The sequence below is a fragment of the Capra hircus genome, chromosome 11, assembly GCF_001704415.2.
Source record: "Capra hircus breed San Clemente chromosome 11, ASM170441v1, whole genome shotgun sequence".
NCBI lineage: Eukaryota > Metazoa > Chordata > Mammalia > Artiodactyla > Bovidae > Capra > Capra hircus.
In genome coordinates this window covers 78,960,735-79,104,913 of record NC_030818.1, presented here as the reverse complement: position 1 = coordinate 79,104,913, position 144,179 = coordinate 78,960,735, and positions in this window count along the sequence as shown.

The window sequence follows — 144,179 nt, the reverse complement described above, 5'->3', positions numbered from 1 at the left end:
TTCATTCTGTAATTGACGTACCACAGCAATTTCTTCCCGTACATCATGCATGTGTGCTGTCATTTCATTCATGTCCGACTCTTCGCAACCCTCTGGACTATAGCCCACCAGGCTCCTCTGTCCATGGGAGTCTCCAGGCAAAAATAGTGGAGTGGATTGCCATGCTCTCCTCCAGGGAATCTTCCCAACCCAGGGATCAAACCCACGTCTCTTACATCTCCCGCATTGGCAGGTGGGTTCTTTACCACTAGTGCCACCTGGGAAGCCCTTCCCAGGTGCATCCTGCCAAAGAATGTTAATTTTCTAGGAATGAAGTTTTCTTGAGAAAATATTCTGATTGATAGTAATTAGTCACTTCTTGTAAGTTAAATGCACATTTTCACCAATGTGTGTGTGTGTTTTGTTTTGTGTTTTTAGCCATATATAAACACTGAGGAAGATGGAGATGCAAAGACCAAAAAAAAAAAACAAATGAGTGTGCCTCAGCCAGATATTTTCAGGGAATTACAACCATAGAAAGGAAAGACTAGAATCCACTGAAAGATTAAGACACAAATTTCCAAGCATCTATATGGTTTTGTTTGGTGCAGCTAAGAGTCTGACATTTAAAAAATAAATACAAAAGTGAAATAACACATTTTCTGGTGTTTGCCATTATGGTGAGCGCTACTTAAAGAGGAGAGGAAAGCAAGGCCATCATCAACATCTACAGTAAGCCTGCCGGAGAAAATACAGGACATCAGTTAATTGGGAATTCAGGTGTGGCTGGAAAGGTGACTGCCTCCTCCCCCCATGATGCTGCATGCTTATGGGGAAACTTGTACTAAAATACTTGTAGACAACCTGCTTCTGGGTCAGGGTGTTGTACCAAGCAGAGCAGTTCCCTTGCCGTGCTCTACTGAAAGTCAGCCCTGGACTCAAGAATTTGAGATAGACAAAAGATATTTAAAGAAAAACATCATATTAAAAAGGGAATTTCAGATAAACAAGTCATGTTCTTAGTGTATTCTAAATATTATATAGGACATGCTAAAAGTTATTTTTTGTTTATCTGAAATTCAAATCTAACTAGGCATCTTAAATGTTTGATTTTTATTGAGTAGTAATACATATGCCATGAAATGCACCCAATTACACTATACAATTTAAAGGCTGTTTAGAATAGTCACAGGGTTGTACAGTCATCCCCATAACCCCTGTTAAGACCATGGTCATCCCTCCAAAAGGAAATGAGAACCTATTAGCATCCACTTGACGTCAGCATGCCTAGCCTAAGGCAAACACAAATCTACATTTTGCAACATTGTTCTATGCTTTGTCTCTGTACACTCACCAAGCTGGACATTTCATATAATTGAACCGTATAATCCATGATGTATCCTGTATGTTTATTTTCTACATCTGACAGCCCTGGCCCAAAGCCAATAGTCTAGAGCAAGGAAAAGTTATTTTAACCAAAGAGAATACAAGTGAAGTGAAGTGAAGTCGCTCAGTCGTGTCTGATTCTTTGCGACCCCGTGGACTATAGCCTACCAGGCTCCTCCATCCATGGGATTTTCCAAGGAGGAATACTGGAGTGGGTTGCCATTTCCTTCTCCAGGGGATCTTCCTGATCCAGGGATCGAACCCAGGTCTCTAGCATTCCAGGCAGATGCTTTAACCTCTGAGCCACCAGGGAAGCCCAAGAGAATACAAAGGGAAAGCAAATTCACTACAGCAAACAGAGAAACATTCACAGCACAGGGAAAACCTGGAGGTGCTTCTCCTCACTACGTGTGGTCCCTTATCACAAGCCCCAAAGCCAAGAGCAGCCAGTGACTCTGGTTCAGGAGAAACATTCTTTCCTAAAGAAAAGCCACAGCAACTCTGGGAGAGCCAGAGAATCAAACTGGCTGCTACTATTGTAGCCTAGAACAACATCCAAGCACATCACAGAATATCTTGCAATGGGAATCTCATCATCTCTGTGTCCAGGTGCCAGGGGGACTCCCACAGACCCTTCACCAGGCATGCTGTTGCTAGGACCTCTGCCATCACTGCATCTGAAAGCCTTGTCTCTCCACTGTGCTCCTTTAGCCTCCTGGCCCAGGAAGAGATGTCACACAGAACTTCCTCTTCTCCAGCATGCAAAAGATGGGGCAAAAGCACAGATTTTTTAAAGAGGTCCAACTCTAATTCTTGCAGCCTGGATGGTGAGTACAGTTGACAGCACCTGGGGTCACATTTCTGTGCCCTGGCTACATAAAGATGAGAAAAATTAGTTTTCAGCTCCTAACTTGGGGAGGCAGGATCCATAATGTAGGGGGAAAAGCCAAACTACAAGAGAGGATTTCAAAAGATTCATGGCCATTGTAAATATAATATGGATCCACCGCCACAACCTCTTTTACCATCTCTTTGCTCTGTTTTGCTTGGGAAGATGTTGAAATGGTTGCTGGCATCAGAAAGGTGAAGTTGGGTAAGAGAATGATGCCAGGCAACTCTGTAAAGCAGAGGATCCAGGACTTTGGAACTGAGAAAACATCCATGGTCCATGAATGCTGGGGATGTGTGTGACGTCTGTAGTTCCTGGCCAGTCTTATTTTTGGATCTCCACTTCAGTATAACAAATGTATTAAAATTCATCTGCATTTCCCCATTAAATATAAACAATGCCCATACCTTTTTTTTTTGGAAATTCCTTTATAATTTTGCTTTTAAAACTATTTTTGTTTCCAGTAGTTTATTACATTTTAAAATTATAATCATTAATTCACATGTATCATACAAGCTCAGGAATTCTTACAAAATAAGAAAATTAAACATATGATTTCTTTCAAGTATAATGGACTATTTTTACTAATATCAAATTTAACAGTGAAAATGTGGCATCATGTGACATTTAGAGGCATCCGTTAACAAATCATCACTTTTCTGTTTTCTGTTTGTCCTTTGGATTCAAATGATAATTTCATGCTTCAGCTTTTTACAAGGAGCACTGAAAAGCTGAATGGCTAAAACAACACTGGGAGAATATTCTTATATAAAATTATCTATGAGATTTGGGGCATAGTTTAACAAAACACAAGTTGGGAGAGAAGAATCAACCACAAACCAAGGCTACAGATATTACTGACTGAGGCTTTTCTCAAATGCCTGACTCTTCTTTTCCCTCCTGTGGTCTTTAGGATACAGAAAACCCCATCTGAACTGTAGCATCAAGGGCAAAGACAGCTCTCAGCCAAGATGGGAAGGGACTTGAAGGGAGTCTACTCACATTACAATAACACAAAGGGACAAAAGGGCCAGAAAGAGATTCCCACTTTAAGCACGAAAAACGTTGGAAAAGTTTGCAAATACACTGTAGAAATAGATGATGATAAGTTGATGATAACAAATGAGAGACGAAAGGGATACCACATGCAAAAAGAAGACAACAGATCCAGTCAAAATGACTTCAGAGATAAGAGGTTCAAACAACAGAGTAAGATGAGAAGAGAATTTTTAGAGTTAAAACAAACCAAGGACCAAAACATTGCTTAACATTAATTGATTATATTTTCTATATCACAGAAAATATAATTAATCAGAAAAAGATTGCGACAGAGTTGACTACTTAAGACTGAATTACGGGCACATAGGAAAGATTTAAAATAATCTTAATGAATATCGAGAGGGACAAGATTAAGATACTGAAGCAATTAGTAACGGGGTGGTACAGTCTAACCTAAAGATAATATGACTGGAGTCTCTGAAATGAAGAATCCTATAAATAAAACAATAGGTATTGAGGTCCTAATACAGAAAAAATTCAAGGGATTAAGGAAATACTGAGTTTATTGATTGAAAGTCACATTATCTGCAAAGAAAAACAGATACAGAACAATTGAATCTATGCCAAAGCCAACTGAGGTAATAGATTTCAAGGAAACTTTATAAACTAAAAACATGGGCTAAAAGAATTAAACAAATATATATGTGTATTTATAGTATAATCATACATGTAAATAAAATATTAATCTTTTAAAGTTTTATAGGTTGAGTCACAGAAACTCAATCCAAACATATATTGCATACAAGAGAAGCCTCCAAAACAGATTACAGAAATATTAAAAGTAAAAAAAACGCAGTATGGAAACACTATACCAAAGTTGTAGAGTTATTCTCCCATGTTTTGCCTATATTTGTTTAGTTGTAGTTTTTTACATTTAGGTTTATGGTTCACTTGGAAATACTCATGTGTATGGTGAAAATGAATCTAGTGTTATGTTTTTATTTCCCAACAACATGATATAAAAAGTTCATCTTTGCCCTGGTGGTCCCAGGAACCGCCATTCTAATATTCTAGATTAGATTATAATTTGTAGCATATGTAGTTCCATATATTTATGAACTTTCTGTTCTTGTCATTGATTTTTATGCATACCAGTATCATACTGTTTTAATTATCAAGGTTTTGTAATATATTTAGATATCTTCCTTGTCACTGCTTCCTAGTTATTTTGCATGTGTATTTTTCCAAAACAAATTCTGATATCAGTTTGTCTAGTTCAACTGGGATTAAACTGATTTTATTTTAGAGGATTAACATCTTGATGGTGTCAAAACATTCCAAGCAAAAACAAGCAACATCTTTGCACTTACTCAAGTCTACCTTTGTACCTTTCAGTTTTTTAAATACACAATTTGAACACTTCTTTCTAAATCTATTTCTAAATATTTTTGCTGCTATTATAAATAGGTTTTCACCTTCATTATATCCTGTAGCTGGTTATTATTTGTACATGTGAAATTTACCGAATTCCTTAGATGACAGCGCAGGGTGCTGAGATCTATCCTACAGCACTCCCATGATACAATGGGCTGGTAATTATCACCATTGAGTATATGTGGGGAAAGAGCTGATTGAGTTGGAATTCCAGGTGAGGGCCCAGGACAGACATTTACTGACTCTGCTGCTGCCACTGCTGCTAAGTCACTTCAGTCGTGTCCGACTATATGCGACCACATAGATGGCAGCCCACCAGGCTCCTCTGTCCCTGGGATTCTCCAGGCAAGAACACTGGAGTGGGTTGCCATTTCCTTCTCCAATGCATGAAAGTGAAATTGACGTCATGCCTGACTCTTAGCGACCCCACGGACTGCAGCCTACCAGGTTCCTCCGTCCATGGAATTTTCCAGGCAAGAGTACTGGGGTGGGGTGCCATTGCCTTCTTTGTTTACTGGCTCAGTAGCCACTTATTTGTTCTGGTCACATCAATTTCTGGGCTTTCCTGGTGGCTCAGATGGTAAAGAATCTGCCTGCAATGTGGGAGACCTGGGTTCAATCCCTGGGTTGGGAAGATCCCCTGGAGGAGAGCATGGCACCACACTCAAGTATTCTTGCCTGGAGAATCCCCATGGACAGAGGAGCCTGGTGGGCTATATAGTCCATGGGGTCACAAAGAGTCAGACACGACTGAGCAACTAAGCACACATCAATCTCTATATCCCAGAAGAAGGCAGAGGTGGCGAAGGTTAAGTCATGGTCTTTGATTATACACTATACGACCTGCTTCTCAAAGTATATGAAGCCCAAGAGTATTCTTCTCAGTGCATCAGTATTAAAATGCCGTTAGCATAAACTTAGCCTGGACTGTTTTTCTATGGAATTCCTTGACCTTCTAATATCAGTTAAGTTTCCTGTATTGCCTTCCTATTGCTGGCATAACTAGCACAAATTTAGAGGCTTAGAGCCACAGACATTCATTCTTGTGTTCTATATACAGATTAGAAAGTTAAACATGGGTCTCATTGGGCTAACCTTCTAATCAAGACTATTTAGTTGTACCTGCAAAGTCCATTTACCATGTAAGGAAATATACTCGCAGGTGTGCTGGGAATTAGAACATGGACAGCTTTGGAGGCCATTATTCTATCATATTTTTCATTTGAATTTTTCCTGTAAATTCAGGTTGTTGGAATATCTAGGTGGAGTGTTTAGATGCCTACTGGGAGGCACAGAAGTGCAAGAAAGAACACAAACTTGAGTCTGATAGATCTAGATTTCAGCCCTGATTTGGAGCTTCCCTTAGAGCTCAGTTAGTAAAGAATCTGCCTGCAATGCAGAAGACCTGGGTTCAGTTCCTGGGTTGGGAAGATCCCCTGGAGAAGGAAATGGCAAGCCACTCTAGCATTCTTGCCTGGAGAATCCCCACGGACAGAGGATCCTAGCAGGCTATATTCCATGGGGTCTCAAGAGTCAGACACAACTTAGTGACTAAACCACCACCACCACTGCCTGACTAGCCTGTGGAAGTAACCAATTTTTTAAGCCTCATTTTCATCATCTACAAAATTAAGTGCATGATAATAGTGTCTACTTCTAAAGGTTGCTGAAAGAACTAAAAGAATTGAAGATGTAAAATATTTAACTCAATGCCTAGCACATAGTAAGCACTCAAAGTCAGCTAGCTGTGGTCTACAGACACTCCAAGAAAGAAAATGACTTAGTTTTTCTTTTAAAAAAAATTTTTATTGGGGTATAATTGCTTTATAATGTTGTTTTCATTTTTGCTATACAACAAAACGAATCAGCTACATGTGTACCTATATCCCCTCCTTCTTGGACCTCCCTCCTACCACCAACCCCATCCCAAACATCTAGGTCATCCCAGAGCACTGAGCTGAGATCCCTGTGCTATGTAGCAGGTTCCCACTAGTTATCTATTAGAAAATGACTTTTAATAGGACTGCATTGAGAGCCTATTTAAGTTATTTGGATATTTTTGGATTTCAAATAAATAAACCAACTTTTCAATAACCCAAATAGATCTCTGGCTTGACCAGTCAAAAAAGAGCATCCCATCCAAGATCCATTTATCAACACAGGCACACATGTATCCTCCTACCTCTCTGCCCACAAGAGTGTCATAAATTTTTCCAGCAGGTTGGTAAGCTCTGCTGACTTAAGGCTGCACATGAATAACCAAGCTGCAAGGCACTGATGTACTGACTCTGCTGTGCTCAGCATTCCGAGTGTTTGTTATGCACGCCTTTAACTATAGAAAGAGTCATCTAATCATTATATCTAACCATATGCTGATCTGTTCTAGCCCTTGTCCACCTCCCAATAACTATTCTCTGGGGGCAGCATGCTATCGAATAGTGAGACTTGAGACTTTTCATGGTGTGGTTCCAGCTTTTGTTACTCTGTTTTGCAAGCTGAGCTTAGCAAGCCTGTCTGCCAATGTACTGGCTCCTACATCTGCAATTATAATTGAATCCACACAGTTACATTTAATCACACAACCTCACATAATACATTGGTTGTCATAGATTTCTGTTACTTTAAGCATATTTAGTTTACAAGCTACTGTATTTCTAGCGACTATTTTTGGCAGAGGATTTTATTGGTATCTACTACAATGTATTCCTTCCAATTTGATTTGGTTGATGTGTGTGCACATTTGCAAACCCAAGCAAAAGAGACAAGTTAGAATGGTTTTAACTTCATAACATTAGACTCTTCCTGGTTTATTCAATAAGAGATGTTGAAGGTATTAGCAATAGCCTAATCCTTTCCTGACTTGAGGTGAAACAGACTTGTCCATTATCCAACTCTTAAAGATTTTAAGAATTACAGGTCTTTGAACTCTATTAATATATATAATATACTAGATAGAAGACCTATGTTATTCTGTGTGCCATCATAATTATTTTAAGTTGTTTTTAGATGCACATTTTTGTCCTGATCAACATTTGCCCAGGAGATTTTATTTCATCAGAACTTAGTAATGGAGTAAAAATTAAGCAAAATGTTATTGAAGGTCACTGTGATCCTCTAGTGTGCCTAAGTTCAGTTCAGTTCAGTTCAGTCACTCAGTCAGTCACGTCCAACTCTTTGTGACCCCATGGACTGCAGCACGCCAGGCCTATCTGTCCATGACCAACTCCTGGAGTTTATTCAAACTCATGTCCATCGAGTCGGTGATGCCATCCAACCGTCTCATCCTCTGTTGTCCCCTTCTTCTCCCTCTTTCAATCTTTCCCAGCATCAGGATCTTTTCAAATGAGTCAGTTCTGCACATCAGGTGGCCAAAGTATTGGAGTTTCAGCTTCAGCATCAGTCCTTCCAATGATTATTCAGGACTGATCTCCTTTAGGATGGACTTGTTGGATCTCCTTGCAGTCCAAGGGACTCTCAAGAGTCTTCTCCAACACCATAGCTTGCCTAAGGCTTCCCAATAAACCGTTCTGATGCTGTTTCTCATTGAGTTGAGTTGGCATATAGTAAAGATGCTGGCTTGGTACAATGAACTCACTTGGTCAGAAGACAAAGACATAGCAGCAGAGCTAACTCCTAGTCTCACTCATCATCCTGAGCCATTCCCTTCAGAGTATATTTCATCTCCCTTTTCATCTCCCATAAGCCATTCAGTTTAGTGGCTTGAACCTGCTTCCTGGATGAGCCTTCATTTCTGCATCCCGCTCTCACTTGAGTCTGATGTCTGCTCTGCCCAGTAAGGGCTTTTCTCACCTGGAATGGGAATTCCCAGCTCAGAGATGATACTATTTGCCCCTTCTCCCTCATGGGATTGTTTTACATGCATCCAGTCAGCAAATTCGATACAGTGACATTTATCTCGATGACCAAAAAAAGCCCAGTGAAACTCAGATAATATCTTGTGGAGGCTGCAAACCTGGCTTTATCTCCAGTGAGGATACATGAACTCTGGAGGGAGCCTTATGGGCAGTAGGGGACCAAAAGTGGCCACAGAGCATCCCAAAGCTCAGTACAAACTGTGAATATATCCTTTCATTTTTCTCTTGTTTTGTTCTACATCCTGTATCTTGACTTGGAGGCAGCCAAGATACTACATATCCCCTTAATAGGACTTCAAAACTGATTTAACCTTTCCATATGACTCAGTAGAGGAAATATTTAAAGCATTCGTGGTAAAGTCTTAATGCTAAAGATGTTAGAAAAATCAAAAATAACGGAAGGTTATATTCATATCTGATTTCTATTGAAATCTAAAGTGTAAAAGTTACTATGGATACTATTTAGATAAAAAGAAAAATATAATAATCATGCCATATTCAAATACAGAATAGAGAAAGATGAAAATTGTCATTTAAATGCAATAGCAAATATAATTGAGATAAGACTTCTGTAAGAAAAAGGAAGTTGCTGATTGTATTTAAAACTCACAAGCAACCATCTACTGCTTATGTGAGATATGACTAAAGACCTGGGACCTATAAGGGGTCCAAGCGAATGTATGGTCAGAAATCAGCTGTAACTATGTGCTTGTAGATGATGGTCATCTAGTAGATGTGGAAGCGGACACAGTACATATAGAGATCCAGCTATTGACACAGTCAGAGAAGCTGATGGTTTTCTCTAGGAATGAATAAACTCCATTGCAAAATACTTACAGAGAGACAGGCACGGTAAGAACATGTTTACTAGGTATCTGCCCTCTTATTGCCTCAAGACAAGGAAACTGGGGAGGACTCTGAGGAGGAAGCCTTCTTGAAGCTTGCTGTCAGGCCAGAGTGATGCCTGTTCACCAGCAACTACCAACCAAATCTATGCACTTTGGGTTAACATAGGTAACAAGAAGCAGAGGCCTGCTGGTAACCAGTGGTTCAGAGTCCCAGACTTTTCTGTGATGGAAAGAGTTGTTTGGTGATCTGAGGTGTATTTATCAAACAAAGATACACAAGCAGCCTCTGACAGCATGATATACCCACCAGAATTTCCGTAAATCGTTACTAAACAACTCTTTAGAGATTTCACAGAAAACATCGTAAACCGTATTACTAACTTCTTTAACACTGACCTGGTTGTCAGAAATACAGAATTGTTTTTCCACCAAGTAATAAATCACACAAAAAGTTATAAAACCTCACTGTTTAAAAAATTCATTTTGGCTTGACAAAACAATTAGCATTCTTTCTGAAGCTGAGATCAACATGTGAAAATATTGTCTGATTCTGTAAACCACGATGACAGATTGAATACACTGTGCATACCTTACAAAATCCTAAAAGGGAGAGGCGACCCATCACGTGGAGTTGCTCAGAGATTGTTTAGAATGGCCTGCCAGCTTCTATTGTAGTCATAGGTGGGGATTCCTTTTCAAAGGAATTAAAGGATGGTTTGCTGACATGACTATCTTCTCCGATATTTTAATTGGAGACACTTTCTTATAGGTCTAGACATGTAACTGTGTCTTCATTGTCTACTAAACCCAGTTTTGCTTTAGTGCAGTTATGATATTGAAGAGGTGTCATTGAATCAATAAAAGTGTCTAAAAATGAGAATAAGGAAAATGAAACCATTTGTACCAGTTAACAAAAACACTTTATCCAACTGCCAACCTCTCACTTAGCATTAAGCACTTGGACCACAAAGATTTTTGCCCATTATTTCTTTTTCCGGCTTTCTTCCCCAGGATTTGCACAGGTTCTGTGACTTTTCAGCTGCATGCCTCCACAGGCCCTGGGTGAGCCATCATGAGGAATCTAGGGTGTGGATACAAAGTGGACTGATTCTGACTGTCCATCAGCTGAGCTAGACCCAATGTGATGGTTTGTCGTTTTCACATGTGTTGAACTTACACAGAATTTCTGGCAGCGGAAGAAACCTCGGTACCTGTGCAACTGTAATATCCTAGCAATTTCATAATGAAATTCACATGGAATCTCCCAACCCAGCCAGATTTGTGTCAGCTTTCTTAACATGTTCCAGTTGCATGAAATACTAATTAAAGGTACTCATTGCTAACTAATATAAATAGTCCCCACTTAGCCCATTATAGGTATGGGCTGTAAAACAAACAATTACGTGACAGATGATACATGTGAACATACAGAAATTCTGTAATGACATTTCTGTAGCACTGTAACCTCTTCAACCAGCAGATGGTCCACATTAGGGGCTAAAAGGGGTGCTGATTGCGAAGGTGACGCACCCTCCAGCTTGTGACTTTTCTTCTAAGAATAGAAAGCACCTCTAAAGGATTTACATTACAGATGGAGTTGAGGCAATGAAATCATCTATGGGAGTTGGTTTTTAACTGTTCCATGTGTTTGGGATTCTGTATCCTGATGCCAAGCAATAGTATCAGGCTACTTACAAAACTGATCTGAGGAGGAAGCGATCATGGGAAGAAATGGTGTATAATCAAGCAAGTTTCTCTTCAGAAGTAGATAATCTGTCCCTGTGCACCCAGGTTTAAAAGAGGTTTGGACACGTGGGAAATTAAGTTTGAAATATACTCTTTTTCTCCAAGAGATAAATCAACTATTTGTCAAAATAATCAATTAATAAAATCAGTGATGAATGGTCATGAATATAGTACTCCTAGCAATCAAACACACAAATCAATTAAATTATTCCATGGCAAATCACTTCCTACTCTCTTGTCTCTATCTTATTTTCCTAACACAAATTACAGGGACTTCTGAAATTCTGACCAAAGAAAGATTGTGTGACAGCTGAGTCTATCAAATGAGAAACTCTGAAATACATGTTTTAGTGGAACAGCAACCTTGAGGAAAGGATTGTAAACATTTTATTAAATTGCAAATTCAGGTACAGAGGGAACTTTACAAAGGGAAATAATATCTACATATTCACCCTCATTCATTATCATAAATTTCTATTCCTCATCTCTTTAGATTTGCCAGGTATTGTGTGTATTAAAAGTTTTATAGGATTTATCTTAGTTGCTGTTTAAAAGCCTGTAAAGTAAATATTGTTATTATTATTATTATTCACATGTTAATGACATTATTATAATTATGCTCAATGAAATTTTTAAAAAGTTGCTTTCCGTGAATAAAAATTTCAGCAGAGAAATAAGAAATCAAAGAACGAGAAAGGAAATTCTAGGGCTTCCCTGGTGGCTCAGTGGTGAAGGATCCACCTGCTAATGCAGAAGACATGGGTTCAATCCCTGATACGTAAGATCCCAAAAGCCATGGAGCAAATAAGCCCATGCACCACAACTATTGAGCCTGTGTTCCAGAGCCCAGAAGACACGACTGAAGCCAGAGTGCCCTAGAGTCTGTGCTCCACAAGAGAAACCACTGCCAAGAGAAGCTTGTGCACCACAGCTAGAGAGTAGCCCCTGCTCACCACAACTAGAGAAAGGTCTGTGTGGCATCGAAGACCCAGCACAACCAAAAATAAATAAATAATTTTTTTTTTTTAAAGAAGGAAATTCTAGGCCTAAAAGTAAAATTTCAGAATTTTTTTAAAAAAAATCACTAGATGGATTTAACAGCTGAAAGGGCAAAGTGAAGAACAGAGTAGGGAAAAAAATTTAAAGAATAGGGCCCTGGGGATCTCCTAGATAATGTCAATGTGACATACAAACTTGATGAAAGACAGAAATTTACAAAAACAAGATGCAAAATGAAACCAAGAATCATAAACCCAAGAATGCCCATGTTGAGGTACATCAGTGTTGAACCATCTGAATTGCTCAAAACTGCTGATTTTCATATACCTCTTTCAGACCCAGACAAATCAACTGGATACAAAATTAGTGAGAACACAAGAAATGTAAACAATAAAATGAAAGACTTTATCTCATGGATACATATAGAATCCTGCACATCAACAAATAAAGAATAGATGTTGCTTTTAGATAAACTCAAAATATTTATGCAGATATGCAGATGACACCACGCTTGTGGCAGAAAGTGAAGAAGAAGGTAAGCCTCTTGATGAAAGTGAAAGAGAAGAGTGAAAAAGTTGGCTTAAAGCTCAACATTCAGAAAACTAACATCATGGCATCCAATCCTATCACTTCATGGGAAATACATGGGGAAACAGTGGAAACTGGCTGACTATTTTGGGGGGCTCTAAAATCACTGCAGATGGTGACTTTGGCCATGAAATTAAAAGACGCTTACTTCTTGGAAGGAAAGTTATGACCAACAGAGACAGCATATTCAAAAGCAGAGACATTGCTTTGCCAACAAAGGTCCATCTAGACAAGGCTATGGTTTTTCCAGTAGTCATGTATGGATGTGAGAGTTAGACTGTAAAGAAAGCTGAGCACTGAAGAACTGATGCTTTTGAACTGTGGTGTTAGAGAAGACTCTTGAGAGTCCCTTGGACTGCAAGGAGATCCAACCAGTCCATCCTAAAGGAGATCAGTCCTGGGTGTTCATTGGAAGGACTAATGTTGAAGCTGAAGCTCCAGTACTTTGGCCACCTGATGCAAAGAGCTGACTCATTTGCAAAGACTCTGATGCTGGGAAAGATTGAGGGCAGGAGGAGATGGTTGGATGGCATCACCGACTCAATAGACATGAGTCTGAGTAAACTCCAGGAGTTGATGATGGACACGGAGGCCTGGCATGCTGTGGTTCATGGGGTCACAAAGAGCTGGACACAACTGGGCGACTGAAATGAACTGAAAATATTTATAAAGATTGACCACAGATTATGCCAAAAGGACTCAAAATACATCAAAACATGAGATCATAAAGAATAGCATTCTCTATTTATCATTCTGTTGAATTTGAAACTGATATTTAAAAGTTAATCTTAAAACTTATATGCATTAAACTTAAAAAACACACTATTAAATAATTCATGGGTATAAGGGGAAAATGATGGTATAAATAATGAAATATTTAACCCTAACCCTAAATAACTAAAATCACACTATATCAAAACTTGTGGGTTGCAGTAAAGTTTTACTTAGATGGAAGTTTATACATTCAAATAAGTTATTAAATTAAGAAAATAAAAATTATAGGTACTCAGAAAATAAAAAAGAACAGAAAACTCAAAGGAACTAGAAATAAAGAACTGTTAATAGAGAATTTAACAAATAGAAAGAAAATTCAATATAATAAAAATAACTTGAAAAATAAAAAATGCTTTCACCTTTAAAAGACAAAGATGGCATGTGCCTAATAAAATGGAATGTCAAAAAAAGAAGGGGAGGGGAAATAAATAAATGTTCTTAAAATAAATATTAAGAACAAAAACCAAAACATTTCTACAAAATCAGGGGAGAGGTAAGTAATCTTAGAAAATCTGTAGGAATAACTTCATAACATTAATTTGAAAATTTAAATGAAACTTGCCTGGAGAATCCCAGGGACGGGGAAGCCTGGTGGGCTGCTGTCTATGGGGTCACACAGAGTCGGACACGACTGCAGCGACTTATTAGCAGCAGCAGCAGCAGCTTTCTGGGAAAAGATGAATGAAAGTAATTTACTAAAGACACAACAAACATTTTAATACACTAATAACTATTAAAGAAATTGAAAATGAACCAACAGTCAGAAATTTCTCTTCCAGAGAAATATCAAGGTGAAGCTATTTTGTGAAACTGTTAAATATTCAAGAAAAGGATAATTATGATATTATACAAATAGTTTCAGAAAATAGAAAAGGAATATAGAAAAAGAAAAGATAGTTCCCCAAGACCTGTTTTGAGCCTAGCATAACCAGACATAAAAATCTGATAAGAACAGTATCAGAAAATGAAATTATAGACCAGTTTAGTTTATGAATCTGAGTGCAATGGTCCTGAATTAAATGTTAACAAGTGAAATGCAGAAATATGAAAAAAATAATACGTTATACATAGAGTTTTTCCCAGAAATGCAAGATGCTTCAGCATTAGAAAATCCACTGGCATAAATGATCCCATTAAGGTATTGAAGAAAAAAATTACATAACCATCTCAATAAATATAGACAAACCATTTGATAAAACTTTTCATTCATGTTAAGTAGAGAAAATGTTGGTCTGCCAGAATGTGAAATCAGGTTTTCATCTTATCTCTGGATTAGGGCTGAGGTTTAAAAGTCATAGAAAAAAGTTATATTTTAAGTATCTTTACATCCTAAAGAAAGTTGCTCAATCAACCATTCATGAAGGATTTAGAAAGGGGACAGTCAAACTCCTAGTCTGTCAGCATTACCATCATCCATCCCAAGGTGATTTAAAGGAACATGAGCCTTTGGTCAAGAAGATCCCCTGCAGAAGGGAATGGCTACCCAATCCAGTATTCCTGTCTGGGAAATCCCATGGACAGAGGTGTCTGTGGGCTACAGTCTATGTTTGTTGACAACTTTTTAGATTAATTACAGTGCTACTGCCTATTCTGGTTTTCTACTTCATCTGGAGTTAGTTTTGATAATTTAAACATATTTTCAAGATTTTTTTGCAAGGAGTTATATATATATGTATATGTGTGTATATATATATAAACATGGAGTCGTAGATCAGATTCAGGTAGAGGAGAGACAGCTGACTCTTAAGTCAGAAGCACAGACCTCAGGCTCTGAGTTTGGGAGCAGAGAGCAAGGGTACAGTAGAAAATCTCTCTTTAACTTTCATCCGAATTTTTTTCTCCTGAAGTGAATTGAGACTGTCATATGCTGAAGTCTAAGCACATTTTCTCTGTCTAGCCTAGGAAGATACAGGGAAACAGCAGCTCGAACCCCTTCTCTAAAAGGGCTCCCCTTCTGGTTCAATTTTCTTGTATAATGAGGAACAATGCACAAGAGTATCCCACAACTGAGAGTGTGTACTGTGGGTACAGAGAGTCAACGTCCCCACCAGGATGGATTCGTCACCGTCTCTCTCCACTAATGCAGCATATCAGCCATGTCAGACCACTCAGTCCTCTGGCTAATTCTGGTACCCTCAACTCGGTTTCAGGGAGCTTTAATGAATTTCCATCTCCACATACCTGCCACAGCAACCTCTGCCACCCCATGCCATCTCCAACCTACCATCAACGTCAGAAATGTGTTTCAAATTCTTAGCTCTAGATCCGCAAAGAGAATTCTGTCTCTGCTCATGAAGAAGAGCTTGGTAGCTGCTGCCAGGTTTAAATGATGGTAAAGTCCTGTGTTTGGGTGCATTCTTGGGTCACTGTCACTATTAGGACAGTCAATCAAACAGCTAAGAACCTGGGCTTCTTGGGAGACTGATATCTTGGGATCAAGATCTAAATGCAATGCTCTTTTTTAAAAAATCAATTCTGCTTCCTCTTTGCATTCCTTCTTTGAAGAATTTCACATGCCTGAACACAGTTGACCCTTGAGTGAAAGAAAAGAGAAAGAGGTGGTAGAGGTAGAGAGAGGAGAAATTATATGCATGAAAGTTTGTTCGCCTCTAAATGAGCAAAAAGTGTTTTACAATTTTTTTTTTTAGCATTTAAATTTAAAAACAGAGGAGAGGAGGATACTTTTGAAGCCCATGGGAAAAGTTCCAAAGCAGAACCGCTAGGAAACAGCAGTTGTGAGAGGAAAGTTCAAGGGCCATCTGTATGTCACCAGTGCCCTCTGAAGGCCCTAGGAGGGGCTGGAGGGAGGTGGCATCCTGGGGCAGTTTATTTTATGGTGAGTCTAAAAATGTCAGAGAGAGGACCCTGGGGACCACATTTCATCACACAGCCTTCAGCAGCCCTGCAGTCTGCTGGCTTCTGGCCACCAGGAGGTGGAAGGCCAGTGAACAACTGTGGCTGCTGTGTCCCGTGCCTGGTGTTTTGGGTATTACAGTAACTTTATTTTTGGAAACAGCCCCAGAAGTGGAAGAGGCTTTGCCTGTGGGACCCTCATTTCCTCCTCCAGTACAAGTAGAAGTCAGACAGGAAGTTGGTCACTGGCCATCTATGTGGACCCAGCCAAAATTGGATGGAGCCAAATATGAACCTTGAGGGGTTAGTGTGTAAAGGTAGACAGGGGCAGCATCCCATCCCTGGGGGAGAAACTGGTCCCAGCCCCTCCTTGTTGATAGAAGGATGAGAAAAGCAACTGTCAAGAAACTTGTTGACTAGCTTAAAAAATCACCAAATTACTCTTGCTTCCTCAACTGTCCATTAGGAGGCCTGGAGACTAAAAGGCCAGGACTAGCACTGCCAGAGAATTAGGTGGGATTACAGGGCATCTCAGGCTTCCCTGGTGCCACAGACAGTAAATAATCTGTAAATAATTGCCTGCAATGACAGAGACTTGGGTTCAGTCCCTGGGTCAGGAAGATCTCTTGGAGAAGGGAATCACAGCAATGGCCACAGGACTGGAAAAGGTCAGTTTTCATTCCAATCCCAAAGAAAGGCAATGCCAAAGAATGCTCAAACTACCGCACAATTGCACTCATCTCACATGCTAGTAAAGTAATGCTCAAAATTCTCCAAGCCAGGCTTCAGCAATACATGAACCATGAACTCCCTGATGTTCAAGCTGGTTTTCAAAAAGGCAGAGGAACCAGAGATCAAATTGCCAACATCCGCTGGATCATCGAAAAAGCAAGAGAGTTCCAGAAAAACATCTATTTCTGCTTTATTGACTATGCCAAAGCCCTTGACTGATGTGGATCACAATAAACTGGAAAATTCTGAAAGAGATGGGAATACCAGAGCACCTGACCTGCCTCTTGAGAAATCTGTATGCAGGTCAGGAAGCAACAGTTAGAACTGGACATGGAACAACAGACTGGTTCCAAATAGGAAAAGGAGTACGTCAAGGCTGTATATTGTCACCCTGCTTATTTAACTTTTATGCAGAGCACATCATGAGAAACGCTGGACTGGAAGAAACACAAGCTGGAATCAAGATTGCCGGGAGAAATCTCAATAACCTCAGATATGCAGATGATACCACCCTTATGGCAGAAAGTGAAGAGGAACTAAAAAGCCTCTTGATGAAAGTGAAAGAGGAGAGTGAAAAAGTTGGCTTAAATCTCCACACTCAGAAAACGAAGATCATGGCATCTGGTCCCATCACTTCATGGGAAATAGATGGGGAAACAGTGGAAACAGTGTCAGACTTTATTTTTCTGGGCTCCAAAATCACTGCAGATTGTGACTGCAGCCATGAAATTAAAAGACGCTTACTCCTTGGAAGAAAAGTTATGACCAACCTAGATAATATATTCAAAAGCAGAGACTTTACTTTGCCGACTAAAGTCCGTCTAGTCAAGGCTATGGTTTTCCCTGTGGTCATGTATGGATGTGAGAATTGGACTGTGAAGAAGGCTGAGCACTGAAGAATTCATGATTTTGAACTGTGGTGTTGGAGAAGACTCTTGAGAGTCCCTTGGACTGCAAGGAGATCCAACCAGTCCATTCTGAAGGAGATCAACCCTGGGATTTCTTTGGAAGGAATGATGCTAAAGCTGAAGCTCCAGTACTTTGGCCACCTCATGCGAAGAGTTGACTCATTGGAAAAGACTGTGATGCTGGGAGAGATTGGGGGCAGGCAGAGAAGGGGACGGCCGAGTATGAGATGGCTGGATGGCATCACAGACTCGATGGGCTTGAATCTGAGTGAACTCCGGGAGATGGTGATGGACAGGGAGGCCTGGCGTGCTACGATTCATGGGGTCGCAAAGACTCGGACACGACTGAGCGACTGAACTGAACTGAACTGAACTGAACCTGCTCCAGTATTCTTGCCTGGAGAATTCCATGAACAGAGGAGCCTGGGAGGCTACAATTAATGACATCGCCAAAGAGTTGGATGCAACTGAGCCACTAACACTTTCACATTTGTTTTCCTATTGTGATGGAGAGTTCAACGGAGAATCCCCTATCAGACTCTAGAGCCTCATCTGAGACAGCAAGAGTAAAAATACAAGGTAATGAGAAGGCTGATCTGGGGGCAAAGTAGGATGTGGGGTAAGAAACGTCACTGAGATCTATAATTCACGACTAACAGAATTGACATGGAGACAGAAAATATTCTTAGAGATTGTCTGGATTTAAAAAAAAAAAAAAGAAGTTCAGAAAGGTGAGAAGACTGATGGAGCTCACGCAGGAAGTCAGTGGTATAGAGATGATAGCAGGGCAGGCCCTCTTGTCATCGGCTTAGTGTCCCTCCAGTTTCATCACTCCATCTTTAAATAGTCCATCAGTACTCACACCTTTATTGAGCAGCTTCTCTGTGCTTCGTGTCTTCATGGGTGTGGGGAAATGCTGCCAGGGGATGCAGAACTATAATGATATCTTACACTTTCATAATCCTTTACAGATTTTCAAACCACTGAACAGACACTGTTGTTGTGCAGCTGCTCAGTCACATCTGACTCTGCAACCCCATGGACTGCAGCACACCAAGCTTAAATGTATGTCTTCAAACAAATCTAAGAAGTATGCATCTTTAGTATATAAGTGAGAAAACCAAACATTACTCGAGGGAACATAAGAGGTGACAAAGCCAGGATACAACTCATCAGCTTTGTGACCTCCACATATTTGAGTGCAGCTAGAGAGATAAAACATGAATTGAATAATCAGTAAATTATATATTACAGCATTGTCATTAATGTAATTCATTCTTACATGATTTAATGGGTCCCATCAGAGAAGGCAATGGCACCCCACTCCAGTACTCTTGCCTGGAAAATCCCATGGACGGAGAAGCCTGGTAGGCTGCAGTCCATGGAGTCCAAAGAGTCGGACACAACTGAGCGACTTCACTTTCACTGTTCACTTTCATGCATTGCAGAAGGAAATGGCAACCCACTCCAGTGTTCTTGCCTGGAGAATCCCAGGGACGGCAGGGCCTGGTGGGCTGCCGTCTATAGGGTCGCACAGAGTCGAACACGACTGAAGCGACTTAGCAGCAGCAGCAGCATCCGTTTGAGATGGGCTTCCCTGATAGCTCAGTTGGTAAAGAATCTGCCTGCAATGCAAGAGACCCCGGTTCAATTCCTGGGTTGGGAAGATCTGCTGGAGAAGGGATAGGGTACCCACTCGAGTATTATTGGGCTTCCCTTGTGGCTCAGCTGGTAAAGAATATGCCTGCAATGTGGGAGACCTGGGTTCAATTCCTGGGTTGGGAAGATCCCCTGGAGAAGGGAAGGGCTACCCACCCCAGTATTCTGACCTGGAGAATTTCATGGACTGTATAGTACATGGGGTCGCAAAGAATTGGACATGACTGAGCAACTTTCATTTCACTTCACTTCACTTCACTTCCATTTGAGATGCTTCTGAGTGAAGGTGTCCAATACACATATGAGTAGAAGAGAAGCAAGATTTGGGATCCATCACATATAGATGGCGACAGAGATCAGAGGAGTGGACATATTTGAAGCTGCCCCTTTCATCAATGGTCAGCATTTTATTAACAATATATAAGAACAAAGGAGAGGTAGTGGAACCCTTGCAAGTATGAGAGTCGTAGGTGTAGGCTACTTTATTTTAAGTTATTATTCGTGAAACAAAAATATACTGAAGAGTTGGGTTATCAGTCTAATCTCTCCTCTTTGGCTGTTTGAAACTAGAAATTCTCCTAAATCAGTGTGAGCTCTGATCATTCAACAGACATCTCTCTAATAGCTGTTCTTTGCCTACCCTCATGGCATCTTTATCTATGCCCTTGAGTAGATTGAAGAAAATACTTGAGAACCTCTGCGCATATTTCTGCAACTCCTCCCATCTGCGGTTTTGTCCATTGCTATACTCTGCCCATCAAATTCCCATTGCATCAGTTTCCAGTATTCCAATCTCTATCTCCTTGATTCAGCAAAACCACCGTGTTCTGCTTGGGCTCCTCTTCTGAGCTTCGGGACAGAAAGCATCTCCGGGGAGAAAGCCAGGATGTTTATTGGTTTCATTTTGTTTCTTCCTCTCAGGGATCACAGCACTGTCCTGAGAGCAGTTATTTCATGCATGTTGTCCAGTTTTCTAGTTGTTTATAATGCGAGGGAAAGTTTGCTAACACTTAATCTTCCAACATGGCTGCAGGGGTAAATGTTCCCATGGAACTCTGAATTGATGCAAATCTTTTATGAATGTGAAGATGACATGACTTGAATTTTAAAATTAATCATGTATGTTAGAAATTTAAGTATAACCATCTCAAAAATAAAAATGTAATATAAAACTGCTAACCCAAGGGAGCATGAGGCATGGTAAAGAAACCTTGATCATTCCAACAGAAGATGAGAAGGGAGGAAAAATGAAGAAAAGTATATGAGGATTCTAATGCCAAGAAAGGAAGTCCAGAGAACCAACAGATGGGACTGTTTACTCCTGACAATGTAGAGATGATTGAAGTATTTGGAAAAGACTTTAAAATAAATCCTGGATGCTTAAAATTCTCAAAGAGCCAAAGGAGGAACTAACATCATGGAAGAATTAGAAGCTTTGAAAGATTAAAGGTAGACATTAAAAACCATTAGAAAATTAGAACTGAAATAAAAGAATTAGAGAAATAATAGGATATTCTGAAGAATGGTTTCTTGGAAAACAGAACTGAGAAGCTACCAGAGCATAACTCAGAGGGGTAAAGAAACGAACAATAACGAATTAATATATTCCCGTCCAAATACTTCCAAAATATATAAAACTCAATATGCCTTAGTTATAAGGAATACCAAAAACACCATCAGAGAAGGTGATTTTAATATACTTCTATCGGAAACTATTTTGCTCGGAAAAGCAAGTATCTCAGCTAAGGTCCATCTCAAGGCTATGTTTTTTCCTGTGGTCATGTATGAATGTGAGAGTTCGAATGTGAAGAAGGCAGAGCTCCAAAGAATTGATGCTTTTGAACTGTGGTCTTGGAGAAGACTCTTGAGAGTTCCTTGGACTGTAAGAAAATCTAACCAGTCCATTCTGAAGGAGATCAGCCCTGGGATTTCTTCGGAAGGAATGATGCTAAAGCTGAAACTCCAGTACTTTGGCCACCTAATGCGAAGAGTTGACTCATTGGAAAAGACTCTGATGCTGGGAGGGATTGGGGGCAGGAGGAGAAGGGGAGGACAGAGGATGAGATGGCTGGATGGCATCACTGACTCGATGGATGCAAGTCTGAGTGAACTCCGGGAGTTGGTGATGGGCAGGGAGGCCTGGCGTGCTGCGATTCATGGGGTCGCAAAGAGTCAGACACGACTGAGCAACTGAACTGAACTAAACTGAGGATTCTTCAGTGGAGAAGGCAATGGCACCCCACTCCAGTACTCTTGCCTGGAAAATCCCATGGCTGGAGGAGCCTGGTAAGCTGCAGTCCAAGGGGTCGCTAAGAGTCGGACACGACTGAACAGCTTCACTTTCACTTTTCACTTCCATGCATTGGAGCAGGAAATGGCAACCCACTCCAGTGTTCTTGCCTGGAGAATCTCAGGGACAGGGGAGCCTAGTGGGCTTCCGTCTATGGGGTTACACAGAGTTGGACATGACTGAAGCGACTTAGCAGCAGCAGGATTCTTCAATAACATGATTTTCACACTTCATCTAACAAATATATTTATTAGTAGAATCTTGGGTAGAACAATAAAATGAGTCATGTATCAGGTGACCATATGTAAAAGTCTGTTTATAGAATATTCTCCAGTCTGTTTTATTGTTGAATGTGACTTTACTAATGCTAATGACGGTCTTAATCACGATAGATTTATAATCTTTTTCTTCTTCTACCCTGAGAGACAAAGGTTAACCTGTCACTTTCTTCCCCCACGATGTGCTTCAAAATTACACAAATTTATTGGATGGCATCACTGACTCGATGGACTTTGAGCAAGCTTTGGGAGTTGATGATGGACAGGGAAGCCTGAGGTGCTGCAGTCCACGGGGTTGCAAAAAGTCAGACCCAACTGAGTGACTGAACTAACTGTTTGAAGCATGACAAACCATGTGCTGAAGTCTCTTCCCCAAATTTTGACACTCTAACAGTAGGTGACCACCAAAACCTTTGTTTCCTTTTCTATCTTCTATAGTAATCTTCTGCCAGCAGCAAGCCTCTTTGGGATTTCAAGCCTCTCTTTGGGCCCAGAATTGATGAAAGTCCCCAAGAAAGAAAGCACCTATGGATGCTTAATTTACTGTTCCTTCTAGGGTGTTCACTCTTGCTGATTTTTTTCTAGCTAACTCTGCTTAGTAGTTCTTTGCCTTTAAGAACTAGAGATTGCAGTTAGTTTCTTTCTAATTTCCAGAATCTTTAAAAAATATATTTTTAAAATCTTTCCGCATAGCCTTAAATTCATCAAGGGTTATGGGGAAAGTTAGTCATATATTTAAAGCTTCTCAAGACATCACTTGAGCCCCATGAGACCACTAAAAGTTTCCTGGTTTTTCTTCGCCCCAGAAGTGGCACCCTGATCCTTAGGCTCCTGCCAGCACCAAGAATGGATACCTTCTCCAGGAATAAAGCAATTGCTGATCCTCAGCGTCCTCTGAATGGCTCTCCACCACCTGAAAATCCAGTCCATCTAGTGCTCATTGCTCCCAGAGCTTCCAATGCCTTTACAATATGATGTTTGTGTGTGTGTACATACACACACACACACACACACACACGCATATATATATATATTAATATGGTTTTTCTAAGTGCTGGCAATCAGAGCATAGGCCTCCCATGACTGACCACATCCTCTCTTCAAATGATAGTTTGTGAAAAAGTATCATAATAGGAGTTCCTGTAGCTCAGCAGCTATAGAATCTGCCTGCAATGCAGGAGATCCGGGTTCAATCCCTGGGTTGGGAAGATCCCCTGGAGAAGGAATAAAAGAAGAAAACACATAATAGAAAAAAACATAGTGACCTTTAGTAGCTATTAATTTCATTTACGACATTTCTTCATAATAGAAGAAAACTCAGTGACATTTAGTAGCTATTAATGTAGGTAGTTATTTAGTAGTTATTAATTGAACAGAGTTGTCAGTCTTTTTGTTTTTCTGATTTTATAAATTCCTGAAAGGAAAATAAGAGGGAATGAACTAAAGATAAAAAAGGCAATAAATCAATGAACTAAGAAAGAGAAACAGAACAAAACTGTTAAAAAAAACAAAGCAACCCATTTAACTTGATAAAAAGGGACAATGCTAGTTAAATATGTGTATTTATCTATCACAAGATGTGTTTTTCACTTTGATTAAAAAAGTGTAAATAGGTTTGCAAAGAGCCTCCTTCTTTGAGAGCCTCCTTCTCTTCCTGCCCTCAATCTTTCCCAGCCTCTGGGTCTATTCCAATAAGTCTACTAATCCCTGTGTATCCAGTCTTATGTAACAAACTGGATATATGGTCAACATGTCTAGTAGCCTACTGAGTATTCATTCTCCTCCTCTTATTTGGAGAACCCAAATTTTGTCTGGGGAGATGGTGAACAAACATAGACAAAACGCTTTGTGTCTTAGGCTCACTTTCAGCTAGGGTTTGACCAGGTGACATAACTGATTGAATTTAAGGGGACATCTATTACATATGTTAGATTAAAGAGACAGACACAGCTGACATATGCCTTTTTTCCTTCCCCCTTTACTCTTCTTCCACCTAGAACACAGTTCTGATGCCTGGAAGTGAAAGAGCCATTTTGAAATAAAAAGTAAGGATGGGAAAGACAGGGATGTTTTCTTGAGAAGCAACACTGTCCCCAAATCAGTCTCCAGATTTCTTGGTTTGTGGGGAAAAATTAAACCCACTGAAGACTGCTGCTGCTGCTGCTAAGTCACTTCAGTCGTGTCCGACTCTGTGCAACCCCATAGATGGCAGCCCACCAGGTTCCCCCGTCCCTGGGATTCTCCAGCAAGAACACTGGAGTGGGTTGCCATTTCCTTCTCCAATGCATGGAAGTGAAAAGTGAAAATGAATCTGCTCAGTTGTGTCCGACCCTCAGCGACCCCATGGACTGCAGCCCTCCAGGCTCCTCCATCCATGGGATTTCCCAGGCAAGAGTGCTGGAGTGGAGTGCCATTGCCTTCTCCGCACTGAAGACTATTATCGTGCAATTATCATGACTACATGCAGCCAAATACAATCCTAAAATTGATGGGATAGGAAGTTGTTGCGGATTTTCATAAACTAGAAATCCAGTAGGCTTTCTGGAAATTCAGGAAAAGATCATTTAAAATGGGGGCTGATCAACTATGCCATAAGGAAAACATGGAAAGAAGTGTTTCATGAAAAATAAAAAGAACAGTGCTTGGTTATTGGGGGTTCACTGAGAACATGAGTGAGTCTTTCTAATACCCATTCATAACACACTACTCTTGGCTGTCTATACCCCAAGGTCCTTCTCTTCCTAGCATGATTTCTTCTGGTCTTTCTCCTTCTCTTTCAAAATGTACCCCTAAAATGTTTCCCAAATTTGTCCTGAGCTAGACCTTGCCATTCTTGCCCACCTCCTCATACCTTCCCAACCTGTTCTCTCTCTTTGTTTTTAGAAGCTTTTCTTTTTCCTTTCCAAAGCAAATTAAACAAATCTGTTTGGTTGCTTTTATTTCTCCTTCTCACCCATTTATCCACATCTGTGACAGGAATAGTACTGGCAAAGACAAAATTATCCTGACTGTGAAAAGGGAAATGGAAGCCATTAACATCACCTTTTACTATTATTTAATTATAAACAGATATAAGCAGGCTTCCGTGGTGGCTCAGACTGTAAAGCATCTGCCTGCAATGCAGGAGACCCAGGTTCGATCCCTGGGTCAGGAAGATCCCCTGAAGAATGAAATGGCAACCCACTCCAGTATTCTTGCCTGGAAAATGCCATGGTCGGAGGAGCCTCGTGGGCTCACAAAGAGTTGGACATGACTGAGTGACTTCACATGCATAATGAAAATACACCCATAGACACATACTTATATTCATCTGCCTTTGATAACACCCAGAATCCAGAAAATCTTGTTCAAACAAGGCTTGTTGTAAAAAGCATCAAATGTCGACTCCCACGTTGGCCCACCACTTTAACCTGGCTAAACTGTAGCTTGTGCCATTCAGTCCTCTACACAGGAGCTTAATCAGTACTTTTCATGACATTCAAAGCAATTTAGAAAACTTCTCTTGAAAAATAACACAAAGCACCATACATTCCACAAAGCATCTCTCCTGCCTCCTAATTCAGAAGACGGGAACACCCTTTCCTCCCCTGGCATGCCCAACCTCCTCCACCACCCATCATCTTACACAGGGAATCCCAGGCTCAGTCTCCTCCCAGCTTCTGCAGCCACATCTCACATTTTATTCTTGCTGATGCCCTTTTTATTGTCATCTGTCTTTCATCAGTCTCCTATGGAGAATTCCAGCTACCAGTACTAACAACATTATACACAGTACTACCATTGATGCCAACATGAAATGGAAATACATATTTTTTTTGTTAGGGTATATAAACTTCCTGGTTTAATGAAGCAGAGCTACACTGAAAGTTTATCTAACTCCGTTTATAATAAGAAAATGCCTTAGTGCTTGTGAGTTATAAAGAAAAGCTAAAATTAACACTTTTAAGACCACCTCCAACACAGGAGTAAACCTTGTTATAAGCACAAAAGAAAATCAAGGTAAAAGCTGATTAAAACACCGAACCAAATTAAATTTGATCTAATAGTGTTTACTTGTCTTAACATCTGGAAAAGTTTGAGCATACACTGCAAACATTTTTAACCTAATTTTAAAATAAATTATGCTTAGATTCCACAGATGTATTTAAGTTGGGTCTTTTTAAAGAAACAATTCTTTAGATTTTTTTTTTTTTTTTTTGCATTTAACAGGCAAGAATTTGGATCATAAGGTGCCAATGGAAAGAATATTGAAATATCTCTCTTAATGGATCTTTAAAAGAACAGCCTAGTATTTTAAAACACACACACACACACACACAATTTTAAAAGATCCTATATCCTTCATGGGTGAAAAACAAATATGGAGGAACCCCTAAATAGGGTTTGTATGGATGTGTTTTCACCTGCCGAAAAAAGAAATAGAGGAGTTGATGTGGACTGGTCCTGACTGTAGGGGCACACAGTAAGCTCCTGGAAAATGAGACTCCTACACAGCTGAGGAATTTAGTGATACTTGCAAGTACTCGAAGCTAAATGCTGCTTCCCTTGTCATGCTTACAGGCTCTGTCCTTCCCCTCCCCATACCCTTCCCTCCCTCTGCCACTGGCTGCATAGGTGGGGCCAGCCAAGGTGTAGAAACCATTCTCCCAAATAAAGTCCATAGCTATCTGGTGTTAAAGCTGGCAGCCCCTTTCCACCTCATTTTATGTACCAGGGAAAACTCTATGTACTACTGGGTAGGAAAGGGCTGTTTGTTGTTTAGTTGTTAAGTTGTGTCTGACTCTTCTGTGACCCCATGGAGCCTGCCAGGCTCCTCTGTCCATGGCATTTCCCTGACAAGAACCTACTGGAGTAGGTTACCATTTCCTTCTCCAGGGATCTTCCCCACCCATGCATTGGCAGGCAGATTCCTTACCACTAAGCCACCAGGGAAGCCCCGGGAAGGGGTGGGATAGGTCTTTCTCCAGATGAGCTTGGGAAGAAAAAATTGGAAAGGGAATTTGAAGAACCCTATAAGATCCCATTCCTCTGTTACTAGACCTTGCAATCTCACTTTCTGATTGGCATCAACTTAACCGTTTACTCTGTACAGGAACCGGATCCCCCACACCCTACTTCTCCCTCCTCTCCCTTATTGTTGTATTAGCATTTGGTTTGTCAGCTCTAGCTTTCCTGAGTTCACAAAATAGGCTGTAGCTTCTTGATGGATGGGGTCATTTCTTGGACATATTTTTTATTTTCTCCATCACAGCCTAACACAGGAATTCCTGAGTACACAGCAGGTGATGAGTTCTGCGGGGGCATTGAGGAAACACAGGGTTGATTAATCTTTTTGTCTCTGGACTTTTTCAGCACTGATTTAATATCCTAAAAGAGAGTTATTACTTGATACAAACAGCAGAGAAACAACTCTTTTTCTCTCTCTGTCACTATTTTCCTTTTTTCCTCAATGTTCTGAAGCTTCTAGAGGCAGGTAGAAACCTGCCCTGGTAGAGGGAACCTCTGTAAGGGTTGTGGTCAGCAAAGCTGTTTTTTTTTTTTTTTTATTAGAAATACCTGTTTTCTACTGTGATAGAGCTTTACACTCACAATTAAAAGAAAAAAATTCTGTGGTGAAGGACTTCCTAGGTGGAAGAATCCACCTGTCAATGCAGAGGACGTGGGTTTGATCCCCAGTTTGGGAAGATCCCATATGCCCTGGAGCAACTAAGCCCTTGCGCCACAACTACTGAGCTCACATGCCCTAGAGATCGTGCTCTGCAACAAGAGAGGCCACCGCAATCAGAAGCCTGTGCTCCACAACTAGAGAGCAGCCCCTGCTTGTTGGAACTAGTGAAAGCCCATGTACGGTAACGAAGATCTAGCACTGCCAAAAATAAATAAATTTAAAGAATTCTGTGGTGGAGACATAACCTCCCTCTAAATTCTCATGTTATGGTGTAACTTCATCCACACACACATAACTCAGAGTGCCCTGCTGTGGAAAACCATGGACGCATTTGCTCCTCGTTTCTTGCTGCTAGCGAGTAACATAGGTTAGCCACAGAAGAACACTTAAAACATTAAGAATTAGCCCCTCCCCTCTCCTCTAAGCCTTTATAAAAGCATTTATCACCTTAATCCATACCACTTGAAAAACCCGATCCAGTCTATTTTTTCTACTCCCTTTATGATTACCTTTATGTTCATCTACCTAGAACAGTGGTTTTCAAAGCTGTGGTCCCTGGACCAGTGGCACTGATAGCACCAGGGAATTTAAGAGTGTAACTCGCCAGGTTTTATACCAAAACCTGCTAAATCAGAAACTCTAGGACTGGAATCCAGCCACATGTGGTTTAACAAGCTCTCCAGTTCAGTTCAGTTCAGTCGCTCAGTTGTGTCTGACTCTTTGTGACCCCATGGACTGCAGCATGCCAGACCTCCCTGTCTATCACCAACTCCTGGAGTTTACTCAAACTCATGTCCACTGAGTCGGTGATGCCATCCAACCATCTCATCCTATGTTGTCCCCTTCTCCTCCCACCATCAATCTTTCCCAGCATCGGGATTTTTTCAAATGAGTCAGTTCTTCACATCAGGTGGCCAAAGTGCTGGAGTTTCAGCTTCAACATCAGTCCTCCCAATAAATATTCAGGACTGATTTCCTTTAGGATGGACTGGTTGGATCTCCTTGCAGTCCAAGGGACTCTCAGGAGTCTTCTCCAACACCACAGTTCAAAAGCATCAATTCTTCGGCACTCAGCTTTCTTTACAGTCCAACTCTCACATCCACACATGACTTCTAGAAAAACCATAGCCTTGACTAGATGGACCTTTGTTGGCACAGTAATGTCTCTGCTTTTTAATATGCTGTCTAGTTTGGTCATAACTTTTCTTCCAAGGACAAGCTCTCTAGGTGATTCTAATTCATGCTCAAATTTCAGAACCACTGACCTAGTACCTCACTTTGTAGGAAGAAAGTGTCCTAGCATCTCAGTGAAATAGCCTTCACCTTGGCCATTACACTTTTAAAGACAAGACAGGGAACAACTCAGGAGAGCCTGGGGCATGACTCCAGGGAGCATCACTGCATAAAAGGGGCAGCCTGGCTGATCTACATGTTAGCACCTCAGACCTGACTGAGGGAAATGCCTCCAGAAGACAACTGACTTGGAATGTGAGAGGAAGCGACTGCACATCATAATCAGAAAAGTGCACAGAGGGACGAACAGAAGCATCTGCTACTAACATTTTCAAAGCTAAATTTTTCACAGGTACATTCCAGAGTGTAACAAACCATTTCCACATGTGGGAGCTGACCCCTCAACTATATATCTTACCTGCCTTTTGTGTCATCACAGATTTCTTTTAGAAGTTAAAGTTCACTTCAAAGTCATAGTGAAGCCAAAAACTTTTCCAGGTGCAATGATGAGCCTTCAGAGATGACGGTGATCCAGGTCTAGGTGAAACTGGGAATTAGGGAAGGCCACCCTGTCTTCTGTGACACCCCTGTCCACTTCATTTACCCCAACGCACATTAGAAGAGCTGGAGGAAGGTTCAAGATCACTAATTTATTAGAGAAATCTAAATCAAAACTACAATGAGGTACCAACTCACACCGATCAGAATGGCCATCATTAAAAAGTCTACCAATAGGGATGCTCCTGGGGGTGCAGTGGCTAAGACTCCAAGCTTCCAATGCAAGCAACATGGGTTCAATTCCCGTTCAGGAAAGTAGTCCCCACATACCAAAACTAAGAGTTCACATGCTACACCTAAAGATTCTACATGTCGCAACAAAGACCAAGCACAGTTAAATAAATAAAAAATATATATTTTTAAAGTCTGCAAATAACAAATGCTGGAGAGGATGTGGAGAAAAGAGAATCCTCCTGCAATGTGGACTTCCCTGGTGGCTCAGACAGTAAAGCATCTGCCTACAATGAGGGAGACCTGGGTTCAATCCCTGGGTTGGGAAGATCTCCTGGAGAAGGAAATGGCAACCCACTCCAGTAGTCTTGCTTGGAAAATCCCATGGATGGTGGAGCTTGTTAGGCTACAGTCCATGGGGTCTCAAAGTGTTGGACACGACTGAGCGGCTTCACTTTCTCTCTTTCTTTCTTTCTTTCTTTCTTTCCTGCAGTGTTGGTGGGAATGTAAATTGGTTCTGCCACTATGGAGCACCATATGGAGGGTCCTCAGAAAAACTAAAAAGAGTTCCTATAAGATTCAGCAATACCACTCTGGAGCATATATTGGATAAAACTATAATTCAAAAAGATACATGCACCCCTATGTGCACAGTAGCACTATTCATCATAGCCAAGACATGGAAGCAACCTAAATGTCTCCAGACAGATGAATGGATACAGAAGTTGAGGCATGTACATACAGCGGAATACTATTCAGCCATAAGAGGAATGAAATAACACCATTTGCAACAATATTGGATAGACCTAGAGATTATCGTACTAAGTGAAGTCGGAAAGAGAAAGTCAAATTATACCATACGATGCAACTTACATGCACAATCTAAAATATGACACACAAGAACTTATCTGTGCAACAGAGACAAACTCAGACATAGAGAACAGATTTGTGGTTTCCAAGTGGGAGGGGGGACAAGGGAGAGAAGGATTGGGAACCTGGGATTAGCAGATGCATATTATTATATAGAGAATGGACAAACATCAAGGTCCTACTGTACAGGGCAGGAACTATAATATATTCAATATCCTATAATAAACCATAATGGAAAAGAATATGAAAAAAGTATATATATATATGCATATATATGTATAGATAGATATATGTATAATTGAATCACTTTTCTGTGTAGCAGAAATTAACACAAAATTATAAATCAACTATACTTCAGTAAAACAAATCTAAAAATTAAAAAGAGTAGCTGGAGGAAACTTATTTACTAGCATATCAGTGTGTGTGCCCCACTACTGGAAGTTCTGATTTCATTGTTGTGGGTGGGGTCTACACATTGGTATTTTTAGAAAAACACCCCAAGTTCTTCTGTGTACTCCAATTCTAGAACCACTGAGTTAAATGAATATTTATGTAGTACTTACATGTGTGAGCCCCTCGGTAAAGCAGTGGAAGATTCAAAAGAACAAAAGGTAGGAGGCTGTGCTTTCAAGAAGCATGGAATGTAGAGCAAGTTATACACACCTACCTAGACCCAAAGCTACATTTGAGCTACACACAATTTACCTTTGCCACATACAATTTGTTTTTGCCAAAGCCAAGGAAGAGTTAAGTCTTAGTAGGAACAAATGGATATGACTCTATGGAGTTTAAATTTAGTTTTGGAGGACTTTTAACAGACAAGGGAGAAGGAATGCTTGGGGCAGAGAAAATTAAAAAATGAACAACAGCAGGGGGCAAAAAAGTTCTACCATTTTGGAGGCATCAGTAAATACTGTATAGTCATTGTATACAGGAGATGAGGTTGGCAAGGTCATCAAGGCCAGACTTTTAAGGATTTTTGAATGCCCTGGTAACAATTTAGATCTTCTTCTCAATGAAAAGTAACACTATGACATGTGTTTATAAAGACATCATTTGGAAGATAACTACTATTTCTACTAATGAAAGTGTTATAAACTATGCTCAGCCAATTAGATAAACACTTCTTGATCACTTAATCTACTTTGTTCTAAGCTGCTGTGCTAGACGCTATGAAGAATTTAAAAATACCCAAAGCAACAATTTATAATAGATTGTTGACCTTTTTACTACTCTTTTATAATTCTATTATACAAAATAGGATTCTGTGAGTTTAGTGACCAGTTTCTGTTGTTGCTGTTGATAAGCACTGTATTTTTTTTATTTTTATTTTTTTAGGTAATTTATATATGGTAAAAGAAGCTTGGTGGAGCCACTCAGAATGTCAGCTCAGAAGCTGGTTATATAAATCACACACTAACACTCCGGACTTGGAGGGAAGGCTTGTGCCCCTGAAGACCATTCTGAAAAAAGGCTGCATTCCAGGGCAAGTGCCCTACTCAGAAAGACTTCTGCTTTTCAGGCATCTTCCACTGATGCTGTTAATAAATGGGATGCATGTCACCATGGGTGAGCATTTTGTATGCAGGCATATTTGGTTGGTTTGCTTTTGTCTGGGAAAGAAGGCTCCTTCACTCCTCCTGTGCCACTAATATAAGCAATAACTCCACTCCCCTCCACAGTGCACTGAATATGTTAATTGTTGACATCTCTTATGCTGGTGAAGGGGAGTCCTGGTACTGACATGATGAGATCTGACGGTACCACACAGGCAAGCATCAGCACCACAAAGTGCTTGCAAAGTGACCTTGGGTAGGTTATTTTCCCTCTCAAAGGCTAAATTTCTTCATCTGTAAAGTACAAAAAGTAATAGTACCTGAGATACAGGAATTTTGGGAGATTACATGAAATATCATGCTAAAACTATGAGCTATAATTATTAAAATAGCACTCGGGGCCATGTGCTGGAAGCCAGGGAAGGTGAGCCAAATGAGATAGGATGGTAGCTCTCTTTGGCAAACCAGTAGCATATGGCATCAGCACTTGCCTTCCCCGACCTTCTCCATGTAGGAGACTTCCCACCTACAGGCTCTGAACTGCTGAGTCCAGAGCTGAAGGATATGGAGTGAAGGTTCCTTTCCCAGCAGCAAGTTTTGTCTGGACTCGGTCTTGCCAGAGACCCAGGGAATCCATGCAGCCCCTGAGCTGGAGGAAAGGGCCACAGCCAACGAATACACAGGGCCTCTAGAAGCTGGAAAAGGCAAGGAAACAGATTCTTCCCTGGAGCCTCCAGAAGAACCCAGCCCTGCTGATGCCTTGACATTAGCCCAGGGAAACTGATTTCAGACTTCAGGCTTCCAGAACTATAAGAGAATACATTTGTACTGTTCTAAGCAACGAAGTATGCTGTAATTAAGCCTGGCGGGCTGCAGTCTATGTGGTCATGAAGAATCAGACACGACTTAGCGACCGAACAATAATAACAAAAATGCAGTAATTTTCTATAGCAGTTATAGGCAACGAATAAAATAAAATTAGAAAAAGAAATCATAACTGGTCCTTCAATGCCCAGTTGGGAAACTTGTTTCCTGTTTCCCTGGCTATCTGTCGTCTTCTGGCCTTACTAAAAGGATGTAAAAGAGATGGGTGGGTTCCTGCTTCAGCAACAACAGTCACCTCTAATCAGGACAGTCATAGTTTAAAGCTTCCTCTTCCAAAGACTCCTGCTGCCATACCATTCTCACATGCCACCGTCATCCTTCCCCAGGGGGAGCCCCTTGAAATATGGACGTCAGACCAGATGCTGCTGCTGCTGCTGCCAAGTCACTTCGGTAGTGTCTGACTCTGTGCGACCCCATAGAGGGCAGCCCACCAGGCTCCGCTGTCCCTGGGATTCTCCAGGCAAGAACACTGAAGTGGGTTGCCATTTCCTTCTCCAATGTATGAAAGTGAAAAGTGAAAGTGAAGTCACTCAGTCATGTCTGACTCTTCACAACCCCATGGACTGCAGCCTACCAGGCTCCTCCATCCATGGGATTTTCTGGGCAAGAGTACTGGAGTGGGGTGCCATTGCCTTCTCTACAGACCAGATGGGATCCATGTTAATTATACCCATTCAGATCCTGCGATGGGCTGCTGGCCATGTCTGGGCAGCCCCACAGCCAGAAAACTTGACTTATCCTCTTCCTCCTATCCCTCTGATACACCTGGGGGCCAAGACCAGGGCTGTTGAAAGTGCAGACCATCAGCTTCCTGGGCTTCACACATGTAATAGTAAGAAGGTAACACGGCCCCCAAAGATGCTGAACATGCCATCTCAGCCTGCTTTAGAGACCCTTATACACAGTCATTGCATATTTGGAATCGCTTTTGGGGAGCCAACAATGTGACCCAAAATCCAGGCAGGCACATTTCTGGTAATTGGGCTAATTTCTAAGATGAGAACTAAGTAACTTAAAGAAATTAAACCCTTTAGGCTGAAACATCTTCACTTGAAAGAACCAAACCAAGTAGTTTATGATTATAAAGAGAATCCTGTTGCTGACAGGGTGAAATCTGAGACATTGGGCGAGATAGATTCTGGGGTTTGGGGCTGAGTTTCAGACGGATCAGAGATAAATGCAGGTATCTGGTCTACCATGTGCAACCAGAAGTTTCTTCCTTGACTTTCTGCAAACCTCTGCAAGGACAGCAGTTTGCTCAGTTGCAGTGAGAGAATGCAAAAAATAATACAACTCTTAAGGCATATATTGCCAAACTATCAGATACCAACAAGTCATGGAGGGTACAGAAGAGCATCTCACCCTCTCTAACCAATGCCTGTACTGCCCACTGTGAGCTTCCTTCAGTTCTCCCAGGCCTCTTTTTTCTCAGTCTCTCCAGAGCCCACAAAGGGCCCATCTGTCTGCTCATCACCACATGTCACCAGAAGTCACCACATGTCATTGGATTTGGTTGACAAGTGGACTTCCTCCACTGGGGCATTCCCATGACAGTGAAATCACCTCAGTCCATCCACGAAGGCTTGCAGGAAGTTACAGCAGCCAAGACAACTGCTTCTTCTTGACTCCAACCTTTTGACGAAATTCCTGCCAACTTCTGGAGTCAAAGCCGTGAGAAAATGTAAGTAGCTCCTTCACCTCCTTACAAAACCAAAAAGACCACACCCCTAAACTTAAGTCTATACTTGTTTTTCTGGCATGAGAGCTTCTTTGCCATCTGTTTCAAATTGTTCTTTCTTATCCTATCTTCCCAAGCCAGGCTCACAAGAGATTTCTGCTCTAGCCAGGAGCATTTGCTGAGCTCTCCTACCCCTCACAATATCCTAGTCACCTCTTTACCTACAAACCCCATCTCTAGCTTCAGGCTATATCTCAAAATATACCTACTGTATGACCCTCTCATCCTAGAAATTTCCCCTCTCCTGCCCACCTGATGTGTCTTCTGTTCTGCACGAGTGGTCCTGCAGGTCTGATATTCCTCTTCTGAGGGCAGAAAGCGGGTCCTTGCCATTCTTCACAACTTCCAAAGCTCTGAACAGCAGGGACTGTTTTCTAATGACCACACATATGAGTCACCATAATGAAACATAGAAATGATCCCACACAGGTAATGGAGTGAACATTCTCAGCCATTTTAGATGTAGAAAATCAACAACAAGTAGGTAAACAAGTTTGCTAAAAGTCAAGTAGGTACTTATCTTCATTCCTTTTTCCACTATCATTAAAATAAAGGGCTATAAAAGATATGAACCCCAAGTGACAGGGAGAGGATTACCGCAGATGAGAGGTGCTCAACGAAATTTAGGAAACAAAAAGCAGATAAGCAAGTGGTTCTTCAATGACTCAATGATAAAGAATCTGCCGGCAAGGGAGGAGACTCAAGAGCTGTGGGTTCGATCCTTGGATGGGGAACATCCCCTGGAGGAGGACGTGGCAACCCACTCCAGTATTCTTGCCTGGAGCATCCCATGCACAGAGGAGCCTGGTGGGCTACAGTCCACAGGGTCGCAAAGAACTGGACACGACTGAAATGAATTAGCCCAGCACACAACTAAGATCTAACTGCCAGTAAAGGGACTGGGGGACCAAAGAGATACAGTTCATTCACTCAGCACAAATTTGGGTTTCCCAAGTGGTGCTAGTGATAGAGTACCCACCTGCCAATATGGGAGACTTAAAAGATACGGGTTTAATTCCTGGATTGGGAAGATCCCATGGAGGAGGGCTTGGCAACCTACTCCAGTATTCTTGACTAGAGAATTCCATGGACAGAGGAGCCTGGCAGGCTATATATAGCCCATGGGATCACAAAGAGTCAGACATGACTGAAGTGACCTTAGCACAGCGCACAGTACAACTCTGGAAAGGCACAGATCTTGGTGGTGGTCAGGTATTCATCTATAAAAAAAAAAAAAAAAAGAGTGTGGGCTGGGCCTGAAAACAGGAGGCTTGACTGGGCTTTGATAAGAAGTAGACTCTAGAACCTTCTCGTAGCCCACACAACCAAACAGCTGTTTGTCTTCCATCTAGGCACAAAGACGAGGTTTAGCTTCTGGAGAGACTATGGACTTGAGGACTCCAGGGCCAGTTGAAGGCAGGGGTGAGGTACAGAAAGAAACAGAGGGGTGTAAGTGAGCAGCTGGGGGAGAAGTGATGAAACCCACCCTCTCTCCCTGCTCAGCAGCAGCTGGAACACCAGGAACCAAACGTACTTCCCAGATGCTAGGGTGGCAGGGTGGAGAATTACTCTCTGGAGACACTAATCAGCCCCCAGGGTAGAGAGGCTTATCTTGGGAACCCGATGAAAAGCCAGGTCTTTGCCCAATAATCCCAAGGCAAAGCCTGCAGAGTAACCAACATGCATTTCCCCACTCCCATCGCAGCTACCAAACGTATATATACAGTTTTGAATCAGCTTTTGAGAATCTTGACCATCCACCTACACCAAAACATTTGCACTGAGTTTCTAATATCAGCCTAAACAAACAAAAAGGAGGAAAAGTAACTCAGAGGAAGCAGAAGAACTGAAGAATCACGAAATTTTCTTTTTTAAAGAATGAATGCTCTCAGATATAAGGAAAGATATTAAGAGATAGCAAGTCTATGTAGAAAAAAATAACAAGTGGTAATAAAGAACAGTGAACAAGAAAAACCCTTAAACACTAAAAATATTATAGTACTTAAAATTAGCATTTAAAAATTCAATAGATGATTAAATTGAAGGAAGTCTTCTGGAAAGTATAACAAAAAAATTGGATGGAAAGGGAAAATAATAAGTCAGAAAATTAAAAGACAAATTCATGAAAACTGGCATTCAGCTGGTAAAATGACCTGAAGAAAATGATTAGGGAAAGAAACTGTAAAATATATATATATATATGAAAGAAAATATTATATATATCCTGTAATATATATAGCATATATATATCTAAAATAAAATATTACATATATCTTATATATATATGTAAGAAAATATTTTTGAGTCAAGGGACATGGCTTTCTAGATCAAAAGAGAATATTTCATCCCCATCAAGGCATCATGAAATTTGGGATAAAGAGAAGCAAGTTCCATAAAGTTTCCAGAGAGAAAAATCGTCATGGAATTCTTTTCATGAAAAGGATTAGGAATATAAAGAATTGCTTCAAACTCCTAAAAGTAGCGCTGGGAGCCACTTGACAATAGAGAACTGCCTTACAATTCTAACAAAAAACTATATCCAAACTAGAAATCTATAGAACTCTATATCCATACTATAATCAAATATGATAGTAGAATAAAGATATTTTCACACACGCTAGGCCTTACAAATATTTTCTTCCTTGTGTTTTTTCTTAGGAAAAAAAATGATGGAAAATATGTTCTCCCATTATCAAGGTCTGAACTCAGAAAGAAGATGTGAGATCCAGGAAACCAGGCATCTAACTTAGGAGACAGATGAAGGAAATTCCCAGGATGATGATCAAGACAAATCCCGGGATGCATCAGCCCGAGAGCATAACAATCTTGACTGGCAGAGAAGGATGGGGCAGATGGCTCTGGGAGGAATAACTCTAAGGGCAAAACAAAACCTGAGAGATTGCCTGGAGTTTCTGTTCATATTGAGAAATGCTTTAGAGCTCTGTTAAGCAAAGCTAGGGAAGGATTAGTTACACAGATAACAAGAAGAAACAAAAAGAAGAAATACTAACGGCAGAAAGTTGTAGCGACAGAGTAATCGTATAGTGTTCCTCATCTTTGAATAGCATTTACAGAATTATACAGTGCCTCACACTGAATATTGATTTGAGTCAAATTGACACCACAACCACAAAAGGGGGACGGGGAAATGAGATGTGAATGTGTTTAGGGTTAGGGGCAGAAGGATGGGATAGAGAGAAGGAAATCATCTTGCACAGAATAAAGTCAATAGATAATGCCTAAAGTTGAAAAGTAGAGAAAAAGTGTAAACATGATATTTAAAAATACAGAAATAAATGCCAGAGGAAACAATAGTAAGGATAAACGTGGCTACTTCTGGAGAATAAAAATCAGGGACGAAAGAAGGCAGAACATGAAACTGCTATTTTGTGTTGGAAGATTTAGGATGTTATTTGACTTTTGCTTTCAGAGTAGCGTGTGAAATGGTGCTCACAGGCCCAGACTGGATTTGGATTTCAGTGCTGACACTTGCTGTGTAAACTTGGGCAAGATCCTTAATGTCTCTGTGCTTTGATGTCTTTTTTTAAACAGGAATAATAATAATTTTGTTTCATGTTATTATAAGGCTTGAGTTAGTTCATAATGCACTTAGAAAGACAGTACTTAGTATTTTCAACTCTTGGCTCATTGTTATTACTAAATTGTATACATATCTTTTTTTAATTAAAATAGGAAAAAGGCAAGGTGTATGTCATGATGCCATAAGCGCTACTTCTGAAGACTTTGTCCTTTCTCCATAGATAGGAAGGGTCAGCATTTTACTCTCAGCTTTGCCCTAAACGTACCCATTTCTGTCCCCTCCCTCCCTTCAGAAGATGTCAGTGAACAGGGGAACTCCTGAGAGGGCTTGGGGCTTCAGCCCTCCTCCCCACACACCCTGGAGGGAGTTTCTGGGGAGGGGTCCACACCAGCGCTTAAGCCCTTCCTTGGAAGGAGACCCCGCACAATATCAGTCCAGAAGGTACCCAGCCTGACTCCAGGCGTGTGCTTCTCAAGGCAACAAGTCGTAAATCATTCTAGATCACTGTGATTACTGTGAAAGGTTGTGCTATCCTACCAGGGTCCCAGACAGAGCTCTTTTGTGATTCAAAAGTGAATGGAAGAAGCCTGCAGTCACATTCTAGGAGCTGAAACTTCACTAGAAGCCAAAAGACCCTCTCTTCCCCTCCCCTCTGCTGTCCCTGTGCTTCTGCTGACTGGCACCCTGTGATCCACACTGGAAAAGCTAAAACACTGCTGCTTTATCCCCGGGGACTTCTCCACCCTATCCTCTATAGCCCGGCCTCAACTCAGCTGCACACCTGAGAGGGGAAACCATGGCGACCTGTGACCTCGCTGTGGCGGCTCCCAGTGCCCCACGGCAGAGGCACACCTGCCAGCCACTGCGGACTGAGTGCTTTCATCACAGAATGTGGCGAGTGAGTTTGCTCACAGTTCCAACATCGGCTCACTCTGAGACCCGTACCATCAGTTCTCCCAGCCTCGCCTTGTAAAATCTAAGAGTCACATGGACTGGAAGGATCACCACCCGCCTTTTCACCCAGGGTGAGCAAGACCTAAGGAAGTGAAGGGACCTGAACAAAGTAACACACTGAGTTAGAAGAGGGGCTCGAACCCCAGTCTGCTGAACAGCCGATGGTGCTCTTTCCAGGGTGCCTCGTTATTGCCAGCTCTCTAAAACCATCACCTCCCAATCGCAAACGTGAACCCACAGAATACCTTCCAGAAAGCTACAAAAAAACAACATCATTCTTTCACAATAAGGTCGTTCCCTTCCAAGGCTTTAGCACGAGATTTTCATCTTACCCAAGAAACTCCTATCAAAAATAACAAATGGAAGATGAAAACCTCCAAAACATTTCAAACAACCCTTTACCTGTGTATACTGTCAAATCAGCATATTGGACAGCAAGCTGTCAGACAAAGACTCACCCTGCTGTATGTACATAGACCAGCGGTAACGGAGCCTTGCGGGAAGGGAGCGGCTTCTGAACTAGTCCTTGAGATGAGCCAACTGCTCTCTTCCCTTCCCCCTCCCCTGCCCACACCCACCCAAAGGCCAGTCTCTCCCAAGCTGTTTGGCAACTCTGTGGAAGACAGCTTAAGGTTCAGGAGCGGATTGGGAACAGCTAACACTCTGGCAATCGTTTTCTTTTTCCCTGAGCCCAGACTTCAGTGGGCGTGCAATGTGGCATTTTGCTTCTGATTTCAACCATTTCCCCAGCAATTGAGCACGAGAAAAATAAGAGCTTGTGCCAGCTCAGGGGCAGCCAGCCCCCAGGTTCCCTGCCTTCTTGGCGTGGACTTGATGACCCAGGCCGTTCCTGTGGACCTAAGAAACGGGCCACAAATTGCCTGCAGGACAACACAGGAAGGTTCATCGTGCTTTGCCCTCTTCCCTTTAAGCCAAAGAAGCAGATGGGCCTCCAATCCTGTTGAGAGCAGCCTGGAAGATCTATGAGGATGGTCAAGCCATCTTACTTGTAAGCTGTTTATGGCAGTGGCCGGAAATTAACATAATTTATTCTGGTATCCATGTCACTACTGTGTGTGCTAATAAGTTACTTCAGTCGTGTCTGACTCTGCGAGATGGGGTGTCTAGAACACAAGCTAAGAAAACACTGGGGCACATTTTCTTCATCCTCTGGTTCCCCTGGTTTTCTGGGTTAGCCTCCCTCACCTGTCCTCTGCTTGATTGACAAGTGACATAAAACACGTCTCTGAGTTTTTCAGGCCCTTACACAGAATTATCCAGGGCTCCTGGGAATCAGCATAAAGGCCCCCTTGGACTGTCAGATGGCCCCGCCGGCTTCTTCCTGCCCCTTCCCCACCCCACCCTCTGTTTCAGCTGTGCAAAGCCAATTGCTGCTCAGGTTCTCTCACCTCCAAATTATCGAACATGCATCTTCCTGTTCTCAGAAAACCTCTTCACCCTCTCAAATAGCCTATCTCAGCTGGAATGTCACATCCTTCAGAAATTTCTCTGAGATTCCTCCAAACACTGAGTATCTTTTTAATATATCTTAATTTATTTATATGGTTGCACCAGGGCTTACTTGCAGCATGGGAACTCTTAGTTTTGGCTTGCAAATTCTTAGTTGGGGCATGTGGAGTCTAGTTCCCCAATTAGGGATCAAACCCAGGCCCCCTGCACTGGGAGTGCAGATTCTTAGCCACCAGGCAAGTCCCAAATACTGAATATTGAATGTCCTTCCATGTAAGATCTACTGGCTTTTTAAAATGACCTCTATCAACATATCTTTTTTTTTTTTTTCCTTAAACTGGTCTCTCAGGCTAGTTAGTGAGCACTTTATTAGGAACAGTAACTTTCTGAGTCCCTCCAGCCTGCACCTCATGAATAGAATGCATTCAGTGATACAACTTACTCAATTCTTAAGGGTAGGAAATACGCTATATTCTTTTCTTCCATCCTCCAGGTAATTGATGCTCAAAAGTGGTTTGGGAGTGAAAGAATAAATAAAAAAGCTGTATTTCCCCAACTTACAGGACAACTTACTTACAGATGGGTCCTCAGACATAGGCCCATCTGAATGACAATATGTCAACCTGGGGTTCGGTCTTTAACTATTTCATCCTGCCCTATATCTCTTCCCTCCTAGCCAGAGGTCCTGATGCCTCTGGTTCCATTTCCTCCTTCAGGCTTGAAACACTGCCCTGCAGGCTTCCTCTGCTCTGGGTGAGCGGGTCTAGCCCCATCTCGTCTGCTCCAGGTGCTTGACAACCTCTCCCCTGGACTTACAGATAGGAACCATGGGAAGCATTCATTGAGGTTTTCAGCTGTATGGCTGCACCTGTAACCCACTGACGGCCAGCGTAGGCCTCGGGAGGCCCTGCTTGTTTTTCACACAGTTCGGTGAAAAATGCATCCTCATCACTGTCTGATCAAAGCAACCCTAGCAGTGAAGCATAGAAAACAAGGTCTGATGGCGGGGGTTGAAAAGGAATTGTTGCTTCACTTTCTTAATCCAGTTCTGCCTCCTCTGGCCTAGAACATTCACCCTGCAGGGGACAGGATAGGCTGACACAAGATATAGTAAGATACGAGCTTGTTGATCTGAGCCAGAGGTTTCCCTGGAATGATCAATAGTTACCTTCCAGAAAGCAGTGGGCTTTAGCCAGCTTGTGACATGGCTTCCAGATTCTGGATCAGCCACTCCTGAGGAAGTCTGCCACCCCACCCCCAGGGGGCCACCAGCATACCCAGTAGACACTTCTGGCAAGTTCGTGAATTGCTACAACATACAAAGGCAGGCCCGGTTTGAATTACCAGTCTCCGACTCCTCAGTGGAGCTCCAGTCACACTCGCTACGCAAACCATCTGGAGCCTCACTCTGGCACTTTGTTATTTACTCGCAGTCCCAGGCGGAGTCAGAGCCCATAACTCAGCCACGTCTGCCCCTCTTCTGCGTGGACAGCATCATACCTCATCTCAGCAGTCGCTCCCTTGCCATCCATCAGCCATTTCAATTTGGGAATCACTGGCCAAAGAGGATGTTTTTCTTTGGGGATAATCATTATAAATTAATGTTTTAAATTTGGGATCTAGTCCACCATCTTGCTGAGTATTTTGCTTTTTTTTTTTTTCCTTAATCTCACATCTCAGATGTACAAGGGGCCCACTAATTCCTTTCTGGTTTCTCCTTCCTTCTGTTATAAAGAATTCTAGTAACCACCAGACCATACACTCCAACCCCTTTTATTTCTCTGGGAAGTCGTTGCCAAACAAACCAGCCAACACTGGAAAACTGCCAACAGCTCAGAGTCCTCAGAGAAAGACCACTGCTCATCAGCTAAGAGTGAGCATGGAACTGAATCTCTTTCCTTCTGTTTATTAAGAGGACAAGGCATAGAGAAATTTAGCCATAAAACATGGACTGAGAGGCATCAGGCTGTCGCAATGAAAGGATACTTTATTTACACAAAGATCAAAGGAGAGGGGACTTCTCTATGAGGCTTGACTGGGAAGGAAGAGAGGGCCAAAGGGCACTACTGGTTGGTGGGTAGGGGCTTACTGTTTTAACAACCTTTTTTATTGTGGAATTTTTTTTTTTCTCTTTTGGATGGGCTGCTTGGCTTATGGGAACTTAGTTCCCTAACCAGGGATCAAGCCCTTGCCCTTGGCAGTGAAAGCATGGAGTCCTAAGCACTGGATCACCTGAGAATCCCCAGGAATTTTAGATTTCCAGAGAAGCTGAAAAAATAGTCCAGTTCCCCACATTACTAACATCTTCCATTGCCATGGTGGAGTCCTCAAAACTCAGAAGTGCACAGTATTACTATTAACTAACTTCCAGAATTTATTTGGACTTCATCAGCTTTTCCATCAAAGTCCCTTTTTAATCCAAGATTCAGTCCAGGGTATCACAATGCACTTAGTTGCTGTATCTCCCCAGTATCTTCTGGGCAGTCTTTGTTATGACTTTTACATTGTTGAGGAGCAAGCCAGGTAGCCTGGAGAATGTCTTGGAGTTTTTCTCATGGTTAGCCTGGATTTGGGGAAGCAATACCACAGACGTGGTCTTCTCATCATTTTATACTGCGGGTCCATGCGCTCCATCTGACATCACTAATGATAGTAACTTTGATCACCTGGTTAATGTAGTGTCTCCACTGTAAGATTGATGTTTTTCCTTTGTGTTAGTCACTCAGTCATGTTTGACTCTTTGTGATTCTATGGACTGTAGCCCACCAGGCTCCTCTGTCCATAGAATTCTCCAGGCAAGAATACTGGAGTGGGTTGCCATGCCCTCCTCCAGGGGATCTTCCAGACCCAGGTAGGGAACCCAGATCTCCTGCATTGCAGGCAGATTCTTTACTGTCTGAGGCACCAGGGAAGCTTTTCCCTTACCTTACTCTATTCTTTGGAAGTGATTCACTAAGTCCAGCCCACACTGGAGTGTGAGGATGGGGGTGTAGGTGGAAATTAAGCCCCAACTCTTGTTTTCCTTTCACAGTGAGAAAAATCTTCCCCATTCAGCCTCTAAGGCTCCTTATATTGCCTTTATCTCAAAGCTTATCTTCAAGTTTCTAGCACATGATAGAACATCTAATCCTATGCAGTCTTGTTTTGTTCCCTTGTTACTTCATATGTGTTCAAGACTTCAGGCAAAACATCTGAATGTCTAGTCTGGGAAACATACTATATATCTCCCTTTTCTCAACTCATTCAGTCACTGTGTCCCATCATTTTTACCTACTAGACATCTCTCTTTTTTTTTTTTTTTTTTTTTTTTTTTTGCTCTTTATTTATTTATTTATTTTTACTTTACAATACTGTATTGGTTTTGCCATACATTGACATGAATCTGCCATGGGTGTACATGAGTTCCCAATCTTGAACCCCCCTCCCACCACCCTCCCCATATCATCTCTCTGGGTCATCCCAGTGCACCAGCCCCAAGCATCCTGTATCCTGTATCGAACCTAGACTGGTGATTCGTTTCTTACATGATAGTATACATGTTTCAATGCCATTCTCCCAAATCATCCCACCCTCTCCCTCTCCCACAGAGTCCAAAAGCTGGACATCTCTTCAATGCGATCATGGATCATCACCGACAAAACTTTGTCAGATCAACTGACTCCTAAGTTCCTTATCTTTCCCTCCGAGTAGAAACCCATCCTCATCCCTGATTCCTGGTATAAATACAAGGGCAGCCAAAGAAACAAAACATTCTCTGTGCCACTGCCAGATTCCAGTGTGTTAAACAGGAATACAGAGCGAAGACATGGTACAGCACAGGGACCTGCCTCCTTCAACCACTGTTCAACCTTGGGGCCCAGGAGGCTCGGCTTTGGCTTGAAAGCTTAGAGCTCAGCCTGAAGAAACGGCCCATAAAAAGCCCCATTCCTGGCATTTACCCAGAAACTCTCCAGGAGATGTGTCCAAACAAGAATCTTCTCTCTGCTCCCCCATCTCCCATGACTCTGCTTGTAGGATGAGTACCGTCTCAGGAAAGGACAAGCCAGAGATCTGGGCTCCAGGATCTGTTCTGCCACTAATGGAGTGAGCCATATGGACTTTTGTATCTCGAGTCTGCGTTGGTAAAATGAAGGGTTTGGGCTGATCAGAATGGATTCAGTTCAACCCCAGATGCTTCGTGAAGCAGCTACTACTCGATCTTGTGTCTGGGGTTCTCTGTTACAGTTACAGAACACTGTGGCTGGCTCTGGGAATGTTGCATGCGAGCCCTATCTCAGAAGAGTCACATGGAAAAGGAATTAGGACAGCATAGGTCAAATTCCAGCTTGGTGAGTCGTGTGAGATAAATGTGGGGAAGCCCAGTGGAGAGCAGGGGCCCCAAGCCTCTCTAGAGACAGCACACACTTTCTCCCCAGGGGGTTGCAGGCTCAGCAGACCTCAGTTGCCTCCAGCTCCATCCCATCAAGTGGGTTTTGCTTGCTGTTGAGCTCACATGACAGATGGCTCTCTGGGCCTCCAGAGTGTTTTCCAGCCATCACCGGCTTGTCAACTGCAAACAAAAGCCATTCATTGCCCTCACGTCCCTCTCCGACATCCTTCCTGGCTGCATAACATCCCTAGCACAAGGTGCTCCCTGACCACCTGAGGGCTCCCGACTCCCTGCCTATCTCCAGGAACCATTACTTCTCTGAAACCAAAACAATCAGGGCACGTACCTTGACTTAGAATATTTTGTCATTCTTGACTGTAAAGACAGTTCAGGAAATATATTTTTGGTGCAAATAGTTTTACATGACTTCAGTAGTTTATAACATCTACATCCTAAACAGGAAGATCTGAACAAAACAAATTGTGACCTTCTTACAAAGTTTGGATGTGGGACTGCCCTAAACATCTCTCTCTCTCTTCTCTACTCTTACTGTTACAGGTCACAACTGCAACGAACCAATGAGCTATGAATGCGAAAGGTGAAGACAGGAGTGAGGAAGACACCTAGGCAAACTTACCTGCAGGCAGACAAGACCCTCTCACAGTGGGATTAAAGGAGCATGCGATGGTGCCTGGCCCCTGGGTTGTATCTGCTGATACTTACAATCAGGTTAGCCGAAATTCATAACTTTGACTCAAATTTTTGTCCATCATTAAAGGAAATCCCCAAGAGTGTCTAGACAGAATTTATTGTTGTTTTCAGTCACTGACACCTTTTGGAGAAGGGTCTGATGTCAGGAGAGAGCTCATTGGAAGATGGCAAATTCACGTGCATCTGAGATGAGAGAGTGGGTAAGGACCCTTGCTGGCTGGCTGCTGCATGTTCTTTAAGAAATGGCCAGCTGCTCCCCAGCAGAGTCTTGGAATATAAGAGCCCCTGGCTTCCCATGATCCCAAACAGAGAATAAGAGACACCAAGGGAACACGGCCAGTGTTGGGCTGGCAGCATCCTTGTCCACCATGGTGGGAGTAACTGGCCACCAACCCCATTATTCAGAAGAGCCCAACCTGGGAATCCAGGGTCCTGGGTTCTAGGCTTGGAATTTTCCACGGTAAGATTAGAAGGCAGATGGCATCATCTCTAACACCTTGCCCAGCTTGAAGGGCCGACGGTTACTTTAGGCAAATATTTCTCCTGAGTGATGGAAAACATATAAGAGACACGGTAGCATGGGTTTCTGGGCGGTGAGATAACTGGGAAGAAAAAAGGAACTGAAGTCATGTAGGGCGGGTGAGACTATCCACAGGCGATCCACACAATTTCTTGAAATGATTTCAAGAAAAATCTGTTGCCTCCATGCCTTATCCTTCTGATATAGTAGTTCACATTCTACTTCATCTTAGACCCTCTGAATGACTTTACCAGTAGAATAATTTAAAATTTATCATTTGATTCCCCATCTCCCTTTAAAAAAAAAGAGAAACTATGAATTTAGCAATAATTCTCATCCCTATTTCCCAGGAAAAAAAAGTCCTGAAACTCAGGGACTTACACAAGATCCACACTCAGAAAACTTCAAGGGGTCAGTTGGAATCTGAACACTGGTTTCCACCAGTCTTTGGAGCTTAAGGCTTTCTTGAAGGTCTATTCAAGCAAAGCCTGCTAAATACTTATTTTACCTCTCATTATCAACTAACCAAACTTCTTCAAAGGAGCATATCAAAAGAAAGCTTAAAGGCAGGTCACCTGCTCATGTCATTGGCAGGACAGCAATTTTCCAACTAGGCTTTTCATAGCCAGAGAGGTCCCACCAGGCCTCTCCCTCTCCCAAGAGTCTTTGAGCTGAGCCAGGTGGAGACTCTTGGCTCTCTGACTAATTCAATCTGAGCAGCCCCACTTTTATCTGCTTTATTTATTGGTCTCTCTGTAGGTATTAAAAAGTGTTTGGGAACCACTGTAGGGCAAGTCCTAGTCTGTAGTGTTATTTCCAGCCTGAACCCAAGTTCCAGTTTCTTTACAGGACATGCAAATAAATCTCTACTTCAGCCTCCCAACAGAAGAGCAGGGACAGAAAGCAGCCCATTGGTCTTCAAGGCATACTGTCATCCATCACACCAGGACATCTCCAGGTGGTCTTAAATCCAGAGAAACATGAGCGCAGTCATTTCAGGTCCTAAGACCCCTCTGATGAGAGAAGCCTCATTACCACGCGTGCACAGTAGCTAGTATTTCACATGAACTAACTGGCCTGTTTTCATTCCTTTTAAATACCCAACGGCATCCTACCTACACGAGGAGCCGAAGGCCTACAAACCATGGTCGTAAAAACCTTTCGCTTACTACGCAAGTGCTAAAGAGCACCTGAAACCACTTTGCTTCTATTTGTTTTGCCCCCTAATACGCACACTGGTATATTAGTGTTTCTTTTGAATCCCCCTGGGTTTGGATATTATACACCCAAGTTTTAGTTCAAATTGAGTTTTCACAGCTGGATTATAAACCAATGGAAATGTTGACCCAGCACCAACTGTATCATTCCAAACAGGTGTTGCTTTAATTAGCCTTATCGTAAAACAAAAATTAAAAATTAAAGGAAAACATTTTAATGGGCCCAAAGAGTTCCTTAAGGTCTTAAAGGGAACAGGCAAATTGGTGGAGACTTTCAAGCCTTATCTCCTTTGCTCAGAGGCTCTATTAAAAATGCAGCCACACTTTGGAAACTGCAATCATAGCCTAAAGTCTTAAGAGAAGAAAGAAAGCTTCCCTGGCATGTTTGGAGGTGTAGGAGAACATTCTTACGTGATGGGAGAGAGGACTCCAAGATCCGTTCACCTAGGGCTTAGATGTCTACATCCCAGGCAGGAAGAAGACAAAAGGCCATCTGTGGGATGTTACTCCTGACCTTAAAGGGCATTGTCATTATTTTCCTTGCAAAGACAAAGCAGTTTTGTGTGATTTCGATTCAATGCAGAAAATTACTCTGTACTTATAATAGACGTGTGAAAAGAAGGTTGCAAAAATCTTCCTGTAAAGGAATTTACAGGGTTATTGTCTCACATGCATGAAACCATTTGTTGTTGTTTTTCAGCTGTTAAGTCATGTCCACCTCTTTTCAACCCCTTGGACTGTAGCATACCAGAATTCCCTGTCTGCACTATCTCCCAGAGTTTGCTCAAACTCATCTCCACTGAGTCAGAGATGACATCCAACCGTCTTATCCTCTGTCACCCCCTTCTCCTCCTTCCCCCAGTTGTTCCCCAAGATCAGAGTCTTTTCCAATGAGTCAGCTCTTCGCATCAGGTGGCCAAAATATTGGACCTTCAGCTTCAGCATCAGTCCTCACTGTCTCACACACACGAAACCATTTAGAGAACAACTTAAAATTGTAGGGCTTCCCTAGTAGCTCAGCTGGTAAAGAATTCGCCTGCAAGGCAGGGGGCCCTGGTTCAGTTCCTGGGTCAGGAAGATCCACTGGAGCAGGGATAGGCTACCCATTATAGTACTCTTGGGCTTCCCTGGTGGCTCAGCTGGTAAAGAATCCACCTGCAGTGTGGGAGATCCTGGTTCAATCCCTGCATTGGGAAGATCCCCTGGAGAAGGGAAAGGCTACCCACTCCAGTATTCTGGCCTGGAAAATTCCATGGACTGTATAGGCCATAGGGTTGCAAAGAGTCAGACATGACTGAGCAAATTTCACTTTCTTTCACTTTCTTTCTTTTAGCTTAAAAGTGTTGACATTCCTGCAAGACAGCAGAACTTCCTTTGGCCTCAGAAGTTTAGGATAACCTCCTAGAGAAAGCAGATTGAGAGACTGGCTTCAGACATTGAATATGGAGAGAGAAGCCAATGGAGCATCTCAAGTTGGGGGAAACTCCATTAGCAAAAAGATAGAGCAGTGGTTCTTCAGTTTGAATGCACACCCATGACCTGCAGCGCTGGTTAAAACTGATTCTTGGGCCACTGGGGATGCTAATTCAGTGGGTCTGAGATGAGGTTCCAAGGGTTTTCTCTAACAGGTCTACATGCTGTTGGTCCACAGACCACCGTTTGAGAGCCACTGATGTAGAGGGAGGACTGTGCGTGGCTGTCAAGGGTCCAGAGTAGGCGCTGACGGAGCTATACTAGAAGATTTGTATCAGAGTGGAGAATGCAGTTCCTTAAAAAGGTGTCTGTTTTTTGATGATGTGAATGATATCTCTTTCTAAGCTAGAAAAAAATCACTTATTCTCAGTTGAACCTGCTTTCTAGCCACCTCCTGAGTCTTGTTCACATTCTTCCTCAAAGGCAAGAGGAAAAGAAATCTCCAGTGAGTATCATGCATGATACTGTGTTAACTCATTCAGTCTCATAAAAAAGTAAATGCCATAAAATTATTAAAATAACACTGATGATAATGGCTACAGTGTACTCTGCATTAACTCGAATGCCTCCGAAGGCACTCCCTCCACCTGCCCCCCTGATCCCCACCACCAGGGATGGGCAGCATCCTTAATCCAACAAAGAGAGGCTCTACTGATCTTAAAACCTCCATCTTCTCACACAAAGTCTTGTCTCCTCTACCTTCCCAGGCAAATGCCATCTTCTCTAGCCTTTTCCATTACTTGGCTTAAGGGTTAAGCTCTTTTGAGATACAAGTTTACCTAAATGACAGAAACTTATCATAAGACCTTGTGGAGAAGAAATAAAATATGGGAAACCACATAACGGGATAGCATTACTGACTCAATGGACACAAGTTTTAGCAAACTCAGGGCAACAGTGGAGGACAGAGGAACCTGGTTGCTGCAGTCCATGGGGTCTCAAAGAGTCAGACACAACTTAGAGACTGAACAGCAACATTTAAAGTATATCTCCCTTAAGCAGTTGGACTTTCGATAAAATCTATTCTGATACACCTTTTAGTTAGACTATATAGGCCATTTACATTTAACATAATTGCTATAAATCTGGGTTTATATTTGCCATATTAATGTTTGTTTTTCATTTGGCCCATTCATTATATTCTTTTTTCTCCTTCTTTGCCTTAATCAAGTATTTGTTATTATCCTATCTTCCACTTCCTTTGGGCTTCCCAGGTGGTGCTAGTGGTAAAGAATCCACCTGCTAGTGCAGGAGATGCAAGAGATGTGGGTTCAGTCCCTGGGTTGGAATAGGAAATGGCAAACCACTCCAGAATGCCTGCCTGAAAAATTCCATGGACAGAGGAACCTGGCAGGCTACAGTCCATGGGGTGGCAAAGAGTCAGACACGACTGAATGTCTGCAAATGCACAGCAAAAATGCCCCACAACAAATAATCACTTGACTCAAAATATCAATTGTGCAGAGATTTAGAAACCTCCTGTATTAGACTTTTTTTTTTTTTACCATATTTGTATCTTCTATATTCTTTCCTTTAATTCTTACCTTTTTTGTCTCCATGCTTCACTCTAAATATTCTTTTTACTAACCAATTATCAAGCTCACTGAGCTCCTCTTTGGCTCTGCTGCTAAATTCATCTATTCACTTTTTAATATCAGACATTAGAATTTTCAGTTCTAGGATTTCCATTTGATTATTTTATACGGATTCACATTCTACCATAAAATTCTCTATGTTGTCATCTACTGTTTTGAACTTATTGATCACAATTATTTCAAAACTGTATCTAATGATTCTAATATCTGCACTACCTGCTCTCTTGTCTATTTACTGATTGACACTGTTTATCTATATGCCTGATCATTTTTAATTGAGTGTCAGTTATTATGTATTAAAATGTTCATGCTTTGGATGCTATCATCTTCTTACAGAGAGGATTCAACCTCTCTTTTGGAAGACAGAAGGAGACAGATGGCCTCAGTCTAATCTGAGACTGAATTGATTTGAGACTGGATTGCATCATTGAAGGGCTTGGTCTACCTCTGGTTGGCTTCTGTGTGTAGAATGTCACCCTCCAGTAGTCCCAGCTGAGAGCCTGGAGTGTCTGCAGTGGTTCTCTCCTCTCTTCCAAGTTCTAAACTCTTTTTTTTTTTTTAATTTCTTGGCATCATATAATCTGCTCTGTTTTTCAGTTGCTTTCTCTTTAGCCTCGCAGTCTCTAGCTCCACACAACTTGTCAAATGCCTGGAGGAAAAGCTGGTGCCAAATGCCAGGCTCACTTTTCTGCACCTTCTCTCCTTTCTTGGCCCTCAAACCTAACTGACTTGAAGGCCCAGATTTCCAATTTTTTGCTATCTAAGCCCTTAATGTTTCCTAACACTCTTATCACCTTCCTGCCCATGACAGAGGTTCTCTGACTCATTTCTCAATCTCTTACACCATACCCCAAATTGTCAAGTGCCCTGAGTAGGAAATGAGTGTGCTCATCTCATTGAATCTCCTTTCTCTCCAGGATCTGTGTCCTCAAGTCCTTGTTGTGTCAATAGCTCTCTCATGACTTTGGAGACATTTTTAAAATCAAGCTTCTAGTTCTTCTTGCAGGAGGTTATGTCCATCACAAATTACAACATCATAATAAGAATCAGGAGTGTTTACTTAGAAATTAGGTTAGACATAAGGAAGACACTTATGTATTTTTTTCTCTAAGTATTATTGGATACTCTACTGGGTCATCAAAAGCAAGAGCAGTCTCCTGTCCCCTTTAAAACCCAGTTACAAGGAACTTTAATAATTAGAGTCATGCATAATAGGGAGGGGATACAGGAGGAGAGGCAATTATACAAAATGATTTTTCTTGATTTCCCATGACTCCATCAATCTCTAATTCCTGCCAATATTCAAGCACTCTAACTTGAACAAAGCCAGACATTTTTTCCCATGGTCCTCACTTTGGTTTACACATAACTCAGAGATGGAAGGTTGCAATTTAAAGCAGCATAACTAAAATATAAGAGCTAGATGTTTACATGATGTTTCCAGTTTGATTATAGTCAGGAAATGTACTACATTTGTACTTTTTCTTTTAAAGCCCATTATGAATGAAGCTCTTCTCACTGAAACTAGAAAATGAATTTTTAGCAATAGGGAAAAGATTTGAAAAAGATTTCATATCGTCTAGAAATTTCAAGCTGTGATTTCCCAGCCACATTACACTCAAGTCAGCTCAAGCTTTTGCCAATCTGTTATAAGAAGAAAAACGGAACCCTATGTATCATTATGTGCAGTCATTGAAAGAGCCTTAAGCTTACTTCCTGTCTAATGCTGAGTGTGCATATTATGTAGAGGTGAACGTTGCAGGTGTGAAATCTCAGTTTAACGGCCTGGGAGATTATGAACACAACTCTGCAGGCCCCGTGTAAGCCAGACAGGGATGGCCATTTCCTAGAGATGGATTCATCAAGTAGAGGAAGCTTTCCCCACAGGAGGCCCCCGCACAGCATCCTGAAGCCCCTGACTTCTCTTGAGGGTACAGAGTGGGATGGGGGACTGCACAGCAGACACCTCTGTCATGAGGTTCCAGTGTGTGGCGAGACTATTTTCTCTCCTACCATCCACCTCTCTGGGGCATCTCTTTTGGATGAGCCCTGAGCTTGTAGATCTTTATGAGGATCCTTTGCAGGAAAGCATGAGGTGGTCCCAAGAACACTAAACTGTGGGATCAGATGCATGCTGTCACTTCAGTCGTGTCCGATTCTCTGTGATCTCATGGACTGTAGCCCACCAGGCTCCTCTATCCGTGGAATTCTCCAAGCAAGAATACTGGAGTGGGTAGCCATTCCCTTCTCCAGGGGATCGTATCGCCTGTGTCTCCTGCTTTGGCAAGAGGGTTCTTTACCCCAGCACCACCTGGAAGCCCCTGAGATCAGATGCTTCTAGCTAATTCTTTGTCCTTGAGTCAGTCCTTCAAAGTCAGTTTGTGTCTGAATGTTCTCTATAAGAAATGAGGGAATATGAGTAATGCTCCCAACAGTCTCATCCAGTTAGAACAGACGGTGGTGGAGGACCCCCTTTAGAGAGTAAAAGATGCAGGCCAGCAGGAAAGTGTCTGATTACTTGTATAGAGGGTCTGCACTGTGATGAGGAACTTCCCAATAGGCCTGAGTTCTTGGCTTTTTCTCAGTCTTCTGACAGTCCACATTTTGCTAAGAAGATATGGATAGATTCACATACGTCCTCTGCATTTGCTTTCCCTCATTTCACCACACAATCCTCAACAAAATGCTGAAATCTTTCCATAGCTGAAAATAAAATCTATTGTCTATGTAGCATTAAAATATATCTTAGAATTCGTATCTTGGCCATTTAAAACTTATCTTTATATAATCCACAGAAAGCTGGGCTACCTAGTGTTCCAGCTCAACATACAACTGAATTGAGAAGAAATCTAAAACAAGCATTCAAGAGAAATTGAAAACACAATCCAAAATACTTTACTTCTTGAAGTCTGAGAAAAGGGCAAGGGGGCGGGGATGGCAATGCACAATGTATGGGGGAAAAAAATCTTCAAAATTTGATTTAAACCATTTTCTTTCCAAAATATTACTCATCACAGCATCGCAGTCTTCACAAAATCTCTTTTCTCACTATCTCAAAACTGCCCCCAAATGTTTCAATGGCTCTCACGTTTTCTAATGCCATCTTTCCCCCATCTCTACATGTCTGCTTTTTCTCTGGCTTTTCTTTTATTCTTTGTTGTTTGTTTTTTGTTGTTGGGTTTTTTTTTCAATTAAGGATAGGGTTTATTTATTTATTTATTTATTTGGCCGCACTGGGTCTTAGTTGCGACATGTGGGATCTAGTTCTCTGACCAGAGATTGAACCCCAGCCTCCTGCATTGGAGTCTTAGCCACTGGATCGCCAGGAAAGTCCCCCTCTGGCTTTTCTATATGGCAAGTCAAGTTAGCTTTTCAGCTCATTTCGGTCCTCTTTTCACCAGTCATCTCAATCAGCACCATGAACCCCAGGGCCCGAGGGACGCTTTAGAACTCCCCTTCAGATGTCTGTACTTGTGGGCCGCAGGTGGGAAGGGGGTTGGGGGAAGAAAAGAGCTGCAAACACTTCTGTTTTAAAACTCTTGAAAGATGTATGTCATATCTGTACTACAAAAGCTCAGTTTTTAAAAAAAATGTACATTTTCCATCAATTTACCAGCAGCAGCAGCTCCAACCCTGAAAAGAAACCTAAATGGATGTCTCTTTACTAGGAGACAAGCAAAAAGAGGTTATCTAAAGGTGAAGTGTTCTGGTCAGATTACAATTTCTAGGTATGTGCAAACCATATTTATGTTGACACATCTGATCGAGTTATACCTATATGTGAGATTTTTAGCAACAGGAAATTCTTTCTGATAATAACAACTGATACTTAGTGATTTACCATATTCAAAGCATCTTCACACAAAGTACCTCATTTGATTCTGACAGCTACTTGTGGGATAAGTGTGGGCTTAAGCATCATCCCAATTTTACACGTGAGGGAAGACAGGCTCAGAAAGGTGGAGTGACTTGCCCAGGTCCTCACAGGGTTCGAGTGGTAACTGACTCTAGGTACTGCGATGTCAAATTCCAGAAATTAGCCACCTCATTGAGTTTTCCTTAACTTTATTTTTTGTTTGTTTTCACATGCGCAAGCTGCACACGCACACACACAGGAGCTAATTGAAACACAGCCAAATATTACATATGTCCAGAATGTTCTATATATATACACAATCATGTATTAAATCAACAAAATCCACATAGCTGCTCAGTTTCTGTTTCCAGAAGAAGCCCTGACCTTATAACAGAATAAACACTACCGCTGGGCCCGAGCAACAGAGCCAGCTTCATGCTTCCTCCTGCACCGATGTGCTTTGTTTTCAAAAGCACTTGCCATTTACATTGCTATTATTTTCATTTTCTTGATCATCCAAACCTCAAAGGAAAGAGGCTAATGATATTCCCCAAGCCCCTCCCTCACCACACTCATGCTGGGAATGGAAGCAGCTCAGATTGATTGACCAGCCCCTGCAAACCCTTCAGGAACATCGATGGAGTTGCTACCAGAAGCAGCTGGAGTTGCCATTTGCATCTCACCCTGTCTCACTTTTTTTCCCCTCCTCAAAAAAAAAAAAAAAAAAATTAAAAAAGCACCCACAATGCCCGGGGGGAATTTTCCGGGACAAGCTGCAGGTGCTATGGATATTTTCATTTAATAATCATTCTTGCAATTCAGCACATTTGTAATCCATGTGGTAAACTCTGACTTACATTTCTCCCAGTGGACGCTGGCCAGATGCAGAAACCAAAGAGCTCGGTGCCGACACTGCCTCTTCCTTCTTTTATGGTTCGTGCATTTGGATGTGTTTAGCCTGATCCGCGAGCGCTGGGGAAGGCATGTGCTGTGTTTAAAAGACCCTTTTGTTGACATTAAGCAATCATAAATATACTCAGAAATTATACTCTTTGCATTTATTGGGGAGTGCTTTAATTGGATGGCCTCCTCGTGTGATATCATAAAGAACATATGCATATTTTTGGCAATCCCATCGGATTGTGGAGTGGAGACGCACGTACAAAGCAGCACATTCCTAACATCTATGGATTGTCTCATATATGTCACCACGTCTTCCCACCAGGATTGTTTTCCCCACACACTCCAAGATGGTAACTTCCCAATCTGTCCAAATTCTATTTGGAATTCTCCTGGACTGTGTAAATGTCAAGGCCAGTTTCCTTTCCATGTGAAGAGCTTTGAAAGGAGAACAGCATGCCTAACTCCCTCATAAATACAAGCCAGAGCATCATCTTCTTTCTTTCTTTTTTTTTTTAGGTGTGTGTGTTGGAGAAGAGGGAGGGAAGGAGTGCTTGGCCCAAAGTTAAAAAAAAAAAAAAGAAATCCCTTTTCAAGAATGACATTCTCCTTATTTTCAGCACATAAACAAAATAAGGCTGCACAGAGCCAGGTTCCAAAAGGTGGATTGCTCTGGCTCAGACATGCTGCTGCTGCTGCACGGACATACCGTCTCTTAAGCAGCAAACTACATCAGGGGCAAAGACCACCACCTGCAGGCCTGGGAGAGGGCACCAGTCAGGGCCCTGGCAGAAAAGTGATGGCAGGCTAAAAAGAGTAGCTCAGGAGACTGAAACAAAGACTCAAGCCTTTGAACACACTGTAAGCAGAAACCTGCCAGGAATGGGAGCTCTTGGGGGCTAAAAGTAGTAGGAAGCCCTAGGGACTTCTAGACCAGAAGGGATCCAGTCAAGGCAGATGGGAAGGGACTCCAAGGGAATTGTTGTTGTTCAGTCGCTCAGTCATGTCCGACTCTTGGCAACCCCATGGACTGCAGCACACCAGGCTTCCTTGTCCTCCACTATCTCCCAAAGTTTGCTCAAACTCATGTCCGTTGAATCGGTGATGCCATCCAACCATCTCATCCTCGGTCATCCCCCTCTTCTCCTGCCTTCAATCTTTCCCAACATCAGAGTCTTTTCTAATGAGCTGACTCTTCAAATCAGGTGGCCAAAGTATTGGAGCTTCAACTTCAGCATCAGTCCTTTCAATGAATATTCAAGGTTGATTCTTCCTCCTTGTCCACAGTGCCTTACTATGTCTCCCATTGGCTGAAACCAACTGGTAGCTGGAGGTCAAGGAAGATAGCTTGGGTGATGCAGTCTGGAGAGGTCAATTTCTGGGAGCTGAAGTGAGTGGAGAAGTGGAGGGGGAGGGAAGCACCTAGAGAAGCAAACTAAGATGAGCCAGAAACAAGAGTGAGGCCCAGCCAAAGTCCTAAGGATGCTTGAGCTTTTACATACAATCAGTCACACGTATTCTGCACACCTCTATGATGCACGCAGCCATGATTCCATCCTGCAGAGAGCAAAGCACAGTAACTCACTCAATGTTGCACGGTTAGACCACAGAGGTCTCTAGTGAAGGAACTGCCAGGCTTCTTCACTGGAAGGTGGTGGATGGAGCTTAAATAAGCATGGTTCTAAACAGAAGCTCGGCCATCCTGTCACTAGAAAGTTCCGTTTAGACCTGGAAAAGTTTAATCTCACTGTGCTGTGAAGCACAGTATCCAAATCAGAGTGGCCCTGGGTTTCAGGTAGACAGGAATGGGAGTTGAGATACTAAGAGATGTCAGACCAACTAAAAAACAAAACAAAACAAAACAAAAAAACCCCTCTCTTCATCTATTCAGTACCTGCATTTAGATAGCAAGAATTTAGATAATAAGAATTTGGGCAGTGAAGGCAATCAGGCAGCCTATGACAAAATATCATTTGGGAATAGAAGAAGAGCCTCTGGACATGGTCACATACACAATAATCACAAGTTTAGATATTCATGAAAATCTCTGGAACAGTAATCACTCTAAATTCTTGCCTTCATTACTATGTCCTGGGAAAACTACATGTGGTATTAGTTGTCGATTTTGATGATGGCTTAGGGAAATTTACTTATTTCTTGAGGAGTGGAGAAAAATTGTTGCAAATTTAAAATTCACAGCAGAAAATTTTATGTCTTCAAAAAGACTCTGAGGAGAATATTCACGATAGCAAAAAACAGAAAGCAACACCAAAGTTCATCCAAAGGAGAAGAGAGAAACAGTAGAGTTGTATTTATGGAATAGAATCATCAGTTCAATTCAGTTCAGTTCAGTCGCTCAGTCATGTCCGACTGTTTGCAGCCCCATGAATCGCAGCACACCAGGCCTCCCTGTCCATCACCATCTCCAGGAGTTCACTCAAACTCATGTCCATCGAGTCGGTGATGCAATCCAGCCAACTCATCCTATGTCGTCCCCTTTTCCTCCTTCCCCCAATCCCTCCCAGCATCAGAGATTTTTCCAATGAGTCAGCTCTTTGCATGAGGTGGCCAAAGTACTGGAGTTTCAGCTTAGCATCATTCTTTCCAAAGAACACCCAGGACTGATCTCTTTTAGAACGGACTGGTTGGATCTCCTTGTAGGCCAAGGGACTCTCAAGAGTCTTCTCCAACACCACAGTTCAAAAGCATCAACTCTTCAGTGCTCAGCCTTCTTCACAGTCCAACTCTCACATCCATACATGACTACTGGAAAAACCATAGCCTTGGCTAGACAAACCTTTGTTGACAGAGTAATGTCTCTGCTCTTCAATATGCTATCTAGGTTGGTCATAACTTTTCTTCCAAGGAGCAAGCGTCTTTTAATTTCATGGCTGCAGTCACCATCTGCAGTGATTTTGGAGCCCAGAAAAATAAATCTGAAGCTGTTTCCACTGTTTCCCCATCTATTTGCCATAAAGTGATGGGACCAGATGCCATGATCTTCATTTTCTGAATGTGGAGCTTTAAGCCAACTTTTTCACTCTCCTCTTTTACTTTCATCAAGAGGCTTTTTAGTTCCTCTTCACTTTCTGCCATAAGTGTGGTGTTATCTGCTTATCTGAGGTTCTTGATATTTCTCCCAGCAATCTTGATTCCAGCTTGTGCTTCCTCCAGCCCAGCGTTTCTCATGATGTACTCTTCATAGAAGTTAAATAAGCAGGGTGACAATATACAGCCTTGACAGACTCCTTTTCCTATTTGGATCCAGTCTATTGTTCCATGTCCAATTCTAACTGTTGCTTCCTGACCTGCATACAGATTTCTCAAGAGGCAGGTCAGGTGCTCTGGTATTCCCATCTCTTTCAGAATTTTCCATAGTTTATTGTGATCCACACAGTCAAAGGTTTTGGCATAGTCAATAAAGCAGAAATAGATGTTTTTCTGGAACTCTCTTGCTTTTTCGATGATCCAGCGGATGTTGGCAATTTGATCTCTGGTTCCTCTGCCTTCTCTAAAACCACCTTGAACATCTGGAAGTTCACGGTTCATGTATTGCTAAAGCCTGCCTTGGAGAATTTTGAGCATTACTTTACTAGTGTGTGAGATGAGTGCAACTGTGCGGTAGTTTGAACATTCTTTGGCATTGCCTTTCTTTGGGATTGGAATGAAAACTGACCTTTTCCAGTCCTGTGGCCACTGCTGAATTTTCCAAATGTGCAGCACTTTGACAACACTTGGGTGCAGCACTTTGACAACATCATCGCTTAGGATTTGAATCAGCTCAACTGGAATTCCATCACCTCCACTAGCTTTGTCCGTAGTGATGCTTTCTAAGGCCCACTTGACTTCACATTCCAGGATGTCTGGCTCTAGGTGAGTGATCATACCATCATGATTATCTTGGTCACGAAGATCTTTTTTGTACAGTTCTGTGTATTCTTGCCACCTCTTCCTAATATCTTCTGCTTCTGTTAAGTCCATATCAATTCTGTCCTTTATCGAGCCCATCTTTGCATGAAATGTTCCCTTGGTATCTCTAATTTTCCTGAAGAGATCTCTAGTATTTCCCATTCTATTGTTTTCCTCTATTTCTTTGCACTGATCCCTGAGGAAGGCTTTCTTATCTCTCCTTATCATTCTTTGGCAGTCTGCATTCAAATGGGTATACCTTTCCTTTTCTCCTTTGCTTTCTGCTTCTCTTCTTTTCACAGCTATTTGTAAGGCCTCCTCAGACAGCCATTTTGCTTTTTTGCATACTCTTCTTTACTGTCTAAACCCAAGGTAGATGATTCTCATGGGTGAAAAAACTGAGGGAATCATTACTGTATGGTGGCTGTATTGTTAAGCAAAAGGGTTCAGACACAAAAGAACACACGCTGATTCCACTTATGTGAAGTACAATATTAAACAAAACTCATCTATGGTGATAGAAATTAGGAAGTGGTTACTGGTGGAGGGGGAGGGCTGTTAATTAACTGAAAAGGGACACAGGAGACTTTCTAAAACTAAATTTTGTTTAAGCTGGTACTTACATTAGTATACACGATTGTCAATATTCATCAAATCGAATACTTAAGATCTGTGCCTTCAACTGTCTATTATACCAAAAGTACAGCAATAGCAAATACAAATACAATGTGCCTCCCTTTGCCTCTAAGGGTCAAACATACTATCTTTTGGGGTAAATATAGTGACAATCTGCTTTAGATTTTTTTTTAAAGTTATGATCTCCTGAAGTAGTCAGGGGCTTACAGAGACAGCAAAATTGGAGTGTATATGACAACAGAGGAGAGCAGTTGAAGAGAAGAAAGACCTAATAGATGGGGAATATAATATGGAAATATCTCCTGGAAAGAAATTATTTGTGTTACGAGGCAAAAAAACTTTTAAGTTATGTAATATTCACTACTTCTGTTGCCAGGAACTTCTAATAAAATTGGATACACATGAAAATAAAATGCAATAAATATTTTAAAATAAGGAGGAAAAGAGGCCATGGTCAGTGGGGAACACAGAAATGAGAACAGAAGTTTAGCAATGAGATGGATGCACTTCTGAAGTCCCAGAAATTTGGAGACGAACTTCACACATCCTGGCCCCATCTGTCACGTATTTGGCATATGAGTGAATGTATTAGAAACTTAAAGGGCAGAGTGATTTCAGCAGACCTCAGGTAGTTACCATGTTTTGCAATATATGCATATATTTTTAAAGTTTGGTCATTAAGCGATTTTTTTTTGTTTGTTTCTATATTTCATGTCATTCACTTTAAGATACAGTTTTTGATTTTTGAACTACCCTGGAATTTAAGGCATCTTACCATTGATAGTGTATTACAGTTTACTTATCAGTATTTATTCTTTTTTGTTGGTGTGTAAAATAATATTGTGTGCTCCAAATGATGGTGTTCTATATTTGATGGAATATAGTATTACTGGTGCAGGTTAATTAACTAGAGCTTCAAAGGGGACAACCAAGGATGAGATGGCTGGATGGCATCACTGACTCAATGGACGCGAGTCTGAGTGAACTCCGGGAGTTGGTGATGCCGGCATGATGCTGGCCTGGCGTGCTGCGATTCATGGGGTCACAAAGAGTCAGACACAACTGAGCGACTGAACTGAACTTAACTGAACTCACTCCCCTTTACAACAAAATCCTTGGCTTGCAGACTGCTGCCTTCTCCCCATGTCTTCACATGGTCATTCCCCTTTCTGCACACATCCCTGGAGTTTCTCTATGTCTACATGTATTCTTCTTGGATTAGAACCTTCCCTAACAGACTTATTTTAACTTAAACACCTCTTTAAAAACCCTAACTCCAAATATAGTCTTATTCTGAGGTACTAGGGGCTACAGCTTCAATATATGTATTTCAGGGGGAACACAGTTAAGCTTCCCTGGTGGCTCAGACAGTAAAGAATCTGCCTGTAATGCAGAAGTCCCAAGTTGTATCCCTGGATCAGGAAGATCCCCTGAAGAAGGGAATGGCTAACCACTCCAGTATTCTTGCCTGGAAAATTCCATGGATGGAGGAGCCTGATGGGCTTTAGTCCATGGGATCACAAAAACTCAGACACAACTAAGCAACTAACACTTTTAGTTTCACACTTTAGCCCATAACAAGCACCGTAGAGATCACAGTAGACAATCTTAAGTTCTTCTCAAGGTTAATTTGCTTTTTATTCGTTTTTCTTTTTGGTTAAGTTCAACCTGAATTTATTAAACTAATACATTTTTGAGGCAGATAACCATTTTTCTTCCTCTGATGTTTTCAATTAAAAGGACACAGCATTTCCTTTCTCTTCTTTTTATTTAATTATGTTCCTGTATACAGAGGAGCTAGGACTATCTGCCTCTACCTGCTTGAAGGATTCACACGAAAGGTTAGCAGTAGGGATCGAACCCACGACTCCTGCAGCTCCTGCACTGGCCGGCAGATTTTTTACCACTGGGAAGCCACCTGGGAAGCCCAATTTGCCAAACATTTGAGCCTTTTCCCAAATAGGTGCAGTGTGTTCAAAAGCGAAGTGATTCCAACAAGAAGTCCCCAGGCTTCTTTGTGCTCATCAAAAGGGACTGATTGGTGAGATCTGAAGACCCGGTTAATCAGAGTCCATTAAGTCTATGAGAACATGCTGCCAGGCCACAGGAGCGGAGGGCGGGTTGCACAGAAAGGGTTATCAGAGAGGAAATGTGTCAGAAAAACATTTCCAGACTTCTCAAGAGAATCAAGGAACAGGATCAAACATTTCAAAACTGGAATTGGAACTCAAATCAATAACTGAAACTTTGTAAGTGATTCCTATATGCCCGCTTTCATGCAATGTGCTGGGCAGTTACAGAAATTCAAGAGCTTCCACCATTTCTGGTAAGGAATCAGTTGCATCCAGAGTTGGGACATTTCTAAGCATTCCACAGTCCAGAGGACTCCATGGCCTTAACATACCTTTTTGTTCCTTCAAACAATGGCAGCAGACTTTACCTTGTGGCACAGTGGTTGGGAATCCACCTGCCAATGCTGGGGACGTGGGTTCAATCCCTGGTCCGGGAGGATTCCATATGCCAAGGGGCAGCTAAGCCCATGTGCCACAACTACTGAGACCAACAGCCCTAGAGCCCATGCTCCACAAGAAGAGAGTAGCCCTCCCTCCATGCAACTAGAGAAAGCCTGAACACAACAGTGAAGACCCTGTGCAACCAAAAATAAATAAATAAGTAAATGTATAAAAAATAATGACGACAAATACCATTCGCACATTGAAACACAATGTGTTTTAGCCAAAAAGCAAGACCTTGGGTAGGAGTGTTTAGTGTTCACTGAGAGTGTCTTCAATGGGATGCAAGATCAAAGAGATGTTATAAGAACTAAAAGACAAGAGTGAGATTAGAAGTACACCCATGCCGTTCTGATGTAGCTACTGCTAAAGTTTGTGCTTTAGTTACTTCGTCATGAGAAATTACAGGCAGTACCTAATTATTCTCTCTACGTCAGATTTCCTTCCTAGTCCATCTTCCACACACCAGCAGATCACTGTTCTTAAAGCACCACACTGATCTGTTACTTCATTACTCAAGGGTCTTGCCTTCTCTCCTGGCATCCCACTAATGAGTGAATAAACCCCACATGCTTTCTGGAAGTCAATGCCCTCTGGTATTTGGCACCAATCACCCTTCCCAACTTTATCTCCAACATTTCCTATTGTGAACCCTGCACTTCTTCCCAGAGATTCCCAAATCCAGCCACAACCAGAGTCCCAAGAGGAAACTACTAAAAACATGACTGCCCACATCTGCCCCTGTGGAGGCTGGGTCTTTAGGTCTGGTGAGGGTCCAGGGATATCCTCTTTTCAAGTTTTATTTAATTTATTTATCTTTGGCCATGCTGAGTCTTCTTGCTGTGAGGGCTTTTCTCTAGTTGTGGCAAGCAGGGGCTGCTCTCGAGTTGCCGTGTGCAGGCTTCTCATTGTGGTGGCCTCTCTTGTTGCAGAGCATGGGCTGTAGGGTGCGTGGGCTTCAGTAGCTGTGGCATCCAGACTCTAGGGCACAGGCTCAATGGTTATGGGGCACAGGCTTAGTTCCTTTATGGCCTGTGGGATCTTCCTGGACCAGGGATTGAACCCATGTCTCCTGAATTGGCAGGCAGATTCTTTACCATTGAGCTACCAGGGAAGCCCTGGAATCTCCTCTTTTAAAATATCCTCACTGATGTACGTCTTGTTTGGATGTTACAGACAAACTGAAGCTTTATTGTTCACTCGAAAAAATCCTTTGCTGGGGGTCAGGGAGGGCGTTAAAGCCCACCTTCACCATGAAAACACTTCTCTGCCTCTTCTTTCCTTCATCCCACCATCTTGCTTTCTCACCACCAGATGCAAAACTTCTCTCCCTCTTCTTAACTTTCACTCAAGTGTGTCTCTGCCTTCCACATGATCCATCTCACTTTCTATTAATATCTTACATTTTAAGTGTTTTTGTAAAAGCCCAACTCCCTATTACACTGTAAACTTTTTGAAGGCACATTCCATGTGTAATTAACTTGACTTTGTCTCTCCAGAACCAATCAAAAACCTAGCAAAAAGTAACATAAAAGGAAGTATTTCTTGAATCAATAAGATTTTGCCAGTGATTTGGTAACCTTAAATCTCTTTGGGAGGAGAGAGACTGATAAACGATTTTTTATTTCCATAAATATTTGGAATCCTATTTTTATACCAAGCACAAGCTGGAAACAATATTCTTTCAAATGAAAAACGTGACATCAGATGAGTGAGCCACGGAACTTCAGAATCCTTTCACGCCTTTTGCAAGCTACATAAACATGGTTTTGTTTTCTGTTGTTCATTTGGAGAAAAGATATCTGCTTTCCTTACTCAGAAGGAAATTTTTTGTTCTTACCTGGTGAAAATAATCAATATGAAGTTTGCAGGATAAATTGTCATGCATCTTAAGGATAGAAGGTAATAAATTAGCAATCACATGGAATTAACATATTTTAGAAAAATCACTTAATCTGTGGGGGTTAATCTTCTATTTCTGAATTTCTAAGATTAACTACTCCATAGAGCCTAAGATCTATTTTAAGACGAAAACAGAGCTGACTGAAGAGAGACCCCTCGGAGAAGGAATCCTCAGATTTCTTGCACCTGTGGTTTTTCATTGCTCCTACAGAGAGCTTAGGTTGGTGGACACTGGGAACTTGAAGTACTCCTTGGGGAGGCTCTGCTGGAACAGTAGAGTTATTAAATAGCTAAAATGTCATGGGCAATAGATCTAGGTTACAAAGACAATACAAAGAGAGGTTTCCAAAATAATGTCCCCACCTGTAACTGAACGCAGCAGTGATGACTATAATCCTAAACAGCAGGCAATATGAAAAAAGTTGCTGGGCTCTGGAATGTATTATAAGTAGTCTTTGAATTCCTATCCAGCCTATTCAAAACTTTCTCTTCATTTTACAAAAATCCTGAAACTTATTATTCTCATAATGAGCTCATGTCTCATCCTCTATGATTTATTTTAATCAAAGAGAGAAGAAAATAGTTTCAAATTCCACAAAAGCTTTTAAGTGAATGATGGATCATACCAAGTACTGTACCCACTTACAGTCCATGATAATCTCATCTCCCTGCTCCTCATACACACACACAAACATAATTCTTATAAATTCCAAGATGGCAAATTGCTTCTTCTAAGGATCTTGAAATGTTTAGGGAAGATAACCTCCAAAATAATTAAAGTTTAAATGTTTAATTAATGCTTATTCCAGTGATTATACTAATGACTTTATAACAAATTAGTGCAAAGCATAGTAATTAATAAAACAACCATTTGTGGGACTTCCCTGGTGGTCCATTGGTTAGGATTCTGAACTTTCACTGCAAGGTGCACAGGTTCAATTCCTGGTCAAGGAACTAAAATCCCACAAGCCACCCAGTGCAGCCAAAAATAAATAAAAATAAAACAGCCATTTGTTTTGTTCATGGATTCTATGGATCAGGAATTCAGGGAGAATAAGGATAGCCTTTCTTCTTCACACTAACAAAGGCCTTAGCAGAAAAGTTCCAATGCCAGGGGCTGGAATGCATCACTCATGGGTCTGGTAGTTGATGTTAGCTTTTGGCTGGGGCCTTCATCCTCTTCACAGAGGCAAGTTTGGACTTCCTCACAGCATGATGGGAAGATTCTCCAAGCAAGAATCCAGAGAATGGGCCAGGCAGAAGCTGTATCACCTTTTATGAGTTAGCTCAAAAAATCATGCAACACAGTCCATTTATTTATTGAAGAAGTCCCCAAATCTTACCCGGTCTCAAGAAGAGGAGAAATTGATACTGCCTGTTAGTGGAGAGCTGCAAGGATCTGAAACTGCCTGTGGGACTGAGAATCTTGTTATAGTCACCTGTGATGAGGCTTTCTGGCTTTGAGCTTCCATGCAGGGTGATCTGCTTGGCTGTATTGCAGCAAAGTCTTGGTTTTTGTCTTTCCATTTGGGATAATCAGTTTCCTTAAAGTATATTCTCTGGATTTCCTACCTGAAACATTGGTATTCCAAGGGACTGAGGACTGGAGGTAAAAAGGACTGGGGAACCCAGCATTTGACATTTAATACTATAGAGATTGATTATCTCCTTGTTTTCAGTAGGATACCTTCATTTTCAATTACACCAACATCTATGCCAGCCAACACCCAATCCAAAGTTCTGTTTTACTCTCCTTAAAGATTAAATCTCTAGTCTTATATGGGGTTGGGAGGGTCAATTACCCAGTGGCATAGGTTTCGGAAGATCCAGAGATCTGATTGCTTTGCCAGCAGTTTTTACCCAATCCTACTTATTCTCGTTGCCACCACTGTGCCCAGTTTCAAGAGAGAATGGACCTCTTCTCATCTGTGCATTCTGTGGAATCTGGGATGGATAGCATGTTGATGCCCAGCTTTCTCCCCTCTGGTTTTGGATTCAGAGGCTTGGTTTTGCCAACTCATTTACCATTGGTCTACAGGCTTTCCAGCTCCCAGTACAACTGTTGTCGTCTCTCTTTATTTCCCAGTCTTTTGACTCCCTTTCCCATGGCTATGATAGGGTTTTGACAGGGAGTAAGTTGAAATGTGCATATGTGAGCTGCCATCTTAGCTTGGGAGACTCTCAAGTCTCTTTCAACCATTGTTCGGGTAAGATAACTGGGAACTAATACAAATCCAACCTGCTCTTCTTTCAACATACCCCAGGTTTTTCAGCAATTCTCTTACAGTTTAATAGCACCTCAAACTGAACTTCAGGTGTGTTCTAACCAGTACAGATTATAATTGTTACTTCTTTGGTGTTAGACACCCAATTCACACTTTTCCAAACTGGGTTAGACAGGGAGCAGTGCCCCTCAGGTGATCAACAGATATTCTGACAAGAATTTTGGAAAGTACCACATATCTGTCTCTCAAGTATTTATAATACTATAAATCAAAAAAGATACACGCTTTATTTTTGAAACCAGTTTCTCCAAAACATTTGACTATTTAATGCCTTTTTTTTAAGAGAATACCTTATAAGACTTTAGGGCAGTGTTATTACTCAAAGTGGGGGTCTCAAGCCACCTACATCTGAATCATTTGGGGTTTTTTTTTTAATATATTTGGATACCTTTGGCCCAACCTCAGGTCTTGAATCAGACTGAGCTTTGGAAATTTGCGTTTTAAAACAAGCAATTAATTCTTATGCAATCTCACATTGTTGAAGAGCCTATCCCTTGTTATCTGAACCTCCCTCTAATGGAACTCTTCTCTTGGTCCCTCCCCCATGCCTTGCACGTTTACTCTTCAAGGAGGAATGACTTTCCTGAGTGATGGGCTTGGAGAAGTAAAATAGGTGTGTTTGCCTAAGACCTTGTGTCTCTCTCCTCTCTTTGGGAACTGCCTGACTGCCAAGAGAGTCCATTTGACTCTGTACAGTGGGCTCTGGGTTTCCCTAGTGACTCAAATGATAAAGAATTTGTCTATAATGCAGGAGACCCAGGCTTGATCCCTGGATAAGGAAGATCCCCTGGAGAAGGAAATGGCTACCCACTCCAGTATTCTTGCCTGAAAAATCCCATGGACAGAGGAGCCTGGCGGGCTACAGTCCATGGGGTCACAGAGTCGGACACGACTGAGTGACTTCACTTCACTTCATTACTGTGAGGGAGGAAGTCTGTGTTATTCAACTGTTTCAGAAAGTGGATGGAAAAAAGTAACTAATGTAGGATTAAAACAATGGCAAATCCTCTTACTCAAAGTGTTAAACATGATGGTTTATTCTTCATGTATCTATGTCCCTTCTCAATTGATTCTAAATTCAGGCATATTATACATTGAAAGGAATGTTGTATATTAAGCAACCTCAAATCTCAAGTTTATATTTAAGGATAACTGACTTAGAGGCAAGCTTTGAAAAAAAATCAGGATATAATATAAGTACATCATATAAAGCAGTAGAAAACACATGGCTATTCATTTTACTTTTTTTTTTTTTTCAATTTGCAATCATGGGAAGAACAGACAAAGTAAAGAGGCAGTAACTGAAATTCATTTATTTGGAAGTAATTCCCAAGGATTTGAAAATAGCCAGACCATCCTTCATATTTCTTTCAAGATCCCTCTTCAGACAAGCAGGGAGATAGGAGTTCAGCATGGTAACATCTGGTTTGTTTAGGGACAGAAGGGGTGTGCAGTAGAGGAGCTCTTGGAAACATTCTGAAAAGATTTGGTAGGAGAACACCTGGGAAAGCCCACTTTATTGAAGGAAGGCTGCAAGGACCCAGGCAGAGGAGGTCATGTTCGACAAATCGAAGGGAGTTCTTGAAGATATCTCTGTCATGAAAGATGAAGGAGATTTAGTGACTGTATAAAGAGGACTTTGATTTCAAATAAGATTTGACAAGATTCCACATCCGGGATTAATGGTCAAGGAGAAGAGCCATTGGATGTGGGTGATGTAGTGTACAAGATTTAAAAAAAATAAAAGTAAAAACTGGCTCTAGAAAGGGAGATGGATTGAAAGACAGGGAAGGGATTTGTGACTTGAAAATGGATTACGTAAATGGAGGAGGGGACAGTAGTAAGAGAAAATGGTCAGCTTTAGGATAGTTTTGTTTTGTTTTTTGTTTGTTTTTGTTTTTTAAATAATGACCCTTGAAGGGGAGCCAAACAATTGAACAAATGCATCAAGTCTTGAGATGACTTAGAAACTTGGACCCAGCAAACTTAGCCAATCATATTGCCCAGGTAGAGGTGCTTGGCTGTGATAAAGTAGATCCGGCAGGGAAATGGAAACCGATAATACAAACAAAGAAACCAGGATTAATAAACCAAAGAATGGAATAGGTAGCCCACTGATATTTCCTGAGGCCAGAGCTCTAGGTGACCGTGGAGACAGCCAAGTTCGTCTTTGATGTTTCTAGCCCTTCTTTTTGCATCTTCTCCCTCAATACTCCCTTCCTCTCCACCAAAAACTACTCGCAACGTCAACCTCATCTTCCTGAGTTGTAGGCATCCCTGTGTTCTTACTCTCCTCTCCTCCTCCTATAAAAACCTCACGTCAGTTAAATGTCTAACTGCCCCTAAGGATAAATACTTGACATTGAAGGCATTACTCTCCCTCTGGGCATTTACATTTTACTGGAAGATAAAAATGTTAAATCTAAGTATTAGAGCTGTTGGGATGGAATTTCAAGGAAGGGTTTGGGGCGGATGTGGCAGGGTTATTACATGTCCCGGAGGTCACTCTGGTGGCTGTCTTCTGCACCTGGAAGTAAAATCAGTGCTGGTCTTGCCAAACAGGATTCTGGTCTTCTGAAAAAAATCAGTTTTTTTAAAAAAATATTTTAATATCAGTGAAAATAGACCTCTAAAAACTGGGTTGGCCCAGGAAAAAAGTAGTAACGGGACTCTGGCCAAAGATCCCATAGTGTGACACCACAGTACAAGAATATGAGGGAAAAAACACAACAGAGAAGAAACCAAGGCCCAGAAATTTTCAGAATCAGACTAGGAGGTGTGTGTCCTAAGCCTTTAACACCCCCCTCACTGTCCTGATTAAAGTCCTGCCCTGTTCAAACATTACTTCTTCCCTAGAGATAAGAGCAGAAGTGATTGTATTGTTTTCTATCATTTTTATTTTGGACTGCAAGGAGATCCAACCAGTCCATTCTGAAGGAGATCAACCCTGGGATTTCTTTGGAAGGAATGATGCTGAAGCTGAAACTCCAGTACTTTGGCCACCTCATGTGAAGAGTTGACTTATTGGAAAAGACTCTGATGCTGGGAGGAATTGGGGGCAGGAGGAGAAGCGGATGACCGAGGATGAGATGGCTAGATGGCATCACAGACTCTATGGACATGAGTCTGAGTGAACTCTGGGAGATGGTGATAAACAGGGAGGCCTGGCGTGCTGCGATTCATGGGGTCGCAAAGAGTTGGACACGACTGAGTGACTGGACTGAACTGAACTGAACTGAACTGAACTGAGTGATTTTATTGTCTTCTTGTCACCAACAGCAGTAGAAGGAGAAGGGAAGGAAGATGCTTTCTATAACTAATTCTCATATGAACTCACAAGAAAGGGAGGAGAGGTAAGTCATAAAACATGGACTGGCCAGTGCTGGGCCAAAAGCGAAATGGACATTAAATTCTGAACTCGGCCACCATCTTTCCTGCTGATTTGGGATTCTGGAAAGGCACAATTATTAGGAAGTGGCCAGGATTTTCCTTTAGAAATCTACTAGATTTCTTTCTAAAGATACAGGATGTGGGGAAAAGGTGATAAAGGAAAGAGACTCTTTCTATAGCATCTCCCCTGTTTTCCAGAACTTGGCCGTGAAGCAGCAGTCTTCCCTAGCAAGACCCAGCTTAGAGTTCATTATGAAAAAGGCATTTGAGCTTTTCAGTTCAGTTCAGTTCAGTCACTCAGTCATGGCCGACTCTTTGTGACCCCATGAACTGCAGCACGCCAGCCCTCCCTATCCATCACCAACTCCCGGAGTCCACCCAAACCCATGTCCATTGGGTCGGTGATGCCATCCAACCATCTCATCCTCTGCCGTCCCCTTCTCCTCCTGCCCTCAATCTTTCCCACCATCAGGGTCTTTTCAAATGAGTCATCTCTTCACATCAGGTGGCCAAAGGATTAGAGTTTCAGCTTCAACATCAGTCCTTCCAATGAACACCCAGGACTGATCTCCTTTAGGATGGACTGGTTGGATCTCCTTGCAGTCCAAAGGACTCTCAAGAGTCTTCTCCAACACCACAGTTCAAAAGCATCAATTCTTCAGCACTCAGCTTTCTTTATAGTCCAACTCTCACATCCACACATGACTACTGGAAAAACCAAAGCCTTGACTAGATGGACCTTTGTTGACAAGAGTAATGTCTCTGCTTTTGAATACGCTATCTAGGTTGGTCATAAATTTTCTTCCAAGGAGCAAGTGTCTTTTAATTTCATGGCTGCAATCACCATCTGCAGTGATTTTGGAGCCTAGAAAAATAAAGCCAGCCACTGTTTCCACTGTTTCCCCGTCTATTTCCCATGAAGTGGTGGGACCGGATGCCATGATCTTCGTTTTCTGAATGTTGAGCTCTAAGCCAACTTGTGAGATTTTAAAAGGCTGTAAAACACCCCATGAATCTTACCACAGAAGTCTTTGGTGTCCTCATTTGGCATCAATATGATCGTATACATTAAGTTGTCTCTGGGTTTTTTTTTTTTTTTTTTTTGCTTTGTTTTACAATATTAAGTCTTCCAATCCATGAACAGAGATGTCTAATTTTTTTTTGCTTTTTGGTCACACCAAGCAGCTTGGGGATCTTAGTCCTCTAACTAGGGCTTGAACCCAGGCACCAGCAGTAAAAGCACCAAGTCCTAACCTCTGGGCTTCCAGGAAATTCCCTACATTGTTTCAAAAAGATTAATTATCTAGTGCCTCATCTCAGAGATTAGAAGCAGAGCATTAAAAGAGTGGGCATAAGTTAAGAAAACTTCAGAGAAAAAGAATGAAAACCATATTGAAAAGACGTGCGTGTGTTAAGTTGCTTCAGTCATATCCGACTCTGCGACCCCCTGGACTGTAGCCCGCCAGGCTCCTCTGTCCATGGGATTCTTCAGGGAAAATACTGAAGTGGGTTGCCATGCCTTCCTCCAGGGGATCTTTCCAACCCAGGGCTTTAACAAGTGCAGCAGTCTGAGGCTATTGGGTCTGGGACAGGGTCTTAAGCTACTCACTGTGCGCCAGGTGCTCGCTGTCTCCTAGCGGATTTCCAACCTCATTTTCTACTATTTGCCCCCCAGCTCATTCCACTCTTGCCACACTGACCTGTCTACAATGTAACCACGCCAAGTCTGCTCTCGCCTCAGAGCTTCTGCATCACTCTAGCTTCTGCCTGCAATTCTCCAAGGCAGCTCATCACATGGCCATCTCCTCGCTGGTCAGATCCCTTCACCATTTCTTAAATAGTCACCCTTAATCTTCATCCCATCATGCCGTTCTGTTCTATTTTCATTATAAACAATAATTACTATTCAAAGATGTATGACTTGTATACCTTACTACTTGTTTATTTTCTCCCTTCTCTCTTTTAAAAGAAAGCTTCATGAGAAAAGGAATATTGCCTTTCCTGGTTACCATTCTGCCTCTAGTCCTCAAAAGGTGCAAAGCAGCCAGTCTATATATACTACTCTACAACACAGAAAACTCTGCTCAATATTCTGTATATTCTCAATATTGACAAAGGATAGATATATGGATAAGTATAGATATATGGATATGAATCACTTTGTTGTACAGTTGAAACTAACAAAACAGTGTTAATCAACTATACTTCAGTATAAAATAGAAAAATCTTTTAATTAAAAAGAAAAAAGAACAGGAGAGGGGCCCCCACTGATATCACTGAATTGTCACTAGGAAGTTGCAGCATTGTCAGTTTCTTTTCTATGAAAAAAATGACAGAAGTGATTATGTACACTGAGTGTCTCTCCCACCCCCAAGGATGCTTGCTTGTATTTGCTGGAAATTCTCAGTCATCTGGAAAGATCTGATGTGAAAGAGCCCTTTTTCCAATAAGGATTCTGAGAAGGTTGTGAAAAGCGAGGTCATTGCTTGTTTGCCCCCACTGAATGAAAGGAGGCCACAAGTCATTTTGCAGTTCCACTAAAGAGCCAATAAAATAGAAACAAAACATACATGTGCCAAGAGTTAAACAACAAGGCGGAAGTGGCTTAGGTTTGTGGTCTGTTACCACATGACAACATTGAGTTGGAGCCAAGGTATATTCTGTTCACTCCAGTTTCTGGATTCTGGAAAGCTCCACGTGTCAGAGAGGAGGAACTCTGCCTGGCGCATGGGTATGGCAGTACAACAGGGAAGACAGGTTTTAGAGAATTTAAAGTTTCTCTTATGTAAAGGTAGGGTAATTACGGCCCAGGGCTAAATCCAGCCTGCAGTCTTTTTTGAGTTTGTGTTGGGGGAGCAGTTTTTATGTTCCCAAATAGATTTTTTTTTAATTAAAACAAAAAACTTTTCTACTATGTACTTAGAAACTTGCCAGTGCCTAGGAAATAAAATTAGGGTGGCAAAGGGGGAAGGACCTTAGTTTGGAAGTCAGGGGACTTGAAATATTGAAGACTTGAGTTTTATAATAACAAGTATGTCTGTTGCCTGTTTTTGTAAATAAAGCTTTATGAGAACACAGTCACACTCATTTATTTACAGATTGCCTATGATTGTTTTCTCACGACAATGGCAGGGTTGAGTAGTTATGAAAGAAACCGCATAGCCCACAAACCCTAAAATATTTACTATCTGACTCTTCATAGAAAAAGCGGCCAGCCCCTGCCTTATAACAGGAGTAGGAAAAGAAATAGTTGTTATACCACATGAAACCACTGATATTTGACTGTTTTGGTTTTAAAAATAGCAATTTCGTGATTCAATTTCATAGTTTACTCTTTGAAATCTTCAATTTTCATCTCAAAACCATTTCATCATAAAGGCTTTCACAGATCTTATGAATAGATGTGAATATTCTCCTCTCTCAAACTCAATCTGTGGAACTTGGCTCCTACATCTAGCTGATTCTATGTTTGTATAATAGTCGTTATGCCTATGGGACTTCCCAGGTGGCTCAGTGGTAAAGAATACACCCTGCCATGCAGGAGACACAGGAGACATGAGTTTGATCCTGTGTCAGGGAGATTCCCTGGAGGAGGAAATGGCAACCCACTCCAGAATTGCTGCCTGGGAAATCTCATGGACAGAGGAACCTGGCAGCTACCGTCCATGGGGTCGAAAAGTGACAGACACGACTTGGTGACTGAGCATGCACGCACACATAATGAGTATAGCTCCTCCTCTACTATTGGAAACTACTGGTATCAGCTACATTGTGCCCCTCTAAAGGCCATATGTTGAACCCTAACCACCAGTAATGTGACTGTATTTGCAGATAGGGCCTTTAAGGAGATAAGCTAAAATGAAGTCCCCTGGGTGGGCTCTGATCCAATATGAAGTATTAGTCACTCAGTCTTGCCTCACTCTGTCATCCCATGGACCCTCCAGCCTCCTCTGTCCATGGGATTCTCTAGGCAAGAATACTGGAGTGGGTTGCCATGCCCTTCTCCGGTATGACTGGTATCTTTATAATAGGAGGTGATCAGGACACTCAGAGGGACACCAGAGACATGCCTGCACAAAGGAAAGACCAGAGCACACAGTGAGAAGTGATCTGCAAGCCAAGGAGAGAGGCTTAGAAAAAAACCAACAGTCACCCCTTGGCTTTGAACCCATAGCCTCCAAAACTGTAAGAAAATAAATTTTTCTTGTTTAAGCCACATAATCTGTGGTATTTTGCTATAGCAACCCTGGTAAGCTATACAGTTACTCAAGAACAGAAAGTATTTCTTCTTTTTCTTTGTATTCCCAATGGCCTCTGGAGACACAGGTCCAGTATTCATTGATTAAACTTTGCAGAAGTGAGTGAAACAAGGCAAGTAGCATGCTGTGTCTGGGGTCTAGAGTGTTTGATTCTCCAAAATTCCTAATGTGTAAATCAGAATTTTCTACACAAAAAAGTTCTAGAAGCCTCTAGAATGGCTCATTCAACAAACAGTTGTGAACGGCTCAGCACAAATATCGAGTTACACAGCTCTGCTGATTTTCTGTTGTCAACGACTATCCCTTTTTGGTCTACTCAGGGAGAGAGAATGCTGGATTAGACAGAACTCTGTCAACTAGACTAACAGGCCCTTGGCAACTAATGCTGAATAGCAATCTGCAGGGAAGATCGATAGTGAGCATTAGACAGAAATATTGGATGTACAGTCCTAATTTACCTTCCAGATGTCAGAACCTGCAGAACTGGGCAATGCAACAAAGATCAAACCATTAGAGGAGCACAGCTCTCCTGGTTCATTCAAAATCTTTTGAGGAAGCAGTGTGACTGCTTCAGGGACGTAGCCAAACCCAACCTGAAAGAACTTGTTTTGCAAATACCTCCCAAATGCAGGAGCTTTCCTGATCATTCATTTCTAAATGAACGAATAAAGGGTTTCATTATGAACAATGTCCAGATGCCCCAGAAGTCTGCTCTGTTTGCCAATTCCATTGCATTCTATTCCTTTCAGATGTCAATGACAGCCCATAGTGAGAAGCACTGTTTTATCTACTAGGGGCTTTATCAACTTAAAACTTGATGAGGAGCTTTCCTAGAGAGACCACTGGGCCTTCTGATGGGTTGGAAAATCAGAAGCCATTGAACATTGTCAGCTCTGATCTTTTCCAGACCTGTGCATTTCACCCAGGGCATTTTCATACTATTATGAGAAAACCTGAACTGCATTATCCCAAACCAAGTCGTAGTCTTAGTGGCGTAAGAAAACCTTCTCCCTGAATAAAGTAAAGGCTTATAAAACATGTGACTGCTGTGGTCTAAATTCTCAATAGAGAGCTGATTAGTTTTTCAATGATAAGTTTCTTAAGCATCTCTGGAAAATAATGCCTGCTCACCAATTTGCCCCTGACCACTGGATCAAGAAAAAGAAAAGTGTTCTTAAAGCAATACCACAAGCCCCTTTTCTCTCTGTGTGGTAGGACTGTTCCTAAGAAGCTGACATTTCTATTGTTAGTTTCTGTTGTTTAACAGAAACGTGACTTGGTAACTCCAAGAAAAATCATTTCATTAAATCCACATCATTTTCTCCGTAGATAAGTGTCATGAAGGTAGATGTTCAAAGTTACACACTTTGTGCAAACTAGACAGAGACTAACAGAATATGGTTTGTTTAATTAATTAATAATCTTGATTTTAGGGCATCTTTATTCAGACTTATCACCATTATGGGGGCCTCCCAGGTGACTCAGCTATAAAGAATCTGCCTGCAATGCAGGAAATGCAGGAGACACAGTTTTGATCTCCAGATGGGGAAGATCCCCTGAAGTAGGAAATGGCACCCACTCCAGTTTTCTTGTCTGAGAAAATCCCATGGACAGAGGAGCCTGTGGGGTCACAAAGAGTCACAACTGGGCGACTAAGCACACGCACATAGCCACTGTACAGATAAACAACTGTCCTGATAATTTCCAATCTTCCTCATGGTGTATAGATCTTCAGAAATGAAAACTCAAAGGTACCATCCTTCCTGTGGTCTGCATTTTGAGTGCACCAAACCCATATTCTTTAAAAACAATGTTCATCACATCGCACACCCTTACATCCCCAACACCCTACTGCTGCCCCACCCAAAACTTCCCATAGCCCTTTACTCCCAATCACCCTGAAACTAAACTCCTCCATTTAGTTGTCCTGGTCGCCTGGATTTCAGCTCCAGTCAAATTCCCCAGTCCTCTCCAGAATACACGTGCCATTCAAGTCAAGCAAGACCCCTCCACGTCTCCAAAATAACCATGTTTCCTCTTGAGCTTTTTCCTTTAATTTCTTCCTTACCTACAATTTGATGGATTTCCTCCAAACTTCAGGTCAAAATATAATTCTTTGAAGTCTGTATTATGCAAACAAACACCCCACATTCATGCCTACAGCATTAATCTTCTCTACCACAAGACTTAGCAATTAATTGTATTGCAAAATACTCTTGCTTTGAGTATTTTGGTCAAATTTCACTAGAATGCAAACACCACTTATTATTTCTGTATTGCTTTGTTCGGTGCTGTAATCTTAGCACCTAGGATAGTGCCTGGCACATAAGAGGACTGGGTAAATATTGGGTTGGTCAGAATGTTCACTCGTGTTTTTCTACAACATCTTATGGATGAACCAATATTTGTTGGAATCTCTCAAGGGCAGGGACTATATTATTATCCTTTTATCTTTAGTCACACAAACATCCTATTTATCAAGTACTCATACTTCTCCAATGCTCAGTGACCAATAAGTCACCCCAAAGTCCAAACACAGACCTCAGTTCTGTGTTGAATCTGGAGTCAAATACAGTGAAATGACTACGCTACAGTAAGCACTACATACATTGTTCCTAGGAGAAAAATGAAAGGAATAAGCAGAAAGGAAAAGATCTATTATTGAGTTTGGAAAGAAAATAACATCCTTAAAATTAGAAATGAGAGAACATGTTGATGTGTGTGTGTGTGTGTGTGTGCGAGCATGCTCAGTCCCTCAGTCAGGTCCAATTCTTTGTGACCCCATGGACTATAGTCTTCCAGGCTCCTCTGTCTCTGGGCCTTCCTGAGCTACCATACTTCACACAACTATTGTTAAGCATAGTTACATCTTCTCTACAGAAAATAAAACTCATGGAAAATAATGGCTCAGGCTTTCCTGGTGGTTAAGAATCAGCCTGCCAATGCGGGAGACATAAGTTCAGTCCCTGGTCTGGGAAAATCCCACATGTCGCTGTCTTAAGCCAGTGCACCACACCAAAGCCTGCGTTCTAGAACCCACACACCCCGTGAGGAGTAGCCCCCATTAGCTGCAATGAGAGAAAGCCCGCACCCAGCAACAAAGACTCAGCAGAGCCAAAAAATATAATTAATTAATACATTAATTTTTAAAAAAATGATGTCTCTTCGGATTTCCACATGGACACATGCCTCTGCAGTAGACAGGGCGAATATTATTACACTTATTTCATGAAGGAACCAGTAAGTCTATCTTGTCAAATATTACATGGCTGCTGAATGGTAGAGTTCAGACTAAAAGGAATTTATTCTGAAGTTTTCCTCTTTTTTCTTTCATGATTCCTTTTTTCATAATTCCTCTTTCATAATTTATAAAGGTGAAGAATGCTACAGATATGATCAATATCTTCTCATTTTTCATTTTTTGGAATATCCCTTAGTCTCCTTGGTCCTCTTAATAGTCTCTACCTTCTCTCCCCTGATTGTCATAAGAATCTGAATGTTGCTAAAATGGACAAAGTGAACTGTAGCAGTTCTATGTAGAGCAGGGTAATTCTCTGAAATAATAATCAGTGCATTATTTTACATTTCTTCATAGCACCATTACCTAAAAAGTCAGATTTTTTATTTTTGGACTGGGCTTATCCCTTTAGAAAGAGAGAATGCAGAAAATAAAGTAATCAAATCTCAACTTTTTCATTTTAAAATATGTTCTAGAAACACAGAGCATACCCTGAAGAGCCAAGGTTTTCATTGTGAGAGCCAGGCTTTTATTGTAGAGAGAAGGATTTTTTGAGTCTTCAACAACTTGGATGGAATCAGAACACAAATCTTATACTATAAATAGGAGTGTTAGGCAGAAAGCAGATTTTCCTCCAAAAATTACATAAATTCAATCTGCTGGAGAAAGAAGAGAGCTGAGATAGAAAGGGGGGCAAGACTTAGTTGTCACTACATAGGTTCCACTGAAGGGACCCCACACCCCCATTTCCCCTTCATGTAGAGTCAGGCCCAGCCCCAGAGGAAGATGACCGAAACTGTAGCAGGGGGCCCAGTTCCTGGAAGAAATAGGGATGGCATCTCACTTCCTGTCCAGCAGGCTGAAAGGAGTGCCTCTCAGATGTGCTCTGCACCTCAGGGCAGTGAACTGGGAGAGAAAGCTGGGACTAATTAGGACGAAAGAGACGGAGACAATCTTCTGAGTGTCCAACAGCCCAAGGGATACATACCCTCCCATCCTGGAGGGAGGTTTTGGATCAGAAGAGGCCTGACAAGGGGCCATCATCAGCAGTGACAGCACAGGTGGGACTAACCTGAGGCTGTGAATGGACCTGAATGCCAGCAGGAGAGACACAGGTCAATGTCACTGTGAATGAAGTAAACCCCACTGGGTGACCACAAGGGGCAAGGACAACGCCACCAGTCCTTTGTCCTAAAGCCATCGTGTGCATACCACCCCCTCTAAAAGCATTTAGATGCCTTGGCTGAAGAAGGCTGAGGGGGAACCACTAATTGACTGGGTTTCCATTTAAGCCTGCCTAGAAGTAGCTAAGGTTCCTGCTATCACACAGAAATGGGCTCAAGAGAGTAAGCGTTTGGTTGTAGAAATCTAGAAAATGTCACAATTCTGCATACCTGTGTTTCTACCAGCGAAAGCTGTGGACAACACACATGCAAAAGGTGATGGGCTAAGAAGCATGCAGACTACTGTAGGACACCAAGCCAGCAAGGGGATGCCAGATCCATTTCAGAAGCTGGGTCTGTCTTCAAAGGGTTTTGACTCGCCGACCTCTGGCTGGCCTGCGCCCTCTTTTCAGACACACCAGACAGACAAGTAAACACAGATCACAAGTGGACCACATGTTCTTATTCTTTTTCCAAGTGCTCTGTGGCTGTGGGCCTCCCCCACTCCAGACTTTTCAAACAGGCAGATACTTGGGCCCCATAGAAGCTTCCTTCCTCCTCTCTCAGCAGACAATGACTTACAAGACAATGATCGGACTGATGGGAGAATCCCAGCATTGATGAACACCTTCACCTGCAGTTTTTCTCATGTTCAAGGGCTACAGCACCTAAAAGCCTGACCTGATTTGCTCCTTTGAACAAAACATCTCCCTCGCTGGTTTAGATGCCCATGTTTCTGGATATGGAACCTGGTACCCAGTGGCTCAGTGATGAAGAACTCACCTGCAATCCAGGATACGCAAGAGATGTGGGTTCAATCCCTGAGTTGGGAAGATCCCGTGGAGAAGGAAATGGCAACCCACTGCAGTATTCGTGCCTGGAGAATCCCATGGACACAGGAACCTGGTGTGCTGTAGTCCATGGGGCCGCAAAGAGTTGGACGCAACTTAGTGACTTAACAACGACAAAAACCTCCTAACACTTCACTGCAAAGAAATTATTGTCTTTCCCTCTATGACATGGGTAACCTTGAGAAGCAGAAAAACAGTGAGATAAGAAAGAAAGTGAGGACCCTAAAAGGAGGAAAGATGGTTCGGAAGAGTGAACCTGGGGAAGCTAAAGAGAATTTTTCCATCATATTTCTTGAGAGAAGCCCAAGTGTGCAATGAACTACCTTCCTATGATGCTAAAAGAAATGGAAATCCATGTTACAGATTTGGATGCCTGACAGAGGACAGAAGAAAGGACATGTTGACATGAATGCTTTCTGATACCTTGGCATTCCATGGTTCCAAGTCAGTCAAGTGATACATCCATTGTTTTGAAATGACAGCCCATCAGTCTCCATCTTACACTGAGTTTCCTAGCGCTGAGCTCATTAGCTGATGCTTAAACTCTTCTACAAATAAGGAACTGATTCCCTGTACCAGTGGTGCTAACATAGAACTCTCATAACTATCTCTATCCAATCTTTTTTGCATCACAACCCAAAAAAGAAGCCAGCATACCCCAGAAATTCAGTTTTTATTTTTACTTATGGTGGAGAAAAAGAAGGTGGGGATAGTGAAGGGGAGCCCTGAAAAATCCCTAGGAACAGCATCAGATGCAATGGCCAGAATGGGCAGCAACTGACATGCATGCCCCAGGGGCTAGGAGGTGCTGATGAAAAAAGCTCAGCCTCCTTCCTTAGAACATCCCTGGAGACCATTTCCATTCTCCTTTCACACCTGGCATTATTTATACTGTACCAGAGAAGGGATTTTTATTTTTAAATTATGCATGTGGATTTGCACCTTTATTCCATCAGAATCAAACTAAATGTTATTCCACAACACTCCATAAAGTTAATGATACAACGTGACTAGCGCTCTTTCCTGAAATATGACATTCTTCAGGGACCCTGACAGTATTAAAGGGACTGGATGCCAGGGCCAAATCATGCCCCTGGAGCCACATAGAAGTTCCACAAGCACTTATATACCATGACATCTATATTCCTTAGTTTCTGTGAATTCAATCAGAAGGTTTATTATGCAAAGTCCCCGAAAAACCAGAGATACCATGGCACGGGATCTGGGAGCTGCCCAGATCTGGGCAGAACAGTCCAGAGACACATTTGACTGCAGGGAAGTGATGACTTGATCAGAGAAGAAAGGAAAAAGTAAAGACTTGAAATTAGAAGGGAAGTTAAACTTCTACCACTGTGATTCCAAAATGTGGTTAAATTTGTGAAATTAACAAATATATTCTGTGCTGCTCTCAATGAGTATTTAAAATTCACCATTGATTGATAGCTGTTTTAAAAAAATGAATTGTTATCTCCTTGACTCAGTGAAAGAGACTTGTAAAAGTAACTTAATTCAGAATTGTGAAAATGACAAATATTTTCTCTTCCTTTCCCAGATTTAACTTAACATTTGGCCTGATCATGATATAATTGCATTCATCTGGGGCATAGCACTCTACACAGAAAAAGTAAATATGCCTATATTTCCATGTGTATATGGAGAAGACTTTGGAGAAGGCATTGATACAGGATTCTAAGGTTCTGGCTTTCATTAAAATGAAACAAAACTAGAAAGTCATATCACTTATGATGGCATGCTGGCTGCCGTGGTAGTCTGTGTGGTCTTAGGTAAATTATCCAGCCTCTCTGGGCCTCATTTTATCACTTATAAAATGGGCAAACTCTGCTCTTTCAGGATGATGATGAACAGTCAAGGATACAACAAATGTGAGAGAGGTTCATTCTTGAACACTCTTTTATTTTACATATTGGTAGCAGAGGCATATATCCTGCTGTTGGCCTTTAAAAAAAAAAAAAAGAATCCTAGTCCTTCAGAGGTGGGATGGATTCTATGCGATTCAGTTACTCAGACCTTTGGGGAATTTCTTATGGCAAAGTCCACAGGGTCGCGATGAGTCCAACACAACTTCGTGATGAAACTGCCAACCATATATGGCAAATCAGCAGCTAGCACCTGGCAGAAGTTCACCACGTTCAATTCTTATTCAATAAGTGTTTCTAATGGTTCACCAACATGTTTCCAGAGCACTTGCTGTGTTGGTGGAAAGGTTCTGTGTTTTTCACTGACCAAAATGGTAGCTGCTATATGCACTCTCTATTGAGCTTTTGAAGTGAGATGAGTGCAACTAATGAATGAATTTTCAATTTTATTTCATTTTAATTAACTTCAAAACAAATAGTCACACGTGGGTAGTGACTATCACACTGGAGAGCTGTGGGCAGGATAGAAATTTGAAAGAGTCGTATTTGCAGGACGGCTCCAGAGTTTATATTTCCCTAAGTACCTCCTGACCCAGATAATCACAATGGAGCCAGACATCCTGGAATGTGAAGTCAAGTGGGCCTTAGGAAGCATAACTACAAACAAAGCTAGTGGAGGTGATGGAATTCCAGTGGAGCTATTTCAAATCCTAAAAGATGATGCTGTGAAAGTGCTGCACTCAATATGCCAGCAAATTTGGAAAACTCAGCAGTGGCCACAGAACTGGGAAATGTCAGTTTTCATTCCAATCCCAAAGAAAGGCAATGCCAAGAATGCTCAAACTACCGCACAGTTGCACTCATCTCACATGCTAGTAAAGTAATGCTCAAAATTCTCCAAGCCAGGCTTCAACAGTACATAAACTTCCTGATGTTCAAGCTGGTTTTAGAAAAGACAGAGGAACCAGAGATCAAATTGCCAACATCTGCTGGATCATGGAAAAAGCAAGAGAGTTCCAGAAAAACATCTATTTCTGCTTTATTGACTATGCCAAAGCTTTTGACTGTGTGGATCACAATAAACTGTGGAAAATTCTGAAAGAGATGGGAATACCAGACCACCTGACATGCTTCTTGAGAAACCTGTATGGAGGTCAGGAAGCAATAATTAGAACTGGACGTGGAACAACAGACTGGTTCCAAATAGGAAAACGAGTACATCAAGGCTGTATATTGTCACCCTGCTTATTTAACTTCTATGCAGAGTACATCATGAGAAAAGCTACAAGCTGGAATCCAGATTGCTGGGAGAAATATCAACAGCCTCAGATATGCAGATAACACCACCCTTATGGCAGAAAGTGAAGAACTAAAGAGCCTCTTGATGAAAGTGAAGAGGAGAGTAAAAAAGTTGGCTTAAAGCTCAACATTCAAAACACTAAGATCATGGCATCTGGTCCCATCACTTCATGGCAAATAGATGGGGAAACAGTGTCAGACTTTATTTTGGGGGGCTCCAAAATCACTGCAGGTGGTGATTGCAGCCATGAAATTAAAAGACGCTTACTCCTTGGAAGGAAAGTTATGACCAACCTAGATAGCATATTCAAAAGCAGAGACATTACTTTGTCAACAAAGGTCCATCTAGTTAAGGTCAGGGTTTTTCCAGTAATCATGTATGGATGTAAGAGTTGGACTATAAAGAAAGCTGAGCACCCAAGAATTGATGCTTTTGAACTGTGGTGTTGGAGAAGACACTTGAGAGTCCCTTGGACTGCAAGGAGATCCAACCAGTCCATCCTAAAGGAGATCAGTCCTGGGTGTTCATTGGAAGGACTGATGTTGGAAGCTGAAACCCCAATCCTGTGGCCACCTGATGCAAAGAGCTGACTCATTTGAAAAAACCCTGATGCTGGGAAAGATTGAGGGCAGGAGGAGAAGGGGACGACAGAGGATGAGATGGTTGGATGGCATCACCAGCTCAATGGACATGGGTTTGGGTAGCCTCTGGCAGCTGGTAATGGACAAGGAGGGCTGGCGTGCTGTAGTTCATGGGGTCACGAAGAGTCAGATATGACTGAGCAACTGAACTGAACTGAACTGAAGTACCTCCAAGCAGCAGGAACATGCAATGTCTGTCTCCACTGGGACTTCCAATCCTATAAAAGGGGGGACATGTCTAATGAGCTAAAACACATGGAGACATAACCCCGTAGAGCCCCACGCACCAGCCTCTCTCTCCCAAAGAAGAGCCTTGAGAAGGCAACCCTTAATCAAAAAGAATGAAAGGCCATTGGTGGGATTTCCAGAATGAAGGCAAAAATACTCTTAGCAAGAGGATCCTTCTCAAAGAATTCCCTAGATAACAGTCCCCTCTCCACCTGCATTCATGGTGCCAACCTCCCACCCATCACATACCCAATATCCTGCTCACACAGGCCAGGAGAGGCAGAGATCTGGGCCACTTTGAAGACATGAGTTTCTCCAAAGAAGCAGAGATTGCAGTAGCTGCAGAATATTCTGGGTTGTGTGTGTGTGTGTGTGTGCACACGCATGCACACACACCTGCATGTGTTTCTTCCCCTTTTTTAACAGCTCTAATTCCAGCACTGAACTTGAGACTGATCATTATTTCCTCCTCTCATCATCTCATGATATATTCATACCAGCACAGACAAGACTCCCAATGTCAACATTGTTTGCTTTCCTTTCAGAGTAAGACACATTCTATCCTCCACTATCACACATTTAGAGCAGATGTTCCTAAAAAAGGATAAACCAGGTGCTTAACATATTTTATTCCAAGGGGTAATTTTAGAAATTATTGCAATCAATGAGCTAATAATAATGGTGGTAATGATGAGGCCAAGTTATTATTACCTATTACCTTTAATCATCGACAGCAACTCAATTGGACGTAATTAGAGGCATCATCATAAGTAACGTGGAGCAGATGGAAGATGCTGGGCCCTGCGTTTCTAGGACTGAGTGGGAGGGTTAATGATGGAGCAGTGGGCATTAAAAATGGGCCACTTATGTCCAAAATTCACCCTACCCTTGAATCTTCCATGTCTGATACCCACAAAGACAGAGTTGAAACTATCAGAAGATATAAGGAGCCAACCCCACCGCTTTCAAAGTCCACTCACTAATTGTGAGTGGCAAGACCCCAGTTCTGCTCCATTTCCATCTTTATGGGTTTAACAGTGGCCTTCTTTATTTTTTCTTCTTTCAATTTCATTGGCAGAAGAAAAACAGAGCAATAGTCTATTGTGTCCTTCTCTCAACCTCCCTCATTCCAGAAAAGCATGCCTCTAGGGTGATTATTACCTTTTGAAAACATGCAAATGCTTCAGTGAATCACTTAGCTTTAATTTAAAATTTGGCATGAAATACAGTATGAAACTTCATCACTGGCTAGTCAGTAACACCACAAAACAACCATTTCCTATATGCTGTTTTATAGGGGCACAGTCCACAAACATGTAAGACGCAGATGCGCAAGGGGTATGAGCTGATGTGGGAAAAAAAAAAGCCTCGAACCTGGGGTTTTAGAATTGGGGTTCAGTTTGTGCAACAGCTGATTAATGGGCCATTACATGGGGCAAGTTACTTGTCCTCTGTGAGCCTCTGTTCTATCAGCTATGAACAGTTAGCTTGTGTTAGCATTCCCCTTTCTGTAAGCCAGTGAGACCTTATACTTTTCTCTATAAAAGCACTTGTCTCCCTACGCTGCAAATGTGGATTTACCTTCCTGGGTTGGCCACCGACTTTGAGAAGGTACTGTACTGAGTTATTCCTTTCTCTATCCCTGGTATCTGGTACTTACTAAGTGCTCATAAAAGTGAGTTTTCATATCCCTAAAGAACTTGCAGTCTAGACAGGCAAGACCAACAGTGACAAAACAGAGAGTGACCCACAAGCCAGAGACGTAATAGAGTATAGCGGGTCAGTATGGCTCACGAGGGTTTCCCACGTGGTGTTAGTGGTAAGGAGCCTGTCTGCCAGTGCAGGAGATGTAAGAGGTGTGGGTCTGATCCCTAGGTTGGGAAGATCCCTTGAAGGAGAGTGTGGCAACCCACTCCAGTATTCATGCCTGCAGAATCCCAAGGACAGAAGATCCTGGTGGTCTACAAAGAATCAGACACAACTGAAGCGACTTAGCATGCACAGATATGTGTGACTCGCTAACCCACTGGGAGGCAGTGGGACTGAACTAGGCTTTAAAGTAAAGTGAAAGCTGTTCATTTGTGTCTGACTCTTTGTGACCCCATGGACTATACAGTCCATGGAACTCTCCAGGCCAGAATACTGGAGTGGGTAAGGTTGTGCTAAAATTTTTACAAAGACAGTCCCCAGACTACTCCCAAGCAATTAGCTTCACCTCTTCATCCTTTGGTTTCATATATGTTAAGTGGCTATAACATACATCCTCAACAACCATGTAGAGATGAAACGCTTCTTTTTTCTTCTTTTTTAATAGGTATACTCATTGCTGCTCAGAGAAACAAATACCATATAAATATTATAACAATAATCATACTGAGAAGTAAAATAATAATGATGCAAGCATCTATATAATGTTTCATGTCTGTGGTCTTTGAGGGGAGTTTTTACTCAAATACCTCTAAATGAATAAATACATCTGGTTCATAAAGATGTCCAAAGGCACTTTTTTCTACTCATATCCACACATACCTCACTATAGAACTAAAAACAAATTCACTTAGAACTTTTATGGAATCACAGTCCTTAAAAAAATCAGAGTTCTCATTAAAGCCAATAGGAATTTGTTATAAAAATTAATAACAGGATATAAGCTTATAGGATCTTATCAATAATATCTTTACAATCTGTTGGTCTCTTTGAGATGTGCCAAACATAACCAAGATTTATTGATGGAATCAATGTTTGAGGGCATAAAACTTTATATGTGTTTTCCTTTGCTCAATTAGTAAATCTCGTCTAAGTTACAAAATTGTCCTGAGATTTCACTTAGCCATGGCCAAATATCATGCTCAAAGTAGATACTTTCATTTGGATTATCTGCCTAAATGTTCTAATTCTCCACTTTACTTCATGGAATTACAGAAACTCAGCCAAAGTAAAAATCTTTAACTAAAAAAAATTTGCATTGTAACTACAACGGACAATGTTCTATGAGTGAGATGTGAAAGGGAATCAAAGCATGAATAACAGAAATTCAGATATGTTAGTTGATAAAGGGAGTGGAAAAAAGAGAATTCTAGCAAATAAATACAAAGCCCTACTGAATAAGGGAAATGAGAGAAGTAAACTTAGGGTCCTGTGAAATCTCCGATTGAACTGGAGATATGACAAAGAAGCGTGGATTCTTTGGCCACTGGCTCTGGACCAGAAGAGTTAAAAGGGTTGTCAGTGCAGAGAGAAAATCTTGAGCAATGACAGGGAATCAAGAAAACACAGGGAAAGCAATTAGCATTCCTCTGCTTTTTCTCCCAGCAGAGGAATATTGGAAAATAAAATCAGAAAGATAGATTGAACCCAAATTCTTGAGGGTGTTGAATATCAGACTAAATATTTTCAGCTTAATTTGGCTAAATCATGAGAGACCACTCTAGAGTTTTGTTGTTTTTTTTTTTAAGCAAGTTAATGGCCTACATTAATTTATTATTGATCGTTATGCATCCTCTTACATCCAATTGCTCCCCAGTCCCTACCAACTCTACCTTATACTCTCACTGCAGCACTTTCTTCTCAGGGTCCCATGTTAGAGCCCCTCCATTCCAAGACAGCCTCTATCATGCTCCCCATCTCCTCCCCTGCCCTGAAATCCTGCAACTTAAGCAGAAGTATGATTGCATCAACCCGCAGCTTAAAGTCCATCAGTAGGCTCCTCTTTCCTGGAGGATGATGTCCAAACCCTCAGCATGGTACACAAGGCCTGTCCTCTTCTAAACTTCATCTGCCTATCCAGTTACGCCCTCAAACACACATGTCCTGTATCCCTCCCCTGGCCCATGCTTTGGCCTGGAATTTGTCACTGTTCCATTATACACCATGATTTCTCACACCTCCAAACCTCAGTGTATGTAACCTCCCTGTCTGCCTGGGAACATACTACTGATCCTTGGAAATTCAGCTCAAATGTTACTTCCTGCAGGAAGACTTCCCTGATAATCTCCAGCCTCGCACCCCTTATTCAGTTAATACCTTCTTTTCTTCTCTTCTATAGCATCATGTAAGAGCTCTGAGACTCCACTTCTCACATGTCACTGTATTTGTTTACACAACCATCTTCCCGCTGCACTGGGCACCACCATTTCTCATTGCTCTCTGCCGTCCTAAGGCAGATGGTCAATACACAATGGTTGGATAAGCTAATGCATATATTTTTTAATCACACCAACTTCCTGAAAATCTCCAAGGCAGAGGAGAGTAGAGAGCTTTAGAAGCATGACTAGGACAGTGATGTATTAGGTAAATTGGATGAGAGACTACAGGTTTGGAAGAAGGCGGAGAAGATGATAGATTCTGCTTTGAACATGGAAAATATGCCTTTGGCGTCCACCGCAATCAGGACCTGCTTTTGAGGCGGCAAGTGATTCTGATTAGACGGGAACAGAGAATTAAGTCGTTCTGTTCCCTTCCCAAGCCTAACACCACCTTCTCTTTTTGATAACTTCCTCCAAGATGATCTGAATTTCTTTAGTCCCGTCTCTCTTATCCAAATATTTCCTTGAACAAGAACTCAAACGGGCACGTTTTCAGATCCTGTGTCTCTGAATGTGTGTGAGCTCAGAGAGAAGGAAACAGAAAATGATTTGCAACCTGGCTCTGGAAGGAGAGCAACTGTCAAGGGGGCCGGGATTGTTTTTGTTATTACTGCCTCGCTTTCAGGCCGTGTCTGTTTATTGTTATTGTCTTGTCCCCTTACTGATGCTCAATCCATTTCCTCATCACAAGTGTGAAAGGAAGCCTGGCAAAAGTCCCCCTAGCGAAAGTTCTGAATCGATAATGGATACGTCCTGAGATAGCACGACATCTGTTAGGTATTTGGAGACGCTGTCCGTCCTGCCTTGGAGGATACTTAAGCAGTCAGGCTTCTTTCTCCCTGGAAGGCTATAAAACACTCGGAGTTGAGAAGTGGCAGGAAAGTGCTAGCGATGCCTGCTTATAAGAGCAAGGGCTGGGATGCGCAGCTTGCAAAGGGAAGCATGGCGTTTAAATTCAGCACATGTGCTTGAATTCATATTTACACAGAACTTGAATCAAGAAAACGCAGAGAAGTATTAATAACATGTATTACGCCAAGATTAGTTGTGTAGTGGATCCCTTCATCTGCATAACCAAGTTTTACACACCTCTGTTAAGAATTTCAGATTCTTCTCTTTTACTGCAAAGGCTTTTTAAAAAATTCATATCAAACGAATTTTAAAAGAAGCTTCAGGAAAATCCTTATTGCTTCTAGAAACAGCTGGTCTGGTGGGGGTTCCAGTGAAATCTCAGAATCTTTTTCTCCTCCCACAATATTAGAGCTTACCGATGAGGAAATCAACACCAGAGAGAAAGGAAGGGAAGTTGGAGAGAAGCAGAAGAGAAAGGTGAGGGCAAGAGAAGCTGCTGGATAAATGAGACGTAGCCCAGGGAAAAGAGAGAAAGAAGTGAAAAAAAGCCTAGGAGAAGAAAAGAGGATGAATAAGAAGGATCAATTCGATTTTTAAAGTCGTTATAAAAGAAAAAAAATACAAAGTATAAAATCTTCTTTAACTTCAACAAGGTAAAAGATATCCTGAAGGAAAGCTACAACAGATGCAACCAAGACAAGCCATTAAAAAAAAAACAAAATCCCATTTGGAAATTCAGAGGTTATCAGAGTAGAAATTAGCAAACTAGATTCCTGGAACAACATTTAAAAAATCAAAACCAAGCTTAGAACTATGCAGGATGTCTGAGAAAAGACAGATGCAAGAAGAGGAGAAAGAAAAATTAGGAGAAAGACAGAACAAGAGAAGGGGAGGAGAGTGAGAGAAAGCCAGGAACAAAAGTTGGAATATTTGCTTTATGAAGTATTAATAACTTGCAAAGGGTTATTTGTCATTGCTGAATTTAGAAATTTATTATCCTATATTAACCAGAGACCAAAACGTCTAGAGCCATTGGCTCAGAGTGTTTTCAAACTACGCTTTCCACCAGAGGACAGTGACCCAGGTTGACAGGCGGTCTCGTTCGGAAAGGGGAGAGGACAGAACCCCACGTCTGCCAGCTACCAGACTCACTTCCCCGCTCATAGCCAGAGAACTCCTCTGGGGGCCGAGGGAGACTTTGAAGTCCAAAGGAGTTTGGGATGGGGAAACGGGAGGGACTGCGGCATAGAGAATGAGAATTTATTATCAGGACCTTTGGGGGGTTTCAGATAAAAGCCCTAAATTAACTCTTAATACCTATGAAATTCTGCGCTGTCACCCACTTTCTTAACTTTATTGCTCTGGTGTTCGCTGAGCCCTTTCCATATCATGAGGGACTGAACTTTGACCTTTGCAATTTCACGAAAATAATATGGGGCAGGGGTGGGAGGGGTGGGAATATGTGCTTCAAACTTCAGGATGAGTTGAGGAGGCAGGAAAGAGGGCACCATCACCTACTCTCCATACAGAGAGGAGAAAGAGAAGAGAGAAACATTTTGGAATTTTGTGAACCATCCAGATTGCTCACCGTGAAGGAGGTTATCTGTCTTCAGAGATGCCCCCTCCCAAATGTCTTCTCCCTAGTCTTGGAAGCACAGTGAGCTCCTCGGCTCTGTCCACTCCATCCCCCCAGCTGGCACTGTTGGCCGTGCCTCCCAATGCCCCACAGAACAGCTCCTCTGTTGACCTCCTCCTCCAGATCTTAGTTTAGCTCTCACTTTCCCAGGAAGACGTCCCGGCCACCCAGATGATGACAGGTGTCTTCCCAACGCTGGGTCCCCAGAGCACCCCTCGCTTACCCTTCTCACAGCACACACCCAGCCTTTCACCACTGCCTGCTCACCTGTCCCTCCCTCACTGGAATATCAACTTCTTGAAGATGGGCACAGTTTCAGACAGTCTCTGCTGTTTTTCCAGTATCCAATACCGTGTCTGGCACTCAAAATACTTTTTGAATGCATAAATGAATGGGCTTGAAAATCAGATGTTGACTCCAAGAGACATATTCTCTCCATTTGAACATGGCGCTCAAGGTGCTGTCTGCCAGTGTGGTCCCAACTAGAGTAGGGTTTAAAAGGCAGATTCCTGGACTCCAAACTCAAACACTCTCCCAGGCATCTCTTTGAGCACTAATGTGTGAGTTGCACTGGGTTCCAGGAGTAAAATGTAATGCCTAAGAAGACTTCCCTGGTGGTCTGGTGACTAAAACTCTGTGCTCCCAAAGCAAGGGATTTAGATTTGATCCCGGGTCAGGGAACCGGATCCCATATGTCACAACCAGGACCCAGTGCAGCCTAGCTGTTTAGTCGTGTCTGACTCTTTGTGACCCCATGGACTATAACCTATCAGGCTCCTCTGACATGGGATTTTCCAAGCAAGAATACTGGAGTGGGTGGCCATTTCCTTCTCCAGGGGATCTTTCCAACCCAAGGATCGAACCTGGGTCTCCTGCATTACAGGCAGATGTTTTACCATCTGAGCCACCAGGGAAGCCCCAAACAAATGACACTTATGAGCTTTTCATTCACTATGGAGCACACAAATGATAGCACTTGTCATGGGGATACAGTGGTAAAAACAACAGAAAAGAAAGTTCCAGCTTTCAAGGAGCTTACCTTCCAGCATGTTGACAAATATTAAACCATTAATCACACAAGAGCAAGGAGACTGTGCAGTGGACAAACTTACTGAACAAAGGCAGTTTGATCTGAAGTTTGGAAAAATTATAGAGATCAGTAAGGCAAAGAGCAAAGGGGAGAGGAAATTTGGGGAGAAAAGAGAGGAGGAAGTGTGTTCAAGAGCTGTGGGGCAGGAAAGAGTGTGACATGTTTGTGGGATTGGAAGAATGTCTGTGTGACTGAATTCCAAAGAGGGGGAGGAAAATGGCATGTGGTGAGGCCAGTGAGAAGAGCTGGCAATTCTATGCTCATGCCTCCCATTCCCACCTTAAAACACCCACAGAATGTTTTTCCTTATGTCTAGTTAAGAAATATATAGATACATGAATATATGGATACATAAATCTCTACCTTTATTTTCAACAGGAGCATAGTAAACATAATACGCATGTGTGTGCATGCATGCTAAGTCACTTCAGTCATGTCTGACTCTTTGCGGCCCAATGAACCATAGCCTGCCAGTCTCCCCTGTCCACTGGATTCTCCAGGCAAGAATATTGGAGTGGGTTACCAGGCCCTTCTCCAGGGGACCTTCCCAACCCAGGGATTGAATCCAGGTCTCTTTATGTCTCTTGCATTGCTGGTGGGTTTTTGTTTTTTTTTTTTTAACCACTAGTGCCACCTGGGAAGCCCTAATAAGCATACACTTTTATTTATTTGAGATTGTGTGCTGAGTTTTGTTTGGCTGGTTTTGATTTGCTGTTATTTAAAAAAAAAACTGCTATAATGCTCTCTTTATCAACAGTGCTATATCCTTGGGTCATCAGTTGAATTTAAGTGGAGGGTAGCAAATGGCTTGAATAAAAAGATCAGCAGAAACACAGAAATAATCAATAAGTTGATGATAAAAGGAGAAAGTCACTTATGAGATGAATGAATTAGATTAAGAATTTATGCATAATGTGAGTCTGTACTACAGATCAGTGTTTGCTACTTTCTGAATCATATTTTCCAGCCCTAGTCCAGAGGAAGTTTTCAAATTACAGCTCGTCTCCATGTCAAGTCCTGGATATAGCCCTGTATTCTACCTGGATAGATGGGGGGGAAATGGAAACAGTGACAGACTTTATTTTCTTGGGCTCCAAAATCACCGTGGACAGTGATTGCAGCCATGAAATTAAAAGATGATTGCTCCTTGGAAAGAAAACTATGACAAACTTAGACAGCATATTAAAAAGCAGACACATCACTTTGCTGACAAAGGTTTGTATAGTCAAAGCTATGGTTTTTCCAGTAGTCATGTCATGTATGGATATGAGAGTTGGACCATAAAGAAGGCTGTGCACTGAAGAATTGATGCTTTCAAAATGAGGTGCTAGAAAAGATTCTTGAGAGTCCCTTGCTCGGCAAGATCAACCCAGTCAATCCTAAAGGAAATCAACCCTGAATATTCACTGGAAAGACTGATGCTGAAGCTGAAAAGCTCCAATACTTTGGTCACATGATACAAAGAGTTGTCACACCAGAAAAGACTCTGATGCTGGGAAAGACTGAGGGCAGGAGGAGAAGGGGGTGACAAAGAATGAGATGGTTGGATGGCATCACAGACTCAATGGACATCAGTTTGAGCAAACTCTGGGATATGGTGAAGGACAGGGCAGCCTGGTGTACTGTAGTCTATGGGGTCACAAAGAGTTGGGCACGACTGAGCAACTGAACAACAACAGGAAGAAGCAGTTGATGGAGGCTGAAACCTCTGTCATCCAGAGAGAGGCTTTAGTTCCCAGATCTGACACTAGCCATATGCTTTGGAGCAACTTTTTTAAGCTTCAGTCTCCTTGTCTATAAAAGGAATAAAAATATTACCTCCCATGCAGGGTTGTAAGGACTGATGGAGACAATGCAGGTCAAGCTTGTAGCACCTGTCTAGATGTGGAGCACATGCTAAACGTTAGCTGTTGTTGTCAACAACAGCTGGTTCTCTTCAGAAGGCCAATGTGCAATACCAGCTTTCATATTTAATGCTTTGTAGGTCCAGACCCAGATCTCAGTGTTTCACCTATATTAACTTATTTAAGCTCGAAAACTTATGAGGTAGGCTCTGTTATTGAATTTTTATAAATAAAGAAACTGAGGCTCTTACTAAATGATTCAGTTTATACATGGCAGAGCGAGAGCTTGAACACAGGCAACCTTATTGTGCTTATGAGCCAGAAATAGCCACAAGGCCAGAACCACATTATGTCAAGGTGAGGAAGGAATACATAGTGGATCTAGTAAGCCCCAATCTGTAGATGAGACCACTGAGGCCCAGAGAATTAAAACGATTTGCTTCCAGATCACACAGTTAATTTGAAAAAGTTCAAGATCATAAAGAATTTACATGGTGCTTGAACATTTTGGAGTTGTGTCTTACAAGGGAACATTCATTTAGAAGACCAAAGGCACGCAGACTCTTGGACACTAAGCAGCTATTATGCAATCCAGTTTTATGATTAAAATGTTGTTAATCCCAAAGCATATGGATTTGATTTTTCTTTAAATGTTCACAAGTTTAGAAAGAAAGGGAATAGAGAAGAATCCTGCAGTAAGGAGTTGGAGGGTTTTGTTTTTTTTTTTTTCAAATTCAAAAGGATTTCTTTCTTTCTTTTTTTTAAGTGTCCAATATTGAACAACAATTAGGAGATTTGGCTCTGCTCTCCATACTCACTTAGCTTGTTAATGTCACAGTGAATTGGACTCTTGTCTTTACTACCCTTGAGGTTGCCATTGTAAGCAATGGGTTCCTTTTGTTTGTAAATAAAACACCAGCTACCAAATAAATCTCTCCATTCAGAACTTCAATAAACAGTTCATTTTTCTATCCCGTTTATAATGACACCTGGAAACTCCCTTCAAATTCACTACTCTGTGTGTATTAGTTATTCAGTCATGTCCAACTCTTTGCGACCCCACAGACTGTAGCCCCCCAGGCTCCTCTGTCCATGGAATTCCCCAGGTAAGAATACTGAAGTGGGTTGCCATCCCCTTCTCCCGGGGATTTTCTCAATCCAGGAATTTAACCCCAGCCTCCCACATTGCAGGCAGATTTTTCACCATTTGAGTTACCTGGGAAGCCCGTCAAATTTACTACTAGGTGCACTCAAAGGAACCGTCTGGGGTGCAGAGCTGCAGTTTCGCCACTAGCACATCAAACAGTGTGTGCAAGTATAAAGAGCAAAAACGAAGAAAAGTTAAGAGTTTTAATTCTGGCCTTCTGTCTAACCTGTGCGTGACCATCAAGTCCTTTTAGCCACCTGGAGTTGGCTTCCTGATCTATGAATGTGGCTCTAAAGGATTACTTTCTTCACATCTGAATTTCAGTGAGATTTGAGACAGTGGATATGAAAGCACCATCTTAACATGTAACATTACAGAGACTTCCAAAGCATCATTTCCTCTGTTCTTCCCTCGGCCTCCTCCTCCTTTAAGAGGCAGTTCAAGTGTCATCTTCCCCTCTCTGAAGCCTTCTCTGCAGGTCTATCTGTTCACATAACACATCACTTAGTAACAATCTGGTCACAGCTCTATCCCTCCATGAGACCACAAACCTTGTCTCAGCCATCCTTTTCTTTTCCCTTCTTTTCAGTCCTCCAAATAGTCACAAAAGGTTTCTTTTGTTGTTGTTGTTGTTGTTTTTTGAGCACATACTCTGCACTTGCAGGTCACAAGAGTTGGAAATTAAAAGATGACAATAAGTCATCCCTAACCTCAAGGAATTCACAGCCAATTAGGAGCAGCAGAAAAGAAAGCCAACTATCACAACAAAGGATGGCAAAGTGAGACCTGCCTGGGTGCTCTGGGGGTTAAGTAGATCCTTGACGGCAAGTATTCTTCTCCTGTGGCTGCTGAAGGCAAGCCGTAACTTACACTCATTCACTTTCAACAGGTTCTCTGATAGATATCAGCATCAAACCTACCCTTCTAGCCCTTTGGAAGGAAGTTTACCATCACCACCCACCATGCACCAGTGATGTGCTCCAGGCATTTCTCTGAAATTCCGGTGACCAAATAACTTTGGCACTGCTGACCACACACCCAGGTGGTGCTACATATATAGACCTCATAACCACAACTCATGAATCATTCCCTTTGGTTACATAAAGAGGGAAGCCAAAGTCGCCTCTGGCACCCTCCATGAGTTACAGGTCCAGCGCAGAGGAGCTGCAAGTTGAAGTCTTAGCTACTTCAGACCATGTCTCTTTGCATATTCATATTGAGAAATAATAACAATTCCTTACATCTGTAGAATGCTTTACACATTATCAGATACCTCCATGTGTTCACTCAGTCACTCAGTCATGTCCAACTGTTTTGCAACTCCATGGACTGTAGTCCTCTGTCCATGGGATTTTTCAGGCAAGAATACTGGAGTGGGTTGCCATTTCCTACTGCAGGGGATCTTCCCAACCCAGGGACTGAACCTGCATCTCGTGTCCTCTGCATTGGCTGGCAGATTCTTTACACTGGGCCACCTGGGAAGCCCAAATACCTCCATACCTATTTCTCAAAACCTCCAGCTGAATTTTATTTCTATTTTTTAATTAGCTAGCTAATTTGGCTGCTTCAGGGTTTTAGCTGTAGCGAGAGGTCTCTTCATTTCTGTGTGAGGGCGTACGTGCCCCATGGTCTGTGGGTTCCCCAACCATGGATCAAACCCACCTCCCCTGCATTGGAAGGCAGATTCTTGGCCACTGGACCACCAACGAAGTCCCCTTCCATACCATATTTAACCCTAGCAAATACTCATTGCAAGGGATAAACAAGGATTATTTTCTATGTTTTATAGGCAATAAAACTGAAACTCAGACTGAAACCCAAGTTTGCTGACCCAGAATCGAATGATCTGCCAATTACACCACAGCACAAGACATGTGCAGGGGCTAAGAGAAGAGGAAAACTCCAGCGCTTACGTTGCCCCTACTTTCCACGAGTCGGTTGAGCTTGAGTCGGCAAGCATTACATTAGACTGGGTCACCACCAAGCACCATGCTGGGGGCCAGAAGAGGGTGAGAGCAAGACCACCCAACTTCCGAGAAACACTTGTCTCATGAGAGAGAGACAGGCAATGAGCTACAAGGAAGGGCAAAATGAAGTAAGAGCTGTAAAAACACCTGAATGTTTGTGTGTATGTGTCTGTGTAAATAAATGGATGTAAGTATAATGTACAGGCAGAAGTCAAGGGCTGGGGGAGCACAGAGCAGTGGCAGATTATGTTCCTCCAGCAGAGTGTGAGATGTTTTCAGGGGGCAAGGGCTCTAAAGCTGACAGTTCATTGCTACCATTTGGCTACCACTAGCTCCATCAAGGAGCTAGTCAGCTAAGACACAGTTCATGCACTTAGGTGTATGCAGTAAGCTGCAACAGCAATTACCAAGGCAAGACCGGAGAGTTGAGCATCCGTTTAGCTCTTAGGAGCTTCAGTTCAGTTCAGTTCAGTTCAGTCACTCAGTCGTGTCCAACTCTTTGTGACCCCATGAATCGCAGCACGCCAGGCCTCCCTGTCCATCACCATCTCCCAGAGTTCACTCAGACTCATGTCCATCGAGTCCATGATGCCATCCAGCCACCTCATCGTTGGTCGTCCCCTTCTCCTCCTGCCCCCAATCCCTCCCAGCATCAGAGTCCTTTCCAATGAGTCAGCTCTTCACATGAGGTGGCCAAAGTACTGGAGCTTCAGCTTTAGCATCATTCCTTCCAAAGGAATCCCAGGGTTGATCTCCTTCAGAATGGACTGATTGGATCTCCTTGCACATCTCCTTGCTTCTTAGGAGCTTAGAGGGGAACAAGAGGCTTCCACTCTGTTTATCAACAAAAATTACTTCAATGAAAGGAGAAATTACAGAGGTCCTTTACTGATGTGGCTGACTTCATAAGCTTCATTAGAAAAGCTGGAGATTAGATTCAACTTCATCAAATAAGAATGTTTTAGTGTCCTTGAATTTCCTCTTATAGACATTTTAGAGTCACTGATTCATTTATTTCCCAAATATTTACCGATTGCTCAATATGTGTCAGTCACAGGGTTACACGCTAAGGATCCAGTAACGAATGAAAAAGATACAATCAGGTGCCTTCATGAAGCTGACACTCTGGAACAGACAGATGTGACCTAAACAACTTCTTTCAAATAAACACCAAATCACAAATTATAATTGAGTCTGTAAAGGAGGGTGAGTGAGTGAAGTCGCTCAGTCGTGTCTGACTCTTTGCGGCCCCATGGACTGTAGCAGCCTACCACGCTCCTCTGTCCATGGGATTTTCCAGGCAGGGTACTGGAGTGGGTTGACATTTCCTTCTCCAGAGGATCCTCCCGACCCAGGGATTGAACCCAGGTCTTCCACATTGTAGGCAGACGTTTTACCGTCTGAGCCATACATGGTGTCATAAATGAGTAAAACGAATATTTAAAGCTAGTCATGGATTCAGGGTGACATGACGTTGTGATCTGCATGCTGAATTGAATTAAATTAAATCAGGCGAAGGGAAGGAAGGATATGGGAAGACATTAGGGGCAGAGGAAATAGCATACAAAAAGCCTGTGGTGAATGAGGGCATGGAGTATTAAAGAAATGGAAAAAAGACCTGGAAGGAGCAAATACAGAAAGCATAAGGGAGCATATGAGAGAAGAGGCGGACAGATTTATGGAGATCAAGGTGAGGGATTTTAAGAGGATGGGCAGAGTGGCAAGATTAGACCTAGTCTTGTCCCCAAATCAGACCCCACAGTGGATAAAACATCGGAAACAAATTAGAAAGAGGCAGGTATGGATAAGGGGGGTCCAGTTTGGAGCTCATTGCATAATCTAGCTAAGAGTTAATTGGAAATTAGACTAGAGTAGTGGAGGGAGAGAGCAAAACAGGTGGAGGAATTGGAGAGACCTTGAGGGCATATATTCAACAGAACTTTGGAATGCATCTGGGGAGTAAGGTGAGGGTGCCATCAAGGATGGTTTTTATTACAGTCACTCACTCACCATAAACACAGTGAGCTTTTGATGAGTTTCCATCAAAAGTTCACTATATATAGGTCACTTGATACAGATCACTAGCTATAACTCTTATTACATTCACTCAAAAAAGCAAAATTAACTAGATGGATGTTGAAGGCGATCCCCAAGACAGAGAACACTGAAGAAAGATCAGGTCAATCTGAAGCTAGTTGAATTTGAGATGCATTTGAGGTCTCCAAGTGGAGACATAAAGTGGATGAGCAGATATATGATCTGGAGCCCAGGGGAGAGATCTGGCTGCAATGACAACTAAGCTTTTGAATATCAAGCCATGGAAGAACCTAAATAAAGACAGGGTCCATTTATTTGATATGCATTGTGCCAAGCCAAATAATGTATGAAGAAGGCATAAAAACTGGGTGGCATTCTGTCAATTATGTTAAAGCACTGGTTTCTAATCACTCTTTGGAAGAAAATGTGTATCACTACTGAAGCATTTATTACACACTATGGTTATTTTCATGCCTGCCATATGTAATACAGAAAATGCTGGAGGAAGAATAACAGAACAAAAACCTCCTAGTAAATGTTATACTTTTAAAAATTTATGTATTTAGCTATTTCACTCCACATAATTATTTTCTGCTTCATATATGTTTTTGTATGTTTCAATGATTCATTATCACTGCTAAACAGTGTTCAATTATATAGATATATTACAGTTTGTTTACTCATTTCACCTACTGATAGATACTTGGTATGTTTCCAGTTTTCAGATATTTTTATTATTCAATTCTATTTCCTTTGTTAGTTCATTAGCTATAATGTTTTAAAAATTTTCATTTGTTGTTTTAGGGTTTAAAGCATGCATATCATCTTATCAGTTTATCTTCAAGAGATATTATACCACTTGGCATACAGTAGAAGAACCTTACAATAGAGCTACTCATTTCCTTCTTCCTGGTGTTTGTGCTATTGTTGTCAGGCATTTTATTTTTACACGTATTATAAATACCACATTAAATTTGTATTATTTTTAATAGCATTTAAAGATATTTAAATCACAGGAAATTTTTAGATATTATTTTATAGGCTTTTCATTCTTTTGTGCAGTCTTCTGTCTAGTATTATTTTCCTTTGTTGTTGTTTAATCACTAAGTCTTGGCCACTTCGTTGCGACACAATGGACTGTAGCCCACCAGGCTCCTCTGTCCATGGAATTTCTCAGGCAAGAATACTGGAGTGGGTTGCCATTTCCTTCTTCAAAGGATCTTCCTGACCTAGGAATCAAAACTCACATCTCCTGCATTGACATGCAGATTCTTTACCACTGAGCCACCAGAGAAGCCCTTAGGTTTGAATTATTTCATTCAACATTTAGTTTAAATTATTTCATTCAACGTTTCTTGTAGTGCAAAGCTTCTGATAATTGTTTTGGCTTTGTATATTTGAAACAAGGTTTTTTTCCCCCCTTTTTTAAAATTTATTTATAAGTGGAGAATAATTGCTTTACACTGTTGTGTTGGTTTCTACCCTACAACAATGTGAATCAGCCATAAGTAAACGTATGTCCCCTCCCTTTTGAACCTCCATCTCTTTATTTTTAAAGATATTTTTACTGGCTATAAAATTCCAGGTGAACAGGTTTTTTTTTTTTTTTTTCCTTTATTGCTTTCAATATGTTGTTCCACTGACTTCTTGCTTGTATAGTTTCTATACAATCTGCTGAGAAGTCTGCTGTCGTTTTTGTTTGTTCTTATGGATCTTGTTTTGTCTGGATGACTTCAAAATATTTTCTTTATCATACCTATTGAAATACTATTATAGTTTGCTTTCCTATACTTTTCTTTATGTTTCTCATGCTTGGAGTTTTGGGGTTTTCTTAGAGCTATAGCTTTAGTGTTTGAACCAAATTTGGGGATTATTTGCCCATTCATATATGTGTGTGCTCCCTTCTATTTCAGAGCTCCTATTGCACTTATTACATTAAGCTGCTTGAAGTTGTCTCACAATTCATTGATAATCTTTGGTTTGTTTCCTGTGTGTTTGATTTTAGATCATTTTTACTACTGTCTTTCAGTTTTTTAATCTATTTTTTTGCAATGTCTAATCTGACATTAACCAAATACAATATATTTTTATCACAAACATTGCAGTTTTAACTTCTAAAAGTCTAACTTGGATCATTTATATATATATAAATAATAAATTTAAATATATAAATTATATATATATATATAAATAATTTGCATGTCCCAGGAACATGCCTAATTGATCCTCCAGCTTTTTAAAAAGTTTTTAGAAAAATTTTGGCTGCACTGAATCTTCATGGCAGTGCATGGGCTCTTCACTGTGGCACATGACTTTTCTCTAGTACAGAGCAAAGGCTTTTTATTGGCAGGGGAATTCTTTTACCACTGAGCCACTTGGGAAACAGAGAAGGCAATGGCACCCCACTCCAGTACTCTTGCCTAGAAAATTCCTGGTAGGCTGCAGTCCATGGGGTCACTAAGAGTCAGACACGACTGAGCGATTTCACTTTCACTTTTCACTTTCCTGCATTGGAGAAGGAAATGGCAACCCGCTCCAGTGTTCTTGCCTGGAGAATCCCAGGGACGGGGGAGCCTGGTGGGCTGCTGTCTATGGGGCCGCACAGAGTCGGACACGACTGAAGCGACTCAGCAGCAGCAGCAGCAGCAGCACCTGGGAAGCACTGCGTCTAAGTTAAAGCTAATTAGCCCCCACAACTGCGGCAAGACTCTTCTGAGAATTTTTGGAATTATGAATGATGAGGTTTTCCAGTTTGGCTGATAAGAACAAGCTCATTACACCGCTTAATATTTAAGCAGGACTCTCTGCAAATCAATTTGTTTTCTGTCCATGCAATTCTCCTTTCCTTGGTACTCTGCTCTGAGACTCTAGGTGCACACCTCTCACCTCTGCCTCTTCAACTCAGAGAGACCAACAAACTCTGCCTGGGCCCCCCTCCCTTCATTGTGGCTAATGCTAAGGGTCAATTCATTGGTTTCTCATGTTTAAGAGATCACTGCCTTTCCTCACTTTATCCCTGATTTCCTATAAAATTGTTGTTTCCTTTATCTTGTCTGTTTTTTACATCTAAAAAATTTTTTTGGTTGTTTCAAGTGGAATGACAAACCCACTCCTTGTTTTGCTACCTTAGAAACAGAGGACTTTTAGTAGACTTTTAAAGCTGCCTTGCTTTTTATCAATTCAGTACTGAAAATCCTGGTTTATACAAGTATGTGATTGCGAATGCTAATTATAAATGCATACTTTTTCTATTTAGCAATAGAAATTCTCAAGTAATCATAGCCAAAAATAATGGTAAATTCTATGTTCTAGTCTCTGGTAGAAATGAAGAATTGAAATACAATAAAACATTTTGGTTGACCAAGTTTAAATAAATTATTAATTCAAAATCTGCAAAGAAAACATTTTTCTTTAATGTTTTAAATTTCTGTTCTGGAGAGTAATGATTAGAAGTTTGAGACATGAAAGTGAAAAGTAACAACACCTCTAAATTTATTTTATTCAAATTGGCTTCATTAATAGCATTCTTTTCAATATGTTACAGCAATGTTGGGAAAACATAGCAACTAGAGTGACTAATTTTGGGTTTTGCTTGCCATAACAACATCTTCTGGAACATCTCTGATATATTTGACATGTTGAAATATAGCATTGGTTTTCCAGGCAGTTTTAAATTAAATTTGTTAAGAATGCTAAAAATATCAGTTAAGTAGCCAAACTTGTTACCCATATGACATCTGTAGAAATATTTTCCAAGAGAGATTCTTTCATAACTGAAAATATGAATCTCATTTGTGAACTCCTCTGCCCTGCTTAGTATTTTCTCTTCCAAAATTTAGGAATTTCAGAATGATAATAGTAAATGTCAATGGTTAACCACAGTCTCTGGACAAAATACTTTCAAAACCAGTTACCTAGTAAATTCTTTTAAAAACTTAAAAATAATTTTAAATATTTTAAATATATTCATGACCATTAGCAGAAGTTTTTGATATTCCCAAGATTTATGATGTATTTTTAAATTTTTTGAGATGAAGCCATTATCAATAGACTAATAATTTTATTAACTCCTATATGCTTTTCAACACATATTGCCTTATCACCTACAATTATTTTTTAAAGCTTTTCCAGGTTAATTCATATTGAATAATAACCCTTCTTCCTGAGTCTAGGAAAAAATTTAAAACTATGTTAAGTTATAGTATCGGTAAAATTAATACAACTGAACAAGTCCTCTGTAAAATTGTCTTGCCACAATTACCTGTCATAAATTATAAGTGTTAAAAATATGAGGACTTCATCAGACTGGATTGCAAATCCAAAATTGAATATAATGATGTAATAAACATTGCTATGGAATATTCTTCAACAATACACATCATCAATAAACAACAGAAAAAATTCTTCTTTCTAGCAATTATATGAGCTAGACATTTTTCTTTTTACCACACGACATATTAATACTATAAAATATTAAATCTGATAATAAAAAAAGCTTACTCAATGGTTACAAAACTTGTAGAAAATGTCACAATAACTTTTTTTCCCAGTGAAAATATTTGAGAATTTTTATCAACAAATTTGGCATACTGTATTGCCAAGTAGATTTTCATCTCTTAATTTTGAAGGTTTGAAATTTCATAATAAAAATGCACTGGAACATCGGCCCTATGACAACCCAGAGGGTTGGATAAGGTGGGAGGTGGAAGTGAGGTTCAAGAGGGAGAGGACATATGTATACCTATGGCTGATTCATGTTGATGTATGGCAGAAACCAACACAATATTGTAAAGCAATTTCTCAATTAAAAAATAAATTTAAAAAATACACTGGATTCTGTTATTCTCATTGTATTTTCAGCATTTGATAAAACTGTATTTTCAATAAACTTTACTATAAAGCATTTTTTTAGAATAAGGTGAATGATTTTTCTCAATATCATCACAGTTTACATCCAGGAGCTGAAACTGAACATGCAAATTAATTTTTTCTTCTAATGAAAAACCAATATGTTTTATTGAGCAATCTACACTAGTTAGAATTAAATACCACAATTGCTATAAACACAAAAACTGTCATATTCTAAACTTCCTTTCTGAAAAATGCACTGAACATTCACAACTGAAATTTGGTAGAAAGTCCCTTAGCAAGAGGGTAGAAACTTGCTAAGAGCAGAGAAAAAATTTCTCACTTTGCTTCAAAACTATGGACTATGGTAATAAAAAAAATCAATACACTTGGGAGCTCCTATTAGACTGATAATCAAACTGGCTGCCTTATTTTATAAAATCAAATGAGAAAAGTAAGCAATAAATTATAAACACATTTCTACACAATGTGTATATATGTCATGTCTCCTTCAAACAAAGGTATCTCCCACAAGGCTCACAGCGGCTGACCTAACATTAGTTGCTATGTGTGCAGTTCCTAAATAGAATCCTTGCATTGCATTACTACTTTCTAGCCTATTCTTTTCTGTTATTCATTTCCCTCTAAGCACCGCCATAGCTGCATCACATAAATTTTTATATACTGTTTTCATTTTCTTTTTTTAATTAATTAATTTATTTTAATTGGAGGCTAATTACTTTACAATATTGTAGTGGTTTTTTCCATACACTGACATGAATCAGCCATGGGTGTACATGTGTCCCCCATCCTGAACCCCCTCCCTCCCCATTCCATCCCTCAGTGTTGTCATAGTGCACCGGCCCTAAAAATATTTTCTAATTGCCCTTGTGATTTCTTGACACACTGGTTGCTTAGAAGTCTGTTATTAAATTTTAGAATATTTGAGTATTTTACAATACTCTCTCCAATAACTTTCTGTTATTGATTCTAGCTTAAATCCATTCTTACCAAAAGAACATACTGTGAATAATTTCAATTATTTGAAATTTGTTAAGCTTTGTTTTATGGCTCAGAAGGTAGTGCATCTTAGCGAACATGTGCACTTGAAAAAAATGTGCATTCTGTTACTGGTGGGTGAAGCGTTCTAAGCATCACTCTGCTAGTACAGGTCTTCCATAGCCTCACTAATGTTTTGTCTACTTGTTCTATCAGTTACTGCATTAGAGTATTAAGTTCTCAACCTGTAATCGTGGACTTGTTTATTTCTCCATTGAGTTGCAAGTTTTTGCTTTAGTGAAGTCGCTCAGTCTCTCTCTTTAGTGAAGAGCCCGACTCTTTGCAACCCCATGGACAGTAGCCTGCACCAAGCTACTCCGTCCATGGGATTTTCTAGGCAAGAGTACTGGAGTGGGTTGCCATTTCCTTCTCCAGGGAATCTTCCCGACCCAGGGATCGAACCCAGGTCTCCTGCATTGTAGACAGACATTTTACCGTCTGAGCCACCAGCTTTATGTACTTAAAAATTCTGTTTAGAAGAACAATCTAGATAGGGTTATATTTACATGCAGAAATAAGCGTGTCTCTTCTTCCACTGAGCTGTTTGAGTTGATTCAGTCTCATTGATCTGGGTTATCTTATTGCTATAGTCAGGTTTCCCAGGTGGTGCTAGCAGTAAGGAACTCGCCTGCCAATGCAAGAGACATAAGAGGCCAGGGTTTGGTCCCTGGGTGTGGGAGGAAGATACCCTAGACGGGGGAATGGCAACCCATTCCAGTATTCTTGCCTGGAGAATCCCATGGACAGAGGAGCTTAGCAGACTACAGTCTATAGAGTCACAAAGAGTCGGAGGCAACTGAAGTATGCACATAGGCACATAACCTTTGGTGCAGCACAGGCTCAAATTCCTCTGGCAATGTGCTGCTGTTGCGTTGTGCTTAGTGTGGGGTGTGGAGTGTTGAGGAGTTTTCCTCAATGGTCTTACTCCACTCAGCTTTCAGCAGACGCTTCAGCTCTGTACCACAGATCCATCTGTCTTCATGCTTCTGACCAGCTGCAACAGTAGACAGCTACTGCTCATTATTTGGGGTTAGACTCCTCGTGGGGGTTCTTGGTTCTCCTTATCCAGATTTGGTTTTAGACAAGTACTGTATAGCAAGGCCGTGGGGACTGAGCATTTTTGGTGCTCCTTTCCTTCTTATCACCATGGTAGCAAGTCTGCCTTGTGTTGATGTGGTGGAGGTAGAAGATGGGGCATTGGTGGTCCTTGTCCCCCTCTCAGTGATAAAAAAAAGTCTGCTTTGTATCAGTGCAGAATCCTAGATCCAAAAGAGTTCCAAACCCTTTGTCCAGATCTTGAAACCTTTTCCTAGGTATGGGGGAGAGGTAAGAAAGGTAACAGTGCTTTATTTCTGTGCATCAGCAAGAGCTGATCCTTACCAATGAGCACTCAACCCCTCGTTCCTGCCCAGTCCCCAGTCTTTCTTTTTTATCCCCACTGGATATTAGTATAAAAGAGTTTGTAAATGAGGGTAAATTCTCTTGTATCTGGGATTCCCAGCTATTCTAAACTATCATATGAATCCATGCTCAGCCTTTTAGAATTCATCAAAATGTCAGTGGTCTTCTCCCCTTTTATGGCAGCCACTTCTTCCCATGGTATGACAATGGTGAAAGAGTTCATGTGTTTCTTCTCCTCGAAGAGACTCACACTTCTGAAATTCTATTTACCTGGTTGCTTTGTTACCTAAACTCTATTATTAATTTAAGAAAATTACTTAGTTTTGGTTTGATTATTTAGTCTTAGCCCATTAATAGAGTCGAAGCAAAGTTATCTTGTAGCTTTCTATATCCTAAGCAGAAGCAGAATTCTAATGTATTCCATACTATTCTATTCTCTTCTATTTCAATGACATCTCAACAATGCTGGAAAATATATTATACACATTCTATTTTATTACACTCAATTAAAAACAACCACAGAAATTGACCACCAAATTTAAAATTTCACAATCCATGAATTAGTCCTGACCTGAAAAAAAAAATGGATATAATGGATTGTTAGAATCAAGGTCAAAAATTTCCTCCACACAAAGCATTTATTTCAATAACATTATTGGCATATTATTCATCTCAATACCAGCAACTCTTCTGTAGTTCTGAAAACAAAGTAGATACTCAATTATACAAAGGAATAGACTGCATAAGAAAAGTTATAGCTGGATCAAAGTAAGATTTGTAGAAGGGCTAGCAGTATCTAAATCTGTAAGGGCTAATTTACCATTAGAGTTGCTGAATCTAAACCAGGTAACATTCATCCTTATTTAAAAAAAAAAAAGATTCTGGGACTTCCCTGGCAGTCCAGTGGTTAAGATGCCACACTTTCAATGCAGGGAGTGTGGATTCAAACCCTAGCCAGAGAGCTAAGATCCCATATGCCATGCAAAGAAAAAAGAAATGAAAATCAGATTCCAATGTCAAAGGACAAACTTACCACCAATGAGGTCTACACACAGAAGTTCCAAAAGTGTTTTGAGAAATACGTGCTAAATGAATATTTCCCCAATGTTTCTATTTTGATTGGGATGACACTCTATAGAGATTGTTTTAAGGAACAATGTCTTTATTTCACAACCAGGTCTTATAACACAGGAATTTTGGCTAAAGACTAAACTTACAAGGTAAGTGTAACCATAAAGCTAAGAAGAAAGCAACTGGACACATGGTCAAAAGTTAGGATAAAGTTATGGTGGGGTCTGCAGATTTGGAAATCATATGCACACACAGCCAGTTAGTGTAGCTAAGAAAATGGCTACTTAAGGAACAAGCAGAGGATCCAGTGAAATGCTTACAGGGAGAGCACAAGCTACTCTGTTTGAGTATGGAATTAAAACGAACAAAGAAGGGGGGGGAGGAATGGAGACAAAATGAGAGAGAAAAAGGAGGAAAGGAAATATATGAGATCTGAGGGATATGTTCAGATAAACTTGTTTGAATTCTTATAAAGTGCTCATAATTTTATATATTATCTGTAGCCTTCTATTTTAAACATTTTCTGGCTCTACAAAAGTCACAAACCATGGAGTGGGGCTGACAAATATACCAGGTATCAAGGGTTATATAAACAATCTTTGGTGCCTAATTTACTGTCATGAACATTGTGGGACGCGGGAATCATGATGGTGGCTGGGTGTGGGTATTCTCACTGTCAGCAGGGAAGATTCATTGCCTCCTCCTGATACTGGAACCCCAAGAGCATTTACTAAGACAGATGACTTGGTGACAGATATTCCAGGCTGAAAGTTAATATTTAGCCTGGGAAGATGAAACTTGAGAACATCAGAATGGTGCCCCTTGGTCCCTGGGCCAGTCCCTTGGTCCCTGCTGTCCAGAAGACCGTCTGCAATGATGAAACCAAGAATGAGTCCTAGAGGCCTGGAATATCACATTCAACATCAGCCTTGGAGGTCAGGAAAGTGACCAGTCATCCTGGCCTCCCTGAATAATTTTGCTTTAGCTAGGCAGTGTATTGAAAGCAGAGACATCACTTTGCCTACAAAAGTCCATATAGTCAAAGCTATGGTTTTTCTAGTAGTCATGTACAGATGTGAGAAGTGGACAGTAAAGAGGGTTGAGTGCCGAAGAATTGATGCTTTTGAACTGTGGTGCTGTAGAAGACTTTTGAGGGTCCCTTGAACAGCAAGGAGGTCAAACCAGTCAATCCTAAAGGAAATCAACCCTGAATATTTACTGAAAGGACTGTTGCTGAAGCTAAAGCTTCAATACTTTGGCCACCCCATGTGACAGAGCTGACTCATTGGAAAAGACTGTGATGCTGGGAAAGACTGAAGGCAGGAGGAGGTGAGGGCAACAGAGGATGAGATGTTTGTGTGGTGTCACTGATTCAACGGACATGAGTTTGAGCAAACTCTGGAAGATAGTGAAGGACAGGCAAGACTGGCACGCTGCAGTCCATGGAGTGCAATTGAACAACAACCTGTCACCCATGAAGGGATCAAATCTCTTGGCAGTCTACGTATATTTTTGCCAGTGCCACCTCTTAGGTTAATGGGTTCCAGAAGTGTATTCACTCCCCTCTGTCAAAATTATAGTGGTGGTTTGATCACTAAGTCATGTCCAACTCTTGCAATCCCATAGACTGTAGCCTGCCAGGCTCCTCTGTCATGGATTCTTCAGGTAAGAATACTGGAATGGTTTGCCATTTCCTTCTCCAATATATTTTCCCAACCCAGGGATCAAACCCAAGTCTCCCACATTGCAAGTGGATTCTTTACCATCTGACCCACCAGGGAAGCCCAAGAATATTAGAGTCAGTAGCCTATCCCTTCTCCAGAGTATCTTCCCAACCCAGGAATCAAATCCGGGTCTCCTGCATTGCAGGCAGATTCTTTACCAGCTGAGATAGCAGGGAAGACTACGGAAATTATAATTCCCTTTTATTTACTCTAAATCTACCACTTTTGAATATCTGGCATTTGTGTTTATTGAACAATTCTCAATTTATCCTCTTGATCCCATCATGACTTGATAAGCTTTGTTTTTATCCAAACACAGCCTTATCTTTCCAAATGAAAGATCTTTTTGTTGAAGATTGAATCTTTACAGCTATCTCTTCTCCTACCACTTCCTCAATCTGTTAAACTGTCTGTGTGCATTAAAAAAAAAAAAAAAAAACAGGGGTGGGGGGATCCTAATGACATAAGCTAATATTCTCTTGATAGCCATAGCTACCCTACCCTACCCTTTTCTATTTCTCCATGGAATTGAATTGAGCAACATTTTTTGCTCAGCTTCAGAAGGGAAGGTATCTGATTACAACAATGACTTTCTCTTAAACTGAGAAAGCAAAACTGTTACTCTCTTATCAAATTAAGTCATCCTTTAATCTCTGATAATGAGATTCAGATTGAACCAATGCCTTCAGTGTGATCTAGTCCTTTGAGAAAACAGTATTACCTCTGGATAGTTAGGTAACAGAACCAGCAGATGCACTGGGTATTATCTTTCGGAGCAGTCCCTCTGAAGGAGGCTACATACCTATGCCAGAGACCTTTCCTTAGCACAGAACACATCTGAAATCACACTTTTGGAAATTCCTTTAGAGCCACTGTGTCAATTAAACTAGCAGGAAATCCCATTGCTTCATCATCGTACTTCATTTTTTACTAAGATGTAAAATAGCACTTAGATTTCAGAGTTCATTTTTCATCCAGTTTCCAAATGAATTGGCCAGTTCTTTTTTTTTTTTTTTTTTTAACCCACCTTCAAGTAGGTCACCATTAAGGACTAACCCTTCTTAGCAAGCCTGCCATAGACACGTCCATCAGCAACCATCCCTGGGAACCTCGAGTAAATAGTCTCTGTGCTGCCAGGAATGTAGGCGCCCATAAGCGAGATCCCAGCTCTTGAAGAGCTTGTAGTCCAAGTAGAAGCAAAACACAGGAACAGTATGAAAAATGCTGGATGAGTAAGACATGAGAGCTGAGATGAGTCTGGGCTAAAGTTGTCTGAGAAATGGTAGCAAGAGGAACGGGGCTCATGCTTAGCCCAGAAGGACTAGTAGAGCTGGATGTGTGTGCATATTCTTCACAGGGCCAAGAATTCACGTAAATTGCAGAGACCGCTTCGGCTAAAAGAAACGCAAGTGGGAGACAAGTTCCACTACTGAACTTCCATTGCTTTTGAAATGTCATTTTGCCTCTTGAATTCTCCTTTTAATCATAGTACCCAACCTTCTGCTTCAAAATGGTCGCCTAAACACCTGGACTTCCTTCCTTCTATCCTCTAACCCAGTGAGATGACTTGAAATACTGGCATGCATACTGTTATTTGGCACCTGGAGTAGCCTTTTAATACTCCCTTTTCCTTTATGACAAAATTACTTTCAGTAACAGTCACTGTTTCCTTGGATTAGACCATAGCTTAAAACAAAGAATTAATTTATAAACATGAAACTTCCATTTCAAGATACTATGGTAATTTAATAAAAGATTTCATGCACAAACTACAATTTGTGCACTTACAATAAAAGATGTTCTGCCTCACAGTTTGCTCTGTATATCATTGTTTTAAATTGAAACACAAATAAAGCTCGGAATGGTCACACAGAACGAGACAATGGAAGTTACTCAAGTTCTGTTTCTTTATCTTCACAATACTGCCCTGTCAATGCTTATTTCCAATCTACTGGTTATATGCAGGAATATGTAGTACCACAGGAATTGGAAACACAAGTGACGCCAAAATCACAAATGATTCCAAAACTTTATAAACTTACTCTTGAAACAAACATGTGTAGCTGTGTCCATTTGTGTTGGAACCAACTATATAACTGGGAGGTTTCCAAATTAACTTCTCTGTAGAATCCAATGTTTGTTAGACAATAGTAGTAAAAATGTGCTTATTTGAAACATACATATATTTTATTAAAACTCTATAGTACCAATGAAATTGTTTAGAATTTTTTTTTTTTCTTAAGATACTTTTTTAGGGGGTAGGGAGAACATTTTATCACTGATCTTGGTGATAATGAAAACCAGACTTTCTTTGGGTTGGTTTTTATTATTGTTTATAAATTCTCTACGGCAATGTACCACTGTTGCCTACACCCTGAAAGGAGCTTTCCAACTTCCCCATCTTTAGTGTGCCACTGCAGTAAAATACAGAAGGGAAAAACCCATTAAAAGCACTGGAAATGGAAGTAATGGTCATTCTTTTAGAAATCCGAGACAACAGGATCATACTGCCTAATAAACTAGGATGCAGGAAGCCACGGCTCAGAGCAGGTAGAAGAGGAAGGCTGCCACGTGCAGTTTTTCGTGGCAGAGTGTCTGGGGTGAGCAGGAGTGGAGGGAATGGAAGGGGAAACTGAAGCAGGAATGAAGAGCCTGTGCGATTCTGCTGAATCGGCCTGATCCCACCCCTTCTCCAATCACCATGCCCTGAGCAGCAGCAGTGTCTTCCCCTGGATCATAGACCTGAGATGTGCTCCCAAAGGAATTCAGCAATGTGCCTAGGAGGGCTCTGTGGTCCACGTGAGAGTGGGTACCCATCACTGACTTTCTTATCAAGTCCCAGCTGAGGTGGAGGGAGAAAGCCTGACAACCAAGATCCCCAAAATCTGAATCGCCATCTCCTTCTGGAAAGGAGCCCCAAACCACAGAGGAATCCTGGATCTGCTTTTATTAATCAACCTAGTTATTCCTTCTTAAATACGAACTGCAGTCAAGACTTCTGGGAAACTTACAAAGATCCAGCTCTTCAAAAGAGAAGGAACAGAACAGAAGCAAATACTGAGAAACAAGCAGAAGGTAACCTAAAAAAAAGAGAAACAGACACCCAAAGAACTCTAATGAATAGCCTCAGAGAGGCTTAAGGGAGGGCTTCCATAAAACAAGAGTGGTGATTATTTTTTTAAAAAGACGTCATCAGAGAACAAGAATGAGTTCATGGAAATGAAAACACATTATTTCATACAAGGGCTGAAAGTTCAAGAAAACTTTCAGAACATAGGTTTCTTAAAAAGACAAAGAGAAACTATAAATGACAACTGTATGTTTAACATGTCAATGTTCTATTTTTCTCAAAATACTTGTTATTGAATCAGTGAAAATACTAATTTTGGTGAGAGATATATAAGAATTTAAGAAACAAAGCACTGCTATACGATTCTTTATATGTCTGTACTTTATCAAAGAATCAGAGAAGATTAGTGCTTTTTAAAAAGGGTGGAAATCAGCTAGATCAGTAGTTTTTAAACAGTTATTTCATTGAGGACTAGAATCTGACAACATTTTCTCAGCAGGTTTAAAGGGAAACTGAGTGAACAAAGCCCCGTGTCCTTACATCTAATTTAAACAGGGTGGTTTTTGTTTCATCTGGTTTTTCCACTGGGATTCTATGTAAAAATTCATTTATAAAGCAGTTATTTGCTGCAGAGCTTGGTGAGGCATGCAGCATTCATACTTGAGTGTTTCCTGTTCAGATTACATTTTAAAAACATTTGTTCATTTATGTAGAAATACTAAGCAGTATGTAAACAGGGCAGAAAAGCAGGACCACTGGTAGTGAGGCTCAACCTCTGCTCTGTCATCCCAGGCATCTTGAATGGGGCCCAAACTTGCAGTGCAATAGAACAAAAGCCCTGCACTAAACCAGATTCCTCCTCATTAGAAGGGTTTATCCTCCATCTGTTGTTTCTTAGGCAAGCTCCTCGGGAATCTCACCCAATATCCCAAATGGCTGACTCTGAGATCACATATGGTCCTCTTCCTGAGAGGAGTTCTGATACATTCAGTTTTCTCCATTTTATTTTATTTCCATCACTGTTTTAACACCTCATATAGATGGATATCCCGAGCAGCTTTTCAGCTGGCCAGCCCTGTTATGTGGCTCAGTGCATTTAACAGAAACATTTGATAACCGCTCATCAAAATCAAACCTCTCATTTGCAATGGACGAAAACGAGACCTGGAAGACAGAACCACTTAACCAAGGTTCTAGGTGTTCCCATTAGAGTCAACATAACTGTCACACTTTCTAATAGTTCCACTCAGGTATGTTTTTCCTTCTCAAATGGATGTCAGCTACCTTGATTAAAGCTCATGGCTTAGATTCTTTTTCTAACTCCTTCAGCACCATATTAAGAATAAAACAGGGGTCCAAGAAATAGGGCTTCCAGGTGGCATGGTGAAGAATCCGCCTACCAGTGCAGGAGGTGTAAGAGATGTTAAGTTCGATCCCTGTGTTTCTCTTACATCTCCTGGAGGCTGGGAAGATCCCTCTGCTGGAGTAGAGAATGTCAAAGGAGTACTTGGTGGCAAATTTTTAAAATATTTATGTGTTTATTCGGCTGGGTCAGGTCTTAGCTGCAGCAGGCACAGGGGGTCTTCGTGCAACATGTGGGACCTTTAGTTGCAGCACACAGATTCTCTAGTCGTGGCGCGCAGGTTTCGCGGCTCCATGGCACTGAAATGCCTTGATTGCATTCTCAACCATCAGTTGCAAAGATTCTTAACCACTGGACCACCAGGGAAGTGTCGGCAATTTTTAAGTTGGCTTTTAGAGAGAAAACAGACCTCCACTTTCAAGTAGTATTCAGCAGGATGTGGTAGCCCAACATTTTTGTTGCAACAATTTGGGGTAATATAGAAAAATAATATAAAATAATGCTTTTGAAGACACTGATAACCATAGAACCAAAAATAGCAAAATTGTCTAAATTTCCAGAGAAGAAAAATGTCCTCTCTGGGGCTGGCTGACAAATGCTGGCCATTTTCTATGCAAGTGGCATTTGCCACTCACATGTGCTCAGAGAGGCAGAGGTCATTTACTAAGAGAAAGACAAACCAGATGAAATCTGATAGTTGCACAGACTATGCTGAAGGATTGAAATATAGTCAAGCCCCATATTTCCCACCACTTTTACCAATAAGACATCTTGATGAGGTTTGGGGAAACACAAAGGCTGGCAATGAAATCGACAAGCAGCCCTCCTCTGCTGGCAAGCACTGAGGGAGGGAACTGGTTGAAAGGGGACACTAGGGAAATGTTGGTGGTGATGAGCATATCCTAGAACTTGTTTTGAGGGTGATTACACAGATACGTCTATGCTGATGAAGCCTGCAGTTCTCCTCCTGTCAAGGGAAAGACCCAGTTCTTTCCTCTATTACTCTAACATGGAAGATTTCACTTCTATTTTTCTTTTTACTTACGTTTTATTGGAGTATAGTTGCTTTACAATGTTTGTTTAATTTCTGCTATACAGAAAACTGAATCAGCTATACGTACACATATTGTGCTCAGTCGTTCAGTTGCATCCGACTTTTTGCTGCCCCATAGATTATAGCCCACCAGGTTCCTCTGTCCATGGAATTCGCCAGGCAAGAATACTAGAGTGGGGTGCCATTTCCTACTCCAGGGAATCTTCCTAACCCACGGATGAAATCTGCGTCTCCTGCATTGGCAGGCAAATTCCACACCATTAGAGGCACCTGGGAAGTCCCAAATATACATATATCCCCCCCTCTTTTGGATTTCTTTCCCATTTAGGACACCACAGAGAACACTTCACTTCTGACCCTGAAGACACAGTAATGAGGGACAGAGAGACTGGGGAAGATTGCTCTGGGCATGTGGCATTTGAGTTGTCATTAAAGAGAAGAATGGAGAGGCCATACTACTCTTTAGGAAGAGCAAGGGGCCTGGTGGGCAGGGGACTGTTGCCTCTCAAGAACAGAATGGAGATCAGTGAAAATCCAGGGAGGAAGTGGCAGGAGTTGGGTTGGAGAGAACAGCAGGAGGCAGATTTTTCAGGTGCTTGCAGTCCATCATAAAGTATAGATTGTTCTTTTTTTTTTTTTTTAATAAGGGGAAGTAATTGAAGGTTTATAAGCAGAGAAGCAACATGATAGGACCTATGTTTTAGACAAAGTTTAAGATTAGTGTGGAGGAGAGAAAACAATTAGGAGGCGATCACGGTGGAGAGCAGACAGTGGCATGGGTGTGGGTGACAGTGGTGGTGTTGGGGATCAGTGGAGATGTGAGCAACAGGAATGACCTTCCCGCTTGCTAATGAACAGATGTGTAGAATAGAAGAAAGCCTGCCTCCTCATTCATCAACTACTCGATTCCCTAGACCTCCAATACATCACCTTCTCCCAGTTTTCTTGTATTTTGCAGATTTCAAGGCAGTATGTCAAGACTGTATATTGTCACCCTGTTTATTCAATGTATATGCAGAGTACATCATGTGAAATGCCGGGCTGGATGAAGCACAAGCTGGAATCAAGATTGTTGGGAGAAATATCAATAACCTCAGATACACAGAAAACACCACCCTTATGGCAGAAAGAGAAGAGGAACTAAAGAGCCTCTTGAGAGTGAAAGAGGAGAGTGAAAAAGCTGGCTTAAAATTCAGCATTCAAAAAGCTAAGACCAAGGCATCTGGTCCCATCACTTCATGGCATATAGATGGAAAAACAATGGAAACAGTGACAGACGTTATTTTATTGGGCTCCAAAATCACTGCAGATGGTGACTGCAGCCATGAAATTAAAGAACACTTGCTCCTTGGAAGAAAAGCTATGACCTAGACAGCATATTAAAAAGCAGAGACCTTTGTCCATCTAGTCAAAGCTATGGTTTTTCCAATAGTCATGTATGGGTGTGAGAATTGAACTATAAAGAAAGCTGAGCACCAAAGAATTGATGCTTTTGAACTGTGGTGTTGGGGAAGACTCTTGAGAGTCCCTTCAACTGCAAGGAGATCAAATCAGTCAATTCTAAAGGAAATCAGTCCTGAATATTCATAGGAGGGACTGATGTTGAAGCTGAAACTCCAATAATTTGGCCACCTGATGCAAAGGATTGACTCACTGGAAAAGACCCTGATGCTGGGAAAGATTGAACGCAGGAGGAGAAGAAAATGACAGAGGATGAGATGGTTGGATAGCATCACTGACTCAATGGACATGAGTTTGAGTAAGCCCTGTGAGTTGGTGATGGACAGGGAAGCCTGTCGTGCTGCAGTCCGTGAGGTCACAAAGAGTCAGACATGACTGAGTGACTGAACTGAACTTCTCTTATTCTCATTCTTCTGTTATACCCTAAATACCTTCCTTGAATTCTTCTCTCATCTACCCATTCCCTCATATTCTCCAAAATGTCTGGTCCCTTTTCCTCTTCCTTCTACAAATTTCCCCTGAGTTTCTGAAACAGAAGCAGCAGCTCTTCGACTGCCTCAAGTCCCAAATGTGTACCTCTAGCTCAGACCACTTCCTGATAACAGACCTAATTACCCATTAGATATCACCACTTGAATGGCACACCAAGAGCTTCAAATTCAACATGTACTTCAACTAAGTCCACTTCTTAACTTTCTCCTAAATTCCCTCTACTGCTTAACAATATAACTTTTCATCTAATCATCCAAGCCAGAAACTTGAGGGCTATTCTCATTTTCTCTCATGTAATATCGAGTCAGTCACAATTGTCTTACCAGTTTCCCCCCTTAATACCATCCATATCTTTTCCCAGCATCCATCTTCATGGTTACTTCCCTAATTCAGTTATTTGTCCTTTCTTGTATAGGTTCTTTCAAATAGTTCAACTAATTTCTCTTTCTCAGTCCTATCACTTCTAGTCCAATCTACGCTCTTCCTGTTGAGTGGTCTATTACACAATCCATTCTTACTTTTTCTCAGCTTAGTTCTGTTTCCTCTGAGATCAAATGCAAGTTGCTTATATGGCCCACCAGACTATCTGTAATCTATACGCTGCTTGTAGCACTCACCTCATCTCCTGCTACTTTTCAATACACACTATATGCCACAGTTATGCTGAACTGTTGACCTTCTCCACATTGTCCATATTGTTCTATGCCTGAAGAGGCAGCCCAAACATTTCCTTCTCTAGAAGTCTCCATCCATCCTCACAGATTTGATCAATTTCTTCTTCATTTCAAAATTTTACTTTGGGCATTTCTCCTGCATACAACTAGTTTTATACCATACAACAAATAATTGTGTGAATGTTGTCTTTTATTCCCATTCCCCAGCTCCTAAATCTTCCCACATCCCTCCCACAGGCAACTGCGTGTTAACTCTGTGTCTTTACGATGCATCCATGTTGCTATGTTGCAGCAAGCATGTTGCTTCTAACAGTTCACTCATAATATCCCAAGGCCCTCACACCCACCACATTTTATCCATATATTCTCCAACTGATGCACAACCAGAATGCCTTTAGTTCTTTGCTGCCATACTAAGGTGCCAATGAAAATACTTATCAATGCTTCTCTCTTCTGTAAATCAGCTGTAATTTGGCCTGCTAAGTGTACATACAATCCAGATAGACAGATTTTTAAAAAGCCTCATTTTTCAAATCAGACAAGCCACCTTTTGCTTTATTCTGACTCATAAGTCATCAGCTGCCTGATACACCTATCTTTTTTAGGTTAGTTAGCACATTGAATCTCCCAAGCTGATTAACTGGTTAACTCCAGTTTTTGCACCTGCAGAGCAGTGACCCCTGCAAGATATCCATTCTCTGTTTGACATCTCTTTAATTTTATTAGTGGTTTATGGACAAAATCACTTGACTGAAAACTTTTTCAAGTTTAAGTTATTTGGATTCACAAGAGCATTTTTCTCCCTATTATAAATCAATGGACCAGTCAAGATTAACTGCCTACACGTGAGCTTCAAAAGAGACTCTGTGGCCAGAGTTGAAAGAAACACATAATTCCATAACACACTAAATACAATCTGATCAAAGTTATTGGACCTGGTTCCTTAATGCTCTACTTCCTCATTGTCATACAATCTGATTTCAAGTAGTCTGAATCTAAAACAGATACTGCTGCTGCTGCTGCTAAGTAGACCTCAAAAACTCTTCTTTTGGAAAAAAAAAAAAAAATCATCATTTCTGTATCCTGACTGGTCAACATGTGTAGTTAGACAAATCTAAACTAAACTCTGAGCTAAAAATTCCTAAACCTAATTTGTAAAATTCCATATGTTTTAGGAGTTAAAGTAAAAAGTAATGAAGCAATTCAAACAAGAACAATTTATATACAGAATAATCATGGAATCCTGGAAGCAAAAGGAACCATAAATCCTTTAGATATTATAGAGTGAGGAAGGGATGTTTAAGCTCTTGGAATTCAGAGGAGGTGCCAAGGGGCATTTATGTGAGAGTTGAGAAAACCAAGAGAGTGGGACTCCCCAAAGCACTCCTCTTATTTTGTTGTATATTTTTAAATTTTCTGCTTTTATGTAAGAGGTGATTTGAAAAAAAAGCTCCACTCCTTAAAAAGAAGTTGAAAGTCACCAATCTAGCTGAGTCTTTCACACAAATCAGTTCTGTCTATGACATCCTTGACAAGCAGTAATCCAATACCTGCTTAAACACTGTTGCCATTGTGAGTTCACTAAAGCTGAGGCCAAGCATTCCCACGTTGGATATCTAAGGTTCTTGGGAAGGTCCTCCCTTCTGGAGTGCCAAATTTTACCTCTCTATAAATTCTAAGCCCTGGTTATGTCCTCTGGGGTAATACAAAATTTCTATCTATTAGATCTGACCTCCACCTCCCTTCAGACCTTGAAGCATGCTATTTTTTTTTCACATTACACATCTTATTTACATATTAAGACTCACTTCAATCTCAAAATCACACATCCATGCACCTATTTTCCTTTTGTTGATTTCACTTAAACTTAAATGCCTGTTTTATTAAACAAAGACTATAAATAAATATTTACCATGTATGTTATATGTAACACACACAAACAGCTTTTAACAGAAATTCATCCACCCTTGTCCCCCCAGAAGTTTATTATAAATACATGTATCAATCTAATGTAAAATAATCTGAAAACAATTATTATATATTATACACACACACATATACACACACATATATGTAAGTGAATTTCTGTGCTGTACACCTGAAACTAACACAATATTGTAAATCAATTTAAAAAGTTATACTCCCATTTTAAAAAGCTTTTACAAAGAAGGTTTTTGGAACAACAACAACAATACAGGTATCAAAACAATACTGGGTATATTTTGATACTACTTGCTGTCAGCATCCACAATACTTCAATAATTAACACAATTTGTAACAACATTCACTGTACATGCCCCTTTAGATAATTTAAGCTGCAGCTCCTTTACTAAGCAAGATGGACTGAGCAAGCCATTTCTGTTTTTCTTTCTTGAGAGTTCTACTTTTCAGAGAAACATGCTTTCACAGCCATCTGACATTTCTTGCCATGCTTTTATCTTGTAAACCTAAATTCTATTTTAAGTGTTCCAGGTTAAAGCTTAAATGATAGTGGCTTAACAAGAGGAAAAAATTGTACTGCATTTTTCTCCTGCTATCTGAAGACATAATGGGTGTACAGATATTGAATATATTCTTACACATATCAGGGTCATGCTTACCAGCTAGAATTCTATCTAATGAATGGGTATATTTTGTTATGATATTTAATGAAGATATGAACATGAGTAGAAGGTTGTTAATTTAAGGCAGGTGTGAGATTCACTAAAATTAATTACTGTCTGGTGGCTATGGAAGCGTTGTATTTTTTTTAGATAGTAATCATTAGACATTTTAGCTCTGGAAGTCCAGCTTCAATGTTGCACAAATTTTGCCATTCTGCTAACACTGGTATATTCCGTGCATCCATCATTCTCCTAGAATTACTTATTCATTAATGTTAATTTTTGTTACACATCTAACTGGCAGAAAAGTGTCTTTTGTACTTAAGCCCATATTCTACTTTCAGGATACATATTCTGTTTTTATAATTTGTCTGTGGATATTGCCATCTTTTCCTGTGATGTGAACTATTAAATATGCCTGTTTTTTTGCACGCTAACCAGATCCACTTCCTTTAAATGTGTAGCTTTTAAATCATAAGTAAAATATCTCATTTTCTCCATGTTAGTTGCTTCCTTGCCTTTGTCAACATAGCGCTTGGGATTTGGTCATTGCCTTTCTGTCTCCACTGCTACACAAATATGCACCTGGATGTGGATTACAGCTTCCTTTATTATCCTGGTACCCCCAGAGCATGGACCCAGCACATCATACTATGCACTCACTCTCAATTCATTGGCAAATTCAAGGCAAGACATATGATTTTCTACACAAGAACTAAAAGATGATAGGCAATAAAAACAGACACTAAACTCTAAGCCTTAAATAGGCCTATTAGTCACAAGCAAAAATTCTCACTTTTCCAAAATCCACACTCGGGGCCCTTCAAAACCCCCCATTCTTCAAGACACGTAGAACAGTCAGCAAGGCCACCTGAGGACTATGATGAGGCAAGTGCTTTTAAAATGTGTTCCCCATCGATACAAACCAAATCAAGAACTAAAAGTCAATGAAAACCCAGCCATACAATTCCACTGGCAAGATCGAGACCTCTGATAGGGCCCTCTCAAAAGAACAGACTGTTTGGGCACCTGCGGGGACAGAGTGCCAGCACCATGGAGTGCTGTAACCAGTAGACCCATTTGAGGAGTCAGGATCAGATGCCAAGACAGGTGGGAAAATAAAGAGTAGGTGTTTGACTCCTGGCCTTGCTGGACGAAGGAAAAGCGTAGCTATCCAGTTGATTGTGGGTGGTGACACTTTGAGAAAATTAGAAACAAAATCAGACTATTTAAAGTCTCAAGTGGTAGGGAACCTTGGAGAAAGAAGGTGTGAGCTCCATAAAAAGCCAAAGGTAAAGGAAACAAATTATACCCCGGAAAAAGCCACTTGGATCCTTCCATTTTGAAAACGCTGGCAGACTAGAGTGTTAGAGAATGAAACTCAAATGCCGTGCATGGTAACTCTCCAACCCAGGGTCCACAGAACAAACCTTCACCTGCACACACGTACACCACACATACGCACACACACACACACACACATAAAATCCTGTTTAATTTGAAAAGAAGCCTGCCAACCCTGGATGAAAAGCATTCTCAATGGCCTTGAGGAGGCAGCTGTCAGAGTGTGAGAGCTTGTAGCTGGGGACCTAGCTCTGGTAGCAGATGTTGAGCAAGATCAGCAGCAACATCACCCTTCACTTCACTGAATGTCATTCCCGTCCATGGCTTCAGTTCTTGCCAGTGTGACAATGACTACCAAGGTCACGTGTTCAGCTGCGACCTCTCCCCTGAGCTTTAGTCCCACGTATCCAATGTCTACTCTATGTCTGCACAAAGATGGCACAAGGGTATCTCAACATCCACATGTGCAAATTGAACCTGTCATCTTTCCTCACACCTGGTCCTCTTCCAGAATGCCTGTCAGGAGATGGCTCCCTCATCTATTTAATTGTAGAAGCCAAAACCCAAGAGTCACTGTGCATGCATCCTGTGCTCTGCTGTGCTTAGTTGCTCAGTTGTGTCTGACTCTTTGCGACCCCATGGACTGTAGCCCACCAGGCTCCTCTGTCCATGGGGATTCTCTGGGCAAAAATACTGGAGTTGATTGCCATGCCCTCCTCCAGGGAATCTTCCCAACCCAGTGATCAAACCCAGGTCTCCTGCATTGGCAGGCAGATTCTTTACTGTTTGAGCCACCTAACTGCTGAATTTTTAGCATCAAGCTTCATCAGTCTTCACCAAGTTCTCCATTCTGTCCACTTATCTTCATTCATTTTCTACCATCACCTTAGTCTTTCTTAGTTACCATCTTGTTTCATCTTGACTACTATTCTAGCCTCCTAACAGGCATCTCACACTCACTCTTAACACTCCAGACTGTTCCTTATATAGAGCTTTATAAATCCTTTCATGTTTTTCCATTGCTCTTAGGCTAAGGAGCAGAATTATTACCCTGGCCACAAAGATTTTAATAGTCTGATCCCTACATACTCAGTATCAGCAGTATCAGCAGAACTCTACTTCTTATTCTAACTTCACACCATACAATTTCTTTCACCTCTTGAAACACATTGTCTCTTCCTGGAACAGAATCTTTGCTGCAACAATTGCTTCTTCTTAAAATTCTCTTCTGAGCTGACCCATTCTCACTCTTCAAATACCACCTTAAATGTCACTTCCTTAGGAAAGCTTCCTGGCAATCCACTCAAACTGCATTGCATCCCCTTTTTATGCTATCATAGAACTTCATACATTTCCTTCCTAGCACTTCTGATAGTAGAGGAATATGTGTCCTTTTGTTTCACATTTATTTCCCCTTCCAGGGAGACTATAAGTTCCATAGGTGCGGTGACCACTACTATTTTTGTTTTTGTTTGTTTTTAATCACTGTGGACAAATCTGTTCCCCAAGACCCAGATACTACTCAAGTCACAGGCATTCAATTAATATTTTTCTACTGTATTAAGGAATAAATGGAAACTGATGCCCAAAGGCTCCATGTGTAAAAAAGCCAGTGGGCTGCCATCCCCTCGTTCATTCACATAGTAGTTCTTGTTTGAATACTGAACACCAGCTGACCACCTGATGGCTTGTTGGCTGAGCCTATATTGATGGACTGAGCAAGTTTGATCTGTGCACATCAATTTGGGCCATAGGGAACTAGCCAAGTGGTTAATAACCTATCTTTCTTCATCTTACCCTTCTTCAGTGCCCAGCTGGGTCAACACAGTCAAGCCACAGAGTGATAAAGCCTGATCCAGCTCCTTATGTCTAAGCTTAGGGAGGTTATGGTGGTCTTGGCCTGGAGGGGAGGAAAGGGGACTTGACCTCCACACCTGCCTCAATAGCGAGGTCGATTACAACTGACCTGTGGAGTGTCTATGCCTGTAAAGATGTGAGCGAGAGACCTGGTTCTGTGGGTCAGAGGTCATCCTTAAGAGGGTACAAGAGCTAGTTGTGCCAATAAGGGCAGGACTCCTAATTTCTTGCTTGGCATCCCACATGTGAGCTACCTCCTCAGTGACATTTCTCCTTTCCACACCATGACAGGAAGCTACCTGGATAACTCAGGCCACAACCTTTCTATTATGAAGGAGTTTGGACTAGTACAGTCTCAAGAAACTTCTTAAGTTGGATATAAAATAGGTTCACCTGATAACTACATCATCTTCTACATGAGGAATATTTAAAGTCGCAAGTGTCTAGGCTGAGCTGAGATAAGAACCCATAAAATGCATGAAAAGATCCAAATGACTAGTGTCTGCAAATGAATCCCAAAAATATTTTCTACACTCTTTTGGTATGTCTAGGTCTGATCAAATCAGGAAAACCAGATGTTAAGAGAGAGAAGAAAGAAAAAAAAAAAGGAAAGAAAGCACCACAAACAAACTGTCTGATGATTTTATAAAAACAAAAATGAAATTAGATCATTCATTTCTCAAAATTCCACAGTGCCAATTCTGATCTAAGTGGGTCTGCTTATCTGAAATTCTACAATGATCATAGTTAAGGCCAAATCCCCTTTACACAGAAGATGTAGAGAGCTTTGCTTTATTTTGGTAATAACATTAACTAATACACTGGAGCATTTTAGAATTTATAAATCATGGTCACATGCATTCTATCACTGGGGCTGTTCAAAATTCTGGGAGGTTGTATGAGAACATGTTATTGCCATGTTAATAGTGCAATTGAGCAAACTAAGACTCAGAGAATTTTACAAAGGATAGTGTATTACTTTTACACCTGAGACTTAACAGCCAAATCCTGTCCTCTTTCCATTACTCCACACTACTACATTTTCTTTGTTTTATTGTACTGTTTAAAAATAGCCATTGATTGAGCTTAAAAAAAAATCTGTCAAATATGTACATTTGTGTTATGAAAATAATGACTTATCAAAATTATCACCAAACAAAAGTTATCAACTTTCTGCATTTTTCCACTGTTTTATAATTCAGTGTTAATTTGGTTTACATAGAGCTTATAATAAAAACAACAACTTCTGTTACAGAAATGTGAACTATGAAACCTAAATCTGGTCTGTTTCTACTTCTGTGTGTTTGGGAGATAAGTTAATAGTTCCCGGCCAGTAAGTTTCCATTTCGGTTCGTTTAAAAAGGTTACGCCACTGTTTTCTTTCTAAGATGAATTTTTGCATTTTCATTTTTTAAAATATTTTTATTCATCAAGCAACTGATCAAAAAATATTTACTCTCAGTCCTATGCTGGTATCTGAGGCAGACATGGTTGGATAAGGGCCATTGTACTCACCAGTTGTTTAGAATGGCATGGGAGGCTGGGCACACCAGAAGCCAGCAGCAAATAGCAGGTCCACGGGTACCAACATATTAGGGCATCGATGCTGAGTACAGGGAAGGGAGAGGGTGAGCGTAGAGTCAGCAGAGCTGCAGGAGAGAGGAACTAAGCTATTTGTGGAAGTTAGAATCTCAGCCACTTGCTGAGCGAGAACAGAAGTGCCCAGCAAATATATAACCCCGACACTGGGACTTGAGCCATTAGGTCAGTTTTGTTCTCATTGTTACTTCCGTTATCTTCCTTTACTATCTGAAGGATGGCTGAGGGCTATAGAAGATGACCTTGGACAACATTCCTTTTCATTGGCTGACTATAAATCATTTTCTTTTACAACACTTCTACTTCCAAAATACATAGGTAATTATCTTCTCATTCACTCTCCCGACCAGGCCCAAAAAGTGGGGCAAAGCAGGTTATGTCTCTTCTCACGGGGAAGCTGACATTCTGGGGATAGGCACTTGCATGTTGCCATCAGGGGAACAAGCTCCCTTCTTGTTTTCTTTCTACTCTGGGCTTTTGCTCCATTGACAAGTGTGTGTGTGTGTGTGTGTGTCTGTGTGTGTGTGTTTGCACAAGCACACTTGTGTGCTTTGTTTTGAATTATTTCATTATAACGTTCTGTTATTCATTATAATGTTCTTATACATACTTTTAAATGGTGGAAACAGAAGACACAAACATCACAGAAAACTGACTGCAGAATCTTGAGATTCAATGCAAAAGCCTCACAGTTTCCCCCAGGTTTATATGCAAAACTAAAAATCTTGTGCATAACTACATGACACTTTATCCAAAATCTTAGTTCTAGAAACATTCCAACACAGCTGGACTGTTTCAAGGCTGCAAAGAATTCCTAACAGCACCTGTCATCGCCAGATTTGGGTCATCTCTTCATAAGTGCAAGTTGATATGTGAAGTGGAGACCTTCCCTCAGAGCCCCCCAGTTTCTTAGACTATTTGGATCCCGATTTATCGCAAGGTTGAAAATGAAAGTCACTCAGTCATGTCTGACTCTTTGTGACCCTATAGACTGTAGCCTGCCAGGCTCCTCTGTCCATGGAATTATAACCTACAATATCTTTTACTCTGCTCTTTTCTCCAGGAGACACCTTCCAGGATCATCCTGTGGGAAAAACGTTGGACTTGGCTCAGTGGGAATTCCATCCCAAGAAACAATCCCTGGCTAAAGGCCAGCCTTAGTGGAAAGTCACTACTTCCTATCTAGATCCCCTTTATTTCCATCAAAACCCATTAATCTGAATCTCTTTCCATCACCAGAAGTTTTGTTTCCCAGCCAATGGTCATATATACCCCAGACAACTGCTTTCATTCAGTTGGCCTCTTCCTGGCTACCCAGTGACTTCTGCTTCTAATTGGCACAAATTTCCTCCACCTAAAGAAATTCTGCCCACTTCCCACTAGGGAACTGATGAAGGTCACTACAAGGTAACTCTGTTTTTCCCTGTCTAAATATTTGGGAGACATTTTTGTGCAAAAGATACCATCAAGAAAGTGAAAAGACATCCCACAGAATGGGAGAAAATATATGCAAATCATATATCAAGTAAGGGGCTAGTATCCTGAATATATAAAGAAATCTTACAACTGAACAACAAAAAGAAAACAACCCAGAGAAATGGTCAAATGGTTTGACTAGAAATTTCTCTAAAGAAGATATAAAAATGGTCAATAAGCAAATGAAAAGATGTTCAACATCATTAGTCATTTGGGAAACACAAATCAAAACCGTGAGACACCGCTTTATGTCCACTAGAATGGCTCTAGTAAACAAACAAAAAACAGAAATTAGCAAGTGTCTCTGAGAATGTGGAGAATCTGGAACCTTCATACACTGCTAGTGAGAATGTAAAATGGTGCGGCAGCTCTGGAAAACAGTTTGGTGTGCCTCAAAGAGTCAAACATAAAATTGCTATTCAATCCAGAAATTCTACTCCTAGGTAAACCCAGGAGAATTGAAAATAAACAAACAAAAATTTAAACAAAAACTTATTACACAAGTGTTCACAGTAACATTATTCATTAAGAGCCAGAAATTGGAAACAACCCCAGTATCCATCAACTGATGAAACAAAACATAGTATATACATATATGAGGATCAATCATGTCCGACACCTTGTGACCCTGTGGGCTGTAGCCCGCCAGGCTTCTCTGTCCATGGAATTTCCCAGGCGAGAATACTGGAGTGAGTAGCCATTTCCTACTGCAGGGGTTCATATTCTCGACCCAGGGATTGAACCCATGTCTCTTGTGTCTCCTGCATTAGCAGGCAGATTCTTTATCACTATGCCACCTGGGAATCCCATTAGTATATACATACCATGGGATATTATTCAACCATAAAAAGGAATTAAGTATTGATACATGCTATAACATGGATGAGCTCTGAAAACTTTATGTTAAGTAAAAGCAGCCAGTCACAGAAGACCTCACAGAGTTTGATTTCTTGATTTGAAATATCTACAATAGACAAATCCATAGAGATAGAAAGCAGATCAGGTCACCAGGGGCTCAGGGAAGAGGGAAATGGGGAGTAAATGCTCGATGGGCACAAAGTTTCTTTTCAAGGTGATAAAAATGCTCTGGAATTAAATAGTAGTAACAGTACACTACCTTGTAAATGTACTAAAAGCCACTGAATTGTGCGCTTTACAGTGGTTAAAATGGTGTATTTTATCTAAACGTAATAAAAAAATTTTTTAAGAAAGAAACTTAAAGGAGTACAATAAAAATCAGATGGGACTAAAAGTGCTTTCTTACTCATTTCCCAAGTTGTTTTCTTAGAAATCACCACATGTAGGGAAAACTACGCTTTGACTGGAAATTCAGGCATGTGATGAGCCTGAAAACAAAACAAACAGACAACAACAACAACAAGAACAAAAAGCACAGGGATTTCAGAGTTGGTTCTAGCCTTGAATTTAAGAGCTAGAACCTGGGGAAGTCTCTTCATTTCCCTGGGCTCTGGTTACCTCAGATGACACCCTGACGTCCACCTGCCCAACGTACGGGCGAGGCCTGGTCTGGATCCAAGAACCACATAGAAAGGCCGTGAGTCAGTTGTCAGTTCTGAGCCTGACTCATCATAAGATGGGTTAATGGTAAAGTGGGGCGGGGGGGGGGGGGGGGGGTTGGGGGGGGGGAGTGTGTGCAATCCACAGTTTTTCCTAAAATTTCCCCTGAACGATCCTCATTTGTGGGCAAAATGCTCAAGAATGCTATTTTTAAAGGGTGACGATATTTGGTTAAAATGTTCTCAGAAGAAGGGGAGGTACGGACCGGGAGAAATTTGCCCAAACCACAGGGCCTCCGAACTCTAGTCCACATCACCAGCAACAGCCCTAATGAGCTCTGTGCTGGACTCTCCAAATTGAATTACATAATACATTTCCGTTTCATTTCATGAATCACAACTTGGGATACAATGTTCCTGGGTTGCAGTTGATATATTTCAGAGATTACCAAAGATTTCAAAAAGAAAAATCTATTTTATTAAATTCATATGTAAAATGTCTGTATGTCAGCCAACTTATTTATTTCAAATTTGGGATTTTCTTAAACGCTGTAGTTAGAGCTCAACGTCAAGAGAGTTCCCGATAAACTCACTTATGAATGGTAAAAAGGCAGTTGCCCCTGGATTTTTCATTTCTTCTGACAGCTCAGTTCCTGGCTGATGATGGTAGGTTTTATTTCAGCTGCCCCTGTTGGAGTCCCTTTGCGGTTGAAAGTGAGAATGAGTGGTTAAAGCCTCAGAACATGGACCAGGGGAAGTGAAACTTGTATGGAGAACTAGGTGACAGTTTAGTTCGCCATAACCCTAAGCCCCATGTTTAAATGTTAACTCCTCTGTGGATGGTAGTATCTATGGCATCTGGGGTGCTCACTCCCCTTTGCTCAGTACATCATAGGAGTTAGAGCACCAGTTCTGGAATCAGAAAGACAAGTTCAAATCCTAGCTCAGCTGTTGTTAGCTCTGCAGCTTTGGGAAGGTTATTTAATCTCCCTAAGCTTCAGTGTAGTAAGCTGTAATATGGGAATAATAATAGCACAGAAGAAGAATACTAATGTCATAGAGTTGTTACAGCGACTAACTACATGCAGTCTTTGGGGCAAATAGCACAGTGCCTAGCACACAGTAAGTGGTCAGTAAACATCAGCTGTGTATTAATGCTGTTTTCCTACCTTCGAAGCAGCAGCTCTGAATTACATACTGAGTTTTGGCATATCCAGCATCTCCCCAGTCTCCACTTGTTTTCCAAACATACAATCTGGTTCACTTTTGTGAAAGTTCGTCCTCTTTGAGATGTGACCTGCTGTATGCTGTTAATTCACGTATTCATTCATCATTCATTTAATATTTCCTTCCTATTGTTGATGTGCCAAACAGAAAGTTAAACATTAGGGGAACAAAATTGAGAAAAACAGAAGAGAGTTTCTTCCCTCCAGGTTCTAACTGAGGAGACAAGATTGAGATGACGAGGAACTGGTTCTGGAGAGTGCTGAATGTGATGAAGCTGCTGCAGAAGCAGAGGGAAAGGCCTTCTGAACCACACTGGGCCCTGGGTGAGCTCCATCTTCCCTACCAGGCAGCTGTGTAGGTGAAACAAAAACCAGAGTGGAAATGGAAAAAGGCTGTGAGTGGAGGAGACGGACTCGTTGAGCAGACGGAGACTAATCATCATGAAATAGCTGAGATCAGGTGGAGAGAACTTCAGTTTTAAATGTCACTCCAACAATTGTAACCCCATTTTACAGAGGAGGAAATGGAGGCCCAGAGAGATTTGTAAACCTGGTCCAAGATCATATGGGGGCTTCTCTGGTGGCACAGCAGTAAAGAATCCACCTGCAATGCAGGAGCCACAGGATCCATGGGTTGGATCCTGGGCCAAGAAGATCCCCTAGAGGAGGGCATGGCAACCCACTCCGGTATTCTTGCTTGGAGAATCCCATGGACAGAAAAGCCTGGAAGGCTACAGTCCATGAGGTCACAAAGTGTCAGAAACAACTGAAGCAACCTAGAACACACACACGCAAGATCATACAGCTAGTAGTTAATGGCAGAGGTGTGACTTGACCCCAAAGCTGACTCTTTCCAAAGAACTATACCACATTCCCCTTACTCTATCACGCATTCTATAAAGAAACCTGTGATTGGTATTGATTAGACGTCTAAAGAGGCTTCCTGGTCTTTTGGACTAACATACGTTGCACCAATCATCATTGAATGGTATATGGATGGTCTAATCTCAATTTCTTCCAAAGCAGTAACGAATAGGTGATAAGTCATTTGAATGGTACTGGCAATTCCTTTCGGCCTACATTCTCACACCCCAGCTTAAATTTCTCTAACACAATGCAGGTGTGGCAGGGCATTTTCAACTCTTACTGTGGAAGACAAAAACAATCCTTAGCTTATAAAGGAATACTATTGCTCCATTAGCATACTAGGCTTTTTCTCTTTGTAACCCCTAATTACCTTATTTATGAATAGGATAAGATCTTTTCTTTATCTCAACTCACTGGAGTTAACAACCGTGATGATGGATCTTGCCGAAGACCAAGCTCACAGTGCTGAGGGGTTAGTGTGTGTGTGTCCTACAGGCTCTGCCCTCAGGGTGACACCTCACCTTACGCTCGCATTGCATTTGTAGTTTATGAATTCTTGTGCTTCCTCTATGTTCTTTTAATGTTCGCAGCAACTCTGGGAGGAAAATAGGATCATTTTTTCCCATGTCCACCCCACAGAGCGCTTAGGGGATGGTCACAGTGTGACAAGGGCCAGCACTGACCCCTGTGGCCTGCACCCCAGACCAGATCTGTTGCCTGCACTGCACTCTCTCCTAATTGCTCTGCTCACTTTGTACCTGTGAGGGTTAACTGGGAACACAGGAGTTCTGTTAAATATCACAGTAGTTAGTACATTTTAATCCTGATCCCCTAGCCTACTGTAGCTGCTGTAAAATATATGGCAATAATTTCCTGAGGCAGAGTAATGTACAAGGAATGTCAGGCCAGCCTCTGGGCATATTTGCCTTAGCTCAGTTTTATTAAAGTGAAACTTTTATTAAGGCATGTGGTGAATTGAGCAATCGGCATGATTCATGCCGTTATAAACCCATTGCTACACTCACAATAAATCAATGAGCCATTGTCGTACATTTGCTGTGGAGTTGGTAGAAACGAGGAAAAAATCAATATGGGGATATTATTCAGACCATATGAAAGTATTAAAGTGTATTCTGTGTGTATTAAACCTGGCCAAACCATATTTCATGTGTACTTTTTTTTTCCGTAAAGATCTCCGTTAGTATCCTCTACCTTATATTATTTGCTAATCCATATGCTGTTGTGAAATAATTAGAGGAAATATTTTAAATTCCATGTAAGTCTTTATGATTTTTAAAGTACATTTCATAATGCTGAATTTACATAATAAAATTGTCCTGAGGACCAAGCATTCACAATATTAACAATGAGACTCGTCCGTTACAAACATAGCCATAACTGTACTACTACTACTACTAATAATAATAATAACAAACCAACAGGAGGAAGTGATTTGAGCCAGAGAAAGGGCACTTTTCATGACCTCCCTGCTCAATGGGGACAATCACTGAGCCAGCCACAATCTCCACGTATCTGGAAACTATTACTGTATCTCCGTTTACCTGGAACCTTCTCTGGTTGTTGAAATCCATATTGGTGACAGACGTCTCCCTTTAGGGCTGCAGTGTGTGATCACCTGTGTTTCTGGATTAGGAACTTTCAGGTTCCTCTGGAGGCTGATGTGAGTTGGTCACAAGAAAAGGTATAGCTACATCTGGCTTCAAACGCAAGCTGCAATACCATTGAGATCATTCTCTGGTTTGGGTGGTGGGGAGCTGAGTTATTCATGGCCATCTTAGTCACTGGCAGTGGTTTCTGTGGTGCTCTAATGATTTCTGAAGCAAAGGTTGGATTTCACAAAACACCTTTGTAACGCCCATAGGGGTCAAGGCCCTCTACTAGGCATGAAAGGAAAGGCATGTGAATGCACCCTGGTGCTAAGTTCAGCTGGGCCATCTCTAACAAGTGCTGGAAGTGGAGAGGATCATGGAGGCTGAGAGGAGGCAGAGACAGTTCCAACTGGAGAGACTGAGATTCTGGAAGAAATTTTGAAGGATGCTTTCAGCTTCAACAGTCTTAACACACGAACCAATATTATTTTCCCTGTCCTCGAGTTGTAGGCTGTAGGCAGCTGGCTACCCAAGGGCTATTTTTGGGAGTAACAGAATCAGTAGCTCCACATAATTGAAAGTCCGTTGGGAGTCCCCTTATTGACCTCATTTTACATTTTCCAATAGCAGAAGAGATCCAAATGCATAATCCAGGCACCCTGGACATGAAAGGAATTTTGTGACAAGCCTTATAATTAAAACAATTATGTTCATTCTCTGATGGAAAGCTTCTTGTGGAATTTATTTTTTATGTATGACAGGCTTAATAAAAATACTATTCTAAATACTAACCTAATACTAATATTAACCTAATACTAATACTAACCTAAACTCGTTAAAACTAAGGGATTTAATTTTGTTTGATTTCAAAAGAAACAGGAGGTAGAAAGAGCAAAAATAATCAGGAAAGCTGAGTAAAAGAGTTGATCCCACAGAAAACACAGGTCAAAGAAGCTAGAACTGAGCATCCCTTCTGCCAGGTCACTCCCGGCTCTGCTAATGAGTGTGATAACTCCAGTGCTCCCAGTATACAGGCTGAATGGGCTGGGTTTTTTTGCTGCCTTCCATGCTTTCACCTGGAGCCGAAGCTGTTGATGACAGGGAGCTTCCGTGGAGAGACCAGAGTGCCTGCGATACAGCCTTTGGCTCTGCTGTGGTATGTGAGTCTTTCAGGGCATATGGTCGGAGACGATCCATCATGGCCTATGATGTCAGATTATCCACTGAGACTGAGGTCTCTTTGCAGAAATGCACTGAGATGCAGATAATGGTATTTCCAGTTGTTGTGACAGACCAGACTGATCCTGGGAAGGAGTGACGGGTCGAGCACTATGGGATGATACATGTGTGCAAAGTCACTAGATTGAGGCATGGCAAACGGAGAAGGAAATGGCAACCCACTCCAGTATTCTTGCCTGGAGAATTCCATGGACAGAGGAGCCTGGTGGGCTATAGTCCATGGGGTCACAGAGTGAGGACAGGACTGAGTGACTAACACACACACGTAGACACAAACTGAGCTCTCAGTGAATTTTGCAGTCCTTTCCTTTCTGGACGTTTTTCAGCAGGCAGCACTGGTCACCATCCAAAACCCTATGGTCAGCCACTCCGCAGAGCTCAGCCCCACAGGCTGGGAGTCCCAGGTCACTGCAGGGTTCCCCGGGCCTCCCCTGGCTCCTCCAGCTGAGCTATCCTCTTCTTGCTACACCCCTGCTAGCTCCATCAACCAGAGGACCATTTAGAGGGCTGTCTTCAGCTCTTTCCTCTCCAGGTTTAATTACCCCAATCATTTTATTCTAAATCTTTATTTTGTTTCACCTTTTCTACCTTTCATTAGTGCTCTTTTGTTTTTTTAATTTTTTTCCTTACACCGTTCCTCTGAATCATCTATATTCTTCTTGGAATCTTCTGGCCTCCAGCGCTGGGTTGAAAATACACAGGAACCTAACAAAGTGGGAAATGACCCCATTTAAGAAGTATTCATGAGAATCCATGTACTCCTGACCCTGGCTAAATATTGGGTGTACAAAAAAGCAGAATGGCATGGAAGCAAGATGACTTTCAAAACCAAACGGATGTGGGTTCAAATAGATGCTTTGACACTTACTAAGCTGTTGTGGTCTTCGTTTCTCCATCTGTACCAGAACCAAGCTTAAAGTATTTACCAATGCTTGACACGTGGGCACCTAATGCATTAAATCCAACATATCTACTAGTATTTCTCAAATGTAATCTAGACCCTCACTGAGTACATGTTTCTCGGACTCATGATCTTTTGAGAACATGCTCCACGTTGAGAACATGTTTTGCTCCACATTGCTGAATTATCTTCAAATTTGTTTAAATAATTGAAATGAGATTTTGGAAGGGATTTACTGAGCCAGAGCCATGAGTCCAACAAACAGCCTCAGTGTTGATTAAAACTCAGTGAAGTTCTCTTTTTGTCCTTAAATCTTATCTCTCAGAGACCATCCAGACTTTGATCTTATTCCCAGCCTCACCCCAGATCCCCTTCTCCACCCTGGGCCAGCAGTGAAGGACTAAAGGCTGAGGGTGTTGGTCAGTAAGCCTTGGCAATTGTTTGAATGGACTTTTCCCTCCCAATCACATGCTTATTTTAATAGAGGACCGTATAAGACCTCACTGCCTTTCAGACACTGAGGAAGGAAGGTTTCTTGCCAGATCTACAGGCTGTGGCCCACCCTAGGGCAAGTGATTCAGAATCTCCAGGCAGAGACACAGGAATCTGCTTTTAACAAGTCATCAGGCAAGTTATAAATCTGAACAAGTCATTTATAAAACAGTGACTGTGCATCCCCATGCCTTTCAAGTGTTGTTTGGGGAAAAAGAAATGTAGAGTGAGATATACACTGTCAGAGAGTTTACAACTCTATTTGCAAATCATATCTAAAATATGTGTGCAATGTATACATGTGAATATATGTGTGTATATACACACATGAACATACATACATATACATAGAATCATTTCACCAAGCAAATTAGTCATCAAAAGTGATATCAGGGACTTCCCTGTTGGTCCAGTGGCTAAGACTCTATGCTCCCAACACAGGGGACCCAGGTTTGATCTCTGGTCAGGGAACTAGATCCCACATGCCACAACTGAAAGATTCCACATGCCACAATGAAAACCCAGTACAGCCAAATAAATAAAGAATAAAATATTTCCATGTGGCATAAGTGGTAAAGAATCCACCTGCCAGTTCAGGAGACATAAGAGATGGGTTCGATCACTGGATCGGGAAGGTCCCCTGGAGGGGGGCATGGCAACCCACTCCAATATTCTTGCCTGGAGAATCCCATGGACAGAGGAGCCTGGTGAGCTACAGTCCATGGGGTCACAAAGAGTCAGACACGATTGAAGCGACTTAGCACAGCACACACAAAAAACGTGAGCTCAGCAGGAGTAAAATGCACAGAAATAATATTCCCCAAGGACAGGACTAGAATGGCATTCAGAAGGAATGTGCAGGAATTTTCAGCTCTTGTTATTATGGAAATAGTCAAACACTCACACAAGTAAAATAGTGCAGGGAACCCCCTGGATCTGTCACTGATTTTCTATAATTTTGCCCAACTTTTCATCTATCTTCCTCATCGTTTCCCCCCACTCCCCACCCCTGCAGAGAGCACTCAAGCCCTGTCCTAGACCTTAAATTGACTGTCCCCCATCCATGACCAGAACATATTAGTGTTTACTCTATGGCTACAACTGTTCTGTGGAGGACAGGTCCACAACCACACTTGGAGCAGAAGCACACACCAGACATCAGCTCACACAACTTCACAAAGACGAGAGCGGAAAGATTCCAGGCAAGGACAGTTAGAAAATGGGACTGAACCATAACCTTTATCATTATGACATATTAAATTTTTAGATATTATGAAAATAATGTATGGCTGTTGCATAAATTTTCTGTAATAGAAAAAGAATTCCATACAAGTTATTTAAATTTCGCTAGTGTCTTTTGCCCCCTCTGTGTCTCTCTCAGATCATTGTCACTGTACGCTACCTATATTTTTATATCCTGCTTTTTTTTTCAACTGAACGTTCTAGCTTTAAAGTATGTCTCATGGTATTTCACAGTTTTTATCTTCATCACTTGTAATGATCTCACTAGTTCATTTCATAAATACATCATGATTTATTTTTTAAAAATCCTTTTAATGATAAACACCAAAGTTCTCTACAGTTTTGTGTTATTACAAAAATGCTACAGTGAATATTTCCGCTACAGGTTTCTCTTTACTAAAGTAGGGATATTTCTTTAGGAAGAGATATAGAAATAGGATTATGGGCCCTATGAGTTTGTTTTGGTTCTTCATGGGTACTGCCAAGTGCTTTCCAAAAGTCACTCAGTCGTGTCCAACTCTTTGCAACCCCATGGACCATACAGTCCATGGAATTCTCCAGGCCAGAATACTGGAGTGGGCAGCCTTTCCCTTCTTCAGGGGATCTTCCCAACCCAGGAATCAAATCCAGGTCTTGAGCATTGCAGGGGAATTCTTTACCAGGTAAGCCACAAGGGAAGCTTCCAAAAGGATTGTGCCAATTTCTGTTGTCGCCAGCGGTGCAAGAGAGTGCCAGCTATGGTGGATTCTGAACAGGGAAAGAGGATCATGCTGTGGACGATTTCTATACCCACGAGAGACTTCATCTTCCTCTTAGGGTAGGAGGGAACCGCTGCAGACTCTTGGATAAGAGAGCAAGCTGTGACAAGCTGTATCAAATTCACCTGAGCTTAGCACTTGTGCTACTTATGGAGTACGCTGGATGAGTAGCTGGGGGCTGGGTTCTTGTGTTTGCACTGTTGAAACCAGCCATGGCCCCTTGAACACGCCACATGTCTTTTTTCTATTGTTTAGTCGCTCAGTCGTGTCCAGCTCTTTGCGACCCCATGGACTGTAGCCCGCGAGGCTCCTCTGTCAATGGGATTTCCCAGGCAAGATACTGGAGTGAGTTGTCATTTCCTTCTCCAGGGGATCTTCCTGACCCAGGGATTGTACCTGTAACGCTTGCATCCACAGGCAGACTCCTCTTGTCTTTAGACCTTGGTGTTTGCTAAGTTAAATGAGGGTATGTAGTAGAGGATTCTCTATAGTTTTATAGCACTAAGGCTGTCATGACTCATCTGAACTCTGAACACTTATTTATAGAAGGTTGAAACTCTACAGTTAATTGTTCATTCCTCTAAGTTACAATGTCTAGTAAAACCCTGGTTCTTTTGGGAATGAATAATGCCTGGCACCTATGCCACTATTTCCCTCCCCTGAATTAATGGCACATATAGCCCACAGATCATGGCTCTCTTTCTGGCTCAGAACCACCCACCTCCAGCACTCAAGCGGCCCCTCACAAATAATCAGCCTCACAAATAATCAACAGTAAGTGACACACGGGGAAGACTCGTCCATTATCCGGGCCCTGGGCAGCTCTTGTCTCTACCTCCTCAGTGTCCAAAGGGGCCGGAAAATAGATCTAGAGAAAGACAAGTGAGAAGTGAGAAGGGGTAAAGAGGTATGATGTGCGCACTCAAATTGTGTTCACCCCAACCCATTACTGTCCTAAGACCTTCCTAGATACCACCTCGTTTCGCCCTCAAGCAGCTTGAATAGGGAGGTTATTAAAACCACTTCACAAGGAGGACCCTGAGGCATAGAGGTTCAGGGTCATGCCCCCAGTCACACAGTAGGGGCAGTTGCCAGAGCCGGGTTCAAACACTGGCAGCCTGGCCTCCAAGACTATCGAGGGGTAGGGGAGCTTGCCTCAGAAGGGTTTCGAGCAAGGGAATAATGTTACCGAAGGTTTATACTTTGGAAAGAAAAGTCTAGCAATATTATCCTTCAGAGAGAAGGGAACAGTGTAGGACAGGGGTCCCCAGCCTCCAGAATCCAATACCTGATGATCTGAGTTGAAGCTGATATTAGAAACAAAGTGCGCAATATATGCAATGCGCTTGAATCATCTCCAAACCATCCCCTACCCCCTGCCTCCGCCCCCACCCCACCCCCACTCCCCATGCACAGAAAAATTGTCTTCCATGAAACCAGTCCCTGGTGCCAGAAAGGTTGGGGATGGCTGCTGTAGGGTGAATAGAAGGTGACCATTGAAATAATGGGTGTCCCCAGGGGCTCAGAGGTAAAGAACCCACCTGCCAAGCAGGAAACACAGCAGACGTGGATTCAATCCCTGGGTTGGGGAGACTCCCTGGAGGAGGGTGTAGCAATCCACTCCAGTATTCTTGCCTGGAGAATCCCATGGACAGAGGGGCCTGGCAGGATACAGTCCATAGGATCACAAAGTGTCAATGTGTTCAATGAACCGAGTTCATTGAATTAATACAGCCAGAGGTGAGGACCTGCATGAGGGGAGAGCAGCAGGAAGACAAGAAGGCAGGTCCAGATACCAGGCCAACTAGTGAGATGAAGGCGTGAGGGGGGCAGGGCCACCCGTGAGCTTGGGGTCCCCATCAGGGAAGAAGCAGAGATTGGGAACCTCTGTGAGACCCAGCAGGTAGAAGAGCCTTTCTCCTACTGCACGGTTGCAGAGCTGTGAGCCTGTGTCTACAATAAAAGGACGGGCTGGGATGCAGATATTCAGCCCCATTTGGTTTGGATGGAGCCAAAAGAAAAACATCGCATCCATGAGTTCCCGGGCAGATCTTTCCTGGATGTGTCTCAAAGACAGTGTCCGTCCAGGCTTCATGTACATCTGGAGTGGAGAGCGTCTGGGACTCGAAGCCTGCTGGTGGACCGTGGACACGGGCAGTTGCCAAGTGTGGCCAAAGCTGCCACCGGAGATCTGTTTTCACAGGTTTTGTTTGGAAACTCAGTGTGGGGCTTGGGAGCAGCTGGGAATTTCTGAGTAATTGCATACCCTGGGGGTGGAGGGAGGCCAAGGACAACAGCCTTTCTCAGGAACCCAAGTAAGGGTAAGGCAGGAAGTCAGGTGAGGCCGCCTGAGACCCGGTCCAAGGCCCAAAGTTGCCTCTAGCGCCTGAGGACAAAGCTCCACCCAGACACACACTGGGCAGCTCTGATACAAACAAGCTGGGCACCCTCATCCCCGCTTTCAAACCCAGGGGTCACTTTCCCTATCAGGGAGGTGTGGGTGCTTTACATACCTACTAATCCCCCACCACCCACCCGCCAAAGTATCAGATCTATATCCTGAAACTTAAATAGATTAAGTGGATGATCATTTGTTCTGCAATGTGTTTTAAGGTATAGATCAAATATCAGCTATCAAATATCAAATATCAGCTTTGAAGCATCCCTTGAACTTGTTCTTTCCCATATTCCAGGAAGATTGATCATTCCCTCTTCTCCACACTCAGCGCAATCGTACCACTGACTTAATATTTGACTATCCATATTCAATCACCAAATGTTTTCTTTTTAATAATTCCTGGGCATTAGAGACTGTGGATATAAAGATGGAGATGCTCCAATCCTTGCCATCTCTTTGGTTGGTGACCCTCACTTTTGAACATCTGTCTAGTTCAGCGGTGCCTGTTTAAGATTGACAGAATGAAACTGGATTCACCCAAGTATTCTGCATACTCCAGTGAAAACAGTCCAGAGCTGGCTCAGAATGCAAGCTCTACTGGGACTGTTGAAATCCACGATTTGATTCACCCGCCTAAGAGACAGTCCTGGAATACAGATCTTGACTTTAGTCGGCTACCATTGGAAGTTGCCTTAGCCTGCTCCCTTGTATGAGTGAGGTGCCGTTGCCCAGTTATCTAATCACTCAGAGTCATTACTGCCACGACTGTGAGAACACCAGACTCAGGGTGGCCTTGACACAATGTCTTTGTTATCAAGGAATGATTTTTTTCTCAAACAAGACAGCAGGAGTTCTGATGTCAAAAGGCCCTGTGTTTTAGTCTAACCTTGATGACAGAAGCCCTGTAACCTGGGGTAAGCTAGACAAGCCCCCCAGATCTTAATTTTTCACTTCCTTCCCAGCAAAATGAACTCTGGCCTTTCAGCTCAAAAGTTCTCCTATTCCCTAATACTAAGATCTTATCCCAGGGTCTGACTTTTGTAGTTCAATTTAACATTAAGCTCTTCCACGAGGCTGGACCTTCTGTGCTTATATTTTGTATCATATTTTTAAATCAAAGAATAAAAAGACAGCCTTTATGACCAGACAGCCAACATTCCCAGGTGGGCCCCCTCTCCAAGAGAGGCACATATGTCTGTCAAGAGTCTGATAAATGTATCCTCTTCAATTCCTGTGTTTTTCTTTAAGAGAAAATATAGAGAAACCACAAACATATTTGTATCGTTCCCATATGATGCCTTCATACTTGAAGGAAGTGTTGGATTTTCTTGTTCTTTGGCTCAAAAAGCGATGGGTGACATCAGTGAGCTAAAACTGCAAGTTCTACTGCCCTTTCCCTATTAAACTTGAATGTTTACTTCTCAGGGGATTGGCCAAGAAAAGTCCATTTGGGCTGGAACGCAGCATATTTAGTCTCAGAATTAAGGTAATTTCTTTGGAAGAGTTTCAACCAAATCAATTTATTTCAGAGATGTTGGTGTTGGTTCCCTTTTAAAAATTCCAAAGCCCCAGGCTTTTTAACTGTACCTGCTCTGCTAACACAATTCCAAGCTGGCTCTCATTCTGAAATCCAAATACCCTAGGTGCATGGGATTCTGTGATGCGGGCCTTGGGTGCACTGGGAAAAGACTGTGGTTTTATAGGATGAGGGCTGATATATGGTTCCATGGGTCTCCAGAGACTAGAGGCCCATGGGTTTGGTCCAGACAAGAACCATCCCTCATCTCCATAAATTTCCTTCAATAATAAAACACATTCACACTTTCTTTTTTTCACTTGATCCTTACAATAACTCTGTGATGCAAAGAGAGTAGGTTTCATTGTCTCTATTTTCATAAAAACATACAGGGATTTGGTGGCATTAACTGCCTTGGCCAAGGCCCCCTGGCTGGTGAGTAGCAGACCTGAAATGTGGTCTTCACATGAGCAGTGCTCCATCCACAGGCTGTCCTGTCCCGCAGTCAGGAGGAATTCTGAATGAAGCGATGTTACAAGATTTGTTGTTGTTTAGTTGCAAAGTCGTGTCCAACTCTGCAGCCCCATGGACTGTAGCCCGCCAGGCTCCTCTGTTCATGGGATTTCCCAGGCAAAAATACTGGAGTGGGTAGCCATTTCCTTCTCCAGGGGATTTTCCTGATCCAGGGATCAAACCCACGTATCCTGCTTTGACAGGCAGACTCTTTACTGCTCAGCTACCAGGGAAGCCCTGTTATAAGATGCTTACCCTAAAAAATGCCCCAGTGAGAAACCAGAAGAGAGATGTGTAAGTATGAACACATAACCATCTAGAAGGCCTCTGCCTAAAATGGTTTCTTCCATTTGCTTGTCCACAATGCCCAAAATTCTATCATTTAAGAACCACTTCTTTCAGTAAAGAACAGAGGCTCTCATAATGTCCTGAGTTTAAAGGGGGCCCCAAACAAGAGAATTCAAAGAGCTAATGGCGTTGTTGGGTACTTCTAGGGCACTGGTTAATCATGGCAACATGAGTCAGCATTCCGTCTTAGTTCCTGACAGGCATATTTTCTCATGTTAAGAAAGTAACTGTTATCTCTATTTTACTCAAAGCTGCCAACGTAAGTCATTCTTCTTACTCAAGCTAGCCTCTTTGCTGTCCCCAAAATAGCTAACATTACCCCAAGCATCACTCTATTACTGCAACCATCACTCCCTCATTACTCCTAGTCTGTGCGCAATCTGGTCACTGCACCAAGGTCTTGTCTCCCAACTCCAGAGTTGGAAAGTCTATAAATCTGCTTAGAGATTACCTAAGCAAGGAGATTATGTGAGTTGCCAAGACCACACAAGAGACTTATGTCTGAATGCTAGAGGCCAAGACTCATTCTATCAAAAGCTGTTTTTCTGATGTCACTTCCATATGTCATATGTCATATGTCATATGTCATATGGAAGTAGCAGCAGCAACAAAAACAATAACAGTAGCATCTCGGAGACTAGCCCGTGGCTTCCTTTCCATTCCTTATTCCACTCTTTTGGTATCAAAAGACCTCCACTGACTTAGAAAAGACTTATGAGAATTTACGCATCTGAAAGGGTCCAGCTCTGTGCAGATCTATTTCGCAGGAAGAGGAAATAATACCTGGCTCAAACTTTGCTTGTTTAAAGATCTAGTGACTTAAATTTGGATCCCAATTCCGCCACTAACTAGTTGTATAACATAACAGGCCACCACTTCTTTCTGGAGTTTAGTCCTTTCCCCCACAAAATAGGGAGTACCAACAGTATTTCCACTGACCACTCTGATTTTCAAATTCTACTCCTCAGTGGTCTTAGAGTTTTAGACTCTCTGAGGAAGTATTAAGAGCAGAAAGTAGCAGGCATGATCCAAGGAGACTTCGGTAAGTTTTTATAACCTATTTGCTGATGATCAGGATCCCTTTTCCCATGAATAAAGCTTTTCTTTTCCTAGAAAAAGATCAGACTTGCCCATTAACTGACATTCACACTTGAAATGTAAATAACTGGTAGCTGGTTCTTTCTTGAAAATCAGGTATGGAAGGGAGCAGCTGATGACAAGTGCATGTCAGGTACCAGAAGGGGGTGTGGGAGAAGAGCAGAACTCAGGTCCAGGAAGAAAAAGTGGAGAACTCTAAAGGTGGTCTTGGCGAGGGGGTGGCCCTGGCAGGTTAGAGGGCAAAGGCAAGCCTAAGTTTAACCTTTCAAAGCTTAAAATGAAACACCAGGGCGCCTGGCCTTCCTCTCAGTCCCCAAACAGCCTCCCCTCTGGAGTACGGTGCTGCTTGGGAGTCATCAGTCTCCAAGGTCAGGAGGTTAATGTCCCGCCCTGACTCAGGCGACCTCTCCACTCCCCTCTCTGAAACTCCAGCTTTACATTTTTAAGATGCAGATAATAAAACTTGACCCTGAGGGCCACCCCATTAAAGGATAAAACAGTAATCCCAATACATACAACATTTCAGATACAAGGAAGCTCCATTTGCCTCCGTTCTGAAATGGAATGCCGACAGATTTACGATAATTTGGATATTGTCTTTCTTCATGTATTAAACTTACTGTGGAGGAGACTGTGGGAAGTGGAAAAGCACCTCAACTCTCCCAGTAAAAATATATAGTAATGCTATTGAACTCAAGATAAGATGGAGCCTTTATTTCAACCCACGACATACGGTCTTATAGAGCCTATAGAAGTAGGTTACAGCCATATTTAAAATATGGTCCGTTAACCCTTCTTGAATGTTATACAAGGCATAGGTTATAGATTACTTAAAGGAAAGAGATGTTTTCTTTTTTTAAAAAAATTAATTTCTTTATTTTAATTGGAGACTAATTACTTTACAATATAGTGATGGTTTTTGCCACACATCAACATGAATCAGCCACAGGTGTACATGTGTCCCCCAATCCTGAACCCCCTCACACCTCCCTCTCCACCCCATCCCTCTTTTCAATCTACCAAAATGCCCAGCATGGTTCCTGGCCTGTGGTACTTGCCCAGTAATACCTACTGTGGCTGATGAATGAACTTGGAAATGACCACTGGGGAACAGTGTGTTACGAGCATAGCACTAGATTAGGGGAATTACGATACTTGTGTTTTCATCATGATCAATACATGGAAGGCAATTTTGTTTGAGTTCTAGTTTGAGCCTAGTCCTTGATAGACATTCCCCCTCTTAGGACATTGTCCTGAGATTTCCCTATAAGGAAGCTGATCTAATCTACTAGAAGATATGAAAATGAAAAATAAGGACCCCAATCAACAGCCAACACCAACTTCCAGAGATGTAAATGAGCCCATCTTTGACCTTCCAGCCCAACTGACCCTCCAGCTGAAAGCAGTCATGAGTGAGTCCCAAGAAAGTGGAAGAAAGACTGCTTGGCCCCCCCAACAGGATGATGAAGAATAGTATATTTTTGTTTGAAGCCATTAAATTCTCAAATGTTTTTGGCACACAAAGGCTATCTGAGCCAGGCAGTTAGACCATATGGCTTCTAAGGTGCTTTTAGTTTCACGATTCCAAAACCCTGGTACAGAACTAATCATAATGAGAATACAATAGTATCATTGGAAATATCTCTATTCTACACCATTGATTCTGCAGAGGAAACTGACACACAGAAGAGAGGTGACTGCCCCAGGTTTATCTTTTTTAAATGCTTAATTGTGCCACATAGATTCTTACAGGAAAGAAATCAAAGTCTGGCCCATGACCCATGCCCTCTTCAAGTGTCTTCCATACACTCAGGAAGGTGATACTTCTGTTGTTTTTCAGATCAAAGATTACTCCGTTCTGAAGAGCAGCCAGTCCACTAATGGACAAAGGTCCCTAAAACAGCCCAAAGCAGCAGAACATCCTTCACTTTGAAAGGCCCTGAATCTCTCTATCTTTATCTGAAGACCAAATTTAAAGCAATTACAGAGTTCAACTTAAATTTGGAAGTGCTCAGGCTTCCTGGCATAAAGTTGCAATACTCATTTTGGATTCAAACAATGAATTTCTCCTCTCTCCATGATAATCTTTCCTACATGTCTTAAGCAATGATCACTACGGCCCAAGTGTGGGCTTTCTGCTGCTTTTATCTGCTTCTCTGAAACTACTCATGAAAATTCTTCTCCCTGAAGTATGAGCCATTACTAACATACCATACAGTCTGGCATTGATTTAGGGCCAACCTGGGAATTTCAGGGTTGGGCTTGGATTTATCTTAGAGGAGTTAAATGTTTGGGGCAGGGGTGGAGTGAGTACTGTTCCAATAAAATGGCAAAAGTAAGCTTCAAGATGAGTGTCAGCAGAGAGAATTAGAAGAGACAATTAAATAAATACCTGGATGGAAATTCTGGGTCTAGTGCCATCAGCAGAGCACACAACACCCATTTTAGACACATTCTAAAGACAATTTCAATAAGTCATCTGAGAAGATGAATCAAATAAATTCCAAATCTTAAGAACAGATTGGTTGCTATGTGGCTTCTTGCAAGTGGACCATTAAATCAACTTTTTAAAAAACTAACAGTTTCTCCTGTCATCACCAAGTGAAGAAGTGGAAGGAAAAAAAAAATCGGCTAGCCAAAGGAATGACATTCAGATGTTGAAAGGGTGAAACCTGAGGAACACTTACTAAACCGTTGCTAAAAAACAACAAGAAGCTGGTGTTGAAAATGAAGACACAAAGGAAAGCATTCTCCAAGGCTTACCACGTGGTCTGTGCCCACACACACTGATTGGCATTAGTGATTTGCCTAAGAAAACACAGTAGCTATATTCCCTCTCACACCTTCTCACCTAGGGTCTAACTCCAAGTGACAAGGGTGAAGTTGGAAGGGGGATGATGGCTTGCATCTTCTCACACATCATGGCCTGGAATTTCTGGAAGCAGCAGTCATCTGAACCTCTGTTTGTTTGTTTGTTTGTTCCCAA